We start from the raw sequence: 102,392 nt of genomic DNA, 5'->3' as shown, positions 1-102,392 counted from the left end.
ATGCACAGGGATGTAATTTCTGATCAAATACACTCTGAGACTTTTCAACATGCCTACTCCGCTGTCTGAAGCATCCACCTCTATCACTGACTGCTGGGAAGGGTCCAGGTGGATGAGGACTGGGGCTGAGGTAAACAGTACTTTCAGTTTGTTTAAAGCAGACATTGTCTCTGGAGATGGTTAGGCCAAATGGCATCACCAGGTACTTGAAGTGGCCCAAAGGGGTGTTAAAGGCGGTTTTCCATTCATCCCCCTCTCTGATGCCAACCAGGTGATAGGCGTTGTGAAGATCCAGCTTGGAACCGGGCTTCCTGGAGTGGCTCAAAAGCAGAATTGATGAGAGGCAGGGGACACTTGTTTTTGATGGTGATGTTATTCAAACCTCTAAAGTCTATACAGTGTTGGGATCGCAAGCCATGAGTTCTGAGAAGAACAATGGAGAGGCCTACAAGCCACTCCAAGGCCTGAGTGTCAAACCATGCGTCCTGAAGGGAACAATAGAGAGGCCCGCGTGCTTCTCCTGAGGCCTGACTCGAGCCATGCCTCGTGGGGAGAACAAAGGAGTGGACTACATTTCCCTCCAGGCTATGGGCCAAAACCACCCCCACAATTCACACCTAGGTGTAAAATTGGAGTTTGAAAGAAAACTCCGCAACGGCATTGGCTGAGGCCAGGCATTCCCAGCAGGGGTCCCCGGTGACGTCACTCAGGTAATAAAAGCTGCGCTGCGACCCTCCTCCTGCGCTTCATTCCCGTGCACCAGGTACAGTAGAGAGCTCCTCCAGCTCTCTCCGCGACTCGGCTGCTGAAAGGGAGCAATCTGCAACATCTGACCTTTTTCCAGAACTTCTTCAAGCCCAGGTCACAGTCTCCAACTCGCAGGCCGAGCGCACAGACCGCTGTGCTTCTCTTCTTTAGGATCCGACGTAGATCGCTGTGCAATCAGCTGATTTCACGTCCTGTGAGGACGAGCGCCGACTTTGTTAAAGATAAACAAAGTTCACCGTCTCTCATCTGTGATCTTCCCGCTGCCGCCGAGGAACTCATCACTGTCACCGCCAGGAGAGCGAGACACGACCCGCCGAGCTCCAGCCGAGGACCGAGCTCCAGCCGAGGACCGAGCTGTGGAGACCCAGAGACTTTCTGTTCTGACTCCGGAGGACCGGAGCCGCTCACAGTAAGAGGCTGATGTCTGGGCAGAGACACAGTTAGTGTAGCGTGTTGTATTGTTGGTTTATGACTTAAAAGTGCTGCAGATCCTGTTGTTTAGATCGGTCACTGTGATCAGCTTAATAAGCCAAATATCACTAGTTAAAGGACCAATATCCGACCAGACGAGCTCGGTTCTCTGGCTCCGGTATTGTGTGGTGATGTTGTGGTGATTATTAACTGTGGTGACGATCTCTTGTGGACTCTTTCCTCTCCTCACCTCTATTCTACCTCTTTCCTCCCAATCACACACCTCATCTACACCTCTCTCACATTCAGGCCCGAGAGTGTGGTCGCGTCATACACGTGCGGCTCAAGGCCCCTCCCCTTGTTCTCGTGTTCACGCCATTCACGCTCTGCGGCCAGCCGCCATCTTGGCTCTAGCGAGTACCTCACTCTGCCGCCATCTTGGTTCCTACTGACACGTCACTCACGTGACCTCGTCACATCCTCTCTCTCTCTCTCACACACACACACACACACACACACACACACACACACACACACACGGTTGTACATATGTGTTTTGCCTGTAATCATCTAGTTAGTAACCAATGTTTGTTTTAGTTATAGTTGAATTATAATCGGTTTAATATTAAGTAATGTTATTTTGAATAATTATTACTCTTATTAATAAATCCTGTTATAATTTTAACTCGTCGTTGTCTGTGATTATTGTGACTATATTTGTGATAACAGCTGGATTCACAACAGTCAGTGCTCGAATTTACCCTTCAACCAACCTTCTGAGACTGTATTTTGAGCCATCAATTTGGTCATTGGTCCCTGGTGACAGGGTGGTGCCCCGAGGTTACTACTTGTAGTAAACATTTATATATATATATTGGTGATTATCACTGATAATCATTAATATGATAAGCCAATAACCAAATTGCTCCTACCTGTGCCCCAACAACAGGGTCTTAATGTTTCGTCTTTCTTGTCCACAAAAAAGAACCCTGCACCAACAGGAGAGGATGGGGGCAGATGGTACCTGCAGCTAACTCTTCACAGATATACCTTTCCATAACCTCACACTCACGCAATGCACAATGGTATTGGTCTGTGAGGGGATAGTGGGAGAGACTTCTCTTTAGCGAAAGCAGCAGCTAAGTCATGGTACTCAGCAGGAACATTAGAGGAGGAGGATCTGTTTCAGAGAGTGAGGGAAATAAATCAGCTGGAGGAGGGGCTGAGACCAGACAATGACTGAGGCAGTAAATGCTCTAGCTCGCAATTTTACCAAGTGACCAATTGATTTGAGGGTTGTGAGTGCTTAACTAGGGGTTGTCTTGAACTACAGGTGTATGAGGTGAGTTGATCACAAAAAACTGAATAGATTCCCTATGCTTACCAGACAGAATGAGATGTACTGATTTAGTGATGGGTGTTACCTGGGCCAGCATTCTGCCGTTCAGAGCGCTCCTTGGGTAGCTAACTGGACCCAAATGCAAAAAACAGAGGCTAGCAGGATAAAGTGAACAGAGTTTATTGTGAAGGGTAAAAAGGGTGCGGGGAAATATACTAAGAGGAGTCCAAGTCTAAACAAATGCAAGGGAGGTGAGGGGCACTTGTGTTCTCAGAGACCAGCTGGAAATCCATATGGTGTCCAAGGCTGATGCGAAAGAAGTGGAGGTGTTCAGGTGAGTGCAAGCAGGAGACTGGAAGACAACGTGTCAAAGGAAGAGCATGCGAGCAGACAAGGAACGGCAAAGTGGGTGAGCATGGACCTGAGGCAGATGCAGAGTAAAATTACACTGAGGAAAGTTCTTTTCAGAAGCCATGATAAATACTACCAACAAAAAAAAGATAAGAATCTTGCAGGGAATGGTGAGAAGGTCCAGGGTATATATACAGGAGGTCTGATTGGAGTTGACTGGCAGGTGAATAGAAACAGTAGGTGTTTGGCATAAAGCAATCTTGGCGGAGTCAGCTGGTTGGTAGGAAACAGGGTCTGCTATAGCATGCTCTGACAGATATAGACACACACATAGACACTCAAGACAGACAACAGAGGGGAAAACAAAGGAGGAGGAAAACAAACTGGAAGTACAGTCTCAAACTGTGACAAATAAGTGATTAAAGTCAATAAGGTCAAGCCCTGGACCGGCCACGGCCCAGACATAAACGATTTTGTCAAGTGGTATGAGGAGTCCTACCTTCAACTGAATTTATCTAAGACAAAAGATATGATCATTGATTTCAGAAGACATGCCAACATATATGAAGTCATATTCATTTAAGGCCAGACAGTGGAATATGTACAATCTTACAAATGCCTTGGGATCCCAAGTGTCCTCCATACTTGGCCACCAAAAGGTGCTGATGGAGAATGGATAATGTCATTTGATAATGTCATTTTCACTTGGGACACAAAAGTGAACTTGTACTCCTTTTCAACATACACCAGGAGGCGCCTCACTGTCAGGGACAGCCCAATTGTTAGTCACCCTAATATAAATTAACTAATATATACCCCAGCCAGTTGCTAACAGACCCTCAAATAACGTTTTGGGCTCCTAGCATCTATTTTAGACCTAATTGGAATTAACCCGTAGTCATCAGGTGGAGGGGGCTTACCTTAAAGGGGTGTGAGAAACCAATCTGGGTTGGTGTGTGATGGGGGAATGCAAACTCTTGCTCTCTGTACTGACGTGGTTAGTGTTAGAGGAAGCATCAGAGAGACTCAGCTACATTTTTGAGCCTCAGTCAGACCCAGACTCTGAGTGTGTTGTGCACCAAAATCGGCAACTAAGAGACATATCAGAATGATTAGCATAGTTAGCATATTTTATTTGATATTGCTGTTTGTTAGTTTGTAATTGACAGTGGCTGACACAGTGTTAGTGGTTGTGCTAAAGCAAATGTTAGCTTGCTGTACTGACAAGGTTTCAGGTTTATTTTGCCCTGAATCCATTCTTATGAGACTGTCATTGGTTCACTGCAGTTCCATGGTGGAAATGCACAGCCATGGCATTGACTGCTTATTTGACTCACAATATGTCTTGTATTATATAAAAAACATCATATGGACGTTAACAAGGTTGAACAATTAATTTTCATCAAAGGGGGTCTTTAAGGTTAACAAAAAGCAGTCTCTATATGGTACAGAGTTACTAAAAGCTAGTCAAGTTGTCATCAGGAAGCTAAAAAGAAAAGAACCATGTCTTAGATTTTGCTTGCCCTTGAATAAAGAAAATAGAGGAACTAAGACAGCCAACATCTCATCTCGCTGCGCTGCAGGACTGAGCAGCTCAGGAAATCCTTTGTTCCCACTTCCATCAGACTGTTTAACACCTCAGCCAAAGGCAGTGACTTAGATCTAAACTGCATACATTATTGAGTTGCTGGACTACTATTTTAATTTTCCCCAAGGGACCAATAAAGTATCTATCTATCGATCTATCTAATCAAAATGTGAATAGAGTTCCTTCCAACTTAGTCACCAAGCTTCAAGTGCCTTGCCGTCACAGGTTTTGGTTCTGTCCAACCACACTCTCATGTGTGTGCCAGATCACATCATCCCTCATTGGCCAATAAAACCTACAACCCTGTGCACACACAGCTCTTGGTATCAACATCTTGAATGATACACCATTTACCGATCAGCTCCTCTTTGACATTAGATTTTGTTTGTATTGCCTTGGTTTCCTGGAATGTCGGAAGATGAAGATAGAGAGCTGCAATTGAAGGCGCTGATGCAGGAGCAAAATATAGTATGCTGGCAACTTAATATTCTTGTCATTTCTGAAACGTCTTAACCACAGAGTAGATAGTTCCAAAGCCAATAGTTCTAAGGTCTACTGAAAGTTTTTGTTCACGTTCATCTATGAAATAAATGTTTATTCAAAATATTCACCAAATGTAAAGGTTGAGCATTCTTACACACCTGATGGATCTTCATGTTGCCTCTAACTGTCTGCAGATCATCAACCAGGGATCTCTCAATGTCTGCTATGTCCTCATCTGTGACATTGAAGAGTGTTACAGATGACTTGACCTTTGACAGCTTCCATACAACTTGGCCCCATTCTGTATGTCTATTCTGCCATCCTCTTTACTGCTGCATACCATCCACAGGTCCCTTGCTGCAGCCTGCTTCAACATAATTCCATGTTGCTTGTTTAAATCCCATCTTGAAGGACTCTATGGAGAGAGCTCCTGCAGATGGTGCAGTACAGGTCTGAGATGTTCCCATGTGGCTGAAGGATCATCGTGGAGAGAGGATGACAGAGTGCAATATGAGGATTGCACTCCGTTGGTGTAGGCCACAAAAGTGTGTAGGCTCACCTGTTGATGAGAAAGTTCACTGCCTACATTTCACTTGCATATTTGGAGAGGTTGTGTTCTGCAAAATCGATATGCAGTAACACCTCATCCTCAGTAAGCGTACAAGACATGGACAGCATCAACCTTGCAGGTCTTCACTACACTTTGCTGGAATATTCTGTCTGTCATGAATTGTGCATTTTCATGTACCTTACAAAGGCATGTTTCCTTGTCTTTGACTGAGGGATGTACAACCCAAAAGGGTTTCCTCTTGCAAAACTCACTGTATGAGATTTTGATGTTTGGGTTCTCTGCTTTGAATTTCAGGCGTAGATTCTTAAGAGAATCTGAGAGTAGGCACTTCTGCATATTTTCTTTGAAAGCCTGACACAATGCCTCCTGTATTTTACAACTGAAGCCAATTGTTTCTTCAGCTTAGACTTTGTATCTGTGAGTTCTTGGTACATCTTGGATTGCCTCTTTTTAACCTTTTTACACCCCCTCTTTGGAGCACCTACCACATTTAGTGAGACACCAGCAAATTCTTGAGTAACATCTGGTAAGTCATAACCAGACTCATTCACAGGTAAGGCCTCTGGAGATAGTGGTGATCTGATTTTTGGCCTCTCCATCAGGCAAGATCAACACTATCTAGCAATCTATTAATTTACAAAGGGCTACAAATAACCACCTCATTTATCATCACTCCTGTCCTCTACTTTTAATACATCTCTCATATTAGTAAATACAAGTAAATACTAATCTTGGCAGGACAGCCTTCAGAAATCACACCCCATTTGGGAGGAATAACTTGAAATCGACACACTGGTACCAATAGGCCAAGTCTTAATGATTTGTTATAGTTGTTTCGCTTAATCTCTTTTCTAACTTGCACTTACAAGTGTTTAAGTCATCATCTCATTTTCTACCTGTTTGTGTATCTCATCAAATGCATATTTAAAAGCATTTAAATATACACTCTGAAACCTGTTTATATAAACACGTGTCCACTTGTTTGTAAGAATACATGTGACATACATGTATCTCTGAGGCTGAGCCTAACCATCCTGCAGATGAAGCTCATTTCAGCCACTCGTATCCTCACTCTTAGCCTTTCGGTTAATTGAGACCTTTGCCTTCTGGCTCAGCTCCCTCTTCACCACAATGGTCCAGTACAATGCCTGCTTTACTGCTGACGCTGCACCAATCTTTCTATCAGTCTCCTGCTCCATCCTACCCACACTCATGAACAAGACCCAAGATACTTAAACACCTTGACTTGGGGCAGAAACGTCATCCCAGAGCAATCCACCACTTTCCAGTAGAGACCCATGGCCTCAGACTTGGAGGTGCTGACTGTCATCCCCACTTTATCACACTTAGCTGCAAACTGCCCTAGCACATGCTGAAGGTTCCGTTCTGACAACAGCAACAGAATCACACCATCTGCGAATGGCAGGGAGGAAATTCTAAGGCTCCCAAACAAGACACACTCCTCCCCCCGGTGCGCCTTGAAATTCTGTCCATGAAAATCACAAACAGAATCAGTGACAATAGTGACACCCTGGCAGAGGCCAAAACCCACCAGGAATATTTTTTTGACTTTCTGTCAGGGATACACAATTTGAACTTTGGTTATACAGGGACCAGATAGGTCATAGCTATGGCCCTGGAACCCATGGTCCCACAGTGCCCCCCGCAAGATCCCCAGAGGGACACAGTCATTGGCCTTCTCCAAGTCCACAAAAAGCACATGTAGACTGGACATGCATGTAGACCCAAAACTCCATGAGACATTAAGGTGTGTCAACCAAGACAATCTAAAAGTATCTTAAGCATCTCACTCCACTCCTGGCGCCTTGCCACCTAGGAGCTTCTTGACCTCAGCAACCTCTGCCTCTGTCTAGACTCCTCCTCAGAGCACATGTCATGTGGGTTCAGGAGTTCCTCAAAGTGCTTCCCCTGGCCCTCAGTCCAAGTCAGCAGATCTCCTCCCCAGCTGAAAATTGGCTGGGCCAAGCCCTGCTTCCCCTTCTTGAGGCGTCAGATGGCTTGCCAGAACCTCCTTGAGGTCAACCAAAGTCCCTCTCCATTGCCTCCCCAAACTCCTCCCATGCCCGGGTTTTGGCGTTTTTTGGTGCTGCCATAGCCACGGCCACTTTGGCCTGCTGGTACCTGTCTGCTGCTTCAGGAGATCAGGTCAATCAGGCCTTAAAGGCCTCCTTCTTCAGCTTGACAGCTTCCCTCACCACAGTGTCCACCAGTGGGTTCCTGGATTGCCACCATGACTGACACCGATGGCCCTCTGGCCACAATTCCTTACAATCAAAATGATGATGGAGGCTTTTGATATGGCCCACTCAGATTTCACATCCCTTACCTCCTCTGGGATGTGTGAGAAGCTCTTCAGCTTCAGCCAGATGTTCCCAGTTCACCCTCACTTCTCATTTGAGTTTCGAGGTCTGTCTGGCCACCTCCACCCTCCATCAAATCCAACTCTCCACTAGGTGGTGATAAGTTCACAGCTCCACACCTCTCTTCACCCAAGTGTCCAAGACATGCAGTCTCAGATCAGACGATACATCTACAAAGTCAATCATTGATCTTAGGCCTAAGGTGTTCTGGTACCAAGTACAATCATCAACCACCTTATGCTCAAACATGGTGTTTGTAATGGCCCATTCACCACTAGCGCAAAAGTCCAACAACAAAACTCCACTTGGGTTCACATCACATAGGCAGTTCCTCCTAATCATCCTCCTCTAGGTTTCCCCATCATTGTCCACATGAGCATCAAAGTCCCCCAGAAGAAGTATGGAATGCACAGTTGGTACCCCTTCCAGGACCTCATCCACTGACTCCTAGAAGGCCGGATACTCTGAACTGCTGTTAGGTGCATAAGCACAGACAAGAGTCAGAACCTTTCTGTTGGTGACTTCCAGATGCATAGGAGACTCTTTCATTCTCCAGGGAGAACCCCAACACAGCAGTGCTCAGCTGGGGGCTCGTGAGTATCACCACATCCACCCGGCACCTCTCACCAGGGCAACACTGGGAAAGTCCAGAATCCAGCCCCTCTTTAGAAGTTTGGTTCCAGAGCCAGTGCTGTGTAGGTAGTTGAGCCCAAACTATATCTAGCTGGTATCACTCAATCTCCCAAACTAACTCCAGCTCCTTTCCCACTCGACTCTATGTCTTTCCAACAGGTGGTGGGCACTCCATGTAATTTTTTTTTTACCAGAAATTAAGAAATTACTAGACTGTCAGTAGACACTTGCCAGCAAGCTCCCATACCAGGGCTGGCTTCAGCCTTCAACTTTGGCACCAAAGTTTTCTATTTTTTTCTATTTTGATGTCACCGTTCTGCTGTGGGTGTCCCTTTAAAAATCGAAGAGAAGTCGAAGCAGAGTTTCAGCTCAGTTAGAAGGGACTTGCAGTAAGACTAGAGCAGGATAATAGCTGAATGCTCCAATTTACAAAATGTCACAAACATTGCAGTGACTTTGACATGACAGTGATCCATTTAGAGATGCTTTTTACAACTGTTTCCATAATAATGAATGTATTAAGCATTTGTATTTTTGTTTATGTGTGCCTTTTGTTTAAATTGAAAATTGTGCCAAAAAATTCAGAATTGAATGTAGTTAAATTTTTAAGAAATGTATAACAATCATTGTTTTGTGTGCACAGTAAAATTGTTGTGAACCTATTGAAGGATCATGATAAACTCTCAGGTAGGAGGAGGTCGCAGTATGAATGCAGCAGGATCTCATATTAATGTTAGAATTTACACAATGTCAGAAACATTTTTTGACATTTTTAACGTAGGTATTACATTGACTCTAAATAAGGGAATGGTAATTTTGGAGAATTTGTTCTGTTTCTATGAGGCCTAATTCCTGCACTGAACTAGACTGAACACAGCTTGTGTGTTAATGCACTGAGTTTAAAAACTGTAAATTTTATATTTAAAGTAGTTTGATTTCTACAAATCTGTTAACGAAATCTCGTGAACTTGTGAACCAAACAGATCATCACAATGAACTCTTCACAGGTTTCTTATTTCACACTTGCTGCCTATTTTCATACTGGAATTTTGAAATATTTTTATTTCATTATTGTCCTGTCTTTATACATTTTTATTATCAGCATAAACATTTTGCTGATTGCGGTTATCTGTATGAACAGGAGCTTACATGAACCCATGTACCCGTTTTTGTGCAGCCTGTTTGTAAATGAACTGTATGGTAGTACAGGGTTGTTTCCATTCCTGCTGGTTCAGAGTGTCTCTGACGTTTCTGCTTCAATTTGTTTCCTGCAGATTTTATGTGTACACTCTTATGGTGGTATGGAATATTTAAATTTAGCCATCATGTCTTATGATACATACCTCGCTATCTGTTATCCTCTACAATATAACACACGTATGACCTCTAAAAAGATAGCCAATTGCTGCAACATGGTTATGTCCTGTGGTTGTATGTGTTGCCATATATTTGAGTTCATCTTTACAGCTGTGTGGGAACACCATTTATAAAGTTTACTGTGATGGCCACTCTATTATTAAGCTAGCATGTTCTGATGCTCAAGTAGCTAATATGTATGGGCTCATTGCATCTTTTAGTACAATGTTTGGTCCTTTAATTCTTATCCTATTTACATACATGAAAATTCTTCTAGTTTTTCTGGTTCTAAACAAACCAGACAAAAAGCTGTCAGTACCTGCACACCTTACCTTGCTTCCATATTCAACTTTTCTGTTGGAGGCAGCTTTGAATTAATACAGAGCAGGTTTAACATGAAGAGTGTCTCCAATATGTTGTGTATTTTCTTATCCTTATATTGGCTTACATGCCAGCCGCTCTTCAACCCTGTAATGTATGGACTGAAAATGTCAAAAATGCCATAGGTAAAAGTCTGATGTCAAATGTGGGCTCTTAATATTAAGTCATCTTACAGATTTATTTATTTGCTTTAATTTGATCAGACCTTAGTATTCTAATGCAGAACTGTGCTTTTTCATATTGTACCTATACCTCTAGTGAAGCTTTACTGTTTTAGAAACAATACTTTGCAACATATTTTACCAGAAATAAGCTGAATATATTTAATATGGAATGAGAAATTAATTATTTATTTATATTTATATTTTATTTCACTATATAAATTACATAAAATCACGTTACACTTAACAGAATGCTACTCTCCACTTCCCTTTATACACTACCTCCTATTTCTACACGTATTTTTTAAAATGCACTACAAATGTTTTTAAAATTAAAATGCACAAATCCTATATGTGACAGACGATATACTTCATTTGAAACATTTTTAGTTGTTCCTATTTCTTAGACCTGTTTCTAGATCAAACTGTCTAAATCTTTAGATAAAAATTTCGAGAGCAAATATGTACAGTATATCAAAGATAATAACTCATATAAGTTAGAATGTGTTACCCGTAACCAGTGTGCATAATGTATGAAAATCTAAAGGTGCCGTTTTTTGATGGTTCAGATTAAAATTACACACTGAATAGAGGATATAATTTTTAAAAATTATGCAAATCTGATATGAACAATCCAACACATACTAAAATATGAGAACAATGAGCTTCCAGTTTTGCTTTGGTATGGAGTTCTAAACAAAATACCAAAACAAGGTAAAGAGACAAGATAAGGGATTTTGACACGGAGACAGCAAGAACTCTGCAAAGCTCTGCAAAGCAATAATTTTCAAAGTTAAAGGTTCATTTATTGTCATTCTTAACATGTTGACCCATGAAGAACGAAATTCGTGACTCAGGTCCAGCAGCATACAATAAAGGGCAGTACTTACGGCCATACCACCCTGAACACGCCCGACCTCAGAAGCTAAGCAGGGTTGGGCCTGTTTAGTACTTTGATGGGAGGCTGCCTGGGAATACCAGGTGCTGTAAGCTTTGTTGCAGCCTCAGAGTCCACTGTTTATATTGTGACTGTTTCTCTCCTGCAGATCTCTCTGAGCTCACTTCAACAGTTTCTTTATCTTAAACCATCAACTTGACTTCTAGACCCCATTCCAACAAGGCTGTTCAAAGAAGTTTTTCCTTTAATCAACACCTCTATAGCAAGTCTGATTAACTTATCTTTATCAACTGGTTATGTACCACAGGCTTTTAAAGGTGCAGTAATCAAACCTCTACTTAAAAAGCCTACTCTCGATCCAGATGTTTTAGCCAATTATAGACCTATATCCAACCTCCCCTTTATTTCCAAAATCCTTGAGAAGGTCGTTGCAAACCAGTTATGTGATTATTTGCACAGGAAAGATTTTCAGTCAGGTTTTTGAGTCAATCATAGCACAGAAACAGCTCTGGTTAAGGTTATCAATGATCTCTTCAAAGCCTCAGACAATGGATTTGTCTCTATACTTGTCCTACTTGATCTAAGTGCTGCATTTGACACCATTGATCATAACATTTTATTACAGACTAGAGCATATGGTTGGCATTAAAGGAACCGCACTAAGCTGGTTTAAGTCATATTTGTCAGATAGACTCCAGTTTTTATAATATGAAACAGCAGAAAAAAAGAGGTCAAGGACAAGGTTAACTGAAATCTGGAGGCTACGTGTAGAGTGAAGCATGAACCAGAATTACTTAAGAAGATCACAGCACTGCAGTGTGAGCATAATTTTATACTGTCCAAAAATGTTTGAAGACTGCTGGTACAAGTCAGACAAAGGTACTTTGAGTTTAGCGATAAGCCCAATATGTTACTAGCTCAGCAGCTTAGACAATCACTGGCCTCCAGAGCCATACATTGCATTGAGTCAAATGATGGTAGCTTATCTGCAGACCCTGAAAGCATCAATACAAGTTTTGCAGTTTTTTAGGCTAATGTTTATCAATCGCAGGGTGAACCAGGTCACAAGGAAATAGAATCATTTTTTAAAAATATGAATTTGCCCAAACTGTCAATTCAGTTAATGTGCTAGATGCTGATGTTAGGCTGGACAAAATAAATAAAAAGTCATCTCCTCCTTCCCCGACAATAAATCAGCTGGTCCAGATGGTTTTAGTATAGATTTTTTTTAAACCTTTGGTTCTAAATTGTCACCTTTGCTTCTGTGTATGTTGAATCATTCTGGACGAACCTCTAGCTTTCCACCCACTCTGTATAAAGCCAACATTTCTTTGATCCTAAAACCAGGCTGGGACCCTAAGGCGGTTTTGTCATATTGCCCGATTTCATTGTGGCCTATTGAAACCAAAATCCTTAGTAAAGTTCTGGCCAACAGTCTAAGGCTGCTTTCACACCTGTGGTTTGCTCACATGTTTATAGTGATGCGTTTTGGTTCAATTTTTCTCTGAGTGAAAACAAACTGTACCAAGGGGAAAAAGGCTATAAGTTTACAAACTCATTTACTGAATTGGATCACAGCAAACTTCAGGTGTGAAAACATCCTAATGGAATGCATATGCTGTATTATACACCAGACCAAACTGGTTTTATGCCAGGTAGACATTCGTACTTCAATTTGTACTGCCTCTTCAATAGAGCACTTGGAAGAGGTTGTTATTTCATTAGTTGCACAACGTGCTTTTGATCAGTTGGAGTTAATCTATATGATGATTACACTCTAGAAATTTGGATTTGGACCCTCTTTCATGAAATGGATTGAGATTATCTACTCTAACCTAAAGCCTCAGTTATTACCAATCAAAAATATTTCTCCCCATTTTGCAATTGATCGTGGGACCTGTCAAGGCTGCCCTCTTTCTCTATTTCTTTTTGCAGTTATCACTGAATCATTAGCTGTCAGCATCAGACAGAACACTTTGATATTTTCCTTTGACATGTATGGATATAAACATCACCTTATGTTATATGCAGATGACATAATTTTGTACATCTTCAACCTGCAATCATCTATACCACTTCCATCCATGCCAAGGCCCCCCCAAATAGCATTAGCTTATGGCCGGGGACCCCTTTTGCAAATCCACTGACTATACTATGGCAAATGTGAAAAAAAAACGAAAACAACTTTTGAATACATTTTCTTACTTTAATTAATGCAGTTGTACAGCCTGACACTTACTCTGTTAACATATTATTTACTTAACTGTTTTCCAGAGTGCATTCACACCGAATAATAAACTTTTTAACAAAATGTTGACAGATAAAAACAGAACAAAAGAGCAGAGCAAACTTCACTCAGCTATGTGTGTGTGTGTCTGTGTCTGTGTGTTTCTGTGTATTTGTGCCAGGGAGTGAGAGACAGAGAGCACACTAGTGGGAGGTCTGTCAGTGCTATACGCATGTCATTGTCCACATGTAGATGTGTTTTGCTTTAAAGATTCTGTAAAGCAGAAAAAGTTCTGAGTTTGCCACACCACAGAAAAATGGCATATCAAACCCCCTGCCAAATTTGAATGAATAAAAATATTGCCAAATATATAAAATTAGGTTTCAAACTTGTGAAAAAATAACCAGTATTATCAACGCTGGGGTGTGTCCGCTGGAGGCACTGAAACCACGCTCACCATCGGGAGAGCTTCTGCATCGCTTAATGGTCTAACAAATTTATGCTGAAAGGAAACACGACTGCGTCCAACAGCTATATTGATTGTACACACAGACACACATACACATGGATGAAGCGAAACTATCCTTCTGGACATGAAATGAAGGGAAACATCATGAGTGAATAACAATGATTATCTATTCATACATTATTCTCTAATTACTAATAACACCACACTGTTGGTATTGCAGCCTCTAGGAAAGACACATTTTGGGAGGGAAGGCTTAGCAAACCAGCAATAACTCGACACTGAGCAGGAGAACCACTGATGCTAGTACATTCCATACTTTTATACCGTTACAGCTTTAGGGGCAGGATGTGCAAAATGGGGGTCTAAGTGCATCACCAGTACCCTGTTTAGGGCCACCCAAAAACGCTCAACACAAAACTTATGAAACACAGTTTCTGTAACTGTACAATTCAGTACCACACAAGTTTCACGTTTCACAGATTTTCAGGAGTAGTTCTCCAACATATATATTGATTTTATAAACAACTCTGTGAATTTGCTTTACAGGATCTTTAAATTGGCAAAATAAAATTGAACAAGTTAAACATAATATTGACTTTTGGAAAACTCTTCCAATCTCTCAGGTTGGCAAGATTAATGCAATCAAGATGATTATATTGCTGTGCTTTCTCCATTTGTTTGAGGGAATGTTTTATTGCTCTGTCTTATTTGAAGCAGTTGGATTGAATTGGAATTCAATTATCATACCTTTTCTCTGGAATAACAGAGCAATCAGGATTACTAAAAAACATTTATCAAAATCAAAAGATGTGGGTTGTTTTAACTTCCCAAACTTTATATGTACTATTGGGCTGCTCATTTGTCCATTCTGACATGGTGGACAGACTCCTGTCCAGCATGGTTACTCATTAAGCAATTGCTTTTTAATATAACTTCATTGCCTGCTCTCTAAGTCATATTATATATTGTATATACTATGTATACGTACAGCTTTGTTTTTAGCAATACTTTACAAATTTCAAAGCAGATAAAATTACATATTAAGGCTCCAAAAATCTATGTGGATACTCCAATCTGTGACAATCATTCCCTTGTACATCAAGTTTTTTCAGATATTCACAAATTTGAAACTATTTCAGGAAATATGTGCCTATTTTTGAAATCCTGGACAAACATGGGTCCCTAGGGGCAATTAATGCATTTGATCCTGTTTCTCGCAGATTCAACATAAGAAAACTTTATTGAGAAGAGCAGTATTTAGGCAGGCATTGGCAAATGAACTGAATGGCGTACTAAATGAGGAAGTCTGGGATGAGTGTTTAAAGAGTATACAGGATTGTTCAGTCAAAGTCAGCCATTATGTATACCTTATATATAGGTGGTTGTGGTGGGTGGAAGGGTTAACAAAACGTTGGACTTAACACAGAACTCCGCTGTTCATTTCCTGTTTCAAACTGGTAGTCAGTGTTGTTTCCTCTTCCCACCACTACGATCCTTCTATGCCCTTGTTTTCCTTATGTGCTCCTGCGTTTCCCACTCCTCTTGTGTTTGTCTCCAGTTTGTCTTTTGGATCTGTTTGTGTATGTAGCTGGGCATGGCCTCCCGGTTCCCGCCAGTTCTGCCACCGCACCTGTCTCCAATCTTCCTCATCAGCTTCACCCTCTGCAGTAGTTAAGACCGGCTCAGACCTGCACTTTTCACCAGATTGTACAGTTACCTCTCTCCGTACCATGTCCGGCTAGTAATTCAAGTTTTTTGCCTTTGTTGTGAAACTCTGAGCACTTTTTTCCCTGCTCCAGATTTGGTGCCCTGCTACCGTGTGTGCTCAGCCAGCAACTCCCTCCCTGTCTCTCTGCACCTCCTACGCCACCAATTCAGAGCTTTTTCACGGTGAGGTAGAGAAGTGTCGTGGGTTTCTCCTCCAACACAGCATGGTTTTCTGCCAGCATTCCCTTGCCTTTGCTTTGGAGTCATCTAAGAAAAATTTAGTTTTGGGCCCTTTTAGAGGTAGAACTTTCACAATCCATTGTCTACCCTGTCCTACGATAGCTTTGAGGAAAAAGTTAACTCTGTTTTTGACCATCCTAATCGCTCTGGCAATGCACACCAGGGAAACAGAAGCAACACGGGATGAGCAAATTTTGAAGTTGTTTGTCTCACTAACCATCCTGCCTCCCGGATTTCTCTGCCTTCTTCCAGCAGAACCACCCATTCCACCCTGATAACCCCTGGTAAGTCGCAGGAGATGGCGGAGGACAAACCCATGCAACTGGGCCGAGCTGGTCTGTTGGTAACGGAGCAGCTCCAGAGGATCAGATCCAGTGAGTCTATTTATTGTGGAAAGTCTGGTCATTTCCTTGCCACCTATCCCATACGGCCAAAAGAGAAGCCTCATCAGTTAATGTGGGGTAGTGATGAGCCAGATTGATAACCAATCCCCCCGAGAAAAGTTGTTTGCAATTGCCTTCTACTCTTTGTCATCTTCAGTTGTCTCTCTGTGACGAAGAGCGCTTCGTCGCCTGGCTTTGTAAATATGGCACCATGCACTTTTGACTGTTGGGGTGTGGAAACACATGCGCTTCAATAATTGCACAAGCACTTTAATAGGAGCAACAGCACTTTATTGAAGATTTGCACAATACATTTGAATACATTGCATTTTGCACATTTGTATGGTTATACTTGGCACTATTGATTGATGGAATATTTGTCTCCATATTTATTGTCCTTTTTTAATCTGGCTGGCAGGTACTGTGTAGGCCACACAGCTCCACCTGAAAGAGAGGGACATGGGAGTAAATGTGCAGCCATATTTTAATGGATAAAACAATGAGCTTAAAGCTAAGCCAAAAGAAAATTTAATGGTTGATGTAATGTGTAGTACGTTCTATAAGTGTATGAAGGTGCAATGAGGTAGAGGTACACATTGAGCCCAGGGATAAAAGAGTGAACTACAGCTCCAAAAGTTGAAAAACACACAATCACAGAAACATCTCATGCGCAGGCTACAACACTTTAAGAGGCTTTCACCTGTTTGCATGTCTCTCTCCACTACTTCTGTGTGCGTGCTCTGTAAGTCCCTGTGATGACATCACTCCTTGCAGTTGTTTTTGTCTACAATTCAAACAGAAAAGCAAACTGGACTGTTAGTGAAAAAGGGGTCAATCTGCTTTTTTTTTTTTTTTTTTTTTTTTAATAGCGGGTCTACCCATGTTTAAAAAACCCACTTATACCTGCTAATTTTGGTGGGGAAAAAAGGGTATAAAGTACCTCTGTCCACACCAACTGACCTGGCTGACGACTTTTTTTTTTTTTTTTTTCTCTCCTTGTCTGACCTCCCCTTTTGCTTTGCCTCTGATACTTTGGACACTGAAGGTCTTCTCTCTTTGCTAGTGAACCATCTTTCCTGTTTCATTTGAATCTTTTCACAATTGCAGCTTCTGTTTACACATGAGGATGTTCCGGATACCTTGGTTGGACGCCTATTCCAGTTTCTCTACCTACTTCACCGTGTCAGTGTATGGACATGAACTTCCTGTAAAAATTTAATTTGAGACCCATTTTTCCATGAGCTCCCACACATAGATGTTGTGTAAAACCTATTCCTTTGTCAATAGTAGCAGAAATAGTCAGTCGTATAAGTCGACCATTATCCCTACTCTCATACAACCATGAAGGTACCTTTCCAAAGCAAGTGGTTGTGAGACCCTTCTTCCAGATGAAGTACTTAAGTCTACAAAAACAATCTCCCTGTCACATTCTTTCCCAGAAGTAAGCAATCTTTCCTAACTGCCAACATGCTTCCATGGTCATCAGCTAGATTTGTCCTAGTAGTCACTGTCCCATATCATCTTCAGTGTTCCCCACATCTGTGTGGGTCCTACAAATCAAAGACATGTTTGGTTGAATGATTAATTCATATTTCCTGTAGCTGTAAATATAACACCCTTTCCACTACTCAAAAAAACCTGTTAAAAGCCACTAACATCGGGCTTTTGTCAGCAAAGGAAAAGGTTACAACCAGTATTCAGACCCAGGTCAAATCTGAAGTAGATACGGGAATTTATTTTCCAGCTCCAATCAGCATTGATGTAAACACAACACCCTGGTAAGCTAGCTGGTTCTCATTTCCTGCTGTAATGTCTTTCAGAGCACACAAACACATGCCGTCACCTGTCCAGCATGGTGCTGTTATACCAGAAACACCATGGCTACATTGAGCTTGGGGGTGAAAGAGTGAGCTGCAGCTCCGAAAGTTTTAAAATCACACAATCATTGATTGAAGCATCTCATACTGAGGCTCTGGCACCCCAACAGGTTCTTACCCATTTGCATAGTGGCTAGCAGCTCACTTGTCCTCCTTTGCATCTGTGTGTGCACTCTTTAAGTGCTCTTTAAGTGCATGTGATGACACCGCTCCTTGTAGTTATGTATCCTCAGTCTGCACAGAAAGGCAAACTCAACTGTCAGTGGAAAAGGGGTTAGTTGGATTTCATTAGTGGGTTTACCTGCATTTAAAATATTCACTTATACCTGCTAATTTTGGTGGAAAAAGATAATGATTTTGAATGGTTGTTTGTCAAGATACTGTATGACAGTTCTGTGATAGACTTATCTGGGATAAATAGGTATGAATGAAAAGATAAATAGATGGATAAAGGAAATGCAAATTGACTGAAATACAATCTTTTAGGGTACTCAAATAAGGCACTTCCTGTATTAAGGGTTTGGGTTAGAGGTTGCAAACAACAGGCCCCCAAAGTTTTCCTTTTTGCTTGTAACATAAATTAAACATGAGTACCTTTCATAATGAGGTGACACTGCTGCTGTGGGTTTCCCCTGTCTTTAAAAGTTGAAGAGAAGTCGAAGAGTTTCAGCTCAGTTAGGAGGGACTGGCAGTAAGACTAGATCAGGATATCAGGTGAATGCTCTCATTCACAAAATGCCACAGATAATGCAGTGACTTTGACATGACATTGGACTATTTAGGAATGCTTTTTACAACTGTTTACATAATGAATATAATAATTTGTCAAGCATTATTACCCTCTTTTTTTTTTTTTTGTTCATGAGTGCTTTATGTTTAACTTTAAAATTGTGCCAGTTGAAACTAGTGACATCATTGTTAAAATCATGTTAGAATTCACACAATGTCAAACATTTTTGATATTTTTAACTTAAGAATTACATTGAATTCTAAACAAGGGAATGGTAAGTTTGGAGAATTTGTTCTATTTCTATGAGGCCTAATTCCTGCACTGAAAGTAGACTGAACATAGCTTGTGTGTTAATGCACTGAGTTAAAAAGAAGTGTAAATTTGATATTTAAAGTAGTTTGATTTCTACAAATCTGTTAGAAAAATATCCAGTGCAACTTGTGAACCAAACAGATCATCATGCTGAACTCATCACAGGTTTCTTATTTCACACTTGCTGCCTATTTTGACACTGGCAATTTGAAGTACTTCAATTTCATGATTGTGCTGTTTTTATACATTTTTATTGTCAGTGTAAACATTTTGCTGATTGTGGTTATCTGTATGAACAGGAGTTTACATGAACCCATGTACCTGTTTCTGTGCAGCCTGTTTGTAAATGAACTGTATGGTAGTACAGGGTTGTTTCCATTCCTGCTGTTTCAGATCCTCTCTGACATTCACACTGTTTCTGCTTCACTTTGTTTCCTGCAGATTTATTGTGTACACACATATGGAGCAATAGAATATTTAAATTTAGCCATAATGTCTTATGATAGATACCTCGCTATCTGTTATCCTCTACAATATAACACACGTATGACATCTAAGAAGATTGCCAAACTTATTGCTGGAACATGGTTATATCCTTTGCTTGCATGTATTGTCATAATATATTTGAATTCCTATTCACAACTGTGTGGGAACACCATTTACAAAGTTTACTGTGATAGTCACTCTGTCGTTAAGCTTTCATGCTCTCATGCTCATGTAACTAATATATATGGACTCATTGCATCTTTTGGTACAATCTTTGGTGCTTTAATTTTTATCCTGTTCACCTATATGAAAATTCTTCTAGTTTGTTTTTCTGGTTCTAAACAGACCAGACAAAAAGCTGTCAGTACCTGCACTCCTCACCTTGCTTCCATATTCAACTTTTCTGTTGGGGCCAGCTTTGAATTAATACAGAGCAGGTTTAATATGAAGAGTGTCCCCAATATGTTGCGTATTTTCTTATCCTTATATTGGCTTACATGCCAGCCGCTCTTCAACCCTGTAATGTATGGACTGAAAATGTCTAAAATCCGTGTCATAGGTAAAAGTCTGATGTCAAATGTGGGCTCTTAATATTAAGTCATCTAACAGATTTATTTATTGGCTTTAATTTGATCAGACCTTTAAGTATTTTAATGCAGAACTGTGCATTTACATATGTGAAAAATAAAGTTGTTTTAGAAACAATACTGTGCAACAATTGGTGAAATGAACTGAATGTCTTTAATATGAAATAAATACTTACCATTGCAAGTATTTATTTCTATTTATATTTTATTACATTATGTAAATTACATAAAAATCACATGAATGCAATGCTACTCTACACTACCTCAACAAGGCCTTTAGAGCTGACACTAGACACATTATTTCTAAACTGGCTTGGCTGAGGATAATGTATGTAATTCATATTAAGTATATAATATGGAATCTGAATGTAGTTTCTTCAATTTCAATTTTATGCATTTGCTAATTGCTAACATTTTATGATGTTCCTACTTCTTATGCCTGTTTCTTGTGCTGCTGTAACATCTGAATTACCCCTCATTAAAGATCTTGTATTTTCTTATTTGACCAAGCGGTATCACTCACACTGATAGCATACAATATCTAAGTGTCAAACCTAAAGCTAATAATAATTACAGACCAGTTGCACTGACTTTATTCGAAACTATACTGGAGTGATATGTAGATGCAGGAAACTGCTCAGCCTTAATATTTTATTGAAATTTAGCATTACAGCAGCAGTAGACATAGATGAGACTGGTCAGTAGGAACACTCTACAATGTCAGTTAAGCCGTAAACTGCAAGTAACTGTCTTGCAGCTGCTAAAATGTCTTTTTTTTACTCTACTTCATATTGATATAACTTAGATTTAGTTGTTTTCAGTATTCAGTCTTGTGTTAATCAGTTTGACGGTGATAACAGACTGACCAACCCAGCAGGGCTACTCTTTTGTTGAAAGGGATATTTCTGAGTTATTTGATGTGGGGTTGTGTTACGTACTTATAGACAGTCATTGTATTACCTGCAGTAGATTTGGATCACTGTCCTACCAGTTTGGAGAGGAACCCAGGAGTACCAGCACAGAAGGTGGGGCCAGCCGCAAAACTGTGTTGTTGCTTGTTTAAAAAAATACCCACTGAATAAAACTTTTTTCCCACTTCTTCTTGCTGGCCTTCTAGTTTTCCTTCTCTCTGTTTCAGCCAGTTCATTCTCCATTTGCAATAGTTCTTTTCTTGTATACTCTGTATATTATCATAAAGATATCCTCTTGTCGGGGTACCTCGGTGGCTCACCTGGTAGAGCGCATACCAGTAAGGCAGCAGCCCTGGGTTTGAATCTGACCCACGGCCCTTTGCTGCATGTCATCCCCTCTCTCTCCCTGACTTTCTTGTCACTCTCTCACTGACCTATCCAATAAAGGCACTAAAAGGCCAAAAAAATAACTTAAAAAAAAATATCCTCTTGTCTCCACACTGAAAATTATTTTATCATTAGTCATAAACACTCATTTTCTTCTGTTGTTGATTCCACAAACCGTTCAAACAGCTGATCTGCAGCATGATACAGTGCGCAAAGTGTGCTTATGAATAGAAATATGGTAGTTCAACGTTTCACAAACTGTACTGACAAAGGAAGAGGCTGTTTGACAGCAAGATTACACTGAAAATATTCTAAATAATACAGACACTTCAACTGATATTGGCTTTTTTCGGTGGGCATTTTTCTTAAGTGGCTAAAACACTTTTTTGCAGCTGGCCCCATCCCCAGTAGCATATCACTGAGCTTCTGTGATGGTACTCCTGGCTGCCTCTGAACTGGTAGAGTGCTGATCCAAATCTACTGCAGGGAATACACTGACTATTAGGGGTTCACAATTCAGAAAATCTCACAATTCGATTAGATTTTGATTCTTGGGATCATAATTCAGTTCAAAATCTATTCTTGATTCAAAAACTATTTTTGATTCAAAAACAATGGTAACTGGTCATAGTATATAATGCTATAAATATATGTATGTATGTATGTATATATATATATATATATATATATATATATATATATATGATTGTCAGAGGTGTAGTGCTATTTCTTTAAGTACCAGTGCGCACCTATAACATGCATGCATATGCAATAAGTTATGGCTCATTTTGAAGGTCATGTAACCACTGTTCCTATGGTGACAGGTTTACATACATCAGTCAACTATGATCACATGATCCAATATCAGACTGATTTTCAACAGTTTCATCATGTTATGAATATTAAGCAGCAGTCAGCCAAACATCCAGCTCAGTGATTGTTAAGTTGTGTGGGTGTTAAGTTGCTCCAGCTCTGCCCAAACTTGAAACAGCTTGCTCAGCACAAAAGATTCAGGGACAACTCAATTCCTTTTCTTTTATTTAATTTCCTCCAGATGGATGTTTAACAGAATAGGTTGATAACCTTAAAGATAAACAAAGAAATATATATATATATATATATATATATACACGTCAGCAAATCATCCATGCATCGTTTAAACTTAAACTCAATACAATGCCTGTAAATAAAAAAGGTACAATTCTACAATTGCACAAAATTAACTAATTACATTTAGCATTAATAAACACGATTAAAGGGCTTGAAATGAAATGCACAGTCCGACATTGATTTCCTCCTACTAGTTGTGTCTTTAGTGCTGACAACGACCAGGAGTCATTTTTTCCCATGCTCTCCAAGCAGGTGTGCAGTTGAAATCAGTGCCCCTATGAGCACCGGCTGCTGTTTCAGGTTCCATTTATACTTGTCCTGCAAGCCTGCATCTAACATGTGTCCTCCAGAGCTCCTTCTTCCCCTCGAAATGATAAAATCCAAAATGTGCCCAAATACTGCCTTCAGTGAAGACAGGGCTGGTTGAATTATTTTTTCTTTTACATTTGTCATTGCACACACTGCACTATATTCTCGCTCACGTCAAGATGTATTCGGGCAGAAGCAACACAGCGCCATCTATAGGGTAGGCTAAACTCATGTCAGGAAAAAATGTAAACCAGCCCTGTTAGACTGAAAAATACGGATTGTTTTTTTTTTTTTTAATTTATGAATTGATTTTGAATCAGTAGAGATAGAATCGCGATTCTAATGTCAATCGATTTTTTTTGCACACCTATACTGACTATAAATAACCTCACACAGCTCCACATTACATAATCCAAACTATCACATTAACATTTGGATTACAGATTGTGCCAATAAGAAATAAGGATAATTGCAATGCAGTTCACCAAAGAAAATACATTAAAACACCAAACTTTGTCAGTACAGAGAAGCAGAGTTAACATTAGCACAGCCACTAAAACTGTGTCAGCCACTGCCACTGATTTTCGTGCGCAACAGACTCCAATTCTGAGTCTTGGTATGACTCAGGCTCAAACATTTGGCTGAGTCTCTCTCTCTTGATACTGCTCTTTCACTGGTATGGAAACCTTGACAGTAAAGACAGCAAGAATTTGCATTAGCACAACCACGGACACTGTATCAGCCACTGCCAGTTACAACCTAACAAACAACATAGACAAATAACTGCGTTACCTGTTCTGATACATCCTCTAGTCACTGATTTTGGTGCACAACGAACTCGTCATTCCTCACCAAACTCCGGAGTCTGGGTCTGACTGAGGCTCAAACATGTGGCTCAGTCTCCGATGTTTCCTCCTCAAACCATCTTGATACTTTCTGCTTTGTCACTGGTCAACCTAGCACAAGCAGCAGTGGTGGGCTGGGTACAAGGCCTGATCCAGAATTTGTATAAATGTGCTTCTAACCCCACTGTTCCCTTTACAATATAACACATGTATGACATCTAACAAGATGTCACACATTAATTGCCTTAACATGGTTATATCTTTTGGTTCTATGTGTTGGCGTAGTTTTGACTTCCTCTTTACAGCTGTGTGCGAACATTATTAACAAATATTACTTTGTTGGCCACTCTGTTGTTAAGCTTTCATGCTCAGTTGCTCATGTGGTAAATATATATGGGCTCATTGTATCTTTTGGTATAATCTTTGGTGCTTTAATTTTTATCCTATTTGTGAAGTGTAGTGTATTGCTTTTCAGGTAAGGAGGGAGGCTAGCTTGACTTAGAATCAACTAGGTACTTTTTTATTATTTACCGAAGAAGACCTGGATGACAACAGAACAAACATTCTAGCAGCGCCCTCTGCTGACTAGTCTGGGCGTGCACTCAAGTTACCACAAAGCTGGTTCACGCCACATCTCCCCCTTTTAAATCCACAGGAGTAACCTTAGCTATATTATGAATTCTGAACTGTACTATTTCCTGTCAAAACATGTAAAGAGTAACTTTGCATTTCTAGTCCATTAAATTAACAACTTCCCCTTTTCAGGTGATAAACAAATGCTATTTTATCTATCCTTCTCTTTCTCTCTCACATCTGAAATTCTTTAACAAGAACAAATCAGCAATACAAATATACATAGAATAGAAAGAAACATCTGTAAGCTACAGGGTAGTGGGTGGACTACCACTCCCTGGTGGAATGGGAAAGGGGGTTTATTCTGCCCCATCTTGCTTCCCTTCCAACTAACTAAAGAGTCAACTTGACAACAGGTTTCACAACCCGTCCAGAGCGTGTCACTTTGACTCTGGGTGTCTGTGTCCCTGTAGCAGTCTCCGATTCAAAACCAGTAGGACCAGGGACATCCTGAGTGATAACACTGCTGTCTGGTGATGTTGAGTTTGTCCCTGGTTGAGTCTCATTAAGTTCTTTGTTCACAATCTGCAATTGCCTGCGGTTTCGTCTGATGGTTTCTCCTCCTGGCATTTTCACAACAAATGACCGTAGTGTCAAAGCCTATATGACCCCAGTCTGGCTCCATTCCTTCTCAATGTCAGTTTTGAGACGCACTCTGTCCCCCACATCCACAGCAGGAAGTGGCTTTGCTGAATATCTCCTGTTGTAGGTTCTTTCATTTTGGCCTTGGCGTCGTTCTACTTTATAATCGGCAAATCAGGCCAAGCTGGCCTCAACAGGTGGTTGAGCTTAGGGACGGTGGTCCATAGTCTCCTTCCCATAAAAAGTCTAGCTGGACTCTCTTTGGTTGGTTCAGTGGCTGTGTCTCTCACAAGAGCTAGCTGAAGGTCTGGTTGTTTCATGATGTTTTTGGCTGTGCAAACTGCACGCTCGGTGAGTCCGTTAGCCTGAGGGTAGTACGGGCTTGATGTTGTGTGCTGTATGTCATATTTGGACATAAAATCCTTGAACTGCTGAGAGACAAACTGCGGGCCATTATCAGTAATCAGTTCTTCTGGAATTCCAAACCGTGTGAATATGCTCAGTAGCTTGCTCACCACAGCTTCACTTGTGGTCCTTGTGAGGCTCAGTATCTCCAGCCACCTTGAGTAGTAGTCCATAACTACTAGGAAGATCTTTCCTTTAAACTCACACAAGTCAGCTGCAAGTTTTTGCCAAGGGAGCTCAGGCAGTGGTGTGGTGATGAGTGGTTCACGGTGCTGGCTTAGTTTGTGTTCTTTGCAATGAGAGCATGACAGCACCTTATCCTTCACTGCTTGGCTGATCAAATGGCATCTCTGTATCTCTCTCGACACTTGTTCAGACCTAGATGCCCATAGTGGATCCTTTCCAGCATCTCGGATCTTAAGGTTAGTGGAATCACTATCTGGTTTGCTCTCTTTAGCAATCCATTTTGTTCACTTAAACTACCTCTCTCCCTGAAATAGCCTGCGGCAAGCTTGGAGACATTTCTTTCATGTTGTGGCCACCCTGTCATGATGTATTGTCTACAAGCTGAAGGGAGTCATCTTTTTCAGTTTCCACTTTTATGTGCTGGTTTGTGTCTCTCCAGCTTTTCAACAGCATCCACATATGCTTGGAGGTCCTCATGTAGTCCATTGTCATCCACTTTGGACTGCGGGTGCCTCGAGAGGGTGTCAGGCACAATCAGGTTCTTGCCTGGAATATACACGGCGACGTGGTTATACTTCATGAGACGAATAAGAAGTTGATGACATCTTAAGGGTGCTCTATCAAGGTCTCTGTGGTTGATAAGCGTCACCAGAGGTTTATGATCAGTCAACAGTCTATAGCTCTCTAGACCACACAAATAAAGATAGAATCTCTCTGAAACCCACACACCAGCGAGACATTCCTTCTCTATCTGTGCGTATTTCTTTTCTGCTTCAGTGAGTGTTCGAGAGCAGTAAGCTACAGGTTTGAGCGTACCTCCATGATCCTGTAGCAGAACGCCGCCAAGTCCATAACTGTATGCGTCAGCACCTACTACAATGGGCCGCTTTGGGTCGAAGTACTGGAGCACAGGAGCGGAAGATATCAATGTTTTAACCTTCCTGAAAGCTTCCTCTTGCTGAGGGCCCCACATCCATGTCATACTTGTTTTCAACAGTTCATTAAGAGGATGCAGGGTTTCTGACAAATGTGGTATGTATCTGCCCCCGTAGTTTACCATACCAAGTATACGTTTCAATTCAGACACATTGTTGGGTGTTTCCAGGGCGGTGATGGCGGAAACTCTCTGTGGGCATGGAGCACTGCCATCCTGGCTGATAACGTGGCCTAAAAAGTGAAGTGAGCTCTGTCTTATCTTACACTTCTGCCGGTTAAGCTTCAAACCCGACCTGTGGATGGTTTCCATGACTTTCCCAAGATTGCGTTCATGTTCTTCCATTGAGGCTCCGAGTACTAGAATATCATCCATATAGACCACTGTTCCTTCATGATCCTGCAACAGCTCTTGCATTTTCCTCTGGAATATCTCTGGAGCGGACATTATTCCAAAAGGGAGCCGTTTGAAGCAATAGCCACCTTTTGGAGTTATGAATGTGGTCAACTTTGAACTTTCTTCATCCAGGGCTATTTGCCAAAATCCACTGGCTGCATCCAGTGTGGTGTAGACTGAGCTTCCAGCTAATTTGTGCAGAATGCTGTCAACAGTGAGTAGGACAAACTTTTCTCTTTTTACATTTTCATTCAGCTTAGTGAGTCCTACACAAATCCTTACTTTTCCAGTCGGCTTGAGCACTGGCACCATAGGTGAAACCCATTCTGTTGGCTCCGTCACACGCTCAATAATGCAATTCTCCTCCATCCACTTTAACTCCTCCTCAACTCGTGGAAGGAGTGGAATGGGTATACAGCGGGGTGCTGCAACACTGTATGGCTTTGCGTTTTCTTCACCAGATCCCCTTTAAGCAGTCCCAACTCTCCATACACACCCACTTCTCCAATGTGCTGTATCAAGCCCAGGTAAGCTGCCATTGATCTGCTCAGCAAATTGTCGCACGTTGACTTTGCCACTATCACTCTGAAATAACAGTCTTTAGTTCCTCTTCCTTTTGTTACCTTTATTTTGGCCAGAAACTGTCCCTCATGGTCCACTTTTCCTCCTGGACTGTCAATTTTTGATGTGACTGGTCTCAGCTTTGGCCTTTCACGAAGTCGGTTATATGTTGCTTCATTTATTATGGTAGTGTCTGCACCAGAATCAATCTTAAAGTTGACTGCAGTCCTACACATGACTATCGTGGTACGCCATGGTGGCTCTGTGTCGGTGATGACTTCGTCCACTGCTGTTCTATTCTGATTAACAGTCTCATTTATGTAGCCTAGGAATAAGATGTCGATCTCCTCAGTCACTTCTTGGATTTGTTTGGTTCTGCATTGGGCAGCAAAATGGCCAATTTTGTGGCATTTATTATATTCTTTACCTTTTGCTGGGCACTGGTCCCTTTTATGAGTGTGACCACACCTGCCACATTTTCTTCTGTGGTTTGCATTATGCCCACCTTTAGCCTCTGTGACTTTGTTTTTCCACTTACTTTTATATGGCTTTGTCTTCACTTCATCAACATTTTCTGCTGCACCGGTCTCCAAATGCCTGGCCATATCCGCAGCTTTCTTTAATGTGAGATCACTGGTCATCTGCAGTTTGAATGAAAGATCTTTGTCTTTGATTCCTATGACAAGCCTCTCTTTCATCTCCTCTTCTTTCTCATAAAAATCACAGTGAGCAGCGAGCTCATACAGATGCCTCAGGTATTGTTCAATAGTCTCGTCTGCCCCTTGGATCCACGAGTGGAAACGTGCTCGCTCGAAAAAATCACGTTTCACTTCGGCACGAAGTGCTCCTCAAAAAGACACAATACCTGGTCAAAGTCCTCAGCCCCTTCGTCCTCCGTCAAGTTAAATGACTTGTACACTTGTTCCGCTTCTGGGCCCATGGAGTATATCAGCACACTCACTTGGATGTCGGCAGACTCATTAGCGAGCTTCGTTGCAAAAGCGTTGCTTCCAGTTCGGCCATTCCTCCGGTTTGGCAAAATTGAACTGCTCCGGCGCCAAAAACTTGCTGCTAATCTCCGACAAACTGTTCCAAAAACGCTGCGTGTTCACTTCTGACACCATGTGAAGTGTAGTGTATTGCTTTTCAGGAAAGGAGGGAGGCTAGCTTGACTTAGAATCAACTAGGTACTTTTTTATTATTTACCGAAGAAGACCTGGATGACAACAGAACAAACATTCTAGCAGCACCCTCTGCTGACTAGTCTGGGCGTGCACTCAAGTTACCATAAAGCTGGTTCACGCCACACTATTCACTTACATGAAAATTCTTCTAGTTTGTTTTTCTGGTTCTAAACACACCAGACAAAAAGCTGTCAGTACTTGCACTCCTCACCTTGCTTCCATATTCAACTTTTCTGTCGGGGCCAGTTTTGAATTAATACAGAGCAGGTTTAATATGAAGAGTGTCCCCAATATGTTGCATATTTTCTTATCCTTATATTGGCTTACATGCCAGCCCCCCTCAACCCTGTAATGTATGGACTGAAAATGTCTAAAATCCGTGTCATAGATAAAAGTCTAATGTAAAACTTAGGCTCTTAATATTAAGTCATCTAACAGATTTTTTTTATTGGCCTTAATTTGATCAGACCTTTAAGTATTTTAATGCAGAACTGTGCATTTACATAACATGTGAAGTAAATTAACTTATTCAACCTGTTTCCTTCTGTAAATACAGAAACATAATGTCCCCAAAATAAGAAATGAACGGAATGTCTTTAATATGAAATTAGAAAGTAAATGTACCATTGCAAGTATTTATTTATATTTACATGTAGCCAGATGAACATGGGCTAAGTGATGTTTCCAAACTGTTCACATAACAAACTGTAGTATTTCAAGGTCTTACTTTGAGGCTAAGGCAGATAATACTGTTTCTTTCGGTGTACATTACTGTCACTTTAAGAAGGTTATGTCATGTGAGATCACATAATCCCACGAGTATCCATCAGCAGAGCAAGCAGCAACTTTGGAATATTATTGGATTTGGGGGCTGGTGAACTCTGAAGTCACCCACTGGATGTGGAGGAGCAGGAGGATGCACCAGAGCAGGAGGTAGGCCTAAATGACCTAACCAATGAAGACCTGGAGGAGGGACCATCGCCCTACTCCCATCCCACATTGGGGAGTGTTGCTGTGCCGTTGATGAACTGGAAAAGAAGCCTGTGGCTATTCCAAGGAAAAGGAAGGAAGGAAATGTCAGGGTAGACACACCCTTTACAACAGTAGGAATATGCACAAACCCCTTTAACGTACCTAGGTCAGCATGTAATGCTGTGTCCCTTCGTGCAGATGTATTCTTCCAGGTGCTGTATGGTACACCATGCTTCAAAACTTAAGGAGGAAGCAAATGTGTAAGGAAGTCACTGGGACGTTGACTCTAAGCAGGGGAGAATGTACTGTAGTCATGTTTCCAAATTGTAATATTTCAAGGTCTTACTCTGAGGTTAAGGCAGATAATACTGTTTCTTTTGGTGTATGATACTGTCACTTTAAGAAGGTTAGAACGCGTGAGATCACGTAATCCCCTGAGACTTTGGGTAAACAGAGAAGGCTCTGCCTAAAAAAGAAGTGAATGAAATAAGGTGTGTATTCTGTAGGAAAATATCCTTTAAAATGTCGCTGAAATACACAAATGATTATCAACATCAGCCAGTGAGTTCATGCTTAAGCTACACAAGTAAGGATGATGAGTGATGACTTTGTATAGTGCCGATTTCTGTAGATTGGTAACACGAGTGTGTATGATCTCTTTGCCGTGCTGCAAGGAATTTTGAAAAGCAGAGCAGTGTGAGTGGTATACAAGTACTGTTAATCATATCATTGTGTTATATGCTGAATCTCAGTTAAATGTGACCATTTTGTGTGCTTCTACCCAACTTTAGAGGGGAGATATACTGTGTGAACTTCCAGCTGTGTGTGTCCTGGACAGCATACTGCATACTGGAGTGAGAGTGAGTTTATGACTGTCATTCAAAATGTATTTGGCATTCAAAGTATATTTGTGAATACATACAGTATTGTTGACAAATGTACATTTTCTGTGAAGTAATGCACTTTATGTAAGACAGTTTCTTATTTTTCTTTTGTCAGCAAGTGTCACTACTGTTGTCTATGTGGTCTAATTTGTTGATATGTTCTACATTACAGTCTATTTGGCCTGTATTGCCTATATTTGCTAAACATTTTAGAGTTGTCTATACAGACTACACTGTTTACAACAAATCAGTCAGCATCAAGTACAGGGAGAGTGTAGTGAACGGGTAAATTGCCATTCTGTTTAATTGTGTACAAAATTTAAAAATAACAATATTAACGCTGTTCTTCATTAAAAGTTCAGTCGGGAATAGAAAGACCCACAAATAAAAAAAATTTCTGTGTCCAGTCTCATCATTTTATGATTTGGCCACATATATTTTATTACATCATGTGAATTAGATAAAATCACATTACACTTAATGCACTGCTTTTCTAACCTACCTCAACGAGGCCTTTAGAGCTGCAGCACGAGACATATTGCATATACCCTGGTATTTTTAAAATGTACAAATAATATATTTGGCTGAGGATAATGTATATAATAGATAATAATGTCTATAGTGCACAGAGAATCTGTAATTTCTTCAATTTCAATTTTGTGCCTTCATCAGTTACTTAATATTTTATTTTAAAATATTTTTGTTCCCACTTCTTCAGCGTGTTTCCTGTGGTATTGTTCCATTTCAATTACCCCTCAATGAAAATCTTGTATTTTCTTATTTGTAATGACCAAACAGTATCATGTCACATAGGTAACTGAGACAAAGTCAAAATGTCAAACCTAAGGTAAATAATAATTAGACACGTTGCATTGACTATATTCAAAACTATACTGAAGTGCATATGTAGATGTATGAAACTGCTCAGCCTTAACAGCCCTGGAAAAGTACAACTAGTCTAAATAGTAAATATAAATATATTTAATTATAAAATAATTATGGGTGTGTGTGTGTGTTTGTGTGGCATCACAAAAAGCAAATACTGTATATCAAAGTTATATAAAGTTATTTCTTCTTCCGGCTCTCAACGAAGGCGGACGCATCTTCCCCCTCTCTCCTCTCCCTTTTTTCCCCTGCTTTGCATCTCACGTCTCGTCCTGTCTTGTCTAAACCTTGGAAGCCTCTCTCCGCACTGCTCTCTAAATCTAAAATCATGGAATTGGTCAACTGGTCTCTCAACGCAATTGACAGGATCTTCTCGACGAGAAGCCCGGGTTCGGGGGAACCTGTCTGCCCTGGCGGAACGTACGCCGCTGGCTACATGAGGGACTCCTGGGAGGAGTGGAGGGTCGTGTGCCTGGCGATTCTTTCCGTTGAGGACATCGAAGATCTCTACATATTCGGAACTGTGATATCAGGCTTTCTGCTGATTGGATTACGCATTGCCCTGGTGTATCGGAAAATTCGGAAGACGGTGACAGCAGTCCAAATCCCAGAAGATGACCAGAATGGACAAACAGAGTAAGTCGTGTCTATTGGAATACGACTGCTCGCCCTAACCCAAACAATCATAATCTAATTTGCGTTCCGGCCCCCGCAGCACCCGCCTTGGCCAAGGCCGGTGCTGGAACAACTCCCCCACGAGATCGCTGCAGTGAGACGCTTCTACACACACACACATTCACGGACACCTCTTACATGTACATATGCAACTCACAACCCAACCCCATCCCACGCCTTCGCCGCTTCCTCCCATCCAGTGCGGCGGGCGGGGTCCGATGGCTGCGCCTTAATGGCAGCGGCTGAGGCTGGCTGCCTGTCTGCACTGGAATCACCTCCTCCCCCCTTTCCCCCCTCCCCTGGAGCAAATTGTCTTGAGTCATTGTGTTGTAAGATGTGTTTGTTTATATATGCTTATGTTGCTGAGTTTTTTTCCCGAATCCCACACTGTACCCCCCCCCCCCCCCCCCCCAGGAGTATAGTTTGGGTTCTGTTATTTTTTTCTCCTCTCCTCTCCACTTGTTTTTTCCCCATTCCTTGGGAAAAAAATTCCTTGTACGTGAAAACATACTTGGCAATAAACCTGATTCTGATTCTGATTCTGATGCTGATTCTGATAACAACTCAGTGGAAGACTATTCACATTTGTGTTTTGTTGACTTTCCTAAAAAAAAAAGTTTCTGTTTTGCTCTAAACAGCAATGGAAACCCAGCTACAATTGTTTCCTCAACCATGATCTTTCCCTAAACCTAACTAAGTTTATTTTATTTACTTTCACTTATTACTTTCTCATCACTGCGTCACAGTGCAGAGTAGTATGTCTTGATGTCTGTTATGTGCATATGGCATTAAAAGAAGAGATAGCAGTGTTACTGTAAGCAGTAGCAGTATTAACAACTGTCAGTGAGGCCTGTGAGGAGAGATAGAGAGCTGCTTGTGTATCTGTGGCTCCAGCTGTGTGTGTGACAAGTCAGCTAAAAGTTACATTTTACATTTGATTGATAAATCACAGCACAGGTGTCCTCACAGAGTAGGTCACTGATGGAAGCTATGTGGTGCCAAAACTGTGGCTGTTGAAAGTTTTTCTCTCCACTGTCACCAAGTGCTGCTCATTTTGGGAAATGTTTGGTTTCTCTCTATAACATTGTCAGGTCTTGACCGTACCATGTAAAGTGCCTTAAGATGATGGTTATTGTGGTTTGGTGCCATAGAATTAAAATTGAATTGAAATGGTTGGGGTTGTTGTGTTTTCGTGGGATGAAATGAAATTTGAAGATGCTTGCTAAGACATAAATACAATGAGTACGAGGGCTCAAAGTGTTTCTTGAGGTTTAAGAAGGAGGATGGAGCAACTTTGGAGGTCTGCCTCTGCCAGGAAAAGAAAAATGACATATATCAAAAGTCCAAATGACAAAAATATTTTTACTTATCTTGCTGTTTTGAAATATTTATAATTATTTAATCCATTTTACTCTGTAAGTCAGAATTTCAAAAATTCATAAACTTGGCTTTCTCTGATTTATTTTTTATTTTTACTTTTGCCATTCCTGATTTTCATCCCTTTTTTTCCTTTCCAGGAGAAGTGGGCTTTCAGACTGTGGTCCTGTTACACAGCATGGTTAACTTTAGAGTCATATTTGGGGACAGGGAGAGGGGCACATTTATGTGGAAGTAAACATGTTTTTTACAAATACAAAAGGTAGCATATTGCAAAGAAACTGTGGGTAGAATCGCTGTCAGAAAAAAAATTAATACCAGTTACAAGAATATGGGAGAGGCCTGTTAAAAAGTAATATAAATGTAAAATAGTGAGTGATGTTCAACCATGGGACCTTTGTGACCTCTCAAATCTCAGTAAATGACTCTTGTTCTAATCTTCCTTGTTCTAATCCTTCATGTTATAGACATCATCAGCAAAATGAAAATAAAATCTCAACATTTTGCAGAGTTGGAGCGTTAAGTCAGTTTTATTCATACTGACCAAAATCACAAACCACAAATGTGACTGTGTGTAAACAGAAAAGTTCATAACACATTTCAAGAATTTAAGTGTACACTTATTGGAATATTCAGCGAGGATAGCAAGCGACTCACTTATGTATGTAATGTGTGTCTACTGTACCTCGTACCAAATTTCACACTGGCACAGGCCTTTTGATACTTGGTACATAGGTGTTCAGCAGACATATGAAAAGTGAAAAGGACCTGACCTCTGTCTCAACCTACTGCAGTTGCATCAAAATGTTCTGAAATTATCAAATTGTACTTACAGTCAAGACAGTTGATAGTAACTATAATAATTTACTTCAGTTGCCACTTTGACTCTGTCTCTGTAAAGAGAGAGTGCGAAGTGCTTTTCATTTCCCCGCTGCTAATAAATGCATTCAGTGAACTTCTCTCAGCACAACAACCAAATGTTTCTAAAACTGCTGATTTGAAATCAGACTTTTACATGTGACACGGATTTTCGACAGTTTCAGACCGTACATTACAGGATTGAAGAGTGGTGGGCATGTAAGAAAATATAGTGATAAAAATATTCGCAACATATTTGGAACACTGCTCATATTAAACCTGCTCTGTAATATTTCAAAGCTGGCCCCAAAAGAAAAGTTGAGCAGAGAAGCAAGGTGAGGTGTGCAGGTACTAACAGCTTTCTGTCTGGTCTGCTTAGGACCAGAAAAACACACTTTGAGAATCTTGATGTAAGTGTAAAGGATTAAGATTAGAGGACCAAAGACTGAGAGAGCACTAACAAATAGTCCATAGATGTTATTGGCTCTGGTGTCAGAGCAGGCCAGTTTCACAATAGAGTGGTTGTCACAGTAAACTTTGTTTATGATGTTCCCACATAACTGTAAAGGAACAATCAAAGGCAGTGTGCAAAAATTCACAAGAATAGGTGGTAACCATGTTGCAGCAATAAGCATGGCAACTTTGTTAAATGTCATACGTGTGTTATATTGTAGAGGATAACAGATAGCGAGGTATCTGTCATAAGACATGATGGCTAAGTTTAAAAATTCTACACTTCCGTAAGAGTACACACAGAAAATCTGCAGGAAACAGAAAGAGGCAGAAACAGTGTGAATGTCAGAGAGGATCTGAACCAGCAGGAATGGAAACAACCCTGTACTACCATACAGTTCATTTACAAACAGGCTGCAAAGAAACAGGTACATGGGTTCATGTAAGCTCCTGTTTATACAGATAGAAACAATCAGCAGAACATTGGCACAAATAATAAAAATATACAGAGACATAACAAACATGAAATATATATATTTAAACAGCCCAGAGTCAAAGTAAGCGGCAAGACTGAAATTAAAAACCCGTGTAGAGTTTATCATGATCCTCCTTTGGTTCACAGCAACTTCACTATGAACACATCAAGAGTTTAGTTTGTCACATTTTGCTTTAGCTTTAACTGATAGTTATAATGTAACTGTTTTGAACATCTGCTTGTTTTGCACAATGTGCAGCTGAAATATCAAGCACATATAAACAGAGGTAAACATGATAATACTCAAAAGATTCATTATCATTGGTCCAATTTTAACATACAAATCCCCAAATGTAGAATTTCCTGCTTAGGTTAAAAATTACAAAACAAAGTTTGTGACAGTGTGAATTTGAGTATTCACCTGACATCCGGCTGTAGTCATATAGTCCCTCCTAACTGAGCTGAAACTCAGCTTCAGCTTCTTTTAACTCTTCAAGGCAGAGGGAACAGCAGCAGCATGCCCTCATTATGAAACACTAATTGATTCTCATGTTTATGTCAGCAAAAAAGAAAACATTGTCAAACACCTGCTTTTATAAAGAATATGAGAAACATAACAAATGCAGATGCCTCCACACAGGTGCACCGGTGTGCAGGCCCAGATGATTCTGAGTCTGTATGAAGATGGCAAGAGGACAATATGTAAATGACTATGAAAGAGGGTTCATCGTTGGAGCACTGATGGCAGGAGCTTCTGTGAAAGTGATAGTTCGGGTTATTTGATGTGCGGTTGTGTGAGATAGTCATGCATAGTCAGTGTATTACCTGCAGTAAATTCAGATCAGTGCGTTGCCAGTTAGGAGAGGCAGCAAGGAACACAGCACGCTAGCAGAGCAATGTGCTGCTGTGCATGGGGCGAACAGGAAAAAAAATGTTTTTTAGACACTTTAAAGACATCCACCGAAACAATATCCATTTAAATGTTTGCTTCATTTAGAATATTCTCAGCGCTTTATCTTCTCGCCAAAACAGCACTTTCCTTTGGTACTACATTTTTCTCCAACCACTGAACTACCATATATATATGCACAAGCGTACCTACGGCACGCACTGTATTATACCACAGGTTAGCTGAGTGAATCAGATGGAGCTAAATTTCACTTTGTTTTGACAGGAAGATAAAGCGCTGAAAATATTCTAAATGAAATCACCCCAATATTTGAAATGACGTCTAAAGTACTTTTTTCTGCTGGCTCCGTGCACAGCAACAGTTACTCTAAACTAGCAGCATGCAGATTTGAATCAACTGCAGATAATACACTGACTATCCATGACTACCTCTAATTACCCCACCTATCACTTTAAGGCTTAAAGGATATCTGGACCCAAATGCAGACAACATAAAAAAATGTCAGGTCCAAACATGATTTATTAACAAAACTAACTTACATTAGTAGGGTGATACAATCTGATTAAGCAGCAACACACATAAGGACCAAGAAGCAAACACAATGGTGGGGAAACGAGACAAAGACAGGAAATGAAATGTACACAGAATGCAAGTAATTTCGAAGTCCAAACATAAAGTGTCCTTGGATCATGACAGGGTTAAAACAAAAGTCCAGCAGGGCAGGTGGAGGAGTCGAGAGGAGGGATCAAGGGACCAGTGGACAGGGGGCTGAGGAAAGTAGCTTGGGAACACAGGACAACAGCCTGAGGGCTCGGCTGGAGGGGTAGAGCATGAGACCTCGGGCAGCTGGCTTGGAAACCAAACAAGCTGAGCAGAGGAATGGGGCTGGAGACAGGTTGAGCAGACAGAATGGACAGCTTGGGAGGGCAACCTTAAGGCCTCACAGACAGACTGGGCAGCTCTGGAGGATGGCCTGGAGGCCGGATAGACAGGCAGAGCCATTTTGGAGAGCATTGGCATGTGTCTCCGTCAGTAAAGCTGGAAGCCGGAGGCCAATGGCAATGACTAGGCCGAGCTGGAAACAGCAAAGGTGTGTCCCCATGGGAAGCTGGTTGGTAGTGCAGCATCACAAACAGCCCTTCTGGAGAGCGAGCAAGAGTTGCTGACAGGATCAGGGGCTGGAGGCAACTGGACCGCAAACAGGAATCCAGGATCTGGACTACCAACTGGACACCAGGAGTGGATTTTGGCCAGATCACTGACTGGAAATGAGGAGTAGGATTCGGCCAGTTCAATGACTGGGGATCAGGAGCAGGTGTCATCTGGGCTGCAGATGGAGAACAAGGAGCTGGTGTCAGGGAGACAGCCAATGGGGAACAAGGAGCAGGTGTTGGCCAGACCACCATCTCAGGAACAGACAAGATGTTGACTCGGACCACTGAAACAGGTGATGTGTCGGTCAGGGTGGCTGACTCAGGAACAAACGAGATGTCGAATTTGACCCCTGATGCTGGAACAGGAGAGGTATCAGCCAGGACAGTTGAATCATGACAAGACATAGGAATAAACAAGGTGTTGAACATGACCCTTGATCTTGGAATAAGTGATCTGGGGTGGTTGACTCAGGAACATACTAAGGAGCAGATAAAGCATTGACCAGGACCCCCAATGCTGGAATAAGTGAGACATTGGCTGTGGTGGTTGACATGTCAATCCTGAATGCTGGAGCAGACAGAACATTGGCCAGGAACCTAAACACAGGACCAGGTGAGATGTTGTCCAGAACCACAAACTCAGGAACAGGCCAGATGTTTACCACAACCCTCAACACTGGAACAGGTAAGGCATCAGCCAGCATGGTCAACTCAGAAACAGGCAAGGCATTGACCGGGATGCTGGGCAGCAGAGACTCATGGTCATTGGATAGCTGAGGCTCTGAATAGCTGGGCAGCTGAGGCTTGGGGTTGTTGTCATCTTGGGCCAGTTGTCACTGGGCAACTGAGGCTGGGGATCAATGGGCAGCTTGGAAAACTGGTGCTGGCTCAGGCTCAGACAGGTTGCTCGAAACTTGAAGCTGAGGCCTGGCCTGACTAGAGTACAGGGTCTCTGTGGAACCAGGCTGCTAAATCTCCCTTAGCCATGATGTTCTTTTCTCCGTCTGTGGCCTCCACAGAGCCCTGAGAAATTGGCCAAGTGAGTTCCCCAAAAAGGGGAATGTTCAGAATCATCCAGGTCAGATGGAAGGCAAAAACATTGGGGAGAGGACAATCCTGAAGACCCACCACTGGAGGTTTTAAGGCTCACAAGCCAAGGTGCAGGCTGGAGTTTAGCATGTTGGTGACTAGCAGGGCTGCTAACTACTGCTTGGCTCTCTCCCTCTCATTCCACCTCATCCAGTTTGCCTGTCCCTCAGCCTGCTATCTACTTATACGCTTCCTAGTCGGCTATCCTTTCGCTATCCCAGCCTCCAGCCAAGGTGGCAATCTTCACATGCAACCAGCTCTAGTGGTCTCTTTACATATTGGCTGATTCTAACATGGAGGACCCTGAGCAGTCCCCTTTTTGGGGAACTCGTCTGGCCATTTTCCCATAGTTCCATGGAGGCTGCAGAAGAAGACTTTGATTAGACTCCCAGCCTGAATACACCTCCATGCCAATATTTATAGATATTCTTAGTGCCACCTAATGACAACAAAAAAACATTATGTTTTACTCTTTGATGTACTCCTCTTAGCAAGTTGACCAGAACCTCCTCAAATGTTGTGACAAAATACTTCAGATACTGATGATGCGTCATTGCAAAACTTGTGAGTTTCCATATAAGGGTGTGGCTCTGCCTGTGCACCAAATCTTGCAACAGGAAGTTAACTCTGTAATACCTTGTCCATTCTGACCCAAACTTTGTCAGGAGATGCATGTGTCTTGGTAGTATGATGCTTCCCTGTGAAAATTGTGAATTTTTGTTGAACAGCATGCTTCCAGTGGCAGGGGCTAATTTCGATGTTTCACCATTAAAAATAAGCTTGTTCTAACACCAGTATGCATTGTCCAAACTGTCCCAAATTTTATTAGTTTGATAAGAGTCATGGCCTGAAAACATCTCACATCTATATATTTATCAAAAATCGTAGTGCCATCTAATGACAACATGAAACATAATTTTTTATTCTTTTATATATTTGTCCAAACAGGTTTATCAGAAGCTCTTCAAACATGGTGAAAACAGACTTCAGACCTTGATGATGTTTCATTGCAAAAATTGTGAGTTTTCATGTAAGAGTATGGCTGTGATGGCATGGCAAATTTTGCAACAGGAAGTTAATGTAACTCTCTTATTTTTTGTTCAATCTGCTCCGAAAGTGGTAAAATGATGCTTAACACCACGATGATGCTTCACTGTGAAAAGTGTGACTTTCCATTGAACGGTGTGGCTGTGCTGGCACATGACATTTTCGTTGTGTGCCCTATCATTGATATAATGGTACAGTGTGGGCGTATTGCATCGTCTCTGGCTTCTTTGTGTGGACACAATTAAAAATTAAAGTAGAAATGCATTGCCTTCAGTGGCCTTAACTCTACTATATATTGTCCAGTCTTCCCCAAATTTCATATTTGATGGCAGTGTCACAGTAAAGATATCTGCCTACTAATATGAAGTCATAGTCATAGTGCCAGTGACAGTCAGCATTTGATCTACATGACATTTTCATTGTGTGGTCTACACCTGATAGAGACACATAATGTGTACTTGTTGTGTAGTCTCTGACTCCAGAATAGAAACCTTTATTGTCACTGGACAAAATATACAATGAAATTTGGAGACCTACTCCTGATCCATTCAAACAGAAACAGTCAAAAGACACAAAAGAACATTTCACTTAAAAAAGACTTTGCTCTTAGAATAATACTTAAAATAAATAGAAATACAGTGCTTTACCAAGTGGGCTTTAGTTTACTGTGTATATTAAAATAGAGTGATAATTACAAACGGCTGGTGTCCAGGATGGAAAGGGTTTTTGGTTATTTTTCTGGTCCTGCTGAGGCACTGAGAGCCACAGTGTGCTGCTGCTTTGCCTGGCCTAATGTGAGCCCAAATGGAATGTTGACCCCAATGGATTATTTATCAGCAAGGAAGGTAGTCAATTTAAAAATGATTGATGAGGATTTAGAAAATGAGTTGTACTTTGTATAAAGATTATAGATTAATTTAAATGACTGAGTTTCCTGTGTGTGAAACTTTTCACTTGGTTTTCTAATCCAAGATCTCTCGGAGTTTGTGTTAGTGTGGTTGCTTCAGCAACCCCAGCTGAAAACAACACATTATCCATCTTGCTTTGGTGTCACTACACAGGAGCAAGGGCCTTGTTGCCTCCAGAGTGTCCAAGTGTCCACACAGGCAGCGGCCTTGGGGGCTGGCCTTGTGTTGTTACAGATGGAAATAGCTGCTGCTGATGAAGCTGATACAAAGAGGAGGTCTGCTGGGACTCATTACTGGCAAATGATGCAGTAACAATGATGAAATCACACATCAGAGTCTCCACTGACCCTTTCTGTCCACCATACATCACACTGTGGCTCAGTCTGTGAAAGTCAAATTACAAATAAATGAATAGATTAAGAATAAAGTAATGTGTTACTGATGTGGCCATCTCCTTTATTCATTTTCTGGTAGGCGTTCAGATATCTCTAAACAGTTTGCACAAAACACACAACAGCCTCCTGCTTAATGAAATTATCAACATAAATGTGTTTACATCAAGTAGACTGGCAAACAAGGCTCAAACAGAAACAAGATGAAGAATATTTAGTAAGATATCATCATACATATAACACAGACATGTCTGTATTGTAGAAAGTATAAATAGGAAGAGGACCTTATAAGAAAATTAGAGTTTGGATTCTTGATTTTGTCTGTTACAATCCAAATGAGTTGACACAGTACTCATTAATCCTCAGCTCCAGGTAAATCTCTGTATTTCACAGTATACTGGGGTTTTTTTTGTTTTTGTTTTTGTGCTTTTTATGTCTCTATTTATAGTTGCAGTGAGAGAGAGACAGGAACGTTGGGGAGAGAGAGGGGATCACATGCAGCAAAGGGCTGTGAGTCGAATTCTAACCTCAGGCCCCTGTAGTTAGGACTAAACCATAATGGTACGAGCTCTACCAGGTCAGCCACTGAGGCATCCCCCATAGTATACTGTAATTGTGCCCAGCAGTGATGCATTTTATGTCATACAGTGGGTTTGCTGGAGTTGAAGAGGGTGTTCTGTTGTGCCCCGCTTGCAACACAATACAACATGCTGAAGGTTCCTAGATGAAATATGTGGGTAGCAACCTTCAGCATATTGTACAGTGTGTATGGGGGTCACACAGTAACACTACTGGAAACAACATGCAGCTGTCTGTTAGGTGCCTGTGTTTCGCCTCCAGATATGTTTACAATGTACATACAAGCTGTGTCTCAATTCAGGAGCTGCATCCTTTGGAGAACGTGGTCTATGACCTATGAAGGCTGAACTGAAAATGAGGTCTGGTCTACAGAAGACTGTCGCTTTGCGTCATCAGTTATACCCACCTTTACCGTTGCGTTACAAAGCACAGCTCCTGTCGCCTAGGACAACATGTAACTTTTTTCCAAAAAACTTAAGATTGTAAGGCCCTGGATTTTAATAGTTGTACTGTTAGCTGTTAGCTGAAACCTAATACTTAGATTTAAAAGTGTAACCCTCAGGCTTTCTGTTGGTGTTGTTTTCTTTCATTACTGGCATGAATCTTGGGATAGGTGGGGCCATGAAAGATCCACCTGTTGAATTCTTCTTTGCTTAGGAAAAGAAGGCCACATTTCTCAGCTGCTATTGAGGGAGCCTTCTAAATGCATGCAATTGGTCTTCAAATGAACTGGGACACAGCTATAGACAACAGAACAAGGAGTAACCATAGCGGATGAAACAGAGCAGCTACAGCAGCAGTATGGTGGAGACTATGGCAGGAAAACCTAGGAGGTGTCCAAGAAAAGTTTCTGAGGATCCAGATCAAAAATAAACTCTGTTCATAGGAATTACGGTCTAAAAATCGATTGCTGAAAGAAGAGTAGGGGCTGAGGGCAGACATGGATGTTGCCTTGCTGTTCTTGGACAGGCTAGTGTTTGTAAAATATTTGGAGGCTACATAATTATTACATTTACTCTACCTAAATAATGAATTATTTTCTTGTAACTGTGAAAAATTTCCTGTGTTTGACAGTGTTTGTTACTCTCATTGTCAGAGGGGAGAGACAAAAGTTCCACACTGCAGGTTTTAATATTGTGATCAAGATCTGTACTATAGGGACATTGTACAGTATAAGAATAAACTTTTCAGGTTTAGGTCAAGGTCACCTAAGGCGACCTCACAAAACATGAGTTTGGCCTTGTGAACGCAATATCTCAAGAACTCCTCAAGAGAATCCCTTCAAACTTGGCATACATGCCCACTCAGACTTAACAACAAAATGATTAGATTTTGGTGGTCAAAGGTCAACGTCACGGTGACCACACAAAACATGGTTTTGGCCTTCTGAATGTAATATCTCTACAAAGCCTTGAGGGAACTTCTTAAAATTTGGTACAAACATTCACTTGGACTCAAGGACAAAACAATTAGATTGGCTTGGTCAAAGGTGAGGTCAGTGTAACCTCACAAAACACTTTTTAGCCATTACTCAATCCCATGGTGTGCCCTGATGGATGCTTTATGTTTGTACACTATTGGACTTTGTTGGAGTCTTTGTTTTGACTTTTGCCTCTATTCCTGTTTTATTTTGAACTACTTCCTGTCTTTGTCCCGTTTCCCTCCTTGTTGATTGACTGCCCAAGCCTAATGTACAGTGCATCCGGAAAGTATTCACAGCGCTTCACTTTTTCCACATTTTGTTATGTTACAGCCTTATTCCAAAATGGATTAAATTCATTTCTTGCCTCAGAATTCTACACACAATACCCCATAATGACAAAGTGAACAAATATATTAAAAATAAGAAACAAAAAAAATCACATGTACATAAGTATTCACAGACTTTGCTCAATACTTTGTTGAAGTGCCTTTGGCAGCAATTAAAGCCTCAAGTCTTTTTGAGTATGATACTACAAGCTTGGCACACCTATTTTTGGGCAGTTTCTCCCATTCATCTTTGCAGAACCTCTCAAGCTCCATCAAGTTGGATGGGGAGCGTCGGTGCACAGCCATTTTCAGATCTCTCCAGAGATGTTCAATCAGGTTCAAGTCTGGGCTCTGGCTGGGCCACTCAAGGACATTCACAGAGTTGTCCCGAAGCCACTCCTTTGTTATCTTGGCTGTGTGCTTAGGGTCGTTGTCCTGTTGGAAGATGAACCTTCGCCCAGTCCAAGGTCCAGAGCACTCTGGAGCAGGTTATCATCAAGGATGTCTCTGTACATTGCTGCATTCATCTTTCCCTGGACCCTGACTAGTCTCCCAGTTCCTGCTGCCGAAAAACATCACCCCCGGGATGATGCTGCCACCACCATGCTTGACTGTAGGGATGGTACCAGACATAAGGCTTGGCATTCAGGCCAAAGAGTTCAATCTATTTTTCATCAGACCAGAGAATTTTGTTTCTCATGGTCTGAGAGTCTTTCAGGTGCCTTTTGGCAAACTCTTGGTGGGCTGTCATGTGCCTTTTACTGAGGAATGGCTTCCGTCTGGCCACTCTACCATACAGGCCTGATTGGCTGAGCGCTGCAGAAATGGTTGTCCTTCTGGAAGGTTCTCCTCTCGCCACAGAGCAACGCTGGAGCACTGTCAGAGTGACCATCGGGTTCTTGGTCGATTGCCCGGGCTTCCAGCTCTAGGAAGAGTCCTGGTGGTTCCAAACTTCTTCCATTTACGGATGATGGAGGCCACTGTGCTCATTGGGACCTTCAATGCTGCAGGAATTTTTCTGTACTATTCCCCAGATCTGTGCCTCGATACAATCCTGTCTTGGAGGTCTACAGACAATTCCTTGGACTTCATGGCTTGGTTTGTGCTCTAACATGCACTGTCAACTATGGGACCTTATATAGACAGGTGTGTGCCTTTCCAAATCATGTCCAATCAATTGATTTTACCACTGGTGGACTCAAGTTGTAGAAACATCTGAAGGATGATCAGTGGAAACAGGATGCACCTGAGCTCAATTTTGAGTGTCATGGCAAAGGCTGTGAATACTTATGTACATGTGATGTTTTTTGTTTTTTATTTTTAATATATTTGCAAAACTTTCAAGCAAACTTTTTTCCACTTTGTCATTATGGGGTATTGTGTGTAGAATTTTGAGATAAAAGATTAATTTAATCCATTTTGGAATAAGGCTGTAATATAACAAAATGTGGAAAAAGTGAAGCACTGTGAAAACTTTCGGATGCACTGCATTTCATCTGTGACTCCCTTGTCTGTATTGAGTTTCTGTGCATGTGTGTTATACTTGAATTTGGATTTATTTCCCTGTTCCTTACTCCCATGCTTCCTGTGTTTTTGGATTTTCTGGTTTTTGTTCCTGTGCCTGAGGTTCCACCAGTTTTCCTCCATTTTGAGTTCTGTAAGTTAATTACTTTTTCCATTAACCCCCTTTTTGTGTTTGTTCACAATTTGGTTCAGTTTTTCCATAAAACCTGACAGAATTAACTGACCAGAAAAAGGGCCCAGCAGCCACAGTCTCTGCTAGCCTCCATCCAGCTTTCCAGCCAGCTAGCAGAGAGCCCAGAGACTCTGACCTGCAGGATCTTAAGCAGTCCCCTTCTGCTGAACTCGCCTGGCTATTTTTCTGGGTTTCCTTGGAGGCTGCAGAGGACCACAAGGACATCATGGCTCCTGGGGAACCAACCTAGCTTTTCCTGCAAGGTATCTTGGAGTCCAAGCCCTTAGAAAGAAACAAAGGTCACAGAAACATTGGTTCCTCAAGCAGCCTTAGCCAAAGATCTCCAGCTACCAGCCACTAGTTTTCAGTAACAAGCCCAAGCCTCAGCCCCAGGTCTCCAGCTTCCAACCCAGTCCACAGTCCCAGCTGACCAGCTATCCAGAGCCCCTGTTGTCTAGAGACCATGTGCCTCTGCCTACCACCCTGGCTGAAGCCTCACCTATTCCGGTGTCGGGGGTCCTGATCGATGTCTCACCTGTTCCTGAGATGGTGGTCCTGGGCAATGTCTCACCCGTTCGTGCATCAAGGGCCCTGGCCGACGCATCAGCTGTTCCAGCATTTAGGGTCCCAGTTGACATTATGCCAGCTCCTTGTGTCCTGTCGGTGGCCCAGTCAACATCAGCTCCTGATCCCTAGTCAGCAGCCCGGTCAACATCAGCTCCTGGTTTACAGTCATCCGTCTGGTCATCTTCTGTCCCAAACTCCTGTTTGGCGGCCTGACCACCTTCAGCTCCTGATTCTCAGTCACTTGTCTGGCTGACACCAGCTCTTGGTTTCCAGTCAGCGGTTCAGCCACCTCCTTCTCCTGATCCCCATTCACTAACCTGGTCACCTCCTGCCCACCCTCCAGAGGTACTATGCCTGGGATGCCGGCCTCCTGTGCTCCCTCCAAAGGGACTCCGCCTGGGATGCCAGCCTCCTGTGCACCCTCCAAAGGGACTCTGCCTGTGATGCCAGACTCCCGCTTACCCTCCAAAGTGGCCCCATCTTCGCCGTTGGCCTCCAGCTCCACCTCTAGAGAGATCCGGTCTTCGTCGGCCTCTAGCTCCACCTCCAGAGAGACCCAGCCTTCGTTGTCAGCCTCCAGCTCCATCTCCAGAGATACTCAGCCTTCGCTACCCAGCTGCCTGGCCTGACTATCCAGCCTCTGGCCTATACAATTAACTTTGTTTTTTTTTCTCCCATTGTTTGTGCGTCTCTTCTTTTTCTCTCTCTCTGTCCTCATATTCTTCAGGTATCTCAGTGTGGTGGAAATTCTCTGCTGTTGGTGAAGAATGAAATAGAGACTTCTGCCGGCTGACAAGGTTTTTATTTTCTTTGCAAAGAAAAGGTCAATCAACACACAAGCGGTCAGAATGAAGAAAGAGAAAGAAAAAGTATGGGGAGACCTAAATATTTATACCTGAGGAAGGCCCCTCAAGAGTGTATCAAAAGGGCCTTTGATCTTGTTGCCTTTTGGCACCTTTTCTGGGGTGATGTTTCACACTTGGGGTATCCTGCAAGGTTTTGTATCTAGGTGGCAAATTAAGAGCAATTCTCACATCCAAGACTGTCAATCAGCTCCACTTTGCTGGGTGATTTCTAATGTATAATTTGCCCATTATAATGCATTAAAGACCTGAAAAGGACAAATAACCCAGGTCAGGATAGGACCGGTGAGGCAGTTACGCTTTTTTAGGTCAGTTCAAGTGGGACTCCCTGTGTCTGCCCTTCGTCCCCATTCAGGATGGACACAGTTCAGAATTATCATTATTTTAACACAGGCTGTCCCAACCTTACCATAGGTCCCAGAAACAGGCACACAGGTTTCAAGGAGTGCCCTTTTCCTTCTTCTATACTCCAAGATCCCCGATGCTATGTATCCTCTGTTGATGGTGTAGGACAAGGATAAAATCCTCACTCTGAATTTTGGGGTAAGCAGTTGGGTTAACAAACCAGTTTCACCATACCGGTTATCCAGGATCATCAATGTTTTAGTGAATCAAGTAACCCAAATAGAGACAGAGAACTCAGGACAACAGATATGGAGGAAAAACTTTAAAATAATGAACCTCAATACAACACACAATGTGTTGCCAAAAGTATCATTATGCAAGTGTTCTGTGAGTAACAAAATGTCTTGTTGCCCATCTCAAACCTGCATCTGACCAGTCTGCTTTCCATCTGCTTCTTTTGTCTGTGCAGTCTCTTTTTACTGGAAGGTGTGTACACACACACACATCTGCGCTTAGCATCTTTTGTGGTACGCCACTACGCTTATTACAATGAATGCTGCCCCAACACAGGATTTCCTTCCTACGTGGCTAATGTCAAGCTCAAAACTTTGCCTGTGGTCCTACCCATACCTCAACTCCTGCACAGCCCAGCATTCATTGCAAGCTATCTGCAGTGGGGCTGTTAGCCTCCTGTCCATATTTACATTCTTGTGGATGTACATATAGGCCAGGGGCCAAAAATCAGAATGTAGATAGCAACCTTTTGATGATGAAGATATAATTATTCCATCCCTGTTCTACCAACCCGAAGTCTGTTGTGCTATCTCTGACAATGTCTGCCCATTTAAGTGCTGAAATATCTGATCTGAACAAGCTGTGGTTTTAATCATTGCTCTCCTCTAGGAAGAAAACCATCCCTTACATTGGCAGTCACCCTCTCTTGGCCTGTGGCAACTGTCATACACTCAGAAAGTGTGTGATGTTGTCAGAGAACAATTTAAAGAATTACTTTACTCGCACTAATTTGAGGGAATTCAATTAATCATTTGAGGATACGTAGGACAGGGATGAAATCCTCATTCAGACTCTGGGGGGAACCAGTTGGGTCGACAAACCAGCCTCAGGATACCGCTTACACTAAAACACAAACAGCTGCAAGTCTTTCAGAAACACTGTGGGAGCTCCTCATATGTACAGCTACTAGAACTTAATGCTAATGTAAGAACAATAATAAAACAAACTGATGGAGAAATTGAGTAAATGTAAGATATTTATTGTCAGTTTAAGGGAACAAATTGCAAATCTGTTCTCACAAATTAACAACAACTTCACAATCAGTTAATAGGCTCAGTTCTGTTCCTCTTTGGTTGTGTAGCCCTGGTACTCCAGCCCAACTTCGTCTCTGTAGCCAATGACAGCATCAGACAGAGGGTATTAAAGTGTTGAGTAAGTGGTTCAGCAGAGAGAGGTGGATGGACAAGAGTCAGCGGCTGACTTCATCAACCTGCAGACAGGACACATTAAGAGACAAACTCTCAGACACTAACAAGTAAAACCAGCTGATTTCCTTTCTTCAGAGCCAAAGAGTTATCAGCTCTTCATGTTTAACTCTTCATTTTTGAGTCCTGAGACCTGAGTTACTGTATACCAGCAACACTGTTAAATGATCTCACTCCACTGTCTGGATCTGTTGATTCATCCCAGTGTGTTTTAAGTGTGTTTAGTTCCTGTACTCAAAGAGAGATGAGCAACCTCTGCTCTCTGTAAGGTTTGTTTGTGAAAGTGTTTCATGGTGTTGATGTATTCATTTTCCTTTGGCAGATATTTGCTGTTTAGAAGTCAGAGGACATACTTAAAGTTTGGCCACATCTGTTGTCAAGTGAAGTCATCTTTATTTATATCACCTTAGACCCTATGTTACCCTTAGACCCCCCTGGTTCAGACGAGGGAAAACTCTCCCTGTTTTCCAGTTAAAGGGAGAAACCTGTAGCTGAAACAGGAAGAGGAACAGAGGAAGGATCCTCCACCATAAGAGACAGATGTGTAATAGATGATATTATCACAGAGTGGACAGCTGGACCCAGAGGAAAATTACAATATGGAGAAAGACAATAACTGTTTAGGTTAAATGTTAAATAATGTGGTCCCAAAAAAACTACAGGATCAAGAAGAACTGACAGGACTGAAGTGGCAGGATAATTATCGGGAGTTTGGGTCTTGTGTTATCACAGTAGATTCTGCTGAATGTGTCCAGAATATGTTGTTCACATGTTGCTGATGTTCTTCCCTCTAATGCTGATGTGTTGACTGCTTCCTGTTTTTGTTACTCAGAGCTATAGTTAATGCCAGGTAATTTGAACAGCAGTAAGCTACTTCTTTCAGCTGACCTTTGAACCCAACAACAACATGACAAACGCAGCTGAGCTTCATGGTTGGTGAGTGACAGAGTTTCTCCTGTAGCTCTACACTGCAGGTTGCATGTTTGAGGAGATTCAAATACAAAGTCCATTATCCAATTATAAGAAATGTCCAACACAGTCCCAAAATCTTCTTCTCAACATGTTCTGGAAAAGAATGAGGTAAATCATTGCACTTATTCACCAAGAAAAAGGGGGAAATCACTTTATCTGTGCTAAAAATGGGATGAATACTCATCACTAGATAATTGGGTAATTGTGATTTCATAAACAAATGAAAAATTGACCCTCAACAGACCTACACATCTGTTGTTATGCCACAGTTATATTCACATAGAAGAAGAAGGAGATATTGAATTGTAAATGAAAAATCATCATGTTAATATCATCTGATTGTATCATTGTGCTTTCCCACTAGATTGTCTGATATGAAGCAGTTTAACTCATATTGTATATTTAACTTGATATTTTTGTGGTTTCGTCACTCAGTATTGTTGCTCTGTTTCTGCATATTGTAAATCTATAACCGCTTCAGAGACTCATACAGATTATAAAGTCTGATGAGGCTAAGTTAAAAAAAAAAGATAAAAAGCAATTTTGACTTATTTGATTAGAACTAAAATAGATTTAAATATTGTCTGGTAATATCTGGTAATCAGACAGTTGTAGCAGGCTCCAAACGTGGAGTGAATTTGGGGGTGAGGACAGAAAATCACTTCTGAAGTTATTTTGTGCAACTGCAAATCAAATCATTTGTTGTCTCTGTTTTCAGGCTGGTTGAACTAAAACCCCGGACAACATACTTGTATGTTTTGTATGTAAAATCTCAGAAGGCAAAGTAACTCCTGACTGTCTGATGAATGTAGTGGTGTACAAGTACCAAGTCGCTCAAATTTAAATGGTCAGATAAAGTACAAGTACTGCAGCACTGAAATTAGTGGGGTAAATTTACTTAGATGTAAAATGCACCTCACAGATGTTCTCACAGAGCAGGACTTTTTAATATATGTTATTTCAGTGTGGTGCTGAACACAGGTGTCACAGGGAGCAGTGTTAGTGATAGCAGTGCTAGTGTTAGCAGCAGCCACTGAGGCCTTTAAGGAGAGATAGAGAGCTGTGTGTGTATCTGTGGCTCCAGCTGTGTGTGTGACACGTCAACTAAAAGTTACATTTTACATTTGATTGATAAAAGTTACAGCACAGGTGTTCTCACAGAGCAGGTCACTCTGATGTGTGTGTGCGTGTGTGTGTGTGTGTGTGCGTGTGCGTGTGTTTATATGTGGATTATAGACTGTGTCCTTGAAGAAGTGATTGTGTTGTTAACAGTGGAAGATAAATGTGGTGTGGGTCACCACAGCAAACACAATATTTCCTGCAGCTGTGAATAAAAGTGACTTTACAGAAGAATCTGTCTCTGTTTTCAGGCTGATGGAAGTGAAACCCTGAACGAGGAGGTTGTAGGAAGAGAGGAGAATGGATAACGTCTCCTCACACAAACATTTCATCCTTGAGGGCTTTCACAAACTGGGAGCACTGAGGCCCGTCCTCTTCATCCCGTTCTTCATCATGTTCATCGTGTCTCTGTCGGCCAACTCCCTGCTGCTGTATGTCGTCATCTCACAGAGAAGTCTCCACTCCCCAATGTACATCCTCATTGCTGGTATGGCGTGTGTGGACCTGAGCCTCCCGCTCTTCTTCATCCCCCACATGCTGCTGAGCTTCCTGTTTGACTGGAGGGGGATCTCTCTGATTGGCTGCCTGACTCAGATGTATTTCATTCACTTTGTTGGAACTTTCCAGTCCACGTTACTGGTATGGATGGCACTGGACCGCTACTTTGCCATCTGCACGCCACTCTACTACCATGAACGAATGGCACTAGACAAATTTCTCAGGTTTATAATCCCACTTGTGATCAGAAACATCTTAATGATCACGGTGATTGTGAGTCTTGCAGGATCTTTGTCATTCTGTGCTTCTGATGTGATAAATCACTGTTTCTGTGAGCACATGGCCCTGGTGGAGCTGGCCTGCGGGAGCACTGCCATCAACAGTCTGGCAGGGCTGTTGACAGTGTTCCTCATCCCTGTAGCTGACTTCATCTTCATCACTGCTTCCTACATAGTCATATTCAGCTCTGTGCTGAGTTCAGGCAGATCAGGCATCAAAGCTCTTCACACCTGCATCACTCACATTGTGGTCATGGCCGTCAGCCTGACCATCGCGCTCATTGCTTTCCTGTCCTATCGAATCAGAAACAGTCTCCCTGCAGCTGTTCAGGTATTCTTCAGCACCATGTACCTGCTGTTCCCGAGCTGCTTGAACCCAATCATCTACGGCGTCAGAACCACGGAGATACGACAACACATCCTGAAGACACTGATTCATTGTGGCTTTCTCCACACTGTGCACTTCTCTTGAAAAATGAACAAACGTAAAATATCTTGATTATAAAAAATCCAATTTCCACAGGGAAAAGAGAAGTTACCAATAACAAATATGAAAATGTTCCACAGTGCAAAAAACCCAGAACCCAGAGATATAGTTGCCCAGATATTTCAAACTCTGACCCATATATGATGAAATCTGGACTGGACACACTCCAGTCACAGCATTGTAAGATGTCATATCAAGAAAAATCTCCAGATATGATCCATATTCTCGCAAGAACCTTAAAAGGATATCTCCAGATTCTTTGGGTTTTGGTGCAGTGATCCAGAGCTATGATTCAGAATTATGAGATTGATGGTCACTGTTCTCCTTTTCAGCAGGGTGAGAGGTGTCAGGCAGGAGAGGACTGCCTGAGGCCAATCATCAGTGTTCGAAATAAAAACTAAATTTTCAATCCCTTATTTCTGATTGTGTATTTGTGTGTGGTGCTGCTCTCATGGATTTTCAGTTGGTCACACTGACATGAGAAACAGTGGAGATTTAGGGAATTCATTGCCGGTTTCACAGAACAACAGTTTTACGGTTGAGTTGTTCAGGCCCAGTTCTGTCCTTCTGTCCTTACTGATCAGAACTTTTTCATTAGTTTTACATAGTTTCTTCTTTGGTTGCATGACCCTGTTGCTCTGTGGGATTTTCAGTCTCTGCAGCCGATGACAGCAGCAGACAGAGGGTATTAAGGTGCACAGTCAGGTGTTCAGCAGGGACAGGTGGGTGGAGGAGAGACAGTGGCTGATCTTTGCAGCTTGGACCTGTTCAGGTATGAACACCACTACCTTCTACAGAGCTGACCTGTCAGCAGCTTCATATCTGTGTCCTGAAATCTAATTTCTTCATACCAGTGAAACAGTCGTGAAACAGTCAGATGGTGTAGGCAGGTTAATTCACCTTGAGCTGTTTTCAGACATTTTCTAGAGTTGATGTCATAGCTCTTGATTCTAGCACCTGTTTCTGTTTTTACATCAACTTTGATTTATCTAAAAAAAAAAAAACAACAAAAAAAAAACCCCTTGGTTTAGTCTTATAATTGATTTCCTGTTTTCAGTTCTGTGTTCATGGTGAAATGAAACCCCCTGAGGAGAGATGAGTCGCCTCTGCTCTGTTTCAGAGTTCCAGTGAGTTTTGGTAATTTGACCTTTACTCTTTATGTTAAAAATCAGGCTACAGTGCTTTTAAATAGTTAATGGTTTTTAGATGTCACAACAATTTCATGTCTATATGTCAGAGTGTTAACCCACTGGCAGATTAAAAAAAATGTTAAAAACTCTTAAAACTGTTTTAAAGGAGAGTAAACCTCAGGTACAGCGACAGAGGATAGAGAATCCAAACTGGACCGACACATTGAAATGTTGTTGGCTGCTGGACCAGAAGTAGAAATACGATATGGAGAAACTCAGTGGTACAGTGTGACAATGTTAAGAAAATAAAGCGCATAACATGAAACTTTGATGAACTGAATGTAATAAGTTCAAATGACTCAGGCATATATTTATATGATTTCCTGAACTTAAGAAAAATAGATATTTAAACCATTAATGTTTTTGTCTCTCAAAGGTAAAAAACTTGAGGTCACACACTGATCATGGACAGTATAGTCCTGTCTGCCTGCTGTGTTTCACTGCTGTGTGTATCACTGTGGACATAAACAGACTCACAGCATCATGAATCATTAACATGTTTAGTAGGTGTCCAGCATCCAGCAATTATTATCATTGATGAATTCATCTGTAAGCAACATTTTAATGTTGAGCTGTTCTGTTGGTTGATGTTTAAAATGTCAATATATTTCATAAAATGAATCAATTCATTTATAGAATTATAAGTGTCGTATGTAAAATCTCCTGACTGTCTGATGAATGTAGTGGTGTACAAGTACCAAGTCACACAAATTTATATGGTCAGAAAAAGTACAAGTACTGCAACACTGAACATTAGTGGGGTAAATTTACTTAAATGTAAAATGCACAGCACAGATGTTAAGAGTAGGACTTTTGAATATATGTTATTTCAGTGTGGTGCTGAACACAGGTGTCACAGGGAGCAGTGTTAGTGATAGCAGTGCTAGTGTTAGCAGCAGCCACTGAGGCCTTTAAGGAGAGATAGAGAGCTGTGTGTGTATCTGTGGCTCCAGCTGTGTGTGTGACACGTCAACTAAAAGTTACATTTTTACATTTGATTGATAAAAGTTACAGCACAGGTGTTCTCACAGAGCAGGTCACTCTGATGTGTGTGTGCGTGTGTGTGTGTGTGTGTGTGTGTGTGTGCGTGTGTGTGTGCATGCGCGTGTGCGTGTGCATGTTTGTGTTTGTGTTGTTAACAATGGAAGATAAATGTGGTGTGGGTCACCACAGCAAACACAATATTTCCTGCAGCTGTGGATAAAAGTGACTTTTCAGAAGAATCTGTCTCTGTTTTCAGGCTGATGGAAGTGAAACCCTGAACGAGGAGGTTGTAGAAGGAGAGGAGAATGGATAACGTCTCCTCACACAAACATTTCATCCTTGATGGCTTTCACAAACTGGGAGCACTGAGGCCCGTCCTCTTCATCCCGTTCTTCATCATGTTCATCGTGTCTCTGTCGGCCAACTCCCTGCTGCTGTATGTCGTCATCTCACAGAGAAGTCTCCACTCCCCAATGTACATCCTCATTGCTGGTATGGCGTGTGTGGACCTGAGCCTCCCGCTCTTCTTCGTCCCCCACATGCTGCTGAGCTTCCTGTTTGACTGGAGGGGGATCTCTCTGATTGGCTGCCTGACTCAGATGTATTTCATTCACTTTGTTGGAACTTTCCAGTCCACGTTACTGGTATGGATGGCGCTGGACCGCTACTTTGCCATCTGCACGCCACTCTACTACCATGAACGAATGGCACTAGACAAATTTCTCAAGTTTATAATCCCACTTGTGATCAGAAACATCTTAATGATCACAGTGATTGTGAGTCTTGCAGGATCTTTGTCATTCTGTGCTTCTGATGTAATAAATCACTGTTTCTGTGAGCACATGGCCCTGGTGGAGCTGGCCTGTGGAAGCACTGCCATCAACAGTCTGGTGGGGTTGATCTCAGTGTTCCTCATCCTTGTAGCTGACTTCATCTTCATCACTGCTTCCTACGTGGTGATATTCAGCTCTGTGCTGAGTTCAGGCAGATCAAGTGTCAAAGCTCTTGATACTTGCATCACCCACATTGTGGTCATCAGCATCAGCCTGAGTGTGGCACTTATTGCTTTCCTGTCCTATCGGATCAGAAACGGTCTCCCTACAGCGGTTCGTGTTTTCTTCAGCACCATGTACCCATTCTTCCCCAGCTGCTTCAACCCGATCATCTACGGCGTCAGAACCACAGAGATACGACAACACATCCTGAAGACACTGACATGTTGTCCCTTTGTCCAAACTGTTCCACATTCTTAAGAGATTATTAAAGAATACTTAATGTTGTATATCTTTTATAAACTTAGAAATGTATTGCATGAAGTACAACAAAGTAAGGTCTTGACCTTACCCTGTAAAGTGCCTTGAGATAATGTACAGTGTGTCCGGAATGTATTCACAGCGCTTCACTTTTTCCACATTTTGTTATATTACAACCTTATTCCAAAATGGATTAAATTCATTTTTTACCTCAGAATTCTACACACAATGCCCAATAACGACAAAGTGGAAAAGTTTGCTTGAAAGTTTTGCAAATATGTTAAAAATAAAAAGCAAAAAAATCACATGTACATAAGTATTCACAGCCTTTGCCATGGCACTCAAAATTGAGCTCAGGTGCATCCTGTTTCCACTGACCATCCTTCAGATGTTTCTACAATTTGATTGGAGTCTGCCAGTGGTAAATTCAGTTGATTGGACATGATTTGGAAAGGCACACACCTGTCTATATAAGGTCCCATAGTTGACAGTGCATGTCAGAGCACAAACCAAGCCACGAAGTCCAAGGAATTGTCTGTAGACCTCCAAGACAGGATTGTATCGAGGCACAGATCTGGGGAAGGGTACAGAAAAATTCCTGCAGCATTGAAGGTCCCAGTGAGCACAGTGGCCTCCATCATCCGTAAATGGAAGAAGTTTGGAACCACCAGGACTCTTCCTAGAGCTGGAAGCCCAGCCAATCTGAGCGATTGGGGCAGAAGGGCCTTAGTCAGGGAGGTGACCAAGAACCCGATGGTCACTCTGACAAGCGCTCCAGCGTTGCTCTGTGGTGAGAGGAGAACCTTCCAGAAGGATAATGTCATGTCTGGAGGAAACTAGGCACCGTTCATCACCTGACCAATACCATCCCTACAGTGAAGCATGGTGGTGGCAGCATCATGCTGTGGGGATGTTTTACGGCAGCAGGAACTGGGAGACTAGTCAGGGTCCAGGGAAAGATGAATGCAGCAATGTACAGAGACATCCTTGATGATAGCCTGCTCCAGAGCGCTCTGGACCTCGGACTGGGGCGAAGGTTCATCTTCCAACAGGACAACGACCCTAAGCACACAGCCAAGATAACAAAGGAGTGGCTTCGGGACAACTCTGTGAACGTCCTTGAGTGGCCCAGCCAGAGCCCAGACTTGAACCCGATTGAACATGTCTGGAGAGATGTGAAAATGGCTGTGCACTGACGCTCCCCATCCAACCTGATGGAGCTTGAGAGGTTCTGCAAAGATGAATGGGAGAAACTGCCCAAGCTTGTAGCATCATACTCAAAAAGACTTGAGGCTGTAATTGCTGCCAAAGGTGCTTCAACAAAGTATTGAGCAAAGGCTGTGAATACTGATGTACATGTTAGAATTTTGTTTTTTATTTTTAATAAATTTGCAAAAGTTTCAAGCAAACTTTTTTCACTTTGTCATTATGGGGTATTGTGTGTAGAACTTTGAGGTAAAAAATTAATTTAATCCATTTTGGAATAAGGCTGTAACATAACAAAATGTGGAAAAAGTGAAACGCTGTGAATACTTTCCGGATGCACTGTATATTATGATTTGGCGCTATACAAATAAAATTGAATTGAATTGAAGAGCAATGTATCAATGGAGAAGGAATGTATGATTATGGGTGATTCTAATACAAACTTGTTACTGCCTCTTAGTAAAATAGTAAAATAGTAGAAAATCATTTTCAAACATGTGTAAAGTGTGTCGTTGACAACAAATAATCACTTCATCAGTCTCATGTTTAAGGATCATGTTGGACCAGTGCCTCTTCTGAGAGGTATTACCTCAGTATCCAGCAAACTGGGCTCTAGACTAACTTTTCCCCACCATCCTGGGTCTGTCCCTATAACTGTCCTTAAGTGAATGTGAACTGCCGCAAAATCAAAATGTTGTTTCTTCACTGTCTTATTATCGTAGACAGACAGAGAGACAGATAGACAGATAGTGATTTGATAGACAGACATGTTGCCTATTTCTGCTCCCGATAACCCTTCTTAGAATCTGTATTTCTTAGTTTTCCTCAGGGAAGAGAGTGGGAATAAAAATGGGCCCAGGACTTTGACTTAGATTGGTCCACCAGAACCCATCAGCAGGACATCATTATATGGCCTGTGTAACTTTACAACAATCATATAGTAAAGAGAGGATAAATTCATTGATATTTTGTAGCACAATACATTAAACTGTGGTTCTGTTTTCTCTTCCCTCTGTACAAGTTAGCACCTATAGAGTGAGAGATTACAATACAAACTGACCAGCACAGCAGATGTATGTTCATTTTCATTTTTTAGTCGTAGCAGTTTGTCTCTCTTCATTTGATCATTCTGTGATATAATTCTGTAGATCTGAGCTGGTCACAGACTTTGAGGACTTAAATTAGTTTATTAGCATTTCTGATAAAACCAGAGCAATAAACAAAGCTATGCAATATTATCCTGCTAAATAAACTCAGACAAGCTTCCTGTTGTCTTCTGCCTGCTGCTTATTCTGTAAAACCACTGTATTGAAGTTATCTAAATGTATGCTTCCGCTAATGTACTGAATTTAGCTAGCAAGTAACATTAGCAAGCAGGCAGTGACTGTTTTAATCCATCGAACGAAATGACAACTGGAATGACCCACACACAGAGAGAGAGAGGTGTTTTCATTCAGTGAATCCAGGATAAAGACATTTGGTTTCTAGCCTGTGGCTAACAATCTGAGGGCTCCTTGCTATCAGATCAGAGCAGCAACCGCCTCCAGGTCCTACAGCCACAGTGACCTAATGCTATTAATTTAAAGCATATAATTTAATAATTTAAGGGACTGATTGACTTGACTTCATTTGTTGGAACAAATCACAAAATCATACACAGAAATTATCAGACGTTTTACCCTTCGTTCGTATCTGTTAGCATGAGCTTTAAAAAGTGGATTTTTGTTTTTTCCTTGCTGCTCTCTGGGATTTTCAGTCCATTACACCAATAGGGTGATGAGGTGTTGGACTTTGTCTCTGGAGCCAATGACAGCATCAGACAGAGGGTATTAAAGTGCTGAGTCAGTGGCTCAGGAGGGACAGGTGGATGGAGGAGAGTCAGCAGCTGACATCATCAACCTGCAGACGGGACACATTTAGAGACTGACTCTCAAACACCAACGAGTAAAATCAGCTGATTTCTTTTCTACAGAGCTGAAGTGTCATCAGCTCTTCATGTTTTATTCTTCATGAAATCTGGTTTTCTTCAAACTTGCAACACAGTCAGACAGTGGGGGAGATTATTTCACCTCACGTGATTTTCAGACATTTTCCAAAGTGATGTTATTGTGATGTCTTGATTCTTGCAGAGACCTGTCACCCTCTGTTACTTCTAGATACTAACCCTTCTGAGAGAAGAGAACCTGAACTGAGAACAGTCTGAATCATTTCTCTCCACTGACTAAAGCTTTAAGTTTTCTCTTTGATGCAAACAGACACCCTGAGGAAAGATGAGCCGTCTCTGCTCTTTGTCAGGTTTGTTTGCTATTATGACTCTTGATGCTGATGTGTTGTTTTTCCTTTGACACATATGTGATGTAGACTCATGTCAAAGTTTCCATGCAGATGTACTTACTGGTAAATACTTGTCTGCATGTGTGTCCGTCACCCTGATTCTGATAAGTAGAAACAGAGGTGATCGATCCACCAGGTCAGACAGACAAGTGTAGGTGTCATATAGGTGTCATTTTCACAGAGTAGAGCTGGACACAATCTGGAGAACCACCATGGCTATATCAATTTGTAACTATATATATCTGACCTGCAATCAGTAAAAGAATCTGCTGTTGATTTCCTAAACCCATTGAATATTTGCTCAAAACCTTTTTAGGGAGTGTGACTAAAGTCATAAACTAAAACACAGAGACTCAGTTTACATCTATCATCAGCTTTTTCTGTGTGGGAACTCAGAAACACATATTTGGTTCATGTTGACAACCTGTAACTCCAACCTGAAAATAATCTGAGCTTGATCAAATATGTATCTGACACTGAAATGACCCAAGATGACACAGGCACTGGACAGCCTAATTCAGATCTATGAAACTGATCAAAGTAGATTTTGGGAAATTCTGACACTAAAACTGAGGTGATAGTTTCACAAGAGAAGAGTCACACATCTGCTAGTCTGTTAGACTACAAACAACCACAGACAGATAATCTTTGCACAGCGAGGATGAAAGTCAAGGTTCAGTTTGCCATTTTTCTCATGACATTAATGTTAGTTAGCCTCAACTGATAAAATCTGCATCTTGTGACATTCACTGCCATAATCCTAGAAACAAAACCCGTATCAAACCCAACACTGTGATTTGTTCCAACCTTCAGTGCCACCACCAAATGCTGTGTTTCCTGTATGTAATAAGATACAAAGTTAGGGTGCAGAGGGTGGGGGTTGGATGGACCTGGAATTAATCAGATTTTCTTGTGGGTGATCAAACCCTAACCACAATCAGGACCCAGCCTGAATGTGTCACAGAGGGAGCAGTGCTTGTGTTAGCAGTGCTAGTGTTAGCAGCAGCCACTGAGGCCTTTAAAGGAGAGATAGAAAGCTGTGTGTGTATCTGTGGATCCAGCTGTGTGTGTGACACGTCAACTAAAAGTTACATTTTACATTTGATTGATCAAAATCACAGCACAGGTGTTCTCACAGAGCAGGTCACTCTAATGTGTGTGTGTGTTCCACAAACACTGTGGGTTGAGGAGCCAAAGCCCAAACCATTACTGGAACTGCTGTTTTATAATTATATTAATAGTCATTCAATTCAATTCAATTTTATTTGTATTGCGCCAAATCATAATAAACATTATCTCAAGGCACTTTACAGGTCAAGACCTTACTTTGTTATAGAGAAAAACCCAACAGATCCCACAAAGAGCAAGCGCTTGGTAACAGGGGGGAGGAAAAACTCCTTTTTAGCAGGAAGAAACCTCCAACAGAACCGGGCTCAGGGTGGGCAGCCGTCTGCCTCGACCGGTTGGGTTTAGGAGGAGAAAAAGGGGGGGTGGGGGGAGGAGAGAGGAGAAAAGAGAGAGAGAGACCAGGAACAGCTGTATAGGTAATGGTGTAATCAATAATAATGATAGATAACAGTGGTTAATAGTAATGATGAGTCATGGTGGATCTGGATCCTGCTGCTCCAGAGGCTCCAGAGAGAGAGCCCAGTGCATCATGGGAATCCCCCAGCAGTCTAGCTCTATAGCAGCAAAACCACACTGGGAGCTGGTTCCAAAGTAGAGGAGCCTGATAGCCGAAGGCTCTGCCCCCCATTCTGCTCTTACAAACTCTGGGAACCACAAGTAGACCTGCATTTAGAGAGCGAAGTGTCCTATTGGGAAAATAGGGAACTATAAGCTCTTTAAGGTACGATGGTGCCTGACCATTAAATAGGTGAAGAAAGCCAATGCAGAGACACTAACACAGGAGAGATGTGATCTCGTTTCCTAGTTCCTGTCAGTACTTGTGCTGCAGCATTTTGGATCAATTGGAGGCTTTTTACTGAATTTTTGCGACATCCTGACAATAAAGAATTACAGCAGTCCAGTCTTGAGGTAACAAATGCATGAACTAGCTTTTCAGCATCCTTTAGACACAGAATGGGTCTGATTTTTGCAATATTGTGCAGGTGGAAGAAGGCTGTCCTAGAGACTTGCTTTATATGTGAAGTAAAGGTCATGGGGTGAAATGTTTCAAAGAAGAGTTACACATCCACTTCATACCAGAACTCAGGTCACCACAGCAAACACAATATTTCCTGAAGTGGTTGTGTGCAAGTGAAGCAGATTACAAAGATGTATTCTGCAGCTGTGGATAAAAGTGACTTTACTGAAGAATCTGTCTCTGTTTTCAGGCTGATGGAAGTGAAACCCTGGACGAGGAGGTTGTAGGAAGAGAGGAGAATGGATAACGTCTCCTCACACAAACATTTCATCCTTGATGGCTTTCACAAACTGGGAGTGCTGAGGCCCGTCCTCTTCATCCCGTTTTTCATCATGTTCATCGTGTCTCTGTCGGCCAACTCCCTGCTGCTGTATGTCGTCATCTCACAGAGAAGTCTCCACTCCCCGATGTACATCCTCATTGCTGGCATGTCGTGCGTGGACCTGAGCCTCCCGCTCTTCTTCGTCCCCAACATGCTGCTGAGCTTCCTGTTTGACTGGAGGGGGATCTCTCTGAGTGGGTGTCTAGTTCAGATGTATTTCATTCACTTCTTAGGAGCCTTTCAGTCGACTCTGCTGCTGTGGATGTCACTGGATCGCTATTTCGCCATCTGCACACCACTTTACTACCATGAACGTATGGCACTGCATAGATTTCTCAAGTTTGTGATTCCTCTTGTGATCAGAAATGTGTTCATTGTCTCTGTAGTTGTGGCTTTAGCAGGGAGGCTGCCATTTTGCTTCAGAAATGTAATAGACCACTGTTTCTGTGAGCACATGGCCTTGGTGGAGCTGGCCTGTGGAAGCACTGCCATCAACAGTCTGGTGGGGTTGATCTCAGTGTTCCTCATCCCTGTGGTAGATTTCTTTCTAATCACCACCTCTTACATAGTCATATTCAGTTCTGTGCTGAGTTCAGGCAGATCAGGAGTCAAAGCTCTTCACACGTGTGTCACCCACATAGTGGTCATGGGCGTCACCCTGACCATCGTGCTCACTGCTTTCCTGTCTTATCGGATCAGAAACGGTCTCCCTGCAGCTGTTCGTGTTTTCTTTAGCATCATGTACCTTTTCTTCCCCAGCTGCTTCAATCCAATCATCTACGGCATCAGAACCACAGAGATACGACAACACATCCTGAAGACACTGACGTGTTGTCGTTTTGTCCAAATTGTGAATTATTCTTAAGCAAACATTAGAATTTGTTTTCTGACATGTAAAATGTTTTTTGTATGGAGGCCCATTTCTGCCAATAAATGAAAAAAATATGAAAAGTCAAGAATGATAAAAATAAAAATACTCATGTTAAGTCAACTTTATAATATGCTAAGACAAGATTGTGATTGTGATTGTGATTCATAAATGTGTTATAGATTCACCTATGACCTCTGTGTTGTGTTGTAGTACTAACAACTGCACCAAAGTGGCAAGACAGATATATATGTATATATATCTATAAAAATAAATCTTCTTTACAGCTGTTTAACAGACAACAAATCTGAGATAGTGTATTTGCAATTCATAATGTATGGACATATATATTATATTATATTTTCATAACACATACAAGTTGCACACTTACTACACAAAAAAACAGAATGGCTATAATAGCTAAATAATGCACTGTTGCCGCCATGAAAAAACAATTGCTAAGTTGTAACTACATTGGCAGATTATAAAGATTCCATATTTCATGCTTTTCTGGTGTTTTGATATCCCCAAGAAGATATATTTGTGGTTTGAAGTACAACCCCATTTCCAAAAACAGTGAGACACTGTGTAAATAGTAAATAAAAACAGAATGTGATGATGTGCAAATCATGTAAACCCATATTTAATTGAAAATAGAATCAATATATCAAATGTTGAAATGGTGAAATTTTATTGTTTAAATATTTGCTCAATTTGAATTTTGTTGCCTTCAACTAGTTTCAAAAAGTTGGGACAGGGGCAACAAAAGACTGGAATAGTAAAAAAAAGCAAACAATTGATTGAATATCTCACAACTAATGAGGTTAATTGGCACCAGGTCATTGGGTATGATGATTGGCTATTAAAGGAGTCTCCCAGAGAGGCAGAGTCTCTGTGCGGTGAAGATGGGGAGTGGTTCACCACTCTGTGAAAGACTGCGTGGACAAATAAGTGCAACAGTTTAAGAATAATGTTCCTCAATGTAAAACTGCAAAGAATTTTGGGAATTTCAGCATCTACGGTTCATAATATCATTAAAAGATTGAGAGAATCTGGAGAAATCTCTGTGTGCAAAGGGACAAGGCTGAAAACCAGTATTGGATGGCCATGATCTTCGGGTCCTCAGGCAGCACTGCATTAAAAACAAATATGATTCTATAGTGGAAATCACTGCATGGAACATTTCTGAAAACCCCTGTCTATGAACCACAAATGCAGGTTGAAACTCTAACATGCAAAGAAGAAACCACCTTCTCTGGGCTCGAGCTCATTTAAGATTGTCTGAGGTGAAATGGAAAACCATCCTGTGGTCTGATGAATCAAAATTTCTAATTCTTTTTGGAAATCATGGACGCCGCGTCCTCCTGGTTACAGAGAGGGACTATCCAGCTTGTTATCAGTGCACAGTTCAAAAGCCAGCATCCATGATGGTGTGGTGGTGCGTTAGTGCCCATGGCTTGGGTAGCCTGTACATCTGGGAAGGCACCATTAATGCTGAACAAACCCACTGAAAACATTTGGTGCATCATGATTTAAATATACAATAAAGGAGACCCCGAACTGTTGAGCAGTTGAAATCCTGTATCAGTGAAATGTTGTCCCATGCTTACAACATTTCACTTTCAAAGCTCCAGCAACAGATCTTCTCAGTTCCCAAATGTTTTAGAGTGTTGTTAAAAGAAGAGGTAATGAACACAGTGGTAAACAATGACCCTGTCCCAACTTTTTTGAAATGTGTTGCTGGCATCAAATTCAAATTGAGCAGAAATTTTTCATAAAACAATAAAATTTCAACATTTCAATATTTGAAATGTTGTCTTTGTTCTATTTTCAGTTAAATATGGGTTTATACGATTTGCACATCATCAGATTCTGTTTTTATTTACATTTTACACAGTGTCCCAACTTTTTTTGGAAAAAGGGTTGTACCAAAAACCATCTTGATATAGTCTTACATCTCATCTCTGGCAAGAACAGAGCTCCAGCAGCCTCTCTTCTGATAGGCTGACTCTGTGCTGAGTGATGCACAGCCAGGTCAACTACAGGTAAGGAATTTTACCAAGCTAGCTATTACTCTAGCTTGGTAAAATTCAACACTAAATTCAATACCAGTGATCAATCAGTGCTGAAAAGAGCCAGATAGATGGTCAAAGGGGGACTACGGTGTGAACCAAAACACTAGAGCCTTAGGCCTGGTTCTGGTGCAAACCGCTGGATCATCTGACAGCACAAGGGTTGGCAGTGCTGTAGTGTTAAGGTCCAATGCAGAGGTAGTGGAGCCTGCTGCCCCTTTCTCCAACTCGCTCTCCTCAGCTGCTAGACCCTCTGGGTGGACTGGCATGCCACAGTGCATTGAAGACCAGCCATTGGAGTGTGCGTGACGGAAGAATCAGAGGCCATCAGGGACATCAGGGAGGTCAGCAAGAGTGGAAGACTGCATATGCAAAATACGCTTTGCAACATTTTGATACTTTCACAGTAATTATACAGCACTTAGACAGAAAGGTTACATATGGAAACCTGGTTTTCTGAGTGGAGAGACTCCACCCTACATATTCCATATGTACAGGGGAATGACCCCCATGGCAGTAGCTGACGTGGATAATCTTTAAGACACATCACCTGTGGTGGCCATGCACTGATTAGTAACAACATGGCATTAGCATGGGCTCTCTGGTTAACTTGATTCAGTTAACCTTTTCAGATCGGCTTTTAGCTGGAGAGATAATCTTGCCACTCAGAGAACCTTGGTTAGATATGTAATCTTCCATTTTCTATTGTCTCAAGACTATCTCTTCACCCTACATATTCCATATGTACAGGAACTATGTAAGACACACTGCAAGGAAAAAAAGCAGATCTCACTGCTCCTGCAGGAGCCTGAGATGACTGTTGAGTCCAAATGAGACGTCACCGCCATCAGAGGGCTCACCCATGTGTTATGAACTATTTACAAATATACACTATGTACACATCCCATGACATAAGTGCAAGATGCATCCCTGTGGCTCAGTAGGTAGAGTGTGTATCACAAAGTCCTAGTCCTGCATTTGAGTCCGACCCATGGCCCTTTGTGGCATGTAATCCCCTCTTGCTGCATGTAATCCCCTCTCTCCCTGACTGTCTCTCTCTCACTGTGGCTAAATTTAAATGAATAAAGGCAAAAAAAAAATTAAAAAAAGAAAGAAACCCGTGGGCCTGAGTCATCGGAGTGGAGGATGCAGTCCTTTACATGCTGCACAGGACCTACATATACCTGGGGGAGCCAGGTTGCTATGTGAGAATCTTATTCTTTGATTTTTCAAGGGCATTCAACACAGCCCTTGTCCCTCACACTGAAGGACAAGTTGGATGGGATTGGTGTGGATCCCTCCCTGATGTCCTGGGTAATTGACTACCTGACAGAGCGACCTCAGTTTGTCAGGTTGGGGAATGGCACCATTCTTGTTCACACTCTACACGGCGGACTTTAAATATAGCTCAAAATCCTGCCACGTGCAAAAATCCTCAGATGATACGGCTATTGTGGCATGTATCAGGAGTGGACAGGAACAGGAATACAGGGACATTGTGGAGGTTCTCAGGGGCTGGTGCAGTAGGAGCTGCCTCCACCTTAACACCACTAAAACTAAGGAGATGGTGGTGGATTTCAGACTATCTAGGCCATCCCATCTGCCTCCATACAAGGGCAGGACATTGAGTTGGTGCACTCCTACAAATACATGGGGGTTCTACTGGATGACAAGCTGGACTGGACCCTGAACACCGATGCTCTCTACAAGAAAGGGCCTGTGGAGGCTGAAGTCCTTTGATGTGTGTAATGGGATGCTGCACATATTTTATCACACTGTGGTGGCCAATGTCCTTTTCTATGCTGCTGTGTGTTGGGGGTGCAGCCTGACAGACAAAAACACCAAGCGGCTGGACAAGCTGGTGAAAAAAGCCAGCTCAGTGCTTGGCAGGAGGTTGGACGCACTTAAAACTGTGGTGGAGAGGGGCACTTTGAACAAACTGAAATCTATTATGGACAACAGTAGACACCCTCTCCACAGCCTCCTGGCTGGGCAGAGGAGCAGCAGTGGCAGGCGGCTACTTTCACTGCACTGCAGATCTGAGTGGTTCAGGAGGTCCTCTGTCCCCACTGCAATTCGACTCTTTAACGCCCTCTGACCCACCCTCCCACCCCCACCATCATCATCTCGCACTCATACACTTTCTGCCTCTGCCTCTCTCTGCTTCATCCTGGATGGACTGCCTAATTTATCATATTATCACGTTTTTGCTTTATTTTGGTCTGCTCTACCTGGGCAGAGTGAGGGTGTTGGGTAGTAGATGAGGCTGTCTTAGGGGAGGGCATTGCCGACCCTTTCCTGACAGCCACACACAGGGTATGGACCAATTGAGACTCCATTACTTGGTCATTCCAAACCACTACTCTTGGCTGCTTTGTATGCTGCAGCTAAAAAAAATTATGGAGCCTTGGCCTCCCTCCCTCTAGCTGGCAGAATAAAACAGTTTATACAAGATGCTGGGTCCTGGCTGGCCATTTGTGCATGGTCCAGCCCTAAGCAATGCCCACATTGAATTTGACCATCCTCCATTGGCATCTTTATGCCACAACCCAAACCGATGTGACCTACTGGGCTTGCCATTTTTTGTACACAACAAAATATGTGTGAATGCTTGTGCAATGCTTCCAGCTTTTTATTGTTTGCTTTCCTGAAATTTTCTGCAGCTGAAGTATGCTCGCTCGCATCATCTGAAGTGGGGGACAACAGCTGTGAGCATTGGATGGCACATGGGACAACAGCTAGCAAGTAAGCAGACCAGTGAAGCTGATGCTACAAGTTCCCATACTATCACCAGCCTGTGCTGAAAATGAAGAAATCAAGAAAGGGGCCTGTACACAAGCTCTTGTCCTCACGAGGTAAGCAGACCATGCTGATGTCAAACCATTCATATTGCTCAAATGTCAAGATACACACATTTCTGGGACGGCCCGATGGCAGAGTGGTTAGGGCGCATACCACATGAGTGGATGCTCTCAGCATCTTTCTCAGACTCTTTCCTGTGTGTCATTCCCCCTCTCTCTCTGCCCCTTTCCTGTCACTCTTCACTGTCCTGTCAATAAAGGCAAAAAATGCCCCAAAAAAAATCTTAAAAAAAAAAAAAAAAGATACACACATTTCTGCTTGACCATGGAAATCAAGGAATCAAAGACACCACGTTTGCATCGGTGTGTGGTCACCACAGTTGATGTGTCTTAAAGACTATCCACATCAGCTGCCACCATGAGCGTCAGTCCCCCATACATACTATGTAGAGTGGAGAGATAGTCACTCCACTCAGAGAATCTGGTTTACATATGTAACCCTCCGGTTTAGGTGCTGTATAAATATTGTGAAAGTATGAAAATGCTTAACCCACAGAGTAATGCACATCGTCCATATCCAGAAAATGAGTTTTACCTTGTGATGTCACAATGAAACAGCCACCTGGTCCAAGGTTCAGCCTTGCAGGATTTGGTTTGTGTTTACTTGAAATCTTTATGACTAGCCTTCTACTGATAATTTGATTAGTTTTATCTTGCTTGAGTGTGGACAGCATACTTTCTTATGCAGTTAAGGGATGATATGCACTGCCTGGAGTCAGAAATCTGACAAAAAAAGCTGCTTGTCTCCAGAGCTGCTGCCCAGGCAAAGCATATTTCGTATATGCAGCATTCCACTCGTGGTGTCCCAGCAGCCCAATAACCCACCTCCCTGATTTCACTCATGGTTTCTGATTCTTCAGTCATGCATGCTTCCCTGGCTGGTCTCAATGCACTGTATTGTGCACAATGCACTGGACATAGCCTCCATGATGTCACCCACAGGTTTCTTGTTTTGAAGCTCAGAGTGGGCAGCTCCACTGTCACCATCTTGGCAGTGTATGAAACTGCCAAATTCCGAGCTAATCCAAAAATGGACAAAGAAGTGGGGCACGCGTGGAGCTGAGACTTAAGTGCACGATGGCTTGTGGCAAGTATACGCTCATCCACCTGTCACTCAAAGTGGCACGTCCTCATTATATATGACTAAGTCTTCCAAATTAGATTTACTTTGGGATCCACAACATCAGAGTGGCACAGGCTAGAGGAGGCAATTATAATTGGCTGCACCATCACAGTCATCCATTTTGCCCTTGCCATGAACATGGTGGTCAAGACAGCAGCATCCTACAAGTATTTGAGAAGCTCATGTCATGGGCAAGGATGAGTTTAAAATCATCAAAGTCAAGGTCCTTTGTACTGAAGAAAGGAAAAGTGGTGGACAAGTTCTGCTTCTCAGCTTCGAAGTCTTCCATCCCAACACTGACAGAACAGCCAATTAAGACTTTGGGAAAATTATTTGACGGCATCCTGAAGGACACCTCAGCCATCCAAAAAGCCTGCAGAGTTCTTGAGACCTGGCTCATGAAGGTTGAAGATCTGCAGTTACCTGAAGAGATGGCTTGGCCTGCCAAGGAGCTTAAGCAGTGCTGTTCTGTATGGGTCCACCAACACTCTACGGCCTCCCCTCAGTGGCCTCACAGAAGAATTCATGGTATCACACACAAGAGAAGCCATGCAGTACAAGTACTCCAAGGACCCCAAAGTAGCAACAGCTGGCATCAAGGTCTGTACAGGCAGAAAGTGCAGTGCTGTCAGAGTGCTGCAGGTTTCTAAAGCAAGATTAAGGCAGAAGGCCCTTGTCAGGACACTGGTATCAAAATGAGGAGGCCGTTTCCAAGCTGCCAGGTGACCAAAGCCATTGAAAAGCACAGGCAATATCTCCTCCAGGAAGATGTGTGTGCAGGGGTTAAGGAGGTACGGGTCAGCAAGATGTTGGGCCTTAGCCAGCAGGGAGTCTGGACAAGGTGGGAAAACACCCTGCAGCAGAAGATCACCTGGTCAGATTTCTGGCGGACAGACTTCCTCCGCATCTATGACAACCTGCCTAGCCCAACAAATCTCCACACATGGGGCAAGGCTGAGATACCTTCCTACCCCCAGTGTGCTGGGAGAGGGTCCCTACAACACCTCTTCAGCAGCTGCCCCAAAGCCCTGGCAGATGGATGCTCAAGGCATTTGCAGAGGCAGTCACCAAAGCAATTCAGTCCAGCAAAGACCATACGGGGAAGAGGTCCATCACATTCCTCAAAGCTGGAGAGAAGCCATACTCACGCCCAACAACAGGATCAACAGGATTACTCTCTACAGCCCCAGGTCTGGCAGCTGAGAGTGGACCTGGGGAGACAACTGAAGTTCCCTGGCCACATTGCTCTAACAACGCTCCAGCCAGACCTAATAATTTTTTCAGACTCCAGCAAGCAGGTGATCATGTGGGAGTTGACAGTGCCCTGGGAGGAGTACATGGGGGAGGCCCACAAGAGGAAACTCACAAAATACAATTAGCTCTGGTGGAGCAGTGGAGAGAGCACGGCTGGTGAGCTTGCTGTATCCCAATTAAAGTGGGCTGCTGAGGCTTTGCAGGGTGCTCGCTCTGTAAAGCTCTGACTGGGTTAGAGATCTCCTGCAAAGAAGGGGGGCATACGATACATCACTGAAGCTGTGGTGAAGGGCCACCAGGTGGCTTTGGACAAGAGGGCAAGCCTGTGCCTTGTTGCTGCTGGGATGCAAGCTGGGACCTGTGATCCAAAGTGTTCCAGTCTGTGGTCCAGCATCTTATAAAGTTTCTGTATTTGTGAAGTTTGTGGCTGAGGACAACAACTAAGGAGTCCAGGTTAGTCTGCTCCACACAGTATCTGGTTGGTGAGCATGTGCTGTGCCCCCTGCACATTGGGTTGTGGTGGAATGTAAACACTGACCAGAATGAATAAATGACGCAAAGTCACGGGCGGGTAGAAGGGCTTACAGTTTATCATGAATGATTCCAGGTCAGGACAACAGTGCTACAGGATCACTGTCACATCATTACACCAGCCACTGCCAGCCAGCTCCAGCGCAGAGTCTGGAGGCATAAGGAAGCATAGAACGGAAGATGAAGAAAAGTTTCTGTTCTTCTGCACCAGTAGCTGAACTTCATCCAGTTTGTTGGACAGTGATCACATATTGGAGAGAAATATACCTGGGAGCAGTGTGCAAAGTCATCTTGGAATTTCATTTGATACTTGTATGCTCACATACATACCTGTAGCACACTTAGGACTTGCATGCAGCTAACCCTCTTTTAACCAGGCACCATATAGAAGTGGCCTAAACAAAGAAACTCACACTCCCTCTCCCCCACATGCCATGTGGTCTCAGCAGCCATCTTTGAGTCTGCTATCTTGTGTATTTTATTTATTTACTGCCATCTTGTTTAGGTCATGTGGTTACAGTAACCATTTTGAATTGACCATCTTACCTTTGTCTGTGTCCCCACTGTGTCTTTCTTTGTAGGAGATCATCCTTCAACTTTTACTTAGTGTTGAAATGGTAATTTTGGTTGTAGTTAAGTTAATTAATAATCTGGGTTCAAAATCAATAGTAATCACTAGTGACTGTACAGGCTATTCTGTCCCTCTTCAGGATGGCATAAGTGGTATAAAATGATATAAATTTCATTTTCTTTTCCTTTCCAACTACGTACCAGATAATTCCATATAAACAAGTCATCTAATTAAAATAAGAAACATTTCCCAGTGTCAACAAACCAAATTTTGATTTCATAAAGACAAACATTTCTTGTTTAAATTAAATGTGTAAATATTATAAATTCAATAAAATTTTATCTGTAAAGCACATAACATAAGTCATAACATACATTGTTAAGTCGAAAGTTAGGTGATACAACATAATATTTTGTTATAACCAGATATGGTTCTTGTTAAAAACTGAGTAATTTGGTATGTAGCAACAGGAAATGTAAGTTACTGAACATAATAAATATCTTGTTATAAGAGGAAAAATGATGGAACTGCTATAATGCCAGAATTATAATTCTGCTTCACTTTAAAAATATAAAGCAGTGGTGGCTGCTCTATGGTGAGTGCTCCTCTCTTCTCTCTGTCAAGCTGGGGTTGGCAGTAAAAAAGGCACAATATGAAAATACATCCACACACATCAGCATTGTAGAACAGCCAATAGGAACACTCTCTTTTTCACTTTTCTTTCTGAAAAGACCTGTGATTGGCTAGAGTCTGCCATTACAGACTCGATTTTCTATAGTCCGCAAACAGAGACCGGAGCAGTTTGCTGTCAGACCAGTTAAACAGTGATTATGGAATTTTTGCCCTTGAATGATCTTTAACATGGAAACTAAAAACATGTCACCATACCTACCACACCCTGTACTGTTCACCTTATTTCTTATTCTGACACTGATTCTAATAAACTGTTTCCAAAGATGTCAACAAATAAAATTGTTTTATGAGCTGTTAAATGAAAATGATCTGAAACATGGCATCATTCAATTCAATTCAATTCAGTTTTATTTGTATAGTGCCAAATTATAATATACATTATCTTGAGGCACTTTACAGGGTAAGGTCGAGACATACTGTATCAACACCAATAAACTGCCCACAGTGTTGGAGGTGTCGTCCATCAGTAGGTGTCAGTATGCTGCCATCACATCTCTGTGTGCTGATCACTCTCTCACTCAATGAAACTCTGCATCCAAGCAGCTTTAACACACTGGATGACAGGAGTTACCTGTTCACATCATCACCTGCTGATGACTCATTGTGCATCAGGTCTGCACTGATGTAGCAGGAGATGACATCAAGCCGTAATATTTGCAATATTTCAGCAAGGTATTTTACAAGGTAAAATTGCTATGAAAAATTCACATACCCTGAAGCATCACATGATCATTTGTTTTTATGTAAAATATATAAAATGAAGTGATATTATATAACATAACATGACAGCATACACTACTACAGTGGACAAATCAACTGACAGCTTCTTATTACTGTTATAGATTCATATTTTATTATATATTTAATTTATTTTGAGAGGGAGAGAGAGCGAGAAAGTGCAGGGTGCAGGAAATGAAGATAGCAAGGTGTTGTTTCAACATAAGTTCACTATAATCAGCCTTCTTAAACAGGTCAACTGAATCCTCTGGAGTCAGCAAATCGACAAAAACAAATAGTAGGTACGCAAAACAAAATTGAGTTTCTTTATCTTAGCTCTGATCCTCTCTGCTCCACTTCGTTCTTCTTCTGTCTTTCACACTGAGGCTGTGTCTAAAAGTCAGAATCATCTCCTCTCTGACCTCTTCTCCTCCTGGATGGAAAACGTCATAAGGTCAAGGAAAGATGTGAAGGAGAGGTCATAAGGACTTAGGAAAAGACAACAGTGGTGTGGAGAGAATCTGACTGAACTTTCAGTTGACTTTTTTTTAATGATATTCAGACATCAGTTTATAGAGTTTTCTGATATGGACACTTTAACATTTTTATACATTTGTTAAGTGGAGACAGTTGATTTACACAATGGGAGTGGATTTAGTGAAATTACATTTAGTATTTTGTTATGATGATGATGATGTTACTGTAAATCTGACAGATTAAAGAGAATAAATCTATATTCATGGATCTGGAGCCCAGACCAGGATTTACATCAGTTCTAGATCAGGTCACAAACATAAAACAGCTGCTCTGTTGTTTCTACATTTAAGTGGGTCTGTCAGGGTTATGGTGTGTCCAATACATCTATAGGTACATCTCTTTAAATGTTGCTGCAGCAAGGAATTGTGGGACGGCATTTTCGCCTTTCCTTTCACAAAGGTAGGTCCAGTGTTTCTTCTGCTAAAGGAGATAAGATAGGAAGCACTGAGGCTCCCTTCCTCAGCTCTGATCACAGCTGCTGCTCAGATACTTCAGGTCGCTTCGTCCTGTTTGAACCTTCCTTAGAGAAAAAGACTTTTTGACCGCAGCCTGAGTCTCTTCACCCTCCTCTCACTGAAGCAATCAGCTACATCTGATTCAGCGTCTGCTGACAGTGGATATTGTAGTCTTTTGCTGACAGTCATGATGTGTTGTAGTCCTTGCTCAGCGGAGAAGTTCAAGTGGTACTTGCCAGTATGAGCTGTGATTAAGAGCCATTCCCAAACAGTCTATAAATTCATCCACCAGGGGTATAGGGTAAGCATCAAACTCTGACAACTCATTCAGTTTTCTAAAGTTGTTGCAGACTTGAGTTGATTTATCAGGTTTGGGGAAAAGCACAATAGGACTCACTAGGCACTACGGAGCTGATCAATAACTCTAAGCACAAGCATTTCTTAAATTTCTTCTCAAATAGTTTCTTTGAGAGCCTCTGGTTCTCTATAGGGCTGTTGATGCACTATCTTAACAAGTTTGGAGCAAATTTCATGCACCATGAGTGACTGGTTTGGCTGGGGTGACATCTCAGGGCCCATTTTTATGTCCTCTCTTGGTGGAGCTCCTGAGTCTTTTGGGGGTAAACAGCTTAATAGGACCTCTGCAGAGTACCACTTCTTCAGCAGGTTCACATGGTAAGCCTCATGACATCACTTTTTTTTGAGGTATTGCCGATGTAGTGATGCAGAATCAGAAAACACTCTTTTCAGTGCAGATATCATATTCATAAACAGCTGAGGGCAGTTAGGGTTTGGACAAGGCTTAGTGGCTGAGCCTTGTGCTTCAAATGGAGACAGACACGTCCAAAAGGTGGCTCTGAGAAACTGGAACAGAACAGACCACTGGGACAAAAACCTGATTACAGCTGCAGCTCTGTGAGTCCCAGCAGTCTGACTGAAAAGACTAATTAACCAGAGCAGATAATTAATCCCAGCATCCTTCTCAGAGGAAACCCAACTCTCCTGTTTTGACCTCGGGGCCAATTAGCTTCAAGGAGCGACAACAACAAAATGAGACTGAGATTCCTGAAGGAGGCAAGCAGCAGACAAATTCGATTTGACAGATTAAAGCTCAGAGGAAATAGGTTTCCTCCTTGACGTCACTGTGTCAAAGTCAGGCTGCAACATTACATTTAGTGATTGGGCAGTGAAGGAACTTAAAAAAGGAGAAGAGCATGTCTGTGATGACTGTCAGGAGAGTGTGTGTGAGGAGGAAAAACACACACACTTAACATTTGTCTTCACAGTGAAAATCAGGAGACAAATGAGATGCAAAGAAAACATCAACAAACAGCAATAAACAAAAAGAATAAATATCATTGCAGTGTTTTCATAGAACAAGATCATTTGTTGTAGTAACAAGAAGAATAATTTTCATCATAACATAAAACATAAGTTCATTTTACTGAATCAGATAAATAGATGCATCGTATCAAAAACCAGGAAGTAAAATTCTGTGACATAACAAGATAAACTGATCTAAAAACAGTGGTTATTGTCATTGTTAATTAATCTGCAAGTTGTTTTCTCAATCAATCAATTAAACTTATGTTGATAAAATAAAGTGTATAAAAAGTGAAACTGCAGAAATGTCATCTGCAAATGTTTTGTTCTGTCTGAGCGACAGACCAGAGGTTACTGACTCCTGAAGAGACAAACATGAAGCGTCAGGATCTTCAACATCACACGCTCATAACAGGAAGTCAGCGGGCTGATTAAACTCTTGAGAATCTCTGCTCCTCTAATAGACTCGGGGACTTTTAAATTGGTTCAAAGTGGTTTGAACCAATCAGAATGCTGCTGTGTTCAGGGTTAGTCTTCCTATGGGACATTTGGACTTCAGCTATAAGATGAACAGAGAGGGGACGGAGTGCATCCTGGCAAGCAGCTGATGAACTGCAGCAGGTAGGATGAACATTTTATCTAAATAAGAATTGAACTGTTTTCAGTGAGAGTCCAGCTCAAAGAGCAGGTCACATGACGATATCAGAAAAATCACCTGCTTGGTTTTTAATACTGTACATGCTTGTAATTATTTTTAAGCCTTTTGTCCTGAGTTAAGGATTTAATTATTACCTTAAATTCAGATGATCAGGTTTAATTTCTCTAGTGCTCTGGATAATAATGATGATACAGTACACACATACTTCTACTGTACTACTGCAGCAGTACAGTACAAGTACTAGTGCTTGCTCCAGTGACTGGATACCAGCGGATTCATTTTGCTGATAAAAGTTTTTTACATTGTGTTCTGATGTTGCTTGTTTTTTACAACAATAGTTTTTCCATTCATGACTTAATTCGACCTGCTTTACTTTGTTGTTTTATTCTTCTCCTGTGAGTGAAAATGAACGAGAGGTTTCAAATTAAAAGCCTTCCAGCATCTACATAGACACACTCTCTCCCTCTGCTAAGATGATTTTAATGTGAATATTCTGTATCAGGAAACATCAGACTTTGGTCGACAGCAACTTCACACTGAACAAAAGAACGACAAAGTAGAAATGACTGGAATAACTGAGTGAGAAGAGTAAATGTGTTTGAAAACAAAAAACGCTGATGCTGTTAGTCTTTGTGTGTCAGTTATGTGAACATTGATTTCACACTGTGTATTACGAATTTACAATATATATGATGTTTGTCACTTGTGATTACATTTTCCTTCAGGACTTATTACTGTAGTCACTTTACCTTAATTTTAATACTGTCTTTATAGAACTTTGTGTTTAGAATCTACAATACATTATAGTTATTAATTATTACTAAATGTTTATGTGAAGTGGGTTAAAAAAAACATCAACCATTTCATGTTGATAAATCATACATGAGGGTGTAAATGTTGTGTTTATATGTTTTATAAACTGTGTATTCATTGACACCTGTAAAACTGCTGAAGTGTAGTTATGTGTTTGTATGTATCTGTTTAAGAGTATGTAAGCTTCATACTTTATTTAACTCAATCATATTTTATACATTTAAACTTCTCATATTCATTTCATGTATTTATATTTATATTTTTTAACAGTTTCATGTATGAACATCAGCAGGAGGTTGATGCATGAGATGAAATCTGACCTTTAAACAGGTTTTTCAAAATACAAACATATTTTCTCACCAGCAACATGTGAATGGCTGAACCCAGTGAAGGTAAGTGACAGGATAGATTTTGTTTCTGACTTATATCTGTATAACATAACATACATAACATGCATATATCACAGTCAGTTAACAGGCACTGTAATTCTTTATGAAAGAAAATATTAAACCAACATTTATAGGGGGAAAAAAATCACAATTTCTAATTCAGTAAAACAACTTTAACTTTATAATTATATGAAAACCCTGACCTGAGACTTTACTGGCAGAGACTTTAAAACCCTTTAATGTATTACAGTCTGTAATTAATGGGCCTCCGCAGACTTTAATACATTATAAACCTGTCAATAACTTATATTGAAATACAAGGTTTTTGCTGTCAGAGATATAAACATGATGAATGTTTGTAGGAAGTGTCATAAAGTTTAAAATTTATCAATGAGAAAAGTCACAACACAAAAATGTTTACAAAAATGTACACAGTTTGATATGAGAACTGTTTTGGCTGTGTTTTAAAGTGGAGAATACAATATACACTGAATACAAACATTTATGAACTCAAGTCTCTTCTTCTCTCCCCCAGCTGCTGTTCATGGTGGAGCTGTTGGTTTCTCTCTGTAAGGTTGTAAGGTCTTGACCTGACTGTAGCTGCAGTTATCGTTGTTGTGTATATTTTGATTTGGTAACATATAAATAAAACTGAAGCACAGATGTGCAGGACCAGTGGTGCCAGAAGGATTATATTTCATAGTACAAACCACCTGTCCACTTGTAGGCTGCCTTTAGATTTCCTATGAGGATTGTCTCACGCTCTGAATAATGTAATGTCAAGTAAAACCAAACTAGTCATAGTCTAACGTGGACCGGAGACGTTCATCAATGAGCAATCGACTGGCGAGCTCTGTGTGCTGTGAGAAAATACATGTATGGTGCCTTTTACACATAAAAGTAACCAGACAGCATGATGCACTGATGGTTCACCTGTTAGAGTGCAGGACTTAAACCCTTATGTTTAACCACAATAGTCTGGGTTCAAGTCCGATCTGAGGCCCTTTGCTGCATGTCATCTGCTTTCCTCTCTAGTACTAAAGCTGTAGTACTGTTTTGTTACCCTTGGTATTTTTGGGTTATAAGCACATGAAAGAATGTGTATCTGCATTTAGAAATGTTTGCAAAGGTCGACATTAAGCAGCAATAGAGTCCCTCATTTAGAAAAATTAACAAACAAAATTTTTTAAAAAGTACGTACCGTGCATTCAGCATTACAGCGACACTGTGCAGGACAACAAATTGATTGGCAGTTGGCAGACGTCCTCGTCTCCTCGTAGATGTTGGTTGTTGACAGTTTTCTGAGCTGGCTGCTCAGGTGAAGCCGGCACCATGCTGCAGGCGTCGCTGGGCAGGAACTTCTCCCACAGCACCTTTGTGTTCAGAGGTTTCCCTGCGCTGCGCAGACACCGCCGCCTATTGGCGCTGCCCTTCTTCGTCTCCTACTTGTCAGTGCTGCTGGGAAACTCTCTGCTGGTTCACGTCATCCACCGCGTGGAGAGTCTGAGCAGCCCCATGTACCTGCTCATCTGCACGCTCTGCATCGTCGACATCCTCGTGGTGACTGCCATCATCCCTAACATGCTCCTCAGTCTCCTCTTTGACTGGGACGAGATCTCATTGGCCGGCTGCTTGACTCAGATGTTCTTCACTCACTTCCTGTCCTCGGTGGAGTCCACGCTGCTGCTGGCGATGGCACTAGACCGCTACGTGGCCATCTGCCAGCCGCTGCGCTACGCTGAAATCATGGACTCCTCCATGTTCATGATGCTGCTGGTCTTCACTCTGGTGCGCAGCATTTCCATCATGGCGACGCTGGTTGGTCTGGCAGGTTCACTGTGGTTCTGCGGCTCCAACGTGATCCAGCACTGCTACTGCGACCACATGGCACTGGTCAGCCTGGCGTGTGACAGCACTGAGAAAAACAGCGCGGCGGGCCTCGCCGTCATTGTCTGCTTTGTGGGTGTGGACATATCGCTTATCTTCTTCTCCTACATGAAGATCCTGAGCGTTGTGTTGCGAGCAGCGCCAGCCGGCGAGGACCGCTGGAAGGCGTTTCACACCTGTGGCACTCACCTGATTGTCATGATGTGTTTCTACTTGGTGGGCAGCGTCACCTTCCTTTCTCATAACCTGCACATCCCCATACCGACAGATGTCAACACCTTCATGGGGCTCTTATACATCCTGTTCCCAGCGACCATCAACCCCATCATCTACGGAGTTCGGACTAAAGAAATTCGAAACAGCTTCTTTAGACTTTATAAACTCAGAGTGAAGAGAATAACGACTGTGAAGGTTTCTCCTGCTGAAAAAGAACAAATGTGACAAGGTTTGTCTGATTTGACATTTATGTGAAACTCTGATCTGATTTGGACAAACATTAATATTTCTCGAAACTCACTTTATTTACTTTTAGTTTAGGAGGCTCGTTGTATTGTTCATTGAAACAAAAATCAGTCAGGAGTCACTTGAATGGTTTTAAAGTTGTTTCTATTCTTGCTGCTGACTGATGATAATGGTTTTTAGTTTAGTATAGTGGCTGAGTCACATGCATTCTACTATGATCTGTACCAAGTAACTACAATTGTCCCTTTAAAAAATCATGTTTTATTAATGACACTAATCAGTATTGATGAGCATTTCACTGAGGTACTTGATAAAATAATAACAGATGGTGCAAAGTTTTAACTCACAATATGATGTCAAAATCCTTATTATATGTAACTTCAGATGTTTCACCTTTCCATGAAAGGGTCAAGGTTTTATCAAAATCTAAGGGGTTCATCCTCTGGAGAGCAGAAACAGGATCTCCTTTCATTGGATGTTAAAGTGATAGTTGGGGTCATCTGACGTGGGGATGTGTGAGGTACTTCAGTCAGGGTTGTTTGGAAAAGAGGTGAAAACATTCAAAATAAAGCATGCACTTCAATTGATACTAGTTTTTCTCTGCTGACTCCGTCCACAGCAGCTCATCACTCAGCTCCTGCTGCTTCTCTGAACTGGAGCTGATCTGAATCTACTGCAAGTAAAACACTGAATGTAGAGAAGAACCTCACACAACCACACCTCAAATAACCACAACTGTCACTTTAAGATGTTTTACTCCTGAAGTTAAACTACTGGGCAGACAAAACTCACTGTGCAACATTTGTGCTCCTCAGAGGATGAAGCCTGATGGTGACCTGACCTTCATCCAGTACCATCAGAACAAAATTCACTCATATTCAGACTTGATACACAAATTGACACTGTATTATTACAATGAGAAATCTGAAGATACATCAGCATCATACACAGCTGCATCTCGTTTTTCTATACTAAAGACACACAATGAGTGAAATAATCAGTCAACACCATTGACTGAGTGTTTCCTCCTTGAACTGCAGTGAACCAATGACAGTCTCATAAAAACAGATTCAGACAGCCAGGGATTCATATGTCATAGAACCTAAGGAACCAATCCTGTCAACTTGTGGGGATGGGGGGCAGGGCTAAATACACCTGAAACCTTGTCAGTACAGAGAGCCAGGGTTAGCATTAGCACAACCACTAACACTGTGTCAGCCACTGCCAGTTGCAAGCTAACAAACAACATAAACAAATAAAAGATGCTAACTATGCTCACAGTTCTGATCCGTCTGCTAGTCTCTGATTCTGGTCTCAACAATCTCCTCATCTGAGTCTGGGTCTGACTGAGGCTCAAACATGGGGCTGAGTCTCTCTGATGTTGCCTCCTCTAACCATCTTCATACTCTATGCTATTTCATTTGGAGACCTGGAGCAAGCAGGTGGTGGGCGGGGCCAAGGCCTGATCCAGGTGTCTCAATCAGGAAGTCAGAGTAGATGAGCTTCAGACCAGTTTTTATGTGTGAAAACTAAATATGAATCACAGCAGATGTTTTTCACTGTTTTTCTCTCTAGAGATTAACTTTAAGAACCACTTTTAATGAATCCTTATAAAAAATTATGAATTGTATATATGTGTTTATGTTGAAAAATAAAACCAGATGATGAAATTTTGTATGTCAGCATCAGTACTGTCCTCTAAACCCAGTTCCCAAGCATGTTACAGTGACAGGTTTTTGGTTTTTTTTGCATTCCATTTGGGTCCAAAACATCACAAAGCCAAAACACACACAGGTTGCCATAAACGTCCTTTTATTAAAGATGCAGTGGGATATACAGGTTTCCTCCTGGTTCTGCCAAAATAAAAGCCAATTAAAACAAAATTAGAAATAATAAAGATATTTTGGGTGTTTTTGATCTTGTAATATCATGTTACAATGAAGAAAAAAACAGATTCATTTAGTCTCTCAGGTAAAGAGTGACACCTCTTCTCTCCATCATCATCATCACACACACACAGTACTAATGACACATCTGTACACTGACTCTGTTCATATGGAGAACACCACTGTTTATCTTTAATGTTCAAATTAAACATTTGTTTTGTAAAACAAATGGTCAGTAATTACACCTCATCAAGGCTCCTGATATGTTACATGAATAATATTTGTTCATTAAAGGACCATACTGGTGTTTTTCTTTTTCTTCTTCTTCTTTTTTTTGGGGGGGGGCTTTTTTTTTCCAACTGTAATTTGATTAATACATCCTGTTACATAACGTCCTCATTGATCATTTTCCGAATCATCCACCAGTTTTTATATTGATTTCCTTTCTTTGAAAATCAGCCAGCAGAGAAACCCTATTCTTTACATCTGGACAGAGGTGTGTTATCATCACACACATGAATGTTTTCCCTGTTAGTGCGTTCAAGGACGCACACTTCAGAGACTTCATAAAACAATAGAGATCTTTGAAGAACCAATTTTAAGTCCAGTCCCTCTGTACCTGATGGAGTCATTTTGGATAAAAACTTTATTTCCTTTGTGTAATGAAGACTTTTACAGGGAGCGATTAACAGTGTCCGAGGCATTGCAGAGATTCACAGTTACAGTTGTTTTGGATTCAGCATCTGGATGAGACAGATGTGTGGGTGGTGTTTTTATTGTTTAAGTAATGTTTCAGTATTAGAACCAGTACAATGTCTTAGATACCAATACGATGAGAAATATAAACACGTTTGTTTTTGATTTCTTTCCCTTTTTTCAATGAAAAACAGAAGCCAAGGTTGTCAGAGGTTAAAAACTAAACACAAGCAGCTGAACAACAACTTTGTCTTAGTAAAATACACAGACTGTAAATAAAGATGGGCGGAGCCGTTGTGATGTCACCCTCAGGTTTCTGAAGCTCAGAGTGAGCTGCTCCACTATCGCCATCTTGGCAGTGTCTGACTCCACCTTTAACTCCCAGCTAATCCAAAAATGGTGAAAGAGGTGGGGCATGTGTGGAGCTGAGACTTTGGTGAATGTTGGCTCACCCACCTGTCACTAAAAGAGGCCACCCCCTCAAGTCTCCATAACTTTATTCCTTAATAAAATGTAAACAGGTGAGTTTTATAAATTTCAGCCCGTACAGTTGTCATGAAGGAGGAAATTAGCTCTAGAGACCAGAACAGTTTTTGTACCAGGCTGTAAACATGTTTCTTTCTGCTGTAAAGTTGGACATTTGAACATGGGAGTCTGTGGGGACTGATTCACTGTTGGAGCCAGACTCTAGTGGTCATTAGAGGAACTGCAGCTTTTAGCTCCTCACTGTTGATGCTTCATGTTTCCTGAAGTTTCCTGCTTGATAAATCACAATTTAAAACCATCAAAATGCTGGAAATCATTAACAGTTTGATCAAAGAATAAGTCAACAACATCATGAATCTGTGCAACAGACACATTTCAGTCAGTATAAAAGAACTGAGGTTCAAACAGCGAGCGTCTTCTCTCTGAAAGCTGATTTTCATCGGACTGAAGTGAGAGCTGCAGCTGCGTGGGTGGAATGACCTTCCTCCAAACACTAATGATGATTTGGAAAATGATCAACATGAAAACATCAAACAACAAACACTTTAAAATCAGGACCATCCTCTATAAAGGTTGATTATTCATAACATTAATAAATCATATAAAGTATTGATGTATTTCATGCAAACTAGGCCAGAGGTTCCCTCTCAGCTGATTGGCGGCTCTCTGACAGTTTGAGGTCCTCTCAGCGAGTCAGGACGTCCTGCAGTTCACATTTCCTCCGGTGTTTCTTTGTGCTCTGCAGCTTCGTCCACATACAGACTGTGGAAGGTTCATTAACAAAAACCCCTGTTAGCTAAAGTCTATGTTGTGATTCGAGGTGGTTCTGAACTGTTCCAGATCGACCCAAGTTGGCAGTGTTGTTTATAAAGACCTTCTGATACGACACATCGAAACTAATCTCAACACAACGTTACTCCTGTTCGGTCCCTAATGGAAACACGTAGAACAAAGTGACATTGGAGGCATGCTACCAGCCATCGTTAAGATACTGTGAGCGCCGGTTCAACGCTTCAGCCGGCCAGTATGGGAATGGAGAGCTGCTCCACCACAACAGATGTCTAGGCTGTGGTAATCTAGCTTTTTACTTCCAGCAGGACACAGAGAGAGGACGAACATGTACGAGAACACAAACACGGCACCACCGAGTGTTTAAAGGGCGTCCAGACTGTGGTTAGACCTAAAGGTGACCTCCGTTACCTCCACACTACAAATGGCAGCGAAACAACAACAGCAGCAGCAGCAGCAGTGACGCTCATTGCCTTTATCTGTCGTTGAGTTTGGGCGAGTCCACTGGCTCTTCGTCTTCATCCTTGTCGTCTTTAGCCCCAATCAGCCGTTGGCGGGCAAAGTCTTCAAAGATGATGTCATCATCGCTGAAGGAGGGAGAGAGGGAGAGAATCATGGAAGCTGACTGATAACAAAAACAACATAAGACAGTTCAGTTTCATGAAATCTGTGAGCTGAGAACAAGTTCAGAGATACAGAGGACAGAAATCAATGTGTTACACCACAAAGCCCAGTTTAGCACAGATATATTCCTTCATCATCGGTTGGTGGACCAACCAAACTTTTATATATTAAACTTACATCTGTCTGCTAATTACCCACACCATTTATATATGGTTGCATATGACATGTCATTGATAATATTCATTTGGAGGGAAGAATTCAGATGTTGCAATTGATTTCAACACAGGGACGATCACAATATATTAAAATCCATAAAGTTTCACAAATTAACTTTTGTTTTAATCTAAATAAGCACAGTGTTGTGAAAATATTCATTGTTTTACAATAGTTGTATAGTATTATTTATTTATTGAATAATGTTTACCAAAGAACAATTAGCATGTGGCTAGCAATGCTAACTCCCAAAAATAACTTGTTTGTCTTCTCTTATTTGTTAAAGGAGTAGTTATTATATATTTAATTATTGTTGCATCTGTTGAACTATGGTACATTTTATGGGATATTTTATCTGTTTTGAACTAAAATGTTAAACATTTTTGTGATCTGGCTGCTTCGCTGCCCGTCCCCACCCCACACTGACCCACACACATGTTCACCATGTCATTTAGAAGTCAACAAAACAACAAGCAAGTTTTGATTAATTCATAGAAGAACTCATGACAGTCTGACAAAAATACAGCTCCTGAAAAACATTCATTTCATTTTTCAGTTTTTAATAAATGCAGTAGCAGATGTAGAATGTGTCCTCTGTGGGAGGAGGATCTAACTGAGCATATGCTCTTGCATGTTTCTGATTGGAGAAATAAGATTTGTTGCATTCATTCCCAGTCTCTCTATACATACAGTTATGTTCATAAAAATAGCAGTGTGTTTAAAAAGGTGAGTAAACCTCAAAATTCTTCAAATAAATTCTATTTTAATGAACACAAATGCATTGGGGACACTGCACATTCTATTTCAAAGCAAGAAAATTGGAAAAAGTAATTGAATTTGATAATATTTTGCAGAAAGTCAAGAAATATAATGTTCAAAAAAATAGCAGTGTTGACATCTTTCTTTACAAACTCAAAAATGTACTGTATAAACTAAGAAATGCTTGAAGATTCAACTTTCCTGAGAATCATAAACTAATATTTAGTTGCATAACCACGGTTTCTGATAACTGCTTCACATCTGTGGTACATGTAGTCGACCAACTTCTGGCACCGGTCAACAGGTATTGCAGCCCAGGACAATTGTACTATGTTCCACAATTCCTCTGCATTTCTTGGTTTTGCCTCATGAGCAGCATTTTTTATGTCAGCCCACAAGTTTCCTATGGGATTAAGGTCCGGGGATTGTGCTGGCCACTCTATTACTTGAATTCTGTTTGTCTGGAACCATGATTTTGCTTGCTTGCTGGTGTGTTTGGGGTCATTGTCTTGTTGAAACACCCATTTCAATGGCATTTCCTCTTCAGCATATGGCAACATGACTTCTTCCAGTATTCTGATGTACTCAAACTGATCCATGATCCCTGGTATGCAATAAATAGGACCAACACCATAGTACGAGAAACATCCCCATATCATGATGCTTGCACCACCATGCTTCACCGTCTTCACTGTGTACTGTGGCTTGAATTCACTGTTTTCAGGACGTCTGACAAACTGTCTGTGGCCCTTAGAGCCAAAAAGAACAATCTTACTCTCATCAGTCCACAAAATATTACGCCATTTCTTTTTAGGCCAGTCAATGTGTTCTTTGGCAAATTGTAACCGCTTCAGCACATGTATTTTTTTTTAACAATGGGACTTTGCGGGGGCTTCTTGCTGGTAGCTTGGCTTCACATAGACGTCGTCTGATTGTTACAGTATTCACAGGCCATCTTAGATCTTCTTTGATCCTCCTGGAGCTGATCATTGGCTGAGCCTTTGCCATTTTGGTTATTCTCCGATCCATTCGAATAGTCGTTTTTCTTTTTCTTCCTCACCTTTCTGGTTTTGGCTGCCATTTTAAAGCGTTTGATATCATTTTAGCTGAACAGCCTATCATTTTCTGCACTTCTTTATAGGTTTTCCCTTCTTTTATTAATTTCTTAATCAAAGAACGCTCTTCTTCTGAACAGTGTCTTGAACGACCCATTTTACTCTGTTTTTCAAGGACAAATGCACAGCCAGCATATGCAGCGTCAGTTGCCTTGATCCTTAAATAAGGGCCACCTGTTTAACACCTATTTTTTTCACATAATCAATGACCTCACTAATTGAACTCAGCACTGCTATTTTTTTGAACACGCCCCTTTCAGTAAATGATTCAGTTTCACAGAATCAGCAGCATGCACGTCATGCCTGTTGGGTCTGTTGGTTTTCTATACCTTTACTGAACCTTCTAGAAACTTACTTGCAGTGTAGAAGTTGAAATTCTAACAAAAACAGTGATTCATCTTGCTAGTGATGTGGGACTGCTATTATTTTGAACACAACTGTATATATCTATATATAGATAGATATATACTTTTGAGTTCATTAAGCAGTAATCACCTTTATCCTTTTTCAGTCAGTGTAAGTAGTGGATAAATGATTATTTGCTGTTATCTTGGGGTCGTATCAGAGTGAAATAATCATCTGTAAAATGCAGAGTTGCTGTTTGTCAGGAGTAATTTTCCAGGCTGTGCTGACAGCAGTATGAGTTTCCAGTTTGCAGCCCATTTCCTGCAGCTTACAGAGCAGCAGGCATTAAGACACATTAGGGGCGAGACTCAGGAGACAAGTCCATCACAGTTAATGTTCCAGCAGGCGGAGAGGAAACCCTCTCTGCTGTCAGGGTTATTGACGAGGCCGTAAATCAGGGCAGAGCCAATAAGATCACAGAAAGAGAGGCAGTGTTTGGATGAGCTGATCAGGAGGGAGAGACAGGGAGAAAGACGGAGAGATGGCTGCTTACTTTGTGTCAAACTCGATTAGGTTTGTGTCGATTGGAGCTTCATCTGGAGCTGAAAGACAGAGAGGCGACGGTCAGACACTGGAAACCTCACAGAGAGGAATCAGAAGACATCATCCCGAGGGACAAACACTGTGCTGAGATCTGTGTCAGACACATTTTTACTACAGACTCTGTTCACATCACTGCTCATTGTTCTCCAAATCATCACCAGCTTGTAGGTTGATGTTTATTTTTTCCAGGGAGAAACTGGTTTCACTTCACTTTGAAATCACCTTCAGAGATACAGACCATGACATTATCTGTGATGGAAAATCCTGCATTATTTCAGTATTAACATTTTTAAAGTTCTTTTTCTAAAGCAGTGGTTCTCAAACTTTTCGCATCGAGGATCCAAAACTGACTTAAATTAGATGACGGACCCTCATGTTTGAAAGCCATGAACACAACAATGTGTTACTTCTGGATGGAATTATAGTGAAAATAAATGATTCCCCCTTTTGCTGGGGACCCCAGGAATGTCCACCTCAAGGACCCCTGGGGGTCCCCAGATCCCACTTTGAGAACCACTGCTTTGAGAACCACGGCTCTAAATGCAGGGTGGTGCTGGCCCCAGCCTAAGTGGCCCCTCACAGAGCCATTAAAGAACAAGTCCTGTGTGATGTGAGCAGCATCAATAATTGAAGCATCCGAACGTCTCAGGCTGAATCACAGTCATTCATTTCAAAACAACAGCAGAGGAAAAAAACTACAAACCCGCAGATTAAGACACAGCTGTGTACTCACACCTGGAACATCACTACACTTAACATCAGTTCCGGATGTTTTCATGAGCAGGTGATGCATTTATAATCAAGATGCCTAAAACCTGTTTCCATTATCACATCTGTTGATGATCTAGTTTAGATCAAGTTTATTAAAAAGGTTTCTTCCATCAGTACACTGACACCACAGGTGTAAACACATCCTACATTAGAACAAAATTCATTAAATAAATTGTGTTATTTGAAAACCTTAGCTGAACTTTTTTTCTACTTTTTCAGGTTTTATTTGTGAGTTCATCAGATCTGAGAAGATGACTCACCGTCTCTGTAGATGGATTCTTCTAAAGGCTTCGGGTGCATTAATGTGAAGGGCAGCTCAACAGAGACGTCACTGAAAAATAAGTCATTAAATGTATTATGTCATGAAAGCACCAATAACCCACAGCAGGTTTATTAAAGACATTTAAATGAGTGTTTGGACTATTATGAGTTTATTTCGTGAGGTGTTCAGGTGGCCTCCGTAAATCTCAGTGTGTGGTTTGTATCGGTCTGTTCAGCGATGATCTCAGTGATGTGACAGAACATGAAAGTTTACCTCGCCGCCAGATCTCCCAGGAGCCTGAAATCAATAAACATGTCACACCTTCAGCTTCACATCAGCAGCAAAGCATTTCTACTCATTTCTATTGATGTGCTCATTAACAGTGATCGGGGTTGTGGAGCCGAGGCTGATCCCTGTGTGATCTGTGCTCACGGTTTCTGTTCATCCCTTTAACACTGTCTGGTTTTACTGGCATTAGAAAGGATGTTTATACTCAGTGCATCCATGTGTCAGGCTGAATCCCACTGAATAAAGGACAAACTACAAGAATAGACATCCAGCTGTCTCATTATGTTTTTCATTTCTACTTTTGTGCTTCAGAAGCTGCTGGTGTTTCACAAAATCAGTGACAAGTGAGATGAAGAAAACAGCAACGATCTGCTGACGTGATAGAAATGATTAAAGCCCTGCAGTGATGGTGAGGGATAAACAGAAACTTGAGATTCACACTAAAACTGAGCTTTAAAGTCAAACTGAAATTTGAACTCAGTCACTTCTTGATTAAGAAGTAACAGGATATAATAACACTGTATAGTATACTGTAGCTCCTGTGACAGTTTTCTGTTTTTCAAAAGACAGGAGATATCTGTAGAAATGTGTAAGCTAGGATTTGAATCACACAGAATACTATATGAAGTCACAGAGTACTGTATGAGGTCACAGATGGGGCATAACCTTCTCCTGTTAGTTTTAGTTCCTGCCTGATGTCATAAAAGGACCAACATTAAATGACCAAACAAGACATGCCATCTGGTAAACAGTGGTACACAGCCACCCCTCTCTGAAAAAAATCATAATAAAGTTCAATGACGTTTGGCAATTATCCAAGTCAACACAAATACCAAAACTGAATTTGAATGTCAGTCAGACTTGAAAGCTCCTCTCAGGTGATGTGGAGTTAAAACAGTGTGTACTGACCCGCCTCGTGAAACCACCAGCTTCACTTTGACTTTGTATGACACAATGATACCAAGGATCTCCTTATTGGCTCCTTCTCGTAACCTGCTTGGGACAAAAAACATTCAGTTTGACCAATCAGGCTGCTGGGCTGCTACCAACAACATGACATCTGAATTTCCCACTCCTCCACAGGCATGGAAGGCATCATGAGTGCTACTGGACTCACAGTGTGCTGGAGGCCAGATTGGTGTCCTCATGCTTCAGCTTTCCATCCAGAGCAAGGCCTCGTTTCTCCCGGTTGTTGGCCAGAAAAGGAGTGAGTGTGAAAACTTTGCAGAACGTTGAACTGGGAGCTACGACATCACTAAAGAGAGAAAAAACATTTTCATGGTGATGGAGTACGAACTCACACATCTGACAGAACTCACTGGACTTTATCAGCAGCAGCAGGATTTTTCAGTTTGTAGTTTCATCAGTTTTTATGCAGATTTATATTACCACCCATTGTGTCGTTGTCAAATTGATGAAGATGTTTTCTGAATTTGTTCGTGTTTTCTGAAGTTGCAGTGTGTTGAGCTCTCAGGGCCACCACAGAAATGTCCTGATCCTGATCTCAGTCCTGCTCCCCAGTGGATCAACCAACTGGCCAAAATAAAACAGAAGCTCTGTGATCAAAAACACTCAGCTGTGTGTCAACATCCCCTCCCCTCTCTATGATGGCCATTAATGTGGCCACTAGAAAAAAGCATAACCAACTTGGTCAAACATCATGTTGTGGCTGATTTTGAGCAGACTGAGACCTCAAGGTCTAAAAATATCAAGATCATCAGGATGATGTTAAATCAATCTCACCCTAAACTCCAGGATTACAGTCTTTTGTGCACTTTATAAAGTTATAAAGTATAATGTTAGGAAGTTCTTAAAGAGCTCAGAAATGGGAATTTGACAACAACAATGCCATGACAACTCTGAGGAAGACCAGGGGATATAGTCAAAAGCTACTGGGAGGATCTCATGGTAACTTCCACTCTCAACATCAGCATGTTGTCTGTTCTGTTCTGCCAACACTCAAACACAGAGGACTCACTCTGACTCCTCCGTGGCCACTGGACATTTGTACTGAGCCGTGTTGAACAGGCAGATGTCTGCGTACTGTCGCACTGTGGAAACATCAACCAGTGTTTAATAACATAGCAGAGCTACTACACAGATACACACACAGACAGGAAGCAGCACTGAAGTACCTGAGATCTTCATCTTCTTCACCGTCTTGTTGGTGTTGTTGGTGACGTGAACGTTGACGCTGATGGGTTCTCCGTGGTAGTAGATCTGAGAGAGAACGGACACAGACACTGTGGTACAGAGGACCAAAAGGGTCATGGCTACTGATAACTACAATCTCAGGATTTTGTGATAACACATGGTCCAGGTTGCTTGTTGTGTGTGTTTTTCATCTTCAGTGTTTGATCCAGGATTGGACTGTGGTGGCTCAAATGGGCTCAGGGGTACTTTTCTGGGGGGGTCACTGCTCCATCCAAGGGCAACAATGAACAATTAATAAACAATTATCAAGACTGTTACCAATTAATTATCTGTCAGCTGGTGTCTGGCTGTTTTTCTCTGGAAAAATAATGACATGGCCTCATATGCTCAGGGCCACCGGGGAGGTTATTCCAGCCATGGATGTGAGTTGGTTGAAATGCATGTGTAAAACACAGGTGTTACCTCCTTGTCCAGAGAAGCCTCCAGGTGCAGAGGTTTGTCTGACATCAGGAACTGTCTGGTGGTTTCTGCTGTTGGCTGAGGACCAGGTTTCTCTGGAGCGTACTGCACCTTCCTGATCACCAGACGCACCGAGTTCCTATAACATCACACAACACTGACACCACCGTTTCATCATAGTGATACCGTGCACTTACTGATGATGACTCTGTGCACATGCATAGACATTTAAATTCAGTGTGGATGTGTAATTTGAGCGGGATCGTTGTGGTTTATTCACTGTCAGTGGTGAAGTGATCCTCCTGCAGCTGGATGCCCCTTCCTTTCTCTGTGAGCAGGAAGCTGCTAATGCACGACTGATTTTACTTCATTCATAATTCATCTCTTTATTTTCTCTGGGGTTGCACTGCAGCTGACACACTTTTACCTTTTGTGGATCTTTTCTTCAACATTTTCTGCACAGAAAGCTTTCACCTCGAAGTCGACTCCACAGGCCTGAGGACACACGGCAGCAAGAAAATCAAATGTAAATTAACAGCAATGGCTGTTAATTTATTTAAATAAATTTTCAGCAAAGAGGAGTTATAATTAATGCCCACTGAAGTGCCTAAAACGAGGCAGAGCAGCTGCATAGTGACACAACTGAACAGGAGAGTGAAGCAGAAAAGATCTCAGTGAGAAATTAAAGTAAAAAATCAGCATCTTTACCTTCCCAGTGTCCTCTGGTCCAGGCTGTAGAGTGACGGAGCATGGCAGGTTCAGAGGAATCTGCAAACACATGAAGGAAAAACATCTCAAAAGTCTAAAAGATTTTTGATTCTAAGGAAGCTGCTAATGTGTCTTGTGGACACGTTTCATTAGCTAATCTTATTTTACTATCTGTAGTTTTAGGTACAGCTTGCAGTTTTGTTTTAGCCTCATTGTGTTTCTACAGTGAATAAATAAGTGACGTGTCTGGGGTCCCTGAAGTTGTCTTCTCAGGCCCAACAATTACCACCAAGTAATAAACATTTCTTTTACGTATGAGTGCAATATGTTCACGGGGTGGCTGCTAAGACATGGGTGGCCTCCCAGACCACAAGACCACCAAAATAAAAAGTTAATTAGGTCTGATCTGAGACCTAATTAACATCTCATTTTTTTAATGATGTGCTGACAGTAGACTGAAACCAGCTGATACTAGACTGTAACCAGCTGATATTAGACTGAAACCAGCTGACACTAGGCTGAAACCAGCTGACATTAGACTGAGACCAGCTGGCATTAGACTGAAACCAGCTGATGAGGCTGGATGATGATATGACAACATGACATCATGAACATGCTAACTATCATCTTACATCATTTAACACCATTTAGCACCTTTTCCAGCAGCTTCCAGCTGCTTGTGTTCATATGACTTTAGTGTCTGCATTAAATGAAGAGTTTGTAGAAAAATGTGTTTATATTTCTCACTGTAAGGTATTAAAGAAAGGATTGTTTCAGTATTCTCTGTCAGGTTTTGTATCAACACTTGTGACAAAAAACAATTCCCAGCCGTATTTAGCAGCTGACACATGGCTGACAGAAGAATCTGGCAGAAGCTCTGCAGACTCAGTACCTCGAAGGTGAATGGGTAGGCATGTTCTCCCAGCTTTTTAATCAGGCGTTCCTGAAGACGAGTCAGACTCTTCTTCTCTTCAGGCAGTGGAGGAAACGCCTGGACATTAGCCACAAACAGGTCCTTCCGAAATGTCAACCCGAGGACATCCAAGTCCTCACGACCATAACGGAAGGCACAGGTCAGAGTCACAAACACTGATGAAGAAAAACACAAATCCAGTTATATGACAAATGGCTTCTAGAAACGGTTTTCCCCTGTTTCCAGTCTTTGTGCTCACCTCGCCTCAACATGTCCTCAGTTTGAATGATAAAATGTTCCTTTAAATCTATATCAGGTTTAACAGAAGGAACAGAGGCTCCAGGACACTTCCCCAAGGAATTGCACACCTTACTGAAGATGGACGGCAAGAGGGCCAAATATCACTCCTGCACCTCTGCTTGTTAAGCTGCAGTGTCCTCAGCTATCCAGGATCTGATGTCCTGAAGACAGTTGTTGAGATCTGTTGTAATTATCATGGTGTAAAGGTAGACAGAGCCTCATGTCATCAGCATAAAAGTGAAAAGAGAGGTTCTGTTTTGGGTTTTCATCTCCAAATGGAAGTATACAGCATTAAATAAATACATGCAGCGAAGGAATCCACTGCTTAGTGTTGGAAGAAGCCTTTGATACAGAATTCATTTTTGGAAGACTTTCTGTTGGAATGGGGATGGGGGGTGCACTGGGAGAACATCACATCTTTATTCCTAAAATCTACAGTTGAAGTATCTGTTAGATGAACATCAATCAGAAATCTAAGGCAGAATCAGAGAAGGTTATTTAGTCTGTGAATGAGAGAAGAGTGATCTGGTGTGTTAGAAGCTGCATTTAGATCTAAAACACAAAGTAATGTAGATTCAGCACTGTGAGGGGCCCTGAATCCAGATAGGAATTTCCCAAAAATGCAGATTTGAGCCAAAAATGTAAATGGACTGGACTCAAACAGCACTTTCCTGGTGTTATCGACCGCTCAGAGCACTTTACACTACAGTCACCCATTCCCTCACACACACACAGCACTCTTCTATCATACACAGATGATACACTGTTTCAGGTTCAGTATCTTGCCCAAAAACACTTTGACATGCAGACTAGAGGAGCCAGGGATCGAACCACTCACCAACCCGCTCTATAAAAACCTTTTTGATGAAAATACTATTAACATTTTTGGTTACACCCACATAACATTAGTGAGAATATTTAACAGGTTTGGGTTTCTCACCTTTTCTCTCCTTCAGATACTCTGGGTCAATCAGGACGACACCATCTGCAGGAAAACAGTCAGAAAGTCAACGAATCCCAAGAAGATGACTTACCTCAACTAACAAACCTCAAAATGAAATCAGCTGCTGTCAGAGACCAGCCAACAGCAGAGGGACACTACTCTACCAGACAGATTAAAATCTCACCGACAGGCTCCACCAGGTCCACGTGGTCCACAAAGTCTCTCTTCCCCAGGTAGACAGTGAGCTGAGGGAGGAACACAACAGCCAATCAGGACTAGCCCACACACACACCACAAACTCTCATATTCTCATATCATTTGATTTCCAGTGAGTGTACACTTTTCACTGGCTGTTTGTGTACCACTGTGGACGTCCACATGTTGTCAGGGTCATGGTGGACATGGTGTCCCTTCAGGCTTTGAGCAGGGTAAACACAGAGAACAACAGGACTCACCTTTCCATTGGGACTGGCTTTCTTAAACACTCTGCAGATAAACAGACAGATGAAAGCGGGTCAGTGAAACTTGTTCTGTGTCGACCTTTAATGACCTTTAACCTTAACATCTGTTTGCTTCTCCCCTTCTCTCTGTGTCACATACACAGTATTTTAATTCAGCTGAATTCACAATAAAGCTTGTTCACACTTTTTTTCTGTTTCTGTTGTCATGACAGTGGAACAAGTTTGAAACAGAGACTGAAACCTGGTCCATTTAGACGACATGTTAACTAGCAGTCGCTTCAAATTCTGATGTTGTAACCAAAATGTTGTCTGACAGAATCAAACACATCAGTTACAGACTGAGCTGCGACAGATCAGAGAGGAGGTTAGAGGAGACACAGTATCTTCTTATATTTTGGGGGGGCTGTTCAGGGCTGCTTGAATCAGTGTTCACCATTAAACAAACAATTTATGAAATCTTAACATTTTTTTATTCCAAATGTTCACTTTAGTAGAATTTTCAAAATATAAATATAAAGAACCATAAAACCTAAAATAAATAACTACAAAACTTCAACATTGTGACATATTTTGAGACACTGCTGTGCCGTTAAGGCCCTCGGGGGGCCCCTGCCTGCTCACAAGCTGCGCCTCTGACTAGGTGTTTTCTTATAAAAAAGAGACAGATGCTCTCAGTGGTCAACACTGCAGCTGTAAACGCTTCCAAATAAAAACTGTTTGTGTCAATTCATTTTGAAAGAGCAACAACCAATGAGGACACTCCTACTCGGTCATGTGGCATTCAGCTGACCAATGGTGGGATAGGATCACTTACTCGGTCAGTCAGTCAGTCAGTTACAGACATTCATGATTATGGGGCTAACCCTACCGTTGTGGTCCATACAAAAATGTCCTCTTTCAAAAATGTCCCTCACTTTTTCCATTTCCCCCAAAAATATTTTCAAAATTCTTGTAATTTTCAAAATTACTCCCACTTTCCAATTTTGTCTTAAACTTTCAATAATGTTTCTAAAATGTCCCCACAAATGTTTTAACTTTCAAAGGCGTCTTTAAAAAAGTTCAGTGTCCCTGAACATCCCCTGATCCTAAAGTCCTCACAGATACAGGGAAGTCCTGCTGTCAGTCATTACTGTCATCATCATCGTCATCATCATCATCATCATCATCATCATCATCACTATAATCAGCAGTAGTTTCCTCTCTCAGATTCTGTCTAATGCTGTCTGACATTATTACCCCCCTCCTCCCCTCTGTGTTAATGTTGTCATAAATTAGCTGCTGTGGCTCCATTAGCTTTCAGCTTCCTCCTGAATGGGCCTTCATCATCAATCAGCAGCATCAGGATGCCGCTTTACCGGAAACCACTGAGACTCCTGGGGGCTCTCTCAGCACGTGATTACCTGCGCATCATCATCTCTGCAATTAGTCCAATTAAATTTTAACACAGAGCAGCTCTGCAACCTCAGGTCACCAATCATCAGCTGTGCAGCGGCAATCAAGCAAGAGCGTTGTTTCTATACTCGTGTGAATCAGAAGCACAGAAGGTAGAAAAACGAGCCGCCTGTGACAGTGACGTAGCGGCACAGAGGGAGCTCCCTCGGGTCAGCTCATAAAGGAGAAGTCAATCGCGGCGATCACACCAGAGTCCATGTCCTTTCAGTCCGTTTAAGCCATTTATCATACGTCAGAGAACATGTCTCAGCAGTTTACCACTTTACACACGTAATGAAATACAATGAAGCTCCTCAGTAAATAAAAGTTCAATTAAATCCATCCATTTCCTATAACGCTTATCCATACAGGGTCGTGGGGAGGCTGACGCCAATCCCAGCTGACACTGGGTTAGGGCGGGGTACTCCCTGGACAGAATACCAGTCTATCACAGGGCTGATATATAGAGACAAACAATTCATGCTCACATTCACACCTATGGGCAATTTAGAGTCACCATTTACCCTAATGTGCATGTGTTTGGACTGTGGGAGGAAGCCAGAGAACCCGGAGGGAACTCACACAGACACAGGGAGAACATGCAAACTCCACACAGAAAGGCCCAAGGCCCAGGATTTGAACCCAGAACCTCATTCAGAAAATCATTATCTATTATCTTTATATACAGTATAAGATATATAAAGGTAATGTGCACTATATTCCAGACTCCATAAGGATTCCTGCTGAATTCATTGATTTCTTACATTTGACTGTTTCACTGCCACAGACAGAGACAGAGGACAAAAACTGGTGTCACTGAGGGACAAGAGGAGGACGGAGACAGGATGAAAGACTCATTCAGAAAGAAGAAAGATAACAGACCCAGAGAGGAGACGCTTTCAAACACATTGATTTGTGTTGTTCAGTGCAGAGTTACAGTGTGAGATCCTGTTCAAATTTCATCACAGCCACACACACTGATCCTGAAACTACAATCACCACAGTCACCAGTCACCACAGTCACTACAGTTACAACAGTCACTACAGTAACAGTCACTACAGTCACTGGTCACCACAGTCACCACAATAACCACAGTCACTACAGTTGCTACAGCGCGCGTGCACGCACGCACACACACACACACACACACACACACAATGAACAGATGTTATGATTGATAAAGTCTTGTGGGTGTGGCCTGTGTGATGTCATCCACCATGACTCAAACACATTATTTGGCTGCAGACACAAATTAACTGTGAGATCTGATGACATCAGCAACTTGATGAATTTAAATGACCTTCATTCATAAATTCACTTCAACGTTTGTGTTACTGTTTCTTTAACTCTATATTTTTCAACAGTTTATCCCCTGATGTTGTGTTTTTCTTTCTGTCTCTTTCTTCTGGTTTATTTCCTCCTTTTCCTACTTGTGTGTTATAAAGAGCAAACACATTTAAATTTATAACATATGAGTTATATTTCAGAGTGATCACACGTTGTGAAAACAACAAATCTCCAAACTGCAAAGTTTTCATGAGCCACGAAAGCAACTGTGTGCAGAAAACCAACAGAGTCATTGTGGAGACATTTGGTTTCCAACCAGTCCTCCAACCTGAACCTGTCCTCCAACTTTAACCAGTCCACCAACCAGTCCTCCAACTTGAGCCAGTCCTCCTACCTGAACCTGTCCTCCAACCAGTCCTCCAACCTGAACCAGTCCAACAACCAGTCCTCCAACCTGAACCTGTCCACCAACCTGAACAAGGCCCCAAACCAGTCCTCCAACCTGAGCCAGTCCTCCAACCTGAACATGTCCTCCAACCTGAACCAGGCCACAAACCAGTCCTCCAACCTGAGCCAGTCCTCCAACCTGAACCAGTCCACCAACCAGTTCTCCAACCTGAGCCAGTCCTCCAACCAGTCCTCCAACCTGAACCTGTCCTCCAACCAGTCCACTGACCTGAACCAGTCCACCAACCAGTCCTCCAACCTGAACCAGTCCTCCAACCAGTCCTCCAACCTGAACCAGTCCTTGAACCTGTCCTCCAACCTGAACCAGTCCTCCAACCAGTTCTCCAACTTGAACCAGTCCACCAACCAGTCCTCCAACCTGAACCAGTCCTCCAACCAGTCCTCCAGCTTGAACCAGTCCACCAACCAGTCCTCCAACCTGAGCCAGTCCTCCAACGTGAACCAGTCCACCAACCAGTTCTCCAACCTGAACTAGTCATCCAACCTGAATCAGTCCTCCAACCTGAACCAGTCCACCAACCAGTCCACCAACCTGAACCAGTCCTCCAACCTGAGCCAGTCCTCCAACCAGTCCTCCAACCTGAACCAGTCCTCCAACCAATCTTCCAATCTAAACTAGTCCTCCAACCAGTCCACCAGCCTGAATCAGTCCTCCAACCTGAACCAGTCCACCAACCTGAACAACCATCAACCCTCTGATACGACCCATAGCATTGTATTCTGAAATAGGGCCCCTACAGCAGCAGGCGTACTGAAACTTGGTTGTCATGGTTACAATAATAAACACACAGACTGTACCAAGAATAGCGTACCTACCTTCATCTCGATGGTTACTATAATAATGGTCATGTCTTGGTTAGGTTTAGGAAAAGTGATTTGGGTTAAAATAAGTACTTCCTCAACATTAGACAATCTTTGTTGTCATGGTTACAATAATAACCATGAACGGTCATGGATAATAGAAACAACATAAACTGCTACTTTAACATATTCATCCATCCACCCCAACCTCCTCCTGACGTGGACTCTATAAACTACGTCACTGCACTTTTCCCTTTGCTCCTGTCATCATTACTATGACCACTAGATGTCGCCTAGCAACAAAACCTAACCACGGGTCATAATAACCTGCTGACAGACGACCTGTGGGCATGTTTGTTATGGGGAGAAGTCGCTTGATTTTTACAGGACAGCAGTGAAACCTGACAGAGACACAGTTGAAAGGTAAAACATGATGTAATAAATTCATGTGTTTTTCAGCTGTTTTTAATAAATTCACTAAATGATTCTCAGACAACACAGGACTGAGCTGGACTGTGCAGGAACCCAACCTCAGCTGGATGTCTATGTGTTTATTTGGAAATGTTCTGTTCATTTTAGAGAACCCTCCAGTAAATAAAACCACTGAGTGTTCCTCAGCTGAAGTGCTTCTCTGCTCAGCCTCTGTTCCTCTGATCAATCAGGAAGCTCCAGCTGAGGGAACACTGAAGGACCGATCAATATCTGATTGTTGTGTCAGCTCACTGCCATGGGGGACAACTGAAGACTCCCCTGATACTGAGAGTCCAGCAGAGACACACTGACACCAGAACACCATGATACCACACCTCCCTGCTGGAGGCGGGTCCTGACCTCACAGCTGTATCCCTCCATTTTAACCAGAAGAAAAGCTGTGAAAAGTTTCATATCCCAGGATTGTTCTTGAGACGGAGCTGTTACTCATCACAGTTCGAGCTTTATCGTTTCTGAGTTAAACTGGGCCTCTGTGGTTTCCTGTCTGGCCCCCAGTTCTCCACCCTCTACCCTTACACCCAGATCCAGATTAAGAAAAAACCCTTCAACAGGGGACCAGTCTACAGCCATGCTAACATCTGTCAGCCTGCACTGTGGTGGTGCTTTAAGCTAAATGCTAATACCAGCATGCTAACATGCTGTTTACCATGTTCACCATCATAGTTTAGCGTGTTAGCATGCTAAACATAACTCTGAGGGAACAGAGGAGGGGTCTCTGTTCCAGGATGGACAGATGTGACAGATGTTGTCGTCAGGAGGACAAACAGGAAAAAAATTACCTCTGACCCAAAGCTGCATGTTACTGATGAAACACTGGTGAACTTTGTCCCTTCTTATTTAACAGGGATGATGCACAAAACATTTACTGCACAATGCAAACAGTGAAATCAGTTCTGAATTGAAACATTACACTTTGACTCACAATAAAAGATGAGTATGAAAATCTGAGACAGTTCCAAGCTGGAGATTAAACCATCAGACATGGTTCTGACACTGTCCACATATAGTCAGTGAGTCTGTCAGAGAGATTGAAGTCCTTCACTCTCTCAGTGGTGAACAAGTCCACATCCAGCCTAACTGACTGAGAAGGAGGCCGTGGTTCACCTGGAGTGTCACAGGCTTGGGCTGAATGATCTGAACCAACAGTGGCGACGAACAGAAAACATTCCACAGTCTAAAGATGATTCCTCTTCACGAAACTGCCACCGTGACTCCTCAGAGCTCCTGTATCATCCACACCTGTCAGACTGGGATTCATTACTGCTGAGGGCTGGCACAGCTCAGCTCCACCATAACTCAGTGGGCTGCTGGTCCAAACACTGTTGGCAGTTTTATCAGAGCAGCAGACAAATCAAAGTGCTAAAATACAACATAATAAGGGCTGCAAAACAACATTTAAATAAACACAAGGTGACAATTACACATTCATTCTGTGCTTCATATTTTAGCAGCGTGGTGTCAATCTGTCCACCAGTGTGGGTGAGACTGAAATATCTCCACCTCACCCAGCTGCTGCATGGCTGCACACTGTTAGACTTGGTTTCTACACAGCTATGAGGATTTTTCTGCTTTTACCAAGAAGCAGCAGTACAGAGACAACAGACAGCGAAATGTTCAGACTGAGGACGCCCCGGCCACTGGTTATTCTGAGATGATGAGAAGTTAGCACTGAGTAGAAACCTGAAACCATTTTGAAATACCTATCTGCCTGTTTTTTTTACACTGAGACTGATCTGAAGAAATAAACTGACACTGAAACCTCTTAACTCAGCTGGTTGTTTGAAATAAGGCCATCTCTGTCTTATTAAAGGAGGTTTGGTTAGAATCAGAACAGACAAAGGTTTAAATGGATGAGCTTTCTGTTTCTGTGAAAACCTCCAGAGCTGACAGAAAGAGTCTCTCCGGCAGCAGCAGGGCTGAGTCTGAGCTGCTCTGTATGTCTGACCGATCACACTGAACTCATTAATATTCTCCTGACACAACACACTCAGATCATTCAGCCTGCAAACACAGAACACACTCAGCACTCAGATACAAGACGATATCAATCACACCGCAGAAAAATACATGTTCTGTGGTCTGAATCAGGTTCTGTGTGGAACCACAACTTGTTTCTAACAGTGCAACCTCTGCACTGTTAGAAACAGAAGGGTCAGTGAGGTTAAATGAACAGAGCGTTTTAATTTGTGTTTGCTTTGTAGGAGAGCAGTGGTTCACAGGTCTTTCTTTGTCACAGTAACATCAGGTCAAACTGAGAAATAAAAATGAGTGTACAGCAGTCAGACTGTGGAGTCGTACAGGACAGTTCTGTTCAGAGGCTTCTCATGAAAACTATAACTGAAGAAACTTAAGCTAAAGAAGCTACAGAACAATAATTAAAAAGAAAATAAACTGGTGACATGAGCAGGACTGTAGCTACCAAGCTGTAAACAGCCTTGTTAGCATCTTCCTGTGTGTAGTTGCCATTAATACAGTGAGATAGCTGTGGGTTTCAACCTGAGTCCGGTGTTTTTAGCCTGTATCTGTCTCCATTCAGTCAGACTGTCCCATTAACAGCAGCAAATCAGCTGTGATCACCTGTGTTCAGCTCCTGTCTGCAGGGAATCATGATGTTCAGACAGCATCACTGGATCACTGTGATACCAAAGGAAACTTAAAAACAGGAGGATTCTGAATGAAGTTCTGCAGCCTCTGTTTCTCTGGAGCTTTATTCTGAAGGGACATCAGGGATAATGATATCCACAGGAAGTGAAGTCATACTGAATCATATCAACATGTGTCTCATGTCTGTGTTCATGTCTGATGCCAAAACATCTGTCTGAATCAAATAACAACAATCTGTCCCTACATGTTTTTAAAGTATCTTATTAACATCAATCCTGGAGCAGCAACGTATTCTGATTGGTCAGTTTGTATATGTATTCTGATTTCTTGATTCGGTCATAGTAGCGTCACTCTGGGAGAATTTGATTGCAGATTTCAGATTTCTGGTTTTGGTCTCCAGAACTTGCTGAACAAGTCTTAGTTAGATCTAGGACACAGTTTTGGATCGTTCACTTTTGGCTCCTGGTCCTATTGACTCAGAGGAGTTTGACTGAGGGTAAAATCAGTTAGTTCTGTGTGAGATCAGTGGACAGACTGGTCTGGTACATGTTAGCCTGGTGCAGCAGCTGCTGGTAGACAGAAATGTGAACACCTTGTTACTCCAGAGTCGTCTTATTTGCATGTGTTGTTAGCTGATTTGCATATATTGGCTACTAATAAACCAACATTTAGGAATCAGCTGGGTTTTGTTGACAGTATGTGACATGTTGGTGTCAAAGATTGTGTTTAGATTATTTGGTATAATGAAAGAGAGAATCCCAGGGCACACATCAAGTCCAAGACTACCATCAGACCACCATCGAGTGCTTATAATCACCATCATATCCATCAGTATGATGACTCCAAATCAGATCACCAAGACAGAAAATATAAGAATTATACACAAATTAATTAAGATGATGATCTTACAAACCCAGGTTTCTCATAAACCACAATGTAGGGAAGTAATGACAAAAGTAATTTGAGACTTAAAAAGAAGGTAAACAGTAATTAGTAAAATGGCTTCATAACATTTTAAACTGGTAAGAAGTAATTAGTAATTTACTACTTCTTACCAGCAGTCACCCTTACCCTTCCCCCAGTCTCCATGTTTCCTGTTTGTCTGTATTATCAAAATAAGGGCAAATTCAAAAAAAAAAAAAATTCACCTTAAAAAAAATAGAAGAAAGGAACCATCAGTGCGCTGCTCAGAGACGTCACACTGCTCGAGGTTCTGACAGAACATTATGTAACATTACACACACACACCTCTTCTGCATCTGTAAATTAAATTTAAATGTTCTGTGAGGAACCAGCAGCAGAATGATGTGAAATAACCTTAAAACCCAAACAGCAGTGCTCTGTATGAAAACACACACATTTGTTAAGGTTACACACCCACACACACCCACCCACACCCACACACACACACACACATGCACATACACATCAAACACCCACACACACTAAATCTTACCTGGTTCCTTTATCTCCCATCCTGTCGACGCCAACGAGCCGACAGTAGCTGGACGGAGAGATGATGGAGGAGGAGGAGGAGGAGGAGGATGGAGGGATGCCGTCACCGTGGAAACTGAGGGGAGAATGTCTCTCTCTCTCTCTCTCTCTCTCTCTCTCTCAGGAAGGCGTCGTCATGCCATAAGAGTCTCCACAGTGCATGGAAAAACCTCCATCTGAGCTCTGAGCCACAGAACGACTGACTGAATCCACCACTCCACCACTCAGCTCCTCCTCCTCTTTAACTCACCCTCCTCCCTCCCTCCCTCACTGCATGCCTCTCTCTCTCACTCTCTCTCTCTGCCCATCAGACTCATTAGGAATAAAATGTGTTAAAATATGAAACACCCAGAGGACAGCTTTTATTTCTGCCTGTGACATTTACATCAAGCTGACAGCTGGACTCTGACCTCCATCATCCCTCCATCGCTCCTTCAGTAAATAAATAAAAATATTCATTTATATTTTAGCTCTAACCTTCACAGATTTTCCAGATGTCAAACTGCCTCACAGAGCAGAAAACAACCTGCAGAGGAAAGCACAGTTTAACACATCTGTATGGGAGATTTATAGCACTGAAATAATACAATAAAATCATTTACACATTTACTGTCTCATATTTAAATCCCAGCTGTAATGCTAAATTTAAAAAAATGTGCACATTTATAGAAGTGACAATAACAACATTATTTCCTGACTAAAACTGTCTGACCAGTTTCCACTGAGCTCAGGACTGAGGCCTTCTCCTCTGTATCCTCTATACGTGTCATTAAAATATCCTCCTGAGCAGTTTGTATTCAGCATGCATGACTGTTGATGCACTGCAGCACTCAAAAACGTATTTACCTAAAATAAATAAATATAATAGAAAGCAATT

At 41.8% G+C, this 102,392-nt stretch overlaps 7 protein-coding genes and 2 pseudogenes across 12 annotated transcripts; 7 read left to right on the top strand and 2 right to left on the bottom strand.

The window, feature by feature from the left end:
• The first annotated feature begins 11,307 nt into the window (after positions 1-11,307).
• LOC139632482 (5S ribosomal RNA) lies at positions 11,308-11,416 on the top strand (annotated as a pseudogene).
• A 2,570-nt stretch (positions 11,417-13,986) lies between these two features.
• On the top strand, positions 13,987-22,229 carry LOC139632332 (olfactory receptor 6N1-like). Of its 6 annotated transcripts, XM_071497220.1 has the most exons (4): positions 13,987-15,907; positions 16,220-16,338; positions 16,505-16,578; positions 17,455-22,229. In XM_071497220.1, exon 4 carries the CDS (start codon positions 19,414-19,416, stop codon positions 20,341-20,343), a length of 930 nt encoding a protein of 309 aa, XP_071353321.1. In that variant the 5' UTR covers positions 13,987-15,907; positions 16,220-16,338; positions 16,505-16,578; positions 17,455-19,413; the 3' UTR covers positions 20,344-22,229. The 6 variants fall into 6 exon arrangements, with proteins under 6 accessions (XP_071353321.1, XP_071353320.1, XP_071353318.1 ...); XM_071497219.1 differs by lacking the exon at positions 16,505-16,578; XM_071497217.1 differs by having other exon boundaries at positions 16,217-16,578.
• A 10,500-nt stretch (positions 22,230-32,729) lies between these two features.
• On the bottom strand, positions 32,730-43,375 carry LOC139632343 (olfactory receptor 11A1-like). Its single transcript, XM_071497238.1, has one exon. It carries the CDS (start codon positions 35,486-35,488, stop codon positions 34,559-34,561), a length of 930 nt encoding a protein of 309 aa, XP_071353339.1. The 5' UTR covers positions 35,489-43,375; the 3' UTR covers positions 32,730-34,558.
• A 2,122-nt stretch (positions 43,376-45,497) lies between these two features.
• Positions 45,498-51,929, top strand: LOC139632365 (olfactory receptor 52E8-like). The gene has a single exon (XM_071497275.1). It carries the CDS (start codon positions 50,551-50,553, stop codon positions 51,496-51,498), a length of 948 nt encoding a protein of 315 aa, XP_071353376.1. The 5' UTR covers positions 45,498-50,550; the 3' UTR covers positions 51,499-51,929.
• A 1,903-nt stretch (positions 51,930-53,832) lies between these two features.
• LOC139632400 (olfactory receptor 52E8-like) lies at positions 53,833-54,940 on the top strand. The gene has a single exon (XM_071497319.1). The coding sequence runs from the start codon at positions 53,993-53,995 to the stop codon at positions 54,938-54,940; it is 948 nt and encodes a 315-aa protein (XP_071353420.1). The 5' UTR covers positions 53,833-53,992.
• A 5,502-nt stretch (positions 54,941-60,442) lies between these two features.
• On the top strand, positions 60,443-62,407 carry LOC139631963 (olfactory receptor 52E8-like). Its single transcript, XM_071496657.1, has one exon. The coding sequence runs from the start codon at positions 60,866-60,868 to the stop codon at positions 61,811-61,813; it is 948 nt and encodes a 315-aa protein (XP_071352758.1). The 5' UTR covers positions 60,443-60,865; the 3' UTR covers positions 61,814-62,407.
• A 5,419-nt stretch (positions 62,408-67,826) lies between these two features.
• LOC139632399 (uncharacterized) lies at positions 67,827-69,414 on the top strand (annotated as a pseudogene).
• Positions 69,415-77,019: 7,605 nt separating this feature from the next.
• Positions 77,020-78,290, top strand: or55e1 (odorant receptor, family 55, subfamily E, member 1). The gene has a single exon (XM_071496813.1). It carries the CDS (start codon positions 77,146-77,148, stop codon positions 78,139-78,141), a length of 996 nt encoding a protein of 331 aa, XP_071352914.1. The 5' UTR covers positions 77,020-77,145; the 3' UTR covers positions 78,142-78,290.
• Positions 78,291-79,957: 1,667 nt separating this feature from the next.
• arrb1 (arrestin, beta 1) lies at positions 79,958-101,714 on the bottom strand. The gene is made up of 16 exons (XM_071496812.1): positions 101,478-101,714; positions 92,932-92,962; positions 92,661-92,721; positions 92,474-92,518; positions 91,213-91,409; positions 90,321-90,380; positions 90,040-90,107; positions 89,616-89,751; positions 89,135-89,219; positions 88,978-89,050; positions 88,117-88,254; positions 87,909-87,992; positions 86,985-87,008; positions 86,710-86,780; positions 85,629-85,677; positions 79,958-82,606 (listed from the first exon to the last, which is right to left on the bottom strand). Exons 1-16 carry the CDS (start codon positions 101,495-101,497, stop codon positions 82,495-82,497), a joined length of 1,254 nt encoding a protein of 417 aa, XP_071352913.1. The 5' UTR covers positions 101,498-101,714; the 3' UTR covers positions 79,958-82,494.
• Positions 101,715-102,392: the final 678 nt, after the last annotated feature.

This window comes from Trachinotus anak, unplaced genomic scaffold, assembly GCF_046630095.1.
Source record: "Trachinotus anak isolate AG129_WGS33_773 ecotype Australia unplaced genomic scaffold, CSIRO_AGI_Tana_v1 ptg000014l, whole genome shotgun sequence".
NCBI lineage: Eukaryota > Metazoa > Chordata > Actinopteri > Carangiformes > Carangidae > Trachinotus > Trachinotus anak.
Note: the sequence above shows the minus strand (reverse complement) of the source record. Positions and strands in the feature narration are given on the sequence as shown.

Coding starts and splice junctions, on each gene's coding strand:
- LOC139632400 (XM_071497319.1), top strand. CDS start 53,993: ATGGATAACGTCTCCTCACACAAACATTTCATCCTTGATGGCTTTCAC.
- LOC139632365 (XM_071497275.1), top strand. CDS start 50,551: ATGGATAACGTCTCCTCACACAAACATTTCATCCTTGAGGGCTTTCAC.
- or55e1 (XM_071496813.1), top strand. CDS start 77,146: ATGCTGCAGGCGTCGCTGGGCAGGAACTTCTCCCACAGCACCTTTGTG.
- LOC139632332 (XM_071497219.1), top strand. CDS start 19,414: ATGCTGAACTCATCACAGGTTTCTTATTTCACACTTGCTGCCTATTTT.
- LOC139631963 (XM_071496657.1), top strand. CDS start 60,866: ATGGATAACGTCTCCTCACACAAACATTTCATCCTTGATGGCTTTCAC.
- LOC139632343 (XM_071497238.1), bottom strand. CDS start 35,488: ATGATAAACTCTACACGGGTTTTTAATTTCAGTCTTGCCGCTTACTTT.
- arrb1 (XM_071496812.1), bottom strand. CDS start 101,497: ATGGGAGATAAAGGAACCAG. Junction 87,993..88,116: donor AATCTGGCCTCCAGCACACT/GTGAGTCCAGTA, acceptor TGTCCCAAGCAG/GTTACGAGAAGGAGCCAATA. Junction 82,607..85,628: donor CTAATCGAGTTTGACACAAA/GTAAGCAGCCAT, acceptor TCCCTCCTTCAG/CGATGATGACATCATCTTTG.